At 42.3% G+C, this 113179-nt stretch overlaps 2 protein-coding genes across 2 annotated transcripts; one reads left to right on the plus strand and one right to left on the minus strand.

Moving 5' to 3' along the window:
- Positions 1-444: 444 nt before the first annotated feature.
- On the minus strand, positions 445-55687 carry elp4 (elongator acetyltransferase complex subunit 4). The gene is made up of 10 exons (XM_070832775.1): positions 55510-55687; positions 53851-53886; positions 49441-49562; positions 47899-48033; positions 46325-46461; positions 43415-43499; positions 40487-40675; positions 35722-35830; positions 33308-33414; positions 445-1218 (listed from the first exon to the last, which is right to left on the minus strand). Exons 1-10 carry the CDS (start codon positions 55685-55687, stop codon positions 1090-1092), a joined length of 1227 nt encoding a protein of 408 aa, XP_070688876.1. The 3' UTR covers positions 445-1089.
- Positions 55688-55818: 131 nt separating this feature from the next.
- Positions 55819-69245, plus strand: immp1l (inner mitochondrial membrane peptidase subunit 1). Its single transcript, XM_070834032.1, has 6 exons — positions 55819-55873; positions 62903-63013; positions 63111-63199; positions 63449-63575; positions 68416-68526; positions 69112-69245. Exons 2-6 carry the CDS (start codon positions 62909-62911, stop codon positions 69190-69192), a joined length of 513 nt encoding a protein of 170 aa, XP_070690133.1. The 5' UTR covers positions 55819-55873; positions 62903-62908; the 3' UTR covers positions 69193-69245.
- Positions 69246-113179: the final 43934 nt, after the last annotated feature.

Below are 113179 nucleotides of genomic sequence, written 5' to 3' on the forward strand. Positions count from 1 at the left end.
GAGGAAAACAAAAATGAAACATTTAATTTTTCATGTTGTTTTTTTTTCTGTGTTTCTCCATGTCACCATTTGACCTAATTTGTTCTTTTGGGCTTGTCATGGCAAAGCAGCTCATCCAGCAAACATGCCTGATGAGGTGTGAAGCCTGCACCCAAATCCAGCTCTCCTACCCTCTGCCCACATTCCTGCTTCGGCTCTCCAGCTTACTGGAGGTAGATGTCACTCACCGCCACAGTGTCGGGGTCGATGGAGGCATCTCCACTCGAACCTGAAACCAGTGAGGCAGACCGGAGATCAGTCATTCACGACACGCTTACTTTCCATCCTCTCGCCAGTCTCGCAGGTAGTCAACTTTCCCTTCGGAGCTGCTGTTGAGATACAGTAAACTAAGAACTGAACACAGAGCATATGTTGTGTACTATTTTATTTTATTTAGCTACACGAGAAAAACATTTCATTGTATCATCCAAGAAAATAATCTACTGCTGCGTATGAAGTAAAGCTGGGCAGGAGTGGTCTCTTGTTTTGTAAAGCAGGCCTGGAGAATGCGGTTAAATTATTTAATGTTTGTCGAGAGTGTCGTGAGAGTCTGTAGAGTCTAAAAGATATTTCACGATCACACTTAACTTGTAATCAAAATCCCCCAAAAGCATTAAGAAATGTACCAAATCTTAAACAACCCCTCCATCTTGGATTTTCATTGGGTTATATTCTAGTCACCCTGCCAATCATGAACCTTCATAAAACATTTCAATACCAACAAGTTCAATGAACTTCTCATGACAGCCTGGAATGTGCAAATATGAGCTGTCAAAGTTAAACACATAGAATGTACTGTGGGTTTATATATATATATAAAAAAAAAACAAAGGGCTTGAAATCCAGGCTGAAATGTGCCCATTATGAGACAAGGTACTGGGGATGTTTAGATCTTCACCCCTGGCTGGGACAGTTGGCAGGTGGTAATGGCTGGCGGGGTTATTGCGGTTGACGTTATGTGGGCGAGTGAGCAACCTGGTCAGCACAGTAAAGAGGACAACGCTGCCGCGTTCCAGGAGTTGGTCGCCCCGTGGCGACTGTGTGGGAGCTCTAGAAGTCCAGGTGTTTGTTGCCGGAAGTGCCAGAGCCACAGGCTGAAGCCGCGGTGGCCGCTCCTGCCAGCTCCCCCCTGCTCACACGACTCACTGTCTCAGACAGGTCTGGAGGCAAATGCAGTCTCTACAGAAATCAGAGAGAGAAAGAGACAGATAGTGAGAGAGATGAGAGAGAGAGAGAGAGAGAGAGAGAGGGGCAGAGTGTTAGATCAGCTCGTATGCAGAAAAATGAAAGCACTACAGTGGATCAACATACAGTAGACGGTACACTTCAGTGATGTTTATTCACAGAGAGCCATGTTGGGTTGAAATTGCATTAGATGCTTCAGCACTCCCTTCAGCGGTGGCAGTGTGGAGTGAACCTGCTAGCGTGTTGCTAAATGCTTCAGAGAGCTTTAGGTCTGTTACAGCTCACAGGGAATATGTGTGTGTGTGAGTGTGTGTGAGGTAGGGGTGTTGCGAGAAGTTGTGTACGGGACACAGCAGCATGCGCTTATGAGGTGAGGCAAGAGAAAGCCTGTGTTCAGACACAAATGTGCGTGCAAAATCTGGATGTGTTCGCACTTGTGCGGACTGTTTTACTGCGTTTGTAACACAGGTGATTATGTTCAGCTAATACCAGAGTCATTAGATTATCAAGTCTTTTAGCTGTTTCATAGTAAAGCTTATCTATGGAGCAGCCCTGTGCCAACTCAAAGCACAAAGACGCTAAGAGGTTAATGAGGCCCACTCATGTAAAGCCCCCTAACACCAACACGCTAACTACTATAAAGCTTAAGAGGGGGCTACGCTGCTCCGCTCTCTCCAGAAGCCGCAACACAGGCCGCCAATGGCACTCTATGAACAAAGTGTTCAAGAGGTGCTGAGAGCGTGAGAGGAGGTGAAGTATCTACAGAGTCAAGTGTGCGCCCGACAATGGCGTTGAGCAGAATGTCGCTCGAGTGTCTATCGAGGGACTTAAATAAAAAATACAAGCATCCCGGGTACAAGAGGAGTTAAACCCTGTAATTTGCCCCTGAAAGAATCTGCCATGACATCTGAAACCCACCGGTCAAAGCCTGCGCTCCAACCCCACCCCGGCCATCTAAACCTTCCCTGCCCACCACATCCTTACCCCCTCCAGACATGCAGCTTTAGGAGAGGCCATCCACTCCCACAGATACTTATCTTTTTCTTAATGACTAGGTGTTTGGGTACAGGGTTTAACGGCATCATTACTAAGAGATAATTCCGGACTACATAGCAGTCTTTACCCCTCTAGGGTACACTGCTTCCTCCCTTTGCTTAATAGTGTTTTTTTTAGCAGCACTCAAAACACCTGAGTCTGAACCGCAAAATGTTTTTAAACTGCTGATGTTCATGTCTGATTTGAAGCCTTGGGCTGCTGCTACTGTGGCTAACAGGTCGGAGGCGCGTCGTGCTCAAGTGGTCTCCTTTCTGTTGAACACGTTGCCTTTGTGTGTGTGTCAGAGGACCGTTTGTCAGGCAAGCAGAGGAAACAAGAGGAGTAGTCTTCAAGCAGGCCTGCAGATTATCTGGGGCAGGTGAGCACCGAGACATTGTGAAGGACCTATAATTTAATGTAAGACGGTAGAGGTAGGGTTACAAAGGACTTTTAGAGGTATGGATAGAAGATTCCCACTGGGAGAGACGGCAAGAGACACACAGTGGGAATAAAGTGACTCTTGTGACACCACAAGAGGAACGATCGAGTTGTTCAAAAAAAAAAAGAAGATACATTTGTTCAACCTCTCTCTATAAGCAACTTTTTCCTTGGCTCCCTCTTTCTCATACACACACATGCAAACATCCACGCAAACTCGTATATTGGCCTTGAGGGGGCCTCCAGAAGCTCTGTTCTGCTTCCAACCCTGCCAAACCTCACCTGTGTAACCTTTCGTGTCTCCAGCTCACTCGAGTGTGATTGAAAAAGAAAAACAATGCATTGATCAAGCCTGGACTCAGTCCTGCTTAGTGCACTGCAGCGGAAACACGGTAGAGAGAGGGGTAGGAGAAAAATCAATCACATATACATCATCCTCAGTGGGTGAGTTAAAAAAAAAAAAAGACATCACACCGCTGTCTGGCTGTCACGCACCCACGGGCCTGGCTACATCATGTCTGTTTGGCTCTGCGATCTGTGAACCCACTGAGCATGTGCAGAGCGAAGGTCAAAGCAATCCAGAAGTACAGCTCAGCTCCTCTAACCTTTGAGTTCAGGGGCAGATGAGAACAATCAATGGTAACATCAAAGTTGGAGGGAGGAGCAGACAAAACCAATCGATCGGTTTGACACAGAGGGAGAAGAGAGCCTGCTAACAGTCAACAACCATCCCGCACTTCAGTGACAGCCAATATTACAGCTGATAAGTGCGATTGCTTATCAGGGCCATGAAAACTTCTGTTCCACTCCAAATAAACTACTGTCACATCACTGTCAATGCAAGTTAATTGGATGAAGAAAATCCAAGATAGGATTTAACTTCATTTTCCGATTATGATGGGAGCGCAGTGCACTTATTTTAGCAGTGATCGGCCCGATGCGGGGCTGCCATGGACATTTGCATTGACACCAAATGAATGGAGGTCAGTGTAGGACCGAGACAGACATAACCAGGGAGGCTCTGGGTGTGCTTCCTTACGACCTGCACACTCCATGATGTAAACAAGGACATCCGGAAAACCCTCAGAGGCATAGTGGGGTGTATGTGTGTGTGAAGTCTTTCTCTGCTGCCTGGCAACCTTCATGAGGGTGGAGAAAGAGGAAAAAAAAAATAAGGGAGGGGGGGGGTGTTGGATGGGAGTGGACGGCGGGAAAATAGACCATTGGCTGTGGTGCATTGGTGGAAGGGGGGTTGTGAAAATGGATGTGTGCCACAATGTTAGTGTGAGTTTGTGTGTGCGAGTGTGTTAGATTTGTGATGTCAGTGTTCCCTCCCTGGTGGCGGGCAGGGGTAAAGGTCTGTGGTTCAGCTCCGCTCCACAGCCAGAGGGGCTGGGGCCATGCTGGCAACAGGGTGAGGGGTGACAAAGCTCCAAACGAGCGCTAAGCACTTGAGATGAGCCCTCAGGGCCGGCCCACAGACTAGCTTTGCCTAAGAGGGTTACTAATATCACCCCACAATGGACAATTCCCTTCAGCTTACTAAACACCCCAAAGACCTGGTTCTTAAGGAGCATGGCGTTTCATGTTGCTTGTAACCAGTCGTTCACAATCTCCATTTACAGCAGTGGTTGTTGGTGAATATCACATCAGTGTTTTATGGCCTTGGAAAGACACTGTTCTTAGGGATTTCATTCATGGCTGGTTGTGAGTATTACAATGTTACGTAAACCCATAATATTCCAAGATCCAAACGGACAAATTTTTCCAACTGGGGCTTAAACCGGACCCACTCACACAAAGCAGCACCATCAAAGGCATTCCACTGGTGGTAACGGCTTGCTAATGACCGGAGTATTAGGTGCTAATTTAACGAGTCATTTCTTCCATAGGGTTTTAGCCACACTTTCAAATGGCCCGTGTCACTGTACAGCTTAGAACTATGGGAAACCCAACACCTTGTTGGAACACATGACGACTGGTCTGGCTGTTCCAATCAGATTAGCTGTTGCTGGAACATGGTCATGGAAGTGACACGATATTTACCATAAACACCTACTTAACGCTTAACACTTAATTTTTGTAATTTGACCAACATATTACAAGCTCAATTAAGTCAGTAAAATGAGAAAAAGTGAACATTATATCAATAAGGTGAAGTTATTACAATCATAGACAAAATGTCCACTGAGCAATCTGGCTATGTGCTATATATATTGATGCAGAAGAACACACTAAGACATCTTTAAAACTATAGTTTGAATGGATTTCTATAGCACAAGTCCAGTATTCATGGACAGTGGTCACATTAGAGGTGATACCTTTTGCCAATTCCATTTCCCTGAGCGGCACAGCTGCAGTGCAGCCACTGTAAACTAATGTGGACGTCTGTCCATGACACCAGGTCAATGTCCTCCATTTCCAGTCCTATTTCTACAACCAGCCAAGGGTCAAAATGGTAGCAGAATGAAATTGGTAGAAATTTCCCAGACTTGCTGGTCCATCCAGTCACTAAACCAAGCTAAATCACCTCCCAGTGCCGTAATCCCTCACACCTCTAAAGTTACACTGCATTGTGTGGGAAATCATTTGCTGGACCTATAGGAACTAGTGTTAACGTCAGTACACCAAAACCCACATAATGAGGTGATGTGCTTTTCTATTAGAGAAGCAAACTATCATCACATTTACGCCGTTTCACAGAATACTTCCGCCACCTTGCCAGAAAAAAAAATGCAGAAACAACCCAACATAAATCCCATCACTGGTAATTCTAGCCCACCTGCACCTAACAAAAGCTGAGAAGAAGCTCTTCCTTCCTCTTATTCTGTGGTAACAAAGAGTGCAACACGATCCCTGACCTTGCCCTAAGAATAACCTGTTGACTAGGGAAGTTTTTATCCCTCAGAGTTTGACATTTTCAGAGACGTTTGTTGTTATTGCATTCATCTTCCTTTATTCTCACTTTAGTGATTCATTGTTTTTGGTCAAATGTCAATACATTTTTTTTTGTCAGAGCATTTTGGGCCTCCCTGCAGCCCTTACTATTAGCAGCATGTGTTGAATGTAATGTTGGTGATTAAGGAATTTAAACTTATTCAACCAATTCAGAAAAGAAAGAAACAAATGTAAACTACATCCACTAGAGCTGGAGCTCATCTCGGGTTTCTCTTTGGTAATTGGGTGATGGTCACCTGCTCACCATGTCACCTGCTGCCTGATCCAGGATAATCTGAGAAGCAGCCATACAGACATTCAGGCGGACTGACAGATAGACAGATACAGACACAGGCTCCTCATTTCTTCTGCTTCATGGATAATGCATCTGACAGAGTAGGCAGCAGGCAGGCAGAAGGATGAGTAAGCATTTTGAGTGTAATTATATTCCCAAACACTGGAAGAATGAGAAGGCTCTAATAACTGACTGAATTGCATTAAAAGTGAGCATGTCCAAGCAGGAAATTGATTAGCTGACAATATTTCAAGGTTTTTTAATACCTAATGGAATGTTTATATGTTGTCTTGAATAGCAAGCTCCTCACTTACCCTTCACGCTCCACGGATTAACGTAAAACAGCAATTGATAGTATCTGTCATGTTACTAAACATGACACGCATGGGAATCGGTTAGCTCTGCAATGCTTCTGAATAACCAAATGGACAAACAAGGGCAAAAGTGTAACTGTGCTATAACACAGCAACTTGACTTGTTATCTCCGTCGTCATCATCTTCAACTGAACCCTCCTCTGGGGGCCCCTGCTCGGCCTGTCAAGAGCTTTGACAGGGGAAGCGGCGTGGGGCCATTTTGTCTCTTTTCAGTTCGGTTTTGTTTCTCTTTGGAGGGCAGTGTTGGTATGGACCGTGGGCGTTGTAGGGTGAAGGCAGATTGACCCTAGTGGTGAAGGGTAGTTGGGAGGAGGGGGTTAGTTGGTGTTATGGACTTGGGCACAGCCAGGGAGTGCTGGTCTGCCCCTGGAGTGACATGGTGCCTGGGGAGAAAGGGAGAGGAATATAGGGCGTAGAGTACAAACATGTCTAAGTGCTGCCTTCACTACCGATAGGCCCATAGCAAAGAACGCGGCTGCATGGGTTATGACAGCATATCTGGGGGACCTCTTGTGCCCTCCGCCCTTCAAACACACATTTTATCCCTCAAACCATGACTCTGATATAAACGTCCTCAGGTTAAAACACCACTGACACTTTTGGTAAAAGCAGGTTTTCTAGTGCTATATAGATGCTCTGCTATAATAATCACACTTGGGACAATATTTCTAAACATCCATTTTGTAATCTTAAAAAAACAGCACATGGCCGTAGCTTCACCCACTACTAAATTATCTGTAGGCAAAGTATCACATTTTCTTCATTATGATCAAGCTTTCAGGCCATTTTGAAGGTTTATGTGTATAATAAAATGAACACAACACAGTCTTGTACGGTATGAAACTCACCTGACTATAAATACTTGTATTTCTTGGGCAGTAGCAGCGACTATCTAGATCCTCCACCGTAACTTCAGGATAGAAAGCGAACAAACCTATTTCTAACTGGCTCTGCCAAATGCTTCAGCCACCAAAACATAAAAGCCAGAGTATTACCAAGGATATTTTGCCATGTATTATTCATTCTTTTCTCTGTGTTTCACTCAGTCTACAAGTGCATACACCCATGTATAAAAACAGACAGATACACACTGCCACTTCCCTATGCATGTGTCACACAGAGGTATTTACGACATGAGCGTACAAAGCCGTTGAATACCTTCCCTGGACCCAGCCTTCCTGCCAACAGAAAACCCTATTTCTACCTCATCATTTGCACTGTGATGGAGTTCAGGCAATTTACAGGCATAACATTTGACGAAGCGAAAGGTCATCTGGAGGTTACTGTGTCAGCCTGGGTAAGTGGCTGACCCCTTGGGAGGGGTGGGGGCAACCACATTCACAGAGGAACAGCCTGCTGTTGTGCTAGCAAAAGACGAGGACAGAACAAGGCACGTCAGAACTGGAAATACGAGGATAGAAGGCAGAGGATGACACCATATCACGTGCCACTTAAAATAGTTCTAGTATCAATAGGATGATGTTAATGATTGCACCAAAGTTCTGGAGTTCTTGGAGGGTTACTTTAAAAATGTGTTCCAATACAATTAATAAGTACCTGTTAAAAACGCAGTCAGTAACCTAATCCGAGCATCACAATATCAAAGTAACGTAACTTGATAACGTTCCATTACTTTTAAGGTAACTCAAAACCAATTACGCAAATAAAGACGAGAAGAGAAATACCAATAAGATGACTTTTACTTAAGTGTATTCTGTAAGACAACAGAACAATGCTACCCCCATAAACCTCCACAAACACTGAACCCCGAGCTTCCTTCTGGAGGACAGCCAGGGTGAGGCTGCCGCACTGCACTTGGGTTAAGATCCCGAACTTTGGACACGGACGGACCCGCGAGAGGCCCAGGCGACAATGGACACCTAATCTGTTTGCGTCTTTTTCTGTAACTGAATACAGTTACAGTTTTTTGTATCCTATTAAATAACAATGTTTCATGTATTCTTTTACTGTCCAAGCCTGATTGTAAGGCACAAGACCAATACAGAGAGAAATAGGTCTAACATGGCAGAAAAATACATAGTTTTCTACTGACTCTGTGGCTCCAATGAGCATAGCAAAATGGCATATACAGTGTATCCTGATACTCCTCGTTAAAGGGGATTAAGCATAGAGTAGAAAAGAGGCACAGTTCTGCACAAGCATCCCTGGTAAAATCTTTTCACTGAGAACTGCCTGTACAGGATCATGTACTTAAGTTCAACAGCTTGTAATCTTCAGAAACTATCCAGACAAAAATGTGGATCACGCAGACAACGTGGATGCAGATACACACTTGGATTTATGAAGCTAATGTCGCTGAGAATTTCATCTCAGGAAAGAGAGGAGAGCAAACAGAGAGAGAGTGAGAGCTGAAGAAAAAAAGATACACTTTCCCTGTAGGTCAAGACGGGAGGGAAGGATTAATCGGGAAGAAACTTTATCTTCATGTTTAGGTGAAGTGAAGGGCACAGTAAATCAGCGGTATGAAAGCATTTGATGATTACCTGTAGTTAAGAGTATATCTAAGAAATGTGTGTGCATCTGAATGTGTACAACTTAACTTTGTACGAAACATTTGCGTAAGATAATATGCTGATGTGCTTGTAATACTTTTGATGTCTTTGTGGTTGTGTGCATGTGCGAGAGTGTGTGTATGTTTGCATGCATCCGTGTCTGTTAGTCTGCCCGGATGAATAAAGGGGGGTGGGTATAATCCATCACCAGTTGATAGTCCTCACAAAAAAGGAGCCCTTTTTGCTGAGAGGACAGCCCTTGTGTGGACAAAGACCACCATACTGGGGACTTCATAGGACCCAGCTGAAAAGGTGTTGCCCGGAGTAACCCCATTCACATTAACAGGCATGCTGGCCAAAGCCAGTCATTACTGCTGACTTGGACCAGCCGGGCCACACATAGACCAGCCTAGAGCCTCTAAGGCCATTCACTCCACATCAGCCCACAGGCAAACAGCCTGAACTCTGCCACTGGGGAGCATCTAGAATTGTTACCATTCTATTCGACTGTCTGTCTTGAGAGCTTCTATATATGCAGCCTTTGAGTAAATTTATAAAAAGCTTGAATATACAGTTTTAAAGGGCAAGATTTGAGCCTTACTCCTATTCATTAAATGTGGCAATAACGTGGCGATATAAAAACTAATTGACAATTTCTCTGGCAATACAAAACAATATTTTCACAGTTGCTTCAGTATCTTGTCAATCTTAAACTAAAAACTAAACCTTAAACTAAAAACAGCTGCCCCAAAAGAATATCTTGAGCACTAAACAATAGTAGCCAAGGAACTTGTCTTAGACCTTTAGATATTTAGTAAGATGAGACAAACAGGAACTTCTGGTGCTGCACAACAAAACAGTATTTTCATGTGGAAAGCCACCAGCCAATGTGCTGCAGGAAAAGATCATTTTTCACAACTAACGCTTTCCAAAGTCATACATAAAATAAATAAATACATTTGCAGAACAGAACAAACTGCTGGAAAACATTAAACAACCTTTCTTAAGATATATTTTATACTTAGTCTAGCAAAAGCTGGGACACGGACATTCAGGTATTCAAACCACCCATCATTGTGATACTCTCAAATGACAGTGAACTCTTTCACAGTTCGCTCTACTAATCTACTGAACTCCTAATGACACTCTGGGAAACTCAAATCTGACCCATTCTCTGTGACCGTCACTTGCGGTGCAATGGAGAAAACATGCAGAAAGGAAAAGCCGAGCCAAGACGGACAGAATACTCAACAGAAATGTTGACTTTTTGGATAAAATATGAAATGAACATCTTCATTCAAATGCCAAGTTGCGTTTCATGTCGCAACTTCAACATATTGTGCATCGCATCCTTTGACACACAGACACAATTGAGTCTCCCACCCCCTCCTCCTCTCTTCCCCTCTTTGCCCCCCATCCCCTCCCCACCTCCACCTCTTCTCTCCTCTGCAGTACGCTCCCTGTGGGCAGGTGGTTGTGTAAATTTAGCCACAGCTAGGTGAGGTGCTTCCTGGGTAGACTGTTGGCAAAGCCACCTTTAGGGTGTTCAAGATGTCAGAGAGAATGAGACATCACCTCGGCTGCCCTGTCAAAAAATTCACCACCTTCCATTTCCCCCATAACCTCTAGGTCCTGGAAGCACTGTGGGTGATGGGGAATGCTTGTTTTGTGTTTTCTAATTTTGCCTGAAACACAACAGCCATTACCTAACCTAAAGCACTTGCTGAGTGTTAATTGTGAAGCATTACTAAAGCTATTAAAACAGTGAGCCAGGGCCTGGGGAGAATGCATGCTAAAGTTAAAAATCAGAGAGACAGTGCTAAACGCATGTGATACCCTCACTGCAAATGACCCCTATAAGAGGTGGCACTGCAGAGGACGTCAGGATTTTGAATTCATTAAAAAATATGGAAATTGTTTTAACTAGAAAAATAATTTTTTACTGATATATTGTCAAATGCTTAGTAAAAGGTGATTATATACTCCATGCATTAAATACTTGTTAAAAGGTTAAAACAAGAATTGTTATAAAACATGACATTTTGTATAAAAAAAGCGAGAAAATTTAATGAATAAAATAAAATGTAAATAAATACTGAAATGTGGTCTCACATTCCCTGAAGCTGAACAAGTGTTACAAGTTTGGGACAAATCACAGCCTTTGAAAGTGTGCTTTACACCCATGTGATCATAACATTGTTAAAACAAGTCCCTCTAGTGGGACAACAAGAGAGAGCCCTCACATAGTTCATCTTTATGAAGAAAAGGAAGGAGAAGCAAAGAGGAAAGTAATGCATGAACTCAAAATGGAGGAAAACTCCTGAGTGTCAACATGGACTAGCTTCTTAAAGTAGATCTTTATCTATGTTCCTGAGGAAACTGTCGGAGGCCTGTGTCGAGGTTGTAGCTGTGCTGAATATAAAGCAGTAACAACTTTTTAATAAGGACCACATTATGAGACATGCATTCGATATGAAGACAGTGATTTCTAGGTGCCACGGCTGCTACAGCATTAAGGCACAACAATAAATCCAACTATTTCAAGTTCTCAAACTAAGACAAATAGTTGGGAAAAACAATCAAGATTACAATAAAGCTAAATAATGTGTAACTTTTGGCTATATTTGTACAAGCCAAATACCATATATAAAAATTACAGTGAACCCTAATGCTCCAAATGTGGTTGCTTTGGAGACACGGACAGCTAATTGTTTTAGAGCTGACTGGAAAAATAACGAACAAGACAAAGGTTTAGTCTGAAATGTGCGGCACCTCAAGAGTGTGTATCTCCGGGTAGCATGCAGCAGTAGCAGATTTGCTGTCAAAAAAAAAAAAAAAGATTCTCTTCATCTACTCTAATAAAACTGCAACTGACAAAATGACTAAAACTCACTCTAACATTGTGCTGCTCTGTGATCACTGAGCCTTTCATTGTGTGGTAGAGTTTTTGGAACCTTGTAAACAGTGTGAAAAGAAAAGTAAAAGCTTTTCTGTGGTCAGGGCGGTTAGGTTTATCTGTCAAAAACCTTTGATCATAAAACCACAAAAGCTTAAGGAGACTAATGAGTAAGGATATTAGTTTGACGGTGTGCAATTAGTGTGCAATTATGTTCTATGAAGTATAATTTATAATAAAAAAGTAAGACTAAGTACATAGATGGCTACAGACGGCTGGTGAGTTCAAAAGAATAACAAAATTGGAAAGCGTTCCAAATGTGACTATCAGCTTCTTCATTCTCCCCGATGTCGAGTTAGGCGTTTTGCTGGGAAATGGGCGGCCTGCCAGATTGGGGCCAAGTCAGAGTTGTCAGGGGATTACAGTTCTGCCTTGCTCACTGCAGGGGGTGCGGAGTGGGCCTCAATTACCCTGGAGCGGCGTGTTTGATTTGGCCCGGCACTTTTGGGGACAGACCAAAAGCTGAATAATGCACCATTAGCAACTCAAAATCCTGCCCTAAAATGAGTCCACTTATGCATCACATACAGTAATTGTGTGTCTATCAAAGGCTGGCAGGTCTACACCAATTACCCTGATAACAACAAAACAATCTATGCATAATATTATCATCCGAACACCTGTGGGCAGCCTCGAACATCTAAGCTTCCCGGTTTAAAACTTCTACATCTCATTTAAGGTCGGTCACAGACACACTGCGGTGAAATGAAGTGTCAACTTTAGAGTGCTAAAACACGAAAACGCAACATTGCTCGGAGCTAATATTGGGGAAAAAAGTGTGCTGGTGGAACTGTTTATGTTTGTATTTACAAATGTGGGAGATGGCAGAAGGAGAGAGGGAGAGGGAGAGGGAGGGAGAGAGAGAGAGAGAGAGAGAGAGAGAGAGAGAGAGATCCCCCTACTTTGGCTACAGTTGGAGCTGTGCAATTGAATTTCACAGGATATGAGGCAGCAAATGGCATGTAAAGGCTGAAGCGTCAGACAGTTGCTGCCACACGGGCCAGACAGATAAGGGAGGTGTAAGTGAAATCATTAGGTAACTCTGCAGGACATCAGGGGCAGTTTGAGGTTGGCAGGGGGCTATGAGAGCCAGAGGTCCTCCTTGAGCTCCATTGAACACCCACTCAGCCTGATATACATGCACTTACAAACACACAGGGAAAATCACTTATACAAACACAAGCTGCAAGACAAACAAGGGCTCAAGACAGAGACAGGCCAACAACCAAGCGCTGTTTTTTTCACTCTCCACCCACAAATACATGCACATGAACACACAAAAGCATATGTACTCATGCACGCATACGCACACACACACCACTTCAAACTGCAGACGCCTCATTGAGGTATCAGCCCCAGCGATTGTGTTTGTCCACCTGGGTATGAAAGAGCCATTCTGGCCTGTGTGGAGGAGACAGCAGTGTGGTACAGCTCAAGCCGGAGCCCAGCTAGGCTACGTCTGTCTCAGGCTCTCAGGGAGGGGAGCAGCCAAGTGTGGATGCACCTCATTACCTCACTCATCCACACACCAATTACCCCTAAATAAATACACCCAGCCCACAGGCAGCAACAATGACATCCAGCCTGAAAGGGAAGAAAGGACGCCGTTCAGAAAGCATTTGCACGCACAGAAAAGTGCTGTTGGATAATGATGAAAAAAAAGTACAGAGAAAAGAAGCAAAAAGAAGAACATGTAGGGGGCTCCAAGTCTTTTAAAGAGCTCAAAGACGGGATGGAGAAAGAGAAAGAATGAAACAAACACCGAGCAAGCAGAGTGAAGTGATTCAGAAAATGATAATTTCTTGCTAAATTTCACCCAACACATCCGCAAATGATTGTTGTGGCGGGGGAGGGGCAAAGTTTAATTGTTTTAATGCATGCAGCCATGAGATAGCTCCGCCGCGGACTAAAATGGTGATCGCTGTAGAGCCGACACATATTTGCATGTAAGGCGGACCGCTTGGGGTAACGGTAACAGCACTGTGTCCGGAGGCCAAAGAACATTGGCTAAAAACAGACCAAACTGGCAGCCACAGAGCTCGATCCCTGGAAAGATTTTTTAAATTATTGCAGGTGGGATGAAATGTGACAAGAAACACTCTGAAGAAATACAATTTCTGGCCGCCCACAATATGAGAAAACATGTTTAGCTGTTAACAGTTAAAAGTCTCTGTTTCTGAAGTGAGAAGGTGAGCGAAGGATGCAGGAAAGGTGTGTGGCAGAGAAAAGAAGACAGATGTGTTTTCAGGGAAGGGGGGTACGAATGAGGAGAGGAAGCCAAGAGTTCCTTCATGCCCCCCCACCCCCCACCCCCTTCCTCCCCGCTCTCCCACCTCCCTCCATGTGGGCTCTTTCTGCATGAATGACTCTGTCATACCTGGGGGACAAAATGGTCTCTCTCTCTCTTCCTCTGTCTGTCTCTCTCCCCCAGTTCCTTCCTACATCTTCCCTTGTAAGCCTGTGCTGTGACTATGGTGAGCCGAGCCTGGTTAGTCATGTGGTACTTACGTTACACAAGACCCTGAGAACTAAAGGAATGACTGTATAAAACATTATCATGATTAAAAGATTCAAACAAATACAAGCCCTGAATATAGAAAATTCTATATCTCAAGCAAATTGTACAGTAAATGAATCACTTTCATACTGGCACCCAAAGGAAAAACAGATGATTCACTTCCTCCTGTGACACCTCAACAGTCAGGTGATGGGTGGATATGTAAGTCACAGAGGGTGATGTTTAAGGGGGGTGCATCAGCATGTAATTCCTGATAGGCTGCTCTCAAGTCCTCGTGATGTACGAGCACATCCCAAACTTGTAAATAACCCACATGATGAGTTCACCTGACCAGAGGCAGATTCCTGGTTAACGGAAACAACGGCTGGGAAGGTGTCGGTTTTACACGCCGTTGATTTGATGTAATATACAGAAGGTGATGGATGAATAAAACTGAAAAGGAGCAGGTTTATTAGGATTCCTTCATCGCACCACATAGGTCTAGTGCCACAGGTGGGTGGAGTAGTGTCAACATGCTGTGGCAGCATAGTCAGGATTCCTGGTGCACAGCTCAACCCTCAGCTGGAATCAGACTGCATGGGAATCCCAGGCTCTGTCACATACAACACAACAGGTAGGGTCTGTGAAGACCTTCTGGCCTTTCACTAACCACTGTGTCTTTTACACAGGTTCAGCTAGTGTGACCTGTGGCTGGGACTAAAAATAAACAGGTCCCTTCACCTTTTCCTCCTTCTTTTTCTTCTCCCCTGCTCGATGTGGTATTGAGGTTCCTCGTGGGAGCTCAAGTGTTTTTAATTTCCTGCACCCTACAACACCTACACATGCTGTTGTGAAACGCTGCAGCACCCTTCACTCACACTGATATACTGTGAACACATCCCGTTGTCTTTAAGGTTCATGCGTCTTGTTTTTTTTATCAAAAGGTCTTATTATGGTCTGTAGATACACACACATTTGAATATAAGAGCACACAGAGAGCATGTGAAAAATGCCCCGGCAATGCCAGCATCTGAACATTCTTTGTAGAAAGGTTTGCGTGACCTGTGAGATTTCACACACTACCTGTACCTGGGAGGAATGTACAGGAGAAACGCAGGATCCGAGTACACACCCAGAAATACTTGATGATCTGTGTATAAAAAGCCAATCACCTGGCTTTTATTTTGTATTCAGCAAAACATGTCCAGTGGGCGGGATCTGGCACATCAGCCAGTTATGTCATTTACACAACACATGGAAATGATTTGATTCACTCATGATGAACTCACAGTGTCTGTGCTTTGTAAATATAAACTTTTAGTCACTAAAGGTTTTCAGTAGCTTTGAGACCATTGGGATATGGACAATACAAAAAAGGCTTCAGTACAGTATTGTGCATCCTCGTATGGAGAGATGGGAGACATCGCCAAAGAAAGTCTTTATTCGCTTCTACTGACTTTTTGTTTACTTCCGTACAAGCATGCCAAGCGTGACATTTTGTTCTTGTTCTTTTGCACATGCTAATCAGTTCAGGAGAATGACCTGTTGAGGCAGGTATTGGTGATGCTTGCTGTGTGAAAATATGATAAGTATCTTGTCTCAGGTCTTAAGTGTTTAAACTGTCAGGATGTGTTTAAATAAAGCATCTGTTCCTCTCCCAATAAGTAAGAGAAATGTGACGTGGAAACACAAAAGAGGTAACTTTTAAGACGTGACTTTAAAGACTGGTTCAGTTTGACCACATAAAAATTTTATCACCATCAACCCACTGAGGAGGACCCCACTCAATAAGAGAAAAACAAGTGAGTTTATATATATATAGGGCTGTGGAAGGCACACTATGACATAACTTAAACAAGACTAACTGTGATATTTGAGTGGATGGGGTCAATTTAAAAGTGAATGGGTTTCAATGTTCTCACAATTAGGAGGACGAAAACGACGCGTCCCAGTTATATGGGCCATATACATTGGCAAACGCACTTACTTCATCTGCCAAATCCCTAAATTAACACCTTTTTGGTGAGAGAGCTCAATTTGGAACACGTCACACCAACACCACAGCTGGCATTCAAGGGTAAAATTAATTACTTCAGATACATGTGCTTCCTCTCAAAGTGGCAGACTTATTTGCATTGAGGAACATTCAGCAGAAGTAATCGATGCACACACAAAATACGGCCACCCAATGACCCGGCCCCGTCTCAGAGTCCCTCCCCGTCCCCAAAGCCCTGACGGCTCATCCATGCATGGAGGAACAAACACAGGTAGCGAGAGCAAATCAGACTGCAACAAAACACAGAAACATGAATGGGAAGCATTACAATGACAGGCTGGATGCAGGACAATGGGCCCGACATTAAACAAACGGCAAATCCCAGGATGGGCTGTGGGAGTATGATACAGATTACAGGCACCTAGTCCCTGCCTGGGGAACAGGGGAGAGGGAGAAAAAAGGAGGCAATATTGCAATCTGACAGCTGACGTCTTCATATAAATGTATGAATTTACATTCCAATTAGAGGAAATTTACATCTTAATCACAGAGAGCAGTGTGTCGGTCCCTCGGTTAGTGTGTTGCTACGGTAATGAGGTGGGATGCTGCTGTGCTCTCTCATCCAGACAGTGATCTGTCAGCAGACGACACCTCCCTGTTATGAGGGAGCTGCACCCTTAAATGCAACCGCCACCACAATCCAGTAATATCCGTTGAAATCTGTCTTAAATACCAACAAGGTGTGAGCTGCCACCCGAGGATAATATGCCAAATATGGTGTTTGAAAAACATCAAACATATCTTAAATACAGTGCACTGAACCAGGAGTGTCTTTATCTGTCACTCAAGTGACAAGCTTTCAGTACTCTATGGCATTCCATTTCTAATTTCCATACTAATAATGGGTATATTATCTTTAATGGTTTGACTTTGTTTTATGGCATTTGAAATGGATGGTGAAGCCGTCTGTGGAATTACTCAAACATATCATGTCATCAGATCGCATGCTGCTCTGGTGCTAACAAAGGCGAAATGAATGGGTGAGATGGAAAGATTGTGAATGTATCATCAATATCCTTCTGGTCATCACTTACAACAGTGTAAATCATAGCATCCGAGCTCACCCTCAAGGAAAGCCCACAATGAGCCGGTCAGAGGGCGTGTGTATAGTTGAGGGGAAAGAAGAAAGGCAGACAAGTACAGATTGTTGAGGGGAAACAGTAAAAGTGTGCTGAAAGAACAACTTTTGTTCAAGTTTGTAAAGTCTACTTGAGGACACGTCTTGTGGTTTGGTTCAATTAGCAGACAAGAGCTGCTGGTTTGAGGTTTTGGAAGTGAAACCACACAGACAATCCTAAGGCCTGGGTTAGGATCCTTTTACAAGCTCACGACAGAAAAAGGATATAAGTCACAATGCCCGACTGATATCAATTTTAATGAGTCCAGAAAAGGGACCGTTTAATGAAAACTTCGGCGCTGCAACTTTGCTGAAACAACTTCCATCCAGTGAAATCATTTACTTGTAGAGCAGCGCTGATTGCTGACAATGCAATCAGCAGGAGCAGATTAGCTACCACCACATAAGAGAGCACATAAATCAGTTTAACACAGTCCTTTGCCATCTTCACGCTTGACTTTAATACGAGGATATGTGAACAAAAAATTGGAGGTAAATGAGGCATGGTTTCTTTATCACCTACCTCGTAGCCAATCAGGCCTCTCCTGTCAGAGACACTGCTCTAATGGCCGATATCTATGGAAGCAGCCTATTACTGGATACTGCCTGTAATTAAGACAAGTCAGATTACACCAGGCCAGTGCCTCCTCTCTGATATGTAGGCTGCCATTAAGGCCAGAAGCGGTGATGCACTTGTGCACTGCACGGCTCATGCGGTTAAAAAATACTCCGAAAAACGTTGCATGTTGAGAATATGTGCCGAATACGTCCCCAAATGTCACATGGGGTGATGTGTGGGGCGTGGCTGGGATTCCACTTTAGCCTGCTGGGTGTTTGGAGAGGATGCCGGGAAGCTGCATCACACGCCCTTTGGCACTTATCTCGCACATTCTAACCTTGCACATTGATTCCCACAGCAGCGTCGCCGTGTCTCTGCATTTCTGTCTGACCAGAAATGCAGGGGTGGGGGGGTGGGGGGCAAATGAGGTTTAGAAATTGAGTTTAGCTTGAATGTTCACCATGATTATGACATCTTAAAACAGGCACCAGCTTATAAGATGCCAAGCTGACTTTGTGTCTGCTAGCAAATGAGGTGAAAAGGCTGAATATGGGCTGTTAAGTTGGGATAAGGGCTGAATGTCGGGAGCGCAACACTCTTAAAAAGCTTCCTATGATTAAAAAAAGAGGAGTAGAGGGAGGGAGCTTCTGACAAAAGAAACGGAGTGAGAGGGAGATAGAAAGCGAGAGAGAGTGCAAGTGAGTTTGAGATGGGAAAGCACTTCTTTCTGTACATAGAGTGACCTTGCTAACACTGTGCCTACTCTAATATTCACCACTACACATGCTTTTGTGCGCTATTCCTTGCCCATCTAAGCACGCAAACCCTCCTCTCAATGCCCACACTACTTATTATACAATTTCACTAGCTGGTTATCAGAGACTTGCATTAACTCTCACAAAGATTCAAAGACGCACACAAACACCAAGAAATGTCTATTGAGGAATGCAAGAAATCCACTGTACTGATTTAATTACAATTTTGTACATTACATCTCCTGTATCCTTCCAAGACTGCTGACTATCAGACTGGTTTTGAGGATGGGTATCAGAAGAGGCTGTTAACTTTCATGTCTTTGAGATTTATCGGGATAGAGACATTCATCGGGATCTTTCCTCTTGTTGAGGTAAGCAGGTTAGTTCTGATGTGAGTAAATGAAGTCAGTGAAAACTTTGATATCAGCAGCAGAGATGTAGAATATTCCCATCATACCTTTGAGTGAACAATGATACATTTCCTCAAACTTTCTGAACTTAGCAATTAAGCAAGCAATTTGTCTTGATTTTTTGTCAGAAAGTAAAGTAAAGTAAAGTAAAGTAAAGTAAAGGCATGTAAGGAAAGACTATGAGGATTAAATACATACAAAATGCAACAGACACACACACATGCTCACACACACACACACACACACACACACACACACACACACAGCGGGTGATGAGGCAAGCGTACATGACGTCCCCATACAAACAGTCTGTGTAAGTGAGCGTACAACATCAGGCCATCAGATCACTTCCCTCTCCAAACATGAAGCCTTTAATAGATGTGAAACTCCAGGCTCTGGATCTTTTCACACCACTGAGTCGCAACCCACATAGAAGAACAGGAGGCAGAGGATGACAGAGCAAAAAAAAATAAAACAATGAAGTATGTTCCCCCCACTATGGAGGGGGAACATACTTCATTGTTTTATGATGAAGGGATCATACAAATTCATACAAATCTTTCTAGAATTAGACACAAAATATTCTTGTCTAAGGGAAAAAAAAAGATTCATAAGAATCCTCAACATATGGAGTAACCTTTGTGGCCTTCCGGGACTTGGGGGGGTGGTGGTGGGGTTACGCGGGGGGGTCTAACGCTCCGAGGACCGTAGGCACGCTAGGGAGAGGTGAGCTGTCACCCCCCATTACGATCACTGCCTGAGCTCAAAAAGGGGGAGGGGTAGAAGGAGAGCAGGCAAAAAAATAAATACATACTGGTTCCTCGCTAACCGCCATCTAGAGCCATCCCCGGGCCTCAGAACCCTCAGTCTACAACTGCCTCCTGGGAAACACTTGCACGCAAGTCCTCATCCCAAGCTAGCGCTGGGGCATAATGTGTGTGTGTGGGGGTGAAGGGAGGGGTTTCTGTGTGTGTAGTGTGCAGTGTGTAGGGCTGTGTAAGCAGAATGTATGGATTTTGTGCAACAAAAGGACAACTGTGCATGTTTTCTTACTTGCTTCAGAGTAAGGGGATACACTGGTATGCTGTTTGGTTAAATTACTAAAAGGAAGTGATGCAGAGAGAGAGAGAGGGTCTCAAGGTTAAAATGAGGGCAAAGAAAAGGTGAGAGGTGTTTACGGGGCTCAATGTGACGAGACTTCCTGTAAAAATGCTTTCAATAATCAATAACTGCCAGAATTTTTACGCTTCAAAAAGCATTGCAAATTCCTTTTTAAAATTATGCACATGAATAAGAAATAAGACTGGAGTGTCAGTGAGAGAGTAGCAAAGAGGCATGGCATGTTTTAGCTAATTATCTAACACATAACATAGCGCAATATTATATGCCAGTGGATAAGAAGCTTGCCTCAGATTTGACCTTTTGCTGCCTTTTGTGTGAGTTTGGGTGAGCACTGCTTAGGCGCATTCTGTTCCCCAGATCCCACTCCTAACACCCCTGTCACTCATCATCACTCATCATTGTTAGGGACAAAAGGAAAGTTTGGTTAAGCCACACACTGGAGTATTCTCCCACCCTGTGCCTCCCCCACCTTCACACATTCACGATTGTGTGTTAGGTAGCACATACACACACACACACACACACACACACACACACACACACACACACACACACACACACACATTGACAAATGCACAAAGAAAACCGTTCTATTTTTGATGCGTAAACACCAGACCACTGACTCACACATGGATGATAATTTATAGACAGGGTTGCAAACTTTTTGATAAGGCGCCATCACCTTGCCCTCTAACTTGCCCTTTGAAGTGCAGGCTTGTCCTTCCAATGGCCCTCTGACTCATCTACTGAGTGTAATTAAAGCCTATTCAAAGCTCTATATGTGTCCTAACTATCCTCCATCATCTGGTCGGGCCTTTCAATAGCCACCTGTGAACTCTGAAGGACAGGGACACTTGCCCTCATAAAATTCATGAGCGCTGCTACATTCAGCAGCCGGCCAACTTCTCTCAATGGCCAACACCACTTTAAATAACTCTGTGTTGACTGTTGGGTGAATCCTTTTTAAATACAACCATATTCACAGTAGCAGGGGTTAAGTAGCTCCCATGATTAGCTGAAACAAATGCCTTTATGTTGTGCTGGAGATAAACAGAAAGAAAGAGGATCAGGAGACCCAATTTGTTTTCGTCAAGCAAGGGCTCATTGAGGGATTGCTGACAGAGAAAGCATTTAGAAAAAGGCTAAGTGTCCAACTGATCTAGCATCTCTAAGCCTACTGTTTTTGTGATGCAAACAAATGAATGAAGTAAGCACACATATTCTGTTGTAAGGATGCTAGAAATGGTGGACTCCTAGCAATAAGACTGTCTTCTCACGTGGACATTAGTCGCACTGAGAGTGGGCAAAAGAAGCCTTTAAAAGATGTTAACATTTCATTGTCAGCCTTCAGACATGGCTGAGTGCTTCCATAAGCAGTAATGTTGTAGAACCTCCAACTCTATCCAACTCTATATGTTGACATAGACAATCACAAACTGCAAGTGTTGACGAGAAATCCTTATAATTTTTAGCTAAGTGCACTGAATACAATGGTACATTTATTGAGGATTTAAATCCAGCAGCTGCAGAATTACCATTAGCAATGATCCTTTGACCCTTTAACTAAGCTATTTTATACAACACAGAAAATATTTGTGGATAAAAAGTCATCTCAGAAAGTGGCAGACGCATCAGAACTGGGTTTTACCCTCCTTGTACAAAGTTGAGTATCTGGATATCTATACAAAAAAGTATGTTTCCACTCAACTCCACTCTTTATCAGATGATGGTAAAAAATGCCAAAGAAGAAGAAGACGCAGAAGAGAGTGACGAGACTTAACCGTTCTACAAAATAAATGTTTAGAGAACAATCTGAACATTTGTGTGTGGACAACAGTCGAATTATTTCTGCATTCAAATTTATCCACAGCGGCAAAACATACATCAACACTGCACAGACACACGGAGAAAAACATACACACACTCCTCCTCCTGACCCCCCGCAGAACACTGAGCGGTGAGAGTGTGGGAAAGTTATTTTTAGGACCCAAGCAGAGAGCCTTCCTGAGTTTGATGCTCCTGCTCCGGATCAACATTCCACCTTTGAACCACTCCGACCATGGAGCTGTTTGTGCCCATGATGGCAATTTTAAGTTTCTCTGCGGATCAGCAGCAGTGAGGGGACTGTTTCATTTTGGCTAGTTTACAACTAAACCTGGTTTGGAATTACAGCAGCCAACTGTACAATCTCTGCCTAATAATGTGTTTCAGTATATTGGTTTGAATGCCGAATATCTGGATTATTAAACTCTGTTTTGACTTTGAAATACCGTAATACAGCATTTTACTGAAAAGTGTAGGATTGCAAATGCAGCTATCCTATTCTGTGTGGTCACTCAACACATATATCTATTTTTATTGTTGCGTGATATGCTTATTAGTTTCTATTACCAATACAACAAAGGATAAAAAGAAAATAAGTCGTGGGGAAAATCAGAAGAGGTTTTGCACAGATATTACAGTGAATACTTTTACGACTCTAGCAAAGTGTTTGCAAGAGTTGAGAGAGACTTGCAAAAAAGTGCATGAACCTAAGGCTAAATTCGACACCATTTTCTAAAGCCTAGGAGATAACAATAAAATGATTCAGAAGCTAAGGATACAGTGAAGACCCAGTTTCTAAGCACCAGGGGGCCTATGGTTCCCTCGTCACTACCATTATGCTAATGGTGAGCCCTTTCCGAACACACTTATACATACCCTATAGTACCACAAGACCCCATGGATGTAGGGTGGCATGTAAGTTACAGCCTCTTTCCCTTTCTCTCTCTAATGGGAGCTGAAGACAACTAGGGCTACTTTAATCAGGTCTGAGTCCAATGTGGCCAGTCTAGTCTGATGGGGGCTGAGTGGTGCATGGACCATGTTAAGGGTTCACTGCTCACTGATGAAACAGCTTCACTTCCAGGGCGAGTTCAGGCAGACCACACTCTTACTCAGTCTGGCAGGAGGAGCACATATGCCCTGTTTTGTTTTCCTTTAACACTGCCCATTTGCAAGAAACGTTTCGGCATTGTGTTGATATAGTATAGAGGGCAGCAAATTTGGCAAAGTCCCAGATATTCCCTTACTGGGCTTTGACCCAACTACAGCAAACTCCTACTACTTTTTCTCCCAAGGCATTAGAAACACAAAACTCATTGCGGATTGTCTTAGCCTGTGACCTTAATGATTTCTGAACCTTGACTTTGTCAGGACATATTATGTGCCCAAGACACATCAGATCACATTGGCACTTTGGGGGACCAAATTTGCATTTCCAGCCGTAAAACTCTTTATGTGGATTCTTTTTGATAACTAAACCCATTTGATTAATGATTTGGCATTATTGAAGTTCGTGGGTTTGTTTCTCTCAATCAATAAATTTAATGAAGAAAGAAATAAAGAAATCAACAAACAAACCCAAAAGAAAACATGCATACTTTTGCACCCCCGAGCACCTCAAGACTCAGCAGGGCCCTTACAAGCTGGACTGTTTCAAACACATATGCACATTTGCAGAATAGGTAAAATCGCTGTTAAATAATAGATTCAAATCTGATGTATGTTGTGAATATTGTTCAGCTAAGGGGTCTGATCGCGTGCCACTGGCTGGCCTGCACCAGTCTCTCTCTCTTTCTTCCTTATACATGCACAAACCATAAGCACACCTCATTCCGAAATGCAGCAGAGGTTGGTGTGTACCAAGGGAGGAAGTATAAATTATTCAATTGGTATATTATTCCAAAGGTCCATTCTCATCTGATTGTGATTCCCAATGCGGATGTTGGAATCACAGGCAGATGGATGGAGAAACTAAGGATTTTTTGCATGCTACTAATAGGTTCAGGACATCCAGTACGTCTATTGTTTTTATTTAGTTTACTCTCAGTGTGCGAATAGTCATTGTGATCCACTAATGGAAGTAAATATTAAATGACCCAGTTCACTTCTTTCTCTATACGAGTTCTTTTCAACATTGGCTGTTCTCTGATCTTTAGTACCAAGCATTATTTGAGACATGGGGAAGCAGATATACGATCAGGCATGGAATACAAACAAACATACAAACAAATACACAAAGGAGCCCTGAGGACTGGCTCTCTGTCTAACTTATTCTGCATTCTACAATTCTTTCTTTCCCTCCCTTTTTATTTCTCTCTCAATAAGACGGTTTGGTGCCTCTGAGGAAAAGCCCTCATTTTAATTAGACCTGACCTGAGAATCACTTAACTGCTCCTCTCTGCTTACGCCTCCCCCCCTCCTCTCCAAGCTTTCGCTCTGTTCCTCACATAGGTCCATTAACACCCTTCCCTTGGCACCCACAGGCTTCAACAGGGGGCAGACACAGGCGTTGTCTTAAAGACGTTTTGAGGACATGCCAGGAAACATTAACCTACTCTACACACCTCCCTCGGACTCTTTCAGTTTGGTTTTCTCCTCTCCATAAGTCGTCTTGTACTCAGCACTGCCATCATCTTCATCCTTTTTTTTGCTAACTCTTTGCTTCCCCTCCTCTAAGCTTAAAAATCTACACAGCTGACTGGCGCCAAGTTCATGTCATGAGGGATGGAAGGTCACTGGACAACTCGACGTACTAAAATGCAGTGCGTAGTCAATTTAGCAGTCAATAATATCTTTTTTTATTTAAAATGTTGTGGTTCCTTTTTTTGACACTTATTTGTGGGTTTTCAGGCTGAAAACAGACTGTGATAATACAGCACAGTGGATGTGCCGATGGAGGTGTGTTGTTTCAGATGCAAGTGAGATGATGAAATAGAATCTAGGAAGTCCAGGTTGAGTAAAAGATTGGAAGCAATTATTTTATCATTCATTGCAGCAATTGTGATGTAAACAGTATGAATAAAATATAAATAACAGTTCCCATTACAAAGTAACCAGAAACCAGAAACATGTGTTTGCATGTATTTGCTTGGCTACTGCACTGCCTTGAAGGATGACATTGTGCTGCGTTTTGGCAAAAGGTGAGCCAGGTTAAACTTTGTTTCGATGACCCTGCATTTTTTTTTTTGCTCTCTGTGTTGGCAACTCACTGGAGATGGAGTGAGTGGAGATGAATGAGGCAGCTGCATTTTCTTCACGCTGGTTTGAGTGCAGCTTTATTCAAAGTCAGTGACATACACTGCTCAAAAAAATGAAAGGGAACACTTAAATCACACATCGAATCTCGATCAAAACTAATATTCAAGTTCAAAATCTTTACTGTACATTATGTAATTCATTGAGAACAAAATTATGTAACAACAGTCAATGGAAACTAAAATCACCAACCGACTGAGGACTGGATTCAAAATCGCACTGAAAATCAAAGTAAGAAACTGAAATCACAGGCTGATCCAACTTACATGAATTTCATCATGTCAGCTCATAATGTGACTCAGTAGTGTGTTTGGCCCCCATGTGCCTGTATGAACTCCCGACAACATCTGGGCATGCTCCTGATAAGACGGACGGTGTCCTGGGGGATCTCCTCCCAGATCTGAATCAGGGCATCAGTGAGCTCCTGGACAGTCTGTGGCGCTACTTGGTGGAGTCAGATGCACTGATACGTAGCGTCCCAGAGGTTCTAAATTCGATTCAGTTCTGGGTAACATGAGGGCCAGTCAATAGCATCAATGCCTTCGCCATCCTGGAGCTGCCTACACACTGCTGGGTTGATGCCCTTCTACGGCCCTGTCCAGCTCTCCTCATGTAACAGCTCATCTCCTTGTATCTCCTCCATGCTTTTGAGACTGTGCTGGGAGACACAGCAAACCTTCTTGCAACGGCACGTATGGATGTGCTTTGGAATGTATGGAAGCTTTGAGAGAAATCTCAGTTTCCCGGTTTGTTATTCTGACTTGGATGTTGGTGTGGACTGAAATTTACAAGTCAGAAACTGTGTATTACAATAACCTCTACATTAATCAACATGGCATTAAGCACATCAAGATATTAAAATTTCAATTTGGCTCAGGACCTTCATCACATGTCATATTCATCTATCCCATCTTTCTGTTGCTTCTTTTCCCCCCTCTTACTTTTCCCTCTCTCCGATGAGGACTTTAAATTGCCAGAAAAACATTAAGTTTTCCTTAAAACCAATACATTTGTACAGACTATGCAGCCATCCCAGAGAAAGAGCTCATTAATTCAACAGACACCTCCAAATAGCCCCTCTAAGATAAGACTAATTTGACACAAATCCCTGTCTTATACTGTATTTGACCCTGTGACCTGCCTCTAGCACCCCAGTACCCCACAGGCACATTGCCTGTCAGTTTAAAGGGTCAAACAAAGGTAACGAGGACGTAATTGCGTACCATCTGCATTCTTTGAGATTCATGCTCAAAGCATCTTGCATTGTGAAACTAGAGACAGTAGCCCGCGTTGGCTTAAAGAGTGAGTGAGAAAATGCTCACACACATTGCGTGCTTCATATGTGCGTTTCGTCATAAGTATGTGCTTGTGTTCTGCATGAATGTCAACATCTCTATGTGTGGGAATACGCAATGTTTGGGTATGTGTCTATGAGTATGTGTTAATCTTGTCTAAACACCTAACACTCCCCTACCTGCACAGACAGGGCCATGGGTTAATTCTGGCTTCAGGCGTCAAAGCTAATGACTGCTCATCAACCGCAGCTTGAACTCTCAGAAACGTCGGCCGTTACCGTGGTAACCTTATCACGGAACCAACAGAACCTTGATGATGGTGCTGAGCGTCGGGTGGGGAATTAATGTATGCAACCCTATCAAACTAAGAAAAATCAATTATTGCACTGAATACGAAAGCACGTGTTATTGACAAAACCTGTACTCAGTGTGCTGGCAAACAAATATTTTTCCGCGTTCCTGAGGTGCTAGGTTATAGAGGCGTGAGTCAAACAGCAGTTAAGAAATTAGTTACCAGCATGACTCCATGCACAGTTAGGGTGACATGTAGCTGCCTGACCTAACTGGTGAGGAGCTAGCGCTGTCAATCACCTGTCATTTACCACTCCGCATCACAAATTAATCTAGATAGATGATACAGAAAGCGAGGCTGGATTCGCTTCCTTTAAAATGGATAGGGACAGAAGGATAGAGTCAAAGGTTGAAAGAGGTGCTCTATCACCTCCACGTTGGACTTGTGGAAGAAGAAAGACTGTGAGCACCACAGAAGAAAACTCAGTATGAGAATGTTCTATTATGTTGCCCCAGGCAGGAGAGTCCTGTAGCTTGAGTAAATGAGGTGATTAGCAGGGATGGTGTGAGCTGTCACACTTCAGACACTGGGGTAAGAATCCAATCATCATCTCATGTGTCAATCAGTGGCCCACCGAGGCAGTCGGCCAACAGGTCAAACGCAGTATACAATGAGCCACGTAGTCAGAACAAAACAGTAGTCCTGCATGCAAACTTCAACACAGGTACACTGATAAAACCCAATGCCTTTGCAACATGGAACACAGAGCCAACATGCACTCATACCTCTGTGACATCTCCGTTGACAGCCAATCACAGCGCCAGAGAATTCAACACGAGAGCATAATAGCATATTACAATGCCTAATCTGTGTTTTGATTGATTTGATGCATGACTGGTGATATGATACAACGTTCTCTGGGAAATTCCCTGACACATGATGTGTCATGGCCAAGGATTGTGATTGACATTTCATATTGTGCTGTCTCTTATGTCAGCAATCGCAGGCGTTTTAGAATTTAGTCCAATGTGGATATCACACTGTTTTTTTTAACATGTACGAGGGCAATACAAGAGTATGGTTACCATTCAACAAAAAGCTCAAATAAAGCTCCTTAAACAAGGAGGGCAGACAAAGCTTGGTCTTTACAATGTGCTGGTGGGATATATGACACAGTATCCAGGCCCCACAGAGCTACAGGGATGCTCTATGCCACGGCCCACCGGGCTGCCCAATACAGGGGCCTAATTAAAAGACCACTGAGGATAACCACCTTGACTTTTACGGACCTTGTAAATCTATACTAGAGTGGCCTATTCAGGGGGTCAGAGAAAGGAGGGGGAGTGGGCCAATGCAGGCAAGAGAAAGGGTTAGAAGGGTGCTGAAGGCTGGCAGAAAATGAGAGAGGTTAGTCTATAGGATGTGGAGAAGGTTTTCTCTCCTCCCTTCACCTCCTGCCTGAGACAATAGGACTCACTAAGAGCCAAGGGCCATAGGGTGTGATAAGGTAATGATAATGTAATGAGGACCAATCATGAGCATGAGCTAAGAGGAGGGCCTCTTAATTTGTCTCTAGAGTGGTAATTCAGTGACAGATTGATTGCTCTGAGTGAGAGTGATGATGTGACACATGCAAAATGGATGCATCTCTGACAGGAAGGGAAGGAGAAAGAGGATGATAAATCATAAATCAAAATAAATGAAAGCCTCTAACCAGGCTCTAAATGGTCAAACTAAGCAAAAGAGTTTCAAAATGAAAATAAGGTTAAACAAGCTCTCATAGAACAAAGCATTTTTTGTGTATTTATGCCCTTAGACTTGCCCTTTGCTCTGGCTCAGAAGACACAGCAAAGGCTCTTTGGATATCACACTAAAGAGGCATAGCCCCACATGCTGGCATCAGAAAAAAGTGGTTTTAGGGATATGGAGTAACTTAATATAATTTTGAATTCTGGGGGAAATAAAAAGCCCTCAGCTATTTATCATTATTCTACAATTTTAGTTCAGTGGTTGGATAGAACAGTTTTAAAATGGTGTTTTTAAGTGCGCTTGGCTTTAGAGACCGTGGTGATAGCCCCACACTTGCAATGCCAAGCGCACTGTGTGAGGTAAAACAACAATACGCATACCCAAAGAATTTAGCAATGAAAGTAGTGGCACAAATTTGTTGCCCCACTATTATTTGATTGGCTATTTGCCAAGTACTGCTGTAGTAATTTGCTTGTAGTTGGCATAAGTTCGTATTTCTTTCAGAGAAGAGAGCAACGGCTCTCACAGTGAACGATGTTGATTATCTTGTATAGCACAATTTTAAAAGTCTGCCTTTTGAAAAAAAAAAAAGAAGATTAAACACCGTTGTGTAAGTGGCAAATGTTGTTGCACGCATCTGTACGCCCATGGGGTGTGTTGGTCTTAAAATGAGGTGTGGTAAAGCGCATTGTTGACGCATTGCTATAATTGTTCAGACAGTAAGATGCACCTACAAAGCGGCTTCACAATGCATGTATGCTCTTGTTACACACACAGGACTGCTGCACATGCAAACAAATGTTTGCTGATCCAACTTGTGGAATCCGCCAAATCAAACAACCATTTAACTAGCAAAAGTGGAGTTGGACATGCCCAGAATGCATTTGCGACATACACTTAAGACAATGTGCTACAGCTTATTCAAATAGGGCCCAAAATGTTAGAATGTTAATAGAATTTTTGGAAGCACATGAAGCATTATGTCAAGTTGTAAAAAAGTTTATTTTTCTGGGATTTGATCTGCCCAAAGTAGTTGTAGCCCCACCATTTTTAAAACTAAAAACACCACTGATCACACTGCCGTTCAAATTAGTTTATGGGCTACAACATAAGAAAGCTGCAGTCTATTGCTCCTTTTTCTCAACAGGTCAAAGCTGTTGCCAGCTGGGGAGTTGATGAACAGTGACCTGCCAGACAAAGTAAGCGCCAACTTCTGCTCATAGCTTGTCCTCTAGAGAGCTGTTGTGGCTTAAAATGTTTTGATAGTGCAACCCTGTTTGTTGCTGTTGCTTCACTTTTGTCTGTCATTGATGGCATGCAACAATATCATTATCTTCTACAGCACAAATGTTAAAGTCTGCCTTTTGAAAAATAAACTGAAGATTAAACGCCTTGGTACCCACCGGCCGCATTATATTGTTATAAACTGAACCTGGAAATAATCACAGATTTAAGGTGGAGTGGTTCAACAGGAGAAATGGCTAGCTTGTGAAGAGAAGGCATTTTATTTGTTTCCTATGAGTTATTTGGAGAGGATTGTACCTGGTCAACAACAGGCTTTCTCAAGCATCTTTTGCGAGGATTACCAAACATGAAACCAGCATGGGTCATCGAGACAATGCTGTGAAATTGGGCTTGCTAGCCAGGTATGTGGCACAGTCAGATTACTACCTATATACAACTGTGTGGAAAATGTAAAATGGTACTACATGGCCATAGCAGATCTGTGGACTATGTGAACCCTGGGATTTTCCCATGAATATTTGAAACCATGTGTGAGAGTGACTCTGGGTTTTGGAGGCACAGTGATGCTCTACCAGTTTTCAAAGGCACTATTCCAAAAGTTCTGTTGCACTGCATGTATGAGGTTTATAGGGAGGAAACTGCTATGCAAATGACTAAAAAATCGTTTGTTGCTGTGCAAGCAGATTAAATGACTGATGTGTCATGCAAATCCAAGCTGGTGCTTGTAGCGAGATACTGCCAAACAATACAGTGCCGGAACTTTTTGAGGAGTTTCAGGAAGTTAATGATAAAACCAGATCTGGCACTAAAGTTAGGGGATGAGTTGAATGTCTGACTCTAATGAAAGAAACCTATCCAAACACATACTCTGTGTACTGCTATGTGCACCAGCTAAGTTTCACTTTGCAGCAACTATGCTCTGTTAGGGGAACTGTTTTGAAGGTGTTTTTTTGTAGAGCTAACCACCTTTGCTGCCTTCTGCTCTAGGTTTCTAAAATGATTTGCAGCCATAGCTAAGGCTTTTTGGGAGAACTGTGGAATTCTGGAATTCTTCTTTAAGCTCATGCCAGAGGTGGATGTTTGGTGCAAAACTTTGCAAAAACAGAGCATTGGTGCAACAAGAGTTGGCGGTGCTCTTGTTCACTTCAAAGGGAAAGCGGAAAATATGAGATGGCAAATTGGAAGATGTTCATATGAACCCGGTAGAAGAGTCACCAATACAGCACCATTTATGAATGAGGCATTCAACACAAATATCTCACAGGCTGTGCAGTGATTTTCAAACAGTGACCATCTTATTAACTAGTTGGCAGCTCTTTTTTCCTCAGAGTTTGTCAAATCAGTTCAGTGAAGTAAAACTTTGAACACTGAGTTGACTAAGCTGTACAACTACTCAATGGGAAGACAGCCCTGTCTTTGCTATCATCCGTCCAAATAAAAAACTTGGCGAGGCTTTTGCTGAGACTGTCGGGCTGCTAAAAATCATCATAACCACTCCCAAGGCAACATCTGACTCAGAAAAGAGCTTCTCCACTAAAAGTTAAAACTTTCACTCGCAACACCGTGGGACAGCAACAACTCAATGGCCATGTTGTCAATTGTGAATGAGCTGATTGAGCAGCGACAGGATTTTAACACCAGATCCATAAGTTTGCCCTGTAGAAGAACTGCTATGCCTCCTAAAGTAAGCTTAGAGTTGGTGAATGAAAATGGCTATTGTTAGATTATGGTGAATCAAAGGCTTGGTGCAAAACTTTGTGCTGCCACACTGTTTAATACTGCGAATAGTGACATACAGATTTGTTTTTTTTCATTGGGATGTCTTCCTCCAGTCCCCGTCTGCTCTTCTCCCTCTTGCATTTAGGTCAAATATGCATTTGTGCCAAATGCCACTCCTCTTCTCCTCCTTTTGCTATCATTCAGAGTGCAAGCGGTGATTGTATGACTATCACATTGTCCCATTTTGCCTAGTCCTGCAGAATCTTGTAATCATGCTGTAGAGGAGTTTAAGGACCCTATCTTACATCTGGTGCAAAGTGTAGCGCAAATGTCATTGCTAGTTTCCGACCGATGTAGTTGACATTTTCACGCCCAGCACCCATGTTGTGTAAGTGGCAAATGTAGTTGCATGCATCTGTACGCCCATGGGGTGTGTTGGTCTTAAAATGAGGTGTAGTAAAGCACATTGTAGACGCATTGCTATCATTATTCAGATAGTAAGATGCACCTACATAGGCGGGTTCACAACGCATTCTTGATACACACACAGGACTGCTGCACATGCAAACAAATGTTCGCTTGTCCAACTTGCGGATTCCGCAAATTAAATAACTACTTTTTAGAGGGAACTGGAGATGACATTTAATTCATGTGATGCCCAAAACACACCAATGATTAATTAAGAAATGAAATACACTGCCTTGTGCCTCACATTGCATGCAGATTAGGGAACATTTAACCAGCAAAAATGGAATCGGACATGCCCAGAATGCATTTGCGCCATGCTCTTTAGACAACTTGTTCAAATAGGCCCCAAAACATTAAATAGAATTTTTGGAAACATATGAAGCATTATGTCAAGTTGTAAAATTAGTTGTAGTAGTTCTTGCCCCACCATTTTTAAAACACCACTGATCACACTGCCGTTGAAATTAGTTTATGGGCTACAATATAAGGAAGCTGCAGTCTATTGCTCCTTTTTCTCAACAGGTCAAAGCTGTTGCCAGCTGGGGAGTTGATGAACAGTGACCTGCCAGACAAAGTAAGCGCCAACTTCTGCTCATAGCTTGTCCTCTAGAGAGCTGTTGTGGCTTAAAATGTTTTGACCCTGTTTGTTGCTGTTGCTTCACTTTTGTCTGTCACTGATGGCATGCATCACTTTAATGACTGGTGATTAATGCATACACTTTTAGTATATCAAAATACACACACCTTTAACTGCCACCAGTATTTTTCATTGCATATTCATGAATAAAGATTTTTTTTCTCACTCTGCTTTTTGGCATTATACTGAGGTGTGGCAGCAACAGTGTATAATCAATAGCTTCACCTTCGATTTTAACACCCAATAACAGACAAAAGTAAACACAGGCTGGCAGAACCTACATGAGAGCACTGAATGGTAACAAATGTAATGGCTTTCTTAATAAATTCCTACTTTGTACCTAAAAGCAGCTCTTGTTTTAAGTTAACAGTTACATAGTGAATGATAAAAAAAAATACAGAGGAATAAAACTGGGACAACAAAACAAAACAAAAACTCCAACTGGGAGACAGCATTAAAAATACAGCAAGAGGGTAGAGTTATGTTTTGTTTATGAAGAAACCCGGAATATTCAGAGTAACCTTGACAACATACCTCAATACTGAACTGTTTTCTCTTGAGCTTAAAGGCCAGATCCTTGTGGTCAGGGAGTTTACTTGCCAGACAGTTCAGGTGAGGTACTTGGCGTACATGTAGCAGGCCTGTGAAGGACAGAGAGAGCAGATTAAAACTGAACATATTCCAGTCGTATCAACAATTTGCTTGTTTTATGTTAAACTATGCCAATAAATAACAACACAGACAGAGATGTGCTATCTTAAATATTACATATGTAAGATTCATGAATTACTACTAACTACCACTAAGAATTCAACCAACATTATTATATTCATTACACCTATTTTGACGGGAAAAAAAGGTCTCTTCTACAGGTGCATCATAGTGTCTAGTATAGATTATTCACTTGCTAAATGTGTGTCTTCATTGTTTCACACATAATAGGCAATTTCTATCTAAATGTGGCAACCGCTCCTTTTGTGACGACCGAAGGGAGCTGTTTTTCTCCTGCTAGCATCCACAAAAACTTTGTCGCAAGCTCGACACGAAGCATCTTAATCTTTCAGTATCCACCTGCTTATTACAGAATGTTGCACTAAAACGAAAGTTACATTTTTCCTAGTAAACTGTGCTTATATACTTGAATGACTGGACTAAATGACGTTAGGCAGGCATTAACAAACCGGTATTTTTCAGACATCTCCATCTGTCCAAAGCATCATAATTACTGTAGATAAACTCTACTGGCAGAAACTACAAACTTGGTAGAATTGCTGTGAAATAAAATGCGTCACTGTTAGCGTATCACACTATTGTGCAACTACCAAAGAAATTACTTGTTATCAGATATCTATAAACATGTCTATATTGGCATTCCTACTCTCTCTTTTTTTCCTGCTGGCTAGAGCATACATGGGTGTACCGTAAAAGAAATCTGCCAAATAAAGGACACATTAGAGCAATAAGGTACAGGAAGGGAAGATATAGGGCAGGGATTCCTGCAAAGGACAGGAAGAAGCTTCAGAGTATTTTTTTTACTCTTCATTTACAAAGTTATATTTTCATAAAACTGAAAAAGTACTGTAGAAGTGTGGTGGTATAAATGAGCGTGAGAGAGACAAGAAGATATCAAGGGAGTAATGGAGAAAGGGAGACAGACAGAGAAAGTGGGGGATGGTGGGTTCTCTCCTCTGTGCACTTGGGTGATTTCCCCTTGCCTGATTTGCAGTGACAGGCTTCCCAGCATGCTTTGAGCAGCCCTGAACTGCTGCCGCAAACACGCACGCACGCGCATCAGCACACACTCTCACACTTGTACCAGATGCGTTTGCACTCATGAACACACATCAAAACAATGATGCACATAAATGTATTTCATAACCTAACCAGAATTTCTCTGGCTGGTTAAACAAAGGGCAAATATATTCTTGAACAAGAAATTCAAATGATATTAATTGCAAATTTCAAAGAGCATTTTTGCAAAACAAAATTAATTCAAAAACTTGTGAACTACAACACTCATATGTTGAATGGGTTTACATGCCACCTGCCTTTACAGTGCAGAGGAATGTGATCACTATGGGATGTGTTATGTAAATAAAACATGTTACTGGTTGAAGCCAAAGTCTGCCATCGTTTTTACTCTTCATCCCTTCATCTGTCACAACCAGGGCTGTCTAACCCGAAGAGGGGAGGGAGGGGGGGGAATGAGAGGAAAAGCACAAGAGTGAGTGGGAGAGTTCGAGAGGAACGGCTAAAAATACCCCACTCGCTGAAAACTGACCTTTATGCGTGAAGAGTGTGATAGAGTGATAGAAAAGGGGGAAGCGAACAGGAGAAAGAGGGAATGGTAGAACCGTAACAGAAAAGTGATGGTGAGGACCGGCAGAGCAGAGACAAACTATGTTGCCCCCCTCCCCACCACCCATCTTCCCCTCCGTCTCTCCAATCGTCCCTTACCGGCGTCCTCTTCCCCTACTGAAAGCCTTGCCCTCCATTTATTAGCAGTGCATGCTGGCCATGGAGACATTGAGCGAGAGATAGAGCGATAGAGGCAGAGAGGAAGAGAGAGTGATGGTGAGAATATCGATTCCCCAGTGTTGGTCTGCTCTGCTCCAGAGCCTCAGGGGTATGGGACTGGGGATGGAGAGGGGGCGAGGCGAGAGGGAGAGGGAGAGAGGCTCTGCTGGAGGGGGGAGGCAGGGATGGAGGGGGTGAGGGTGCGAGGGAGAGGGGGTACAGCGTGGCAGCTGAATCCCCCCCGGCCTGTCTACTGAGGAGCACGTCTGATTGAGCAGCAGCACACTAACGCGCACTGACAGCCTGGCCTGCAAGGGGGCTGCCCTGCCTCCATCCACAGCCCAGCCCCAGCCTTAATGCACTGCCTGTGTATGTGTGTGTATTTGTTGGAAAAGAGACAGAAAGATAAGCGAGTGTGTGTGTGTTCTTACCATGGTAATCTTTGTAGAGTGGGTTGGTCTCTCTCTCAGAGCCTTTGAATGATTCCAGGGCTATGGCATTGTCACATAGCCTGGTTATGCTGCCCATTAGAGATCTGTCCTGTAGGACAGAGAGAGTGAGGGAGAGTGGGGGAGAGAGGGTGAGAGAGTGAGAGAGAGAGAGAAACATGAGCAGGTAATTAAAAGCCTCCTGACGGGCCATCAGTGTTGCAATTAAATTAGGTCATCATTTCCCGTGGCCAGGTCATTTCTGCCCATGGCTTAGGTGAGGGTGATGATGTATAGATGGGAAAGAGCACTGATGGGGTTTACGCAGGTGATGTTGGGGCAGGCGGATGGACATACACCTTACATCGGGCAAACATCCACAAAAGTGGCATGGGAAAGGTCAATGGCAACTCCCTGACATTACTTTACTTCATCAAACAACAATTTTTATTGAAGGGCTCACAGTTGGCGTACACTCTCAAACCAACACACAGCAGGGGAGGATAGAGGGGAAGAGGGAGCCAGTGGCAGAGGCTCGATGTGGAGAGCTCCCCCTACTGGTTAGGTCAGTGATGTGACAACAAAGAGCACACATCAGGGGCGGATAAAGTAGATGGAAAGAATGAAGGAGAGATATACAAAAGGGTGGAGGCAGAGGGTAAAGGGACTGGAGGGGAGGGAGAAAGAGGGACACTGGGATGGAGGGAAAGAGGGAGTCCTGAATTATTAATCCCCTTGCCTCTTGAATCATTCACATCCTTCTCTCTGTGTTGGCTGCCACCGCCTAATGCAGTTTTCATGCCTTCATGTCTTTTCCCCACTCTTTCTTCTTCCTTTTCATTTTTGTCCTACTTTTAAAGTATGCATATCCCACCAGTCAGGGCCACCAGCACTTACAGGGTATCTGAGGTCACTCTAATGCAGCAATTATAGCCAGTGTAAGAGTTTGGCTACAACAAATTATTCAAAACACTAATGGTACAGTATGGCCAATAGTGTCTGCGCAAGTGAGAGGGTCAGGTAAAAGTTTATCTGTGCTAGTCTGTCTAGGCCACAATAATTATTCTGTGCTTACTTAAATGCAAAGATGAGGCTCCTTGGCAAAGTCTCAAAAGTTTCAAAGTCAAAGGAATCCTGAGTGTCCACACAGAGCCAGCCAGTACAGCCGCAGAAGGGCAGGATGACATCAGTCAGACATGCACCTGCTCCACAGCTCCTGGGTTTTAGGGGGTGATCAGGGAAACGCTCACCTCAACGGTACATCTTTTTTTTTTTATCTTATTCATAATTGATAAGGGGCTAAAACAAGAGTGACTTCAGTTCTACAACAAACAGTCTATGCTGGCTCAATTAGCTCAGATTCCATCAGTGTAAATCCCCTGAACACGCTGAGCCTCAGCTGACTGTCACTGAGTGACAGGTCATAGGGAGAGCCCAGAGTTCATCTAACCCTGCAGTATTTCTCCTTGACTGTGTAAACCACAGTCCCTCCATGTAAACGGTTCCTGATGAGCCTGAATTTTATCACAGTTGTTTGGCCCAATGAGTTTTGTTTAGCTGTATGGCTCAGTGCTGTATTTGTGTTTGCTTGTTGGAAAATGTGTGTCACTGTATGTGCGGAATCTACCAAAAAATTCACTACACTCTAAGGGAGGGGGCAGGGATGACTTTTCCATCTGGCTAATGTCTTGGGAGAGTAGAATCCATATACGACACAAAATAAATGCACATCACTTTGAAGGCTAGAAATGGAAGCAGGGGTTTCTCTAAAAATGTGATTTCATCTGGGAACACAGGCAGAGTTTCTCTATTTAAAAAAAGCAACCTGATATGACAGGTGTCATTACCATAGTGAATATATGGGTACATGCCCTGTTTGCAAACTCAAAATTCTCACGCACAATTTTACAATTCAAAATATTAAAGACTATTTGAGATGGAAAAAATATTGTTGGAAATTTGTAAGTAACTACTCAGTAAAAGTAGCAGCTGATGAGCTGTCAAGAACAGCATGTGAAAATGTTAAAGTTAACTAAATTTTGTTCTATACTGTTGTTTCACAAAAAATAACAACTGTTTAATATAAAATACTGTGAGATCCATTAATCATTTTATTTTACCAAACATTTGCTGGTTCAAGCTTTACAAGGATTTGCCGCTTTTGTTTGCCACATGTAAATTAAATATCTTTGGGTTTCTGACTTTTGGACATCACTTTTGGCAGTAGGGAAATTTTCACAAATTAATGACATTTTATAAACTAATCAATTCATTATCAATTAAGAAAATAATAAGCAGATTAATTGATAATATAAATCATTGTTATTTGCGGCCTTGAATTTAAATGAATGAAGAAAACAAGTTGGTCAGTTGAACATTGACGGTGAATTTGTCTGTCGGGGGTTGGTGGTTATTAAAAACAACCTGTAGTGGTAGTGGTAACACTACAGTACTAAACAACTGTGCATAAACAGTCCCAACCGTGAGTCTACACATTTGCATAGGTCAGGACACCACTTAGTCTGACCAGCAGGTGAGGTGTATTTTAGGGAAGACTGTGTATTTTGTGTTTGTGTGTGTTTACTTGTGGGGATGGGGATGGTAGCAGGAGATAGTAAGATGGAGGAGGACGGAGCTAGGACAAGCCTGATTAATGTTTCAGATGGACTGTGGCACTGGGCTGCTGTGAGGAGGCTTTCAGTGAGTTGCTCAACTTCCCAGGCTGCTCAATAATGGATAGAGAGTCCAGTGTGCTCTCGGCCTGCTAGCCCACTGCTACTTGTCTAGACAGTTTTCCAAAGGACACACTCTGTTAACTAAGCTAATTATCGAATCACAGGAAGCATCAGGAAGATGCTCTGCTAACATGTCAATTCTTAAAATGCCAGACACACCATTGTCATTAACTCGAAATAAGCCGCTTGCACACCTTGGTGACCTCGACTGATCAATTAGAATCTCTTCTTATGACAACAACGTCAACTGAGATTAAACTAATCATGAGGTCATTTCATAGATGCCCATCTTAACAGCCTCTCATTACCTCCATGTTGGCTTAGTCACCCAACACCTGATTCAGTCCAAAATTTCCCCCTCTTCTCTTCTTCCCCCGCTCATTCACTTCACTCCCCAGGGCGGAGAAGGGGGAGGGGACAGATTAAGGGTTTGGAGGCCAGGCCAGAGAGGGACAGGGGGACCGCTCCCACCACAGCTGACATCTGCTAGTTAGCCACTCTACCTTTTTTGACTAGGCCAAGGCCGCTGTGCACTGAGCATATAGGCTCGGAGCCAGAGCATGTTGTGACCACACAGCTGTTCTGAAAGTTAAGTGTCGACCTATATCTTTGTATAAAAGATAACACACAACGCAGCTTCCAGGCTCTTGTGAATGAGGATTATGAGGAGACAGGGTGTCCAAAGTGTAGGCGACATAAAACATTTTAGTAGAAAAGTCTCAGATGGCTTTTCTGGTGAGTGTGCTCCTATGGTCGACTGTCTGGGGGAGGGCTGTGGTTTGCCATATGCCTCAGCAGATGACTCCACCTTCACACTGAGAGGCCAGACTGTACACAGACGCATGCACGCGGACTCATACCCCCCCAACACACACACACACACACACACACACACAGCCTGAGACACCAACAATTACAAAGAGGAATATTTGTAAGAGAATAAAATGCATAAACAGACACACACTCTCATTGTGTGCAGCTTCAAGTAATTAAAAGCCCAAACAAACAAACATAGATTTAGAGGCTTTTGAATGAAGTGTGCACTCGACTGGGTCTGTTAGGGGAGTGATGCGTGGAGGAAGAGGCCCCTCACAGGCCTGAGTCATAACAGGGTGACACTGAACCACAGGGTCAAGAGGAGCCCCCACTACAAAAGACCTCAAACTTTGTACCCCATTAATGAACAAGACAAAGCAAAAGTACATGGGCCAAACATCAACCCACGCACAAAAAAAAATCCTGATTGTCTATTAGCAATCTCAATCAATCGATCTTTATTCATATAGTGCCAGTTCATAAGAAAATGTTATCTCGAGACACTTTTCATGAGGAACAGGTCAAGTCCTCCAGGGAGGCAATTTAAAGCAAGTGGTTTAGGACACAACAGAGAGGCAATGCTGAAGAGAATATAGCAGGAACCTCTGCAGTTATGACTCGTAAGCATGGTATATCACGACATTCGTGCAGATTAGACCATTTCAGAAAATAATGTCAAACTGTTCTCAAGTTAATAAACTAGCATTAAAAAGGATATACACTACAGCTGAAATGATTAGTTGAGTAATCAAATCGACAGAAAATTCACCCAAGTTTTCAAGAGCTACTTTTTTAAAAATAGAATGATTGTTTGATCTAATTTTCATGCAGAAATGCTGATTCTGGTTCCAGCTCCTTAAGTGTGATGATATGTGACACCATGAAATGTGATATCACTGTTGATTGAATATCTTTGGGTTTTGGACTGTTTATTGAACAAATCAAAGCATTTGGAGATGCCACCTTGACTTCTGGGTTACTGAGATAAGTATTTTACAGATCAAAAAAATAAGTGACTCATTGAGAAAATAATTAGCAAATTGGTCGATAACGAAAATAGTCAATAAACCTAATTTGTAGTATAATATACACTGATGAATATATCAGTTATGTTTCAGGTCAGCAAGCAATCACTCCTCACATAAGTTGTATTCTAAGTGCACACTGATGCTCATGAACTGTTCCGAGGTGTTCTCATGTGTCAAACATCGTCTTACCTGGATGAGATGTGAAGGCACAGTAACTACTGCAACTGACAGAGACGACCTTAGCAAAGCACGCAGTCCATAGAGAAAGGTATTGAGGGCGTGGCCGTTTCTAGGGTTGTCATGGCAACACAAGTCATCACCCCACAGAGTCGAGCCAAGAGAGTGAAGTCCAATTCGCAGGATGTTGCGTGACTTTGACTATAAGGAAGAACAAGCAAGACGGTGTCAGGAATACTAAAACTGTGTAAGTCATACAAGTATGTCATTTTCTACAAAAGTGCACATACACACTAATGCAGTAACATAGTTTGGTTTTATTTCAAGTTCTCACAGTGCGTCTAAAGATGCTGCTTTTGGATTATTTTGGGAAGGTGCTGTTTTGGGTAGTATTCCCAAAATCTGTGAGTGAGCGACTGGACAGTCTGCTCACCAGCACAGACGATCGGAACACAGTGCCCAAACGTGACTGGACACAACTGCCCAATCACAGAGGCCATCTGACACACGCACAATGGACCTGTCAGACAGGCTTCCAATATGGCCGCCACCCAGAATCCCCAGCACATTCTTGGCACAACAGCGATGCTCTGCAGCCAAGGGGGCCTGGGTAAGGGTGGAGTGCCTTCCCTTGAATCCCCCCACCCCACCACAAGAGATCAACAGAAACCCACTCTCATGAAGACAGAGAAAAAGTGGCCAAACAGTAGTGGGATATATATCACTGAAACTGAGAGAATGGAGGAGCCTGTCTAAACTGTGAGAGGTTTTTAACCTTTGGTACAATTGCTTTTTATCTGGGCTTTCTTCAGAATGGTTCATGATTACTGAAGTGAGGGCAAGGCCTGATTAACAAAGCCTGGCCTAAAATCTGCTCACTTTTTCCTTTTTTCCCCCCTACTTCTCCTCTCCTTTATGCCTCCCCCTCTATTATCTCCTCCAACCCACTCCCCATCGCTTCCTCTCCCAACAGTATGACCTAAGCTTCGTTTGGATCTGGATCAGAATCACAGGCATCTAAGAAAAATAAACCCCATTGTTTCTGGGAGTGTTTCACAGTTGGCTCATAGTTTCCCTAAGGAGGACTCTCACACAGGACTCCACTTTCATCGTCCTCTACACCATTCAACATCAATGCTGCATCTCTGTACCTTTCTATACTTAAGTATTGGTGCCATGTGCCTTTGTCATTATTGGATATGCCCTTTCTTTGTTTGGCAGGCTTTGCCTACACAGGTCTTGGGGGCCACAGAATTAGAAATCTATTTCTATGTCTGCAGCCCAACAGGGGGTGGGCTGTGGTAACAAGACTGTTGCTGTGGCATCAGGAGGAGAGGCCAAAGTTAACTCCTATAGTTAAGCCTATAGAAAAATCAGGGAACAGTGCCAGTAGAGTCCAGCCAAGGACCAGAGGCCAGCCATATAGGCTACAGCCAGCCTGGGACCACAATCTAATCACCAGCCAGTCTCTGCGGAGACTCACCGTCCTGCTGCCACCCCTGTCCTACTCCTCTCAAAAGACTCAAAAAAATATGCTCAAGGGGATTAATCTTTGCCCTAATCTGTTATTTACATAACACAGTTGATATGAAATCTGCATCTTGTTATCAGCCCATGATAGCAGATTAACAAATAAACATATAAACGCACACACGCTGACTATCACCCATACTGGGCATTCTTGTGCCAGAGCCCATGTCGCTGTGTGCCGGTCTGCATTCCTGGACTGTGCCAACAGCATGTCAGGCGGCCACACTGCTTTAATGATGTCAGCAGTTAATCTGGCGTGTGAGTGACAGCGCTTGGGGAGGGAGAGTGGGGGGTACTGGAGGTAAATCCTGTGTGTGAGTGGCAGGGGGAGAGGTGGCTCCAGGTGACGAGCAGAGGGGTCACCAAATGTAGGTGAATAAGGCGTGCACGTGCATACACACACGCTAATACTGTATATACACACATATGCATGCATATACACACATATATGTATATATATATATATATATATATATATATATATATATATACATACACATGCATATGTACAGGCAAAACACAGTGTAAACAGGAATGCATTCGGCCCTGTGGGAAACAGACGGGGCCACGGATGTTTCTGGCATTCTGTAGTGGATTGATGATTATTAAAAGGATGTATGTCAAAGGTAAGACACACACAGCTGGGACACACAGGTGAGGCCAACCCAAGCAGGTGAGAGAGAGGTAAACAGACTCAAAAGAAGTGGTGGTTGGAATGTGACAGAAGAGCCAGGGGTCACAGATGGAGATCTGGTGTCTCTTTTTAAAAAAAAAAAAAAAAAAAAATCCTCTACTGCATGTCACACATAATAATTTAAATGCATCATAGTTTGACTGGACTCGTAAATATTAGTGAGGCTACAAGCAGACATTTACAGCCTGAACACATTACATCAGCAAGTCAAAGAGTTCACCTTTAATGACAGTCACTGAATGTAGAAGAACACCTGCCCTTTGAGTTGCATCATTGCTAGCGGCAGCTTACTGCATACCTTAGTGCATTTCAGCAATGTTGTTTGTCAATCAGAGATAAACCCACAAACACTAAGAGCGGACCTGATTAAAAGCTTGTGGAGTGATTATGGGAGTTGCTATGTGTGATCAATGTGGACTGATAGGTGCTTTCTGTTTAGAATATAAAGTCAAATCAATAACCAAACTTATGCCATTTTTGAACATTTTTAACGCTCCACTCTTACTCAGCTGGTTGGATGGCTTATGGTGGTGATAAAACTCATGATTGCTGTTTGGAAAAAGGATGTGTGTTGGTTTGCTTAAAAAGACTCGTCAGTAAAAAGAGATAAACATTTCATGAAGGTTGTAGTTGCAGAAAATATGCGGCAAAAAAAACCCTGTGAATTCAGACTGAGAGAAACAAAGGCAAAGTGGTGAATCACTTCTGTTGCTTACCATGGGGGCTGCTACTTCAAAGCCCTCCCTCTGTATGACCTCTTGAATTGATTTCAGCAGCGCAGCGTAGGACTCGAGCATGGTACTGAAAAGAGCACGGGACAGAGGAGAGAGTGGACATAGTGGAGGAGACAACCAGAAAGAGAACACGAAAGGGTTACTTAGGACATGTAAACTGTAATTGAAACCATTTTCATAAAACTGGGCCAAGCCTATCACCGCAGTAGCTTAATCCTCAATGACTGCAGCATGTTCCTCCTGACTGTGCTTTTCTGGAGCCACTGAAGCAGACAGATGATCCATATCAAGAGATCCAATTAATTTATTTGGTTGATTAAATTACAACATGACTGGTTCTCCGTCAGCTCCCAGAGGATCTGATTGTGCAGAGACAGACAGACATACAGACAGATGAGACGGGCATATACACAAACATACACACAACAAAGATGATATGAGAGAAGGAGGGGGAATTAATGGGCTGATATTTAAAATTAACAGGGAACAGCATTTTGATGTTTAATCAGGGGTAAGATGTGCACCACTGACAAAGGCCATACAGTTCCATTGGAGCAAGAGCAACAGTCAAGGGATGGATTACTGCTGAGCCCACCATGTGCCTATAGGATGGCCAATAGGAAAGTTAACCCCATCTTTTTACACAGGTCCCCCCCCACTTAAGAACACTCCACCATTGTAATGACCACTCTGTGGTGAGTCACAGTGGGCTGCTATGTCAGTTGTCAATTTGACCCGCAGGCTCCAAAAGCTGATACACATAGATTGGTCACACGCCAATAGCCCTGCATAAAGATCTGTAATACACACTTGTGTTGATTACACTTGCGCCAAGTATATCCATGTACTCTATTTCAGTTATTCATCCCAACAATGGTGCCTCCTGACCCTGCTGGGGCTAATGATAGAGCTGGTTTGGTGAAAGAGGGACACCTACCCTCCTTGGCCTCTCTGCCCATGCCCCTGCTCTGAGGCAGGGGGCTGGGATGGTTTGACATGCAGTTGAGCAGGAGGTTGCTTCTGGTTGGCAGCCATTGTGCGGGACGCCATTGTGTTTTAGCTACCCCTACTGAGCACCCCTTATTCAGGTACCAAAAAGGTCTAGGTGCTTAGCTACAGGAGCTAGTGCGTCAGCTAATTAGGATCATACGTAAGGAAGCTTCTTTATCTCAGTATTCCTCTTTCAGTGAGGGAAGAAAGGAGGAGAGAAGGGGGATGCTTGGTCTTAAACAACAGGATCTGTATCACCTAGAGAGCAATTTGTGCCAATTATGCCTTCAAGTGAAACGGAGCAATTTAACAGCTAGGGTATCAACATGGGGCTGTGGACACGTGCAAGGGGGAGTAGCCTGCTTAGGAGTTTGTGTGGTACATGTGCGTGTGTAATGTATTGAGTGTGTGTGTGCGCGTGTGGGTGTATGTATGTGTGTCAGTAGCACAATGGTGCGGTGCAGGTGTAGTTTCCTGCTGTCAAAATGTCTGTAAGATCTATAACCCATTCAGACGCCACAACAGTACCACCGTGTCACTCTCACTCACTAGTCTGCCGCACAACACTGCAAACATCAGTGGAGAAGATATTCGATTACTTTATTAATTCCCTCTAAATTGGCATTACCAAGTTCTGAACTGATATTTAACACAATAGCAAATGTTGTCCACTTCATGGGCCACACTTGTAAAAATGAGTCCTTTAAACTGAATATCCACAACATTTAATGTGTTTGCATGGGTGCTCTGTGAAACAGTCTCTGTTTGCTGAAATAAAGGAGGAGGGGTTCTATAAAGCCTCCTCCACATCCTCTGTGCTCCAGATTGCTGTATTTACTCAGTGTGTGTGAGTGTGCCTTCGTGTGCCCTTGTGTGTTCAGCAGCACTCTCTGAGTAAAGAGCCTGCATGACCTCTGAACCCTAAGTACACTCAACGCAGGAGAAATCAAACAGACGCTGAGCAAACAAGACCCTTATTTGAATAGACATACACAACCTTTCCAAGAGGCCGAATGTCTTTGGCCAATGGCAAGCTACCCAGAATAGAGGATGAACCTGATTTATTTCAGCTACTTAAAGGATAAAAAATCATAAACATTTAATTTAAATATAATGAAAACTGTAGATGCTTTAGCTTTGAGGTGTAACGATTAATATTTTTGGGGGGATTTTTAAGCAATTTCATGAATCTGAGTAACTATTCATTAAAACTAAAAAGGTGCACTGTTTTTCTGTAGCTGGAGGTAATAAATCCACACAGTTTATTGGAGCTGAGACAATGAATTGATTGATGAGCCGACTGACAGAAAATTAATCAGCAGCTAATCTGTTGATCATTTCACTCATTTTTCAAGCAAAAATGTAACACATTAACTTTTCTTTTCAGTTTTATATCATAGTAAAATCTTTGCTTTTTGGACTGGCCATCTGACTATGTTAACTCAGACTCTTATTTCTCCTGTGACAGGCATTTTTTAAAACTATTTTCTGACTTTGTATAGACAAAACAATTAATCGAGAAAAGAGAAAAGATCGATTGATACACCTGCAGTTTATTAAATCCTTATAAATTACTGTCTCAAGCAAAGTGCTCTATTAATACTGGGGAGAGCTCAATCTAGAGGTCATTTTTCATTTCCGATCAGGTTGACTTTTCTGTAATTTGCACGCTGGTTTCAGGGCTTACGCAATATGTGATCTTTAAATTATGTTGGACTATCTGCATTGTTGGTTTACCTGTATTCTGTGAACGATGCCATGTTTGCTTACCTGTGTTCTGTGGAGGATGTCTTATTTATGTAACTGTGTTTTGTGGATGATGTCGCGTTTGTGTGCCAGTGCTCTGCAGATGGTGTCTCATTGGTTTCCATGCGTTCTGTGAATGATGTCTTGTCGTTTTACCTGTGTTTGGGTGATGACTGGGTGGGATGTTCTGGAAGGTAGAAGCGGTGGCACTTGGCCGCCTCACGAATTTCTGGCTCCATCATCTTGGAGACGTCATAGTAGTGCCCGAACCGGGACGAGGATGCCAGGGCACTCTGAGGAGGTCAACAAGTCAAACACGTGTCACGGCATATGAACGCTTAAGACCGCTTAATTAAAGAGCTTTGAAAAGTGTTTTCAATCATCCCTGCCTGACAGTACTGCTCGCATTAAATTTCTAACAACAAATGATGTGTATTCACAACTAATTTCAGATAAGAATGAGACAATTCATAAAGAAACATAATCTTATTTGCCTTTCTAATATGTTAAATGAGTGTGCTTCACAACACTATGGTAATGCAATTGCATTGTTTATGGGTCATTCCTTAACATTCCTACAGGAGAGAAGTTAAATAACCACTACGACTACACTCTTAATCATTTCTTCACATAAATGTCCACTTCTGGCTGTGAAAGCAAACGTGTCAGGGACGCAGGGGAAGGCGGATGTTTTCCTGCCGCTGAAAGAGAGAGTTTTAGCTCTTCTCTCTCAGTGAAACCGGGGATTCCATTGTTGGAGGGGCCCTTAATCTACTCCTAATCTGGATTAGGGCCCCCGGTGTGTCCCTCTCCTGGCGGGACGAGGGGGTCAGCAGGGCAGGGGGGTCAGGGGCTCATCTTCTCTTTGTGAGCTAGGCAACCCGCTTAGCGTTCCATCCCCGCCCTGATGGCCTCACCTTTGATCCGATGTCTTCATCAGGAGAGCGACACAGTGGGCTATGCCAGGAGAGGTGTGTGTAAGGGGAAAGCAAGCGTTGACTCTGGGGGTGAATTTGGGATGCAAATCCTCTGGTGGGGCTTACTAGTGGTTTGTAAAGACGATTTTACAGGGGAAGGGGGAGAGGTGAGGAAAGGACACAGATATAAAGAAGTTTCCAGGGAGAGAGAAAGAGGGAGAGAATCCCCAGGGACACACTGTGTGCTGTTAATCCACATAGCGATATGGATTATAGAAAGAAGGGGGGAGACTGCAGAGAAGTAGAAGGGGAGGGTCACCTCTCAAAGCGGAAGAAAGAGTGTAGGGCTGCCGACCCTAGCAGGGGGAAAGGCAGGGATTTGGGGGAAGACAGAGGCGCAGGTCTGGGTCATAGGGTTGAGCGAGCAGACATGTCAATGCACAGACTGCAAAGTACTCTTGTTTCCCAGGCTAAGCAGGGGTGCAGGCGTGTGTGTATATGTGAGTTGGGGACCAGTGAAAAGCCCACCTATTGCCAGCTAAGTGTGAGTAATCTGGTCCAGCTCTGAAAGGAGAGGCTGAGGCCTCAATCACCCCACAAAGGAGTTTAGAAGCTCATGGATTTAGTGGTGGAGACAATTGCCAAACCACTAAGAACAGAGAACCAGGGCTGTTCTTTCTCATACCATCATTAACAGAGACGCATGTTGGACTTTCAATAAAAGTAGCATAATTACAAAGTCACCTTTATTCTGCTGTATAATGTAGTCCAAACATGCTGCAACCATCTGTAGTCATGTGATCACCTGATTACCTGTACTTTTGGAAGATTCTGATAGCGCCAGGCAATTTTCATGGCATCCAAACTGTCCTGAGGTTCACCAGACAGCCTGGGCTGTTCCACTGGTTTGGGGATAACGACATCGTCTAAGATGGGAGCCGGGAGTTCCTGCACAAAATGATGAAGTGAATATAATTTGTTCAAAATATCTTGATTGCGAGTGATCAAACAGACATCATTACTGTTATTATCTTTGCTGTGTAATATCATGCGCCTTGTCATAGTGTTACGGTCTGCACAGTCTTATACATCAGTGCATAATGTACATGCACTTTGAGATTCAGCTTTCAACGGTAACCTGATTTATTAAATGTTATGTAAATGAAAAGCAAACCTGGTTTCTTTAACTATGCTGAAACAGTTGAGACAAACCAAGACAAAACAGGAAGATTTTTCCAGGGGAATCCTTCTCAGTTATCCATGTGTAAATGTAACTGGGCTTCTTTACAAGAGCACATGTGCAAGAAAAGTTTCGCTGTGGCAGCGGTGTGGAGGAGTGATTGATGCTTGTAGTGACGTTTCCTTGGATCAAACACAAATCCAAATTAGATCTAAAGTCTCACTAAAACTGGAACTAAAAAGTCAAAGTTAGTTAAACTTCTACAGTTGAAGAGTAGACTTTTAATGTAAAATTCAGACCTCTACCACACAATGAGAAAAAACAGTGAGCTCTCTCATACAGGAGCCTGTTCTTTCACTATGTGACCAGTAAAAAAAAAAAAAAAAAATCAACAAAATGATTAGTTAAAGTGCACATGGGTTATTCCAGTACAAGTGAACATGTTCTCTTATTTCCTAATTTATTCCAGTAAGCTTGTTGCTTGTGTGCATGTTAACATAACATAAAAGTAGCAGAGCCTTAGCATCTGAAAATTAGCATACTGTGAGTATAGCTGTGAAAACACTAAGTGATGTGATATATCCCCACTGGGAGTCCCTCTCTCTTAATAAGTCTTTGATATGTAAAGAGAGGGTGAGGCTGTGACCCCTCCCACTATCAATCAGTGGGAGAGAGGCCCTCCTCCTGTATGATGGGTAGCAGTCAGCTTCTGGGGCCACGGTCCTCTTCACAGAGTGATGCATCGGGAAACATTTCAACAATGCCACAACCATGCCACCCTCGACCTCTCAGACACCCCCGCTGACCCTGACACATCTTGGGGAAAGCTGTGTGCCTCTAATACCTGCTAAATAATGGCCTGACCAGCCTGAACCAGGCTGAATACTGTACAGCAGGAGCTGATAAATAGATTGTGAGAAAAAATACTCCTACAAGTACACAGAATATTTCAAACATGTTGTGATGACTAAAAGGTAAAAGTTTTTCAAAAATGTTTTTTTCTTTGACAGTACACAAGTTGTACAGGGATGATGTTTAAGTAGACATATTGAGGCCATCCTAGCTTCTTTGTGGATGGTTTGTCAGGACTTGTAGCTTCTAAAGAAATACTTTTTGCAGAACAACAAATGTACCTTCCTGAGAGCTTACAGAGTAGACGACACCTTCTCTCATACCTGTAAGATGTCATCTGGGTTATCTTGAGCCGCCGCCACAAAAAGTTCATGTCGACACACCACTCCTTCTGCCAGGAAGTACTTTAAGATCATACGAGAGTAGCTATCGTATCGGTCCTCCTCTAAAAAAAACAAAACAAAATACAACAACAATCAAAATTTAAGCAAGAGTGGAAAACTGGAATTCACATAAACTCAGAAAAAACTGCCATTCAATGCCATAGCGCTAACATTGTACGTAAGGCCTAAGGAAAGGATCTAGTGATGAAATAGGTAAACATCTTCCCTACAAAGAACACATCAACCTCAAGTCTATCATCTGATCTTGTCTCGGTCTGGATACTCATTCGGACACCACAGGTCCAGCAGTTCATGACCACATCACAGTTGCTGACTGTAATTGATGTAAGGACCACGTTCGGGCTCCCTTTTGTAGGGAACAGATGAAATGGCGATCGACACTGCACAGAGACATAGATATTACTGTATGATCTGACTATCAAAGTGGAGATGACGTTTTCAGCTCTCTTGTTAAGGTCTTAACAGTACTCCTGTCTACTTTCACTTATCATATCCCCAACCAGCAGCAGAGGTGAGAGGGAGACACCTGTCTTAAACATTCACCTGACCCCTCCCCCTGAACGCAAAGGTACCCCAGCTGTCGGGACAACTGACAGGGGAAGGCAGAAGTAGGATAAGATAGTGCCTGTCCTCAAAATGCTTCCTGACATCTGGTTCCCTTGAATCTCTCAGCTTTTTATGTGAATTATGATGGCAATGGCACCCTGTCGTTATTATGTTTCTAAAGTCCTGCACATCAAGTGTATTCATTTGTCAGAAAAGAAAGTTAAAAGCCGTATACAAGTCACATGAGAGACTTTTAAAGACGAGCGGCGGGGGTCATTCTCAGCTTGAAGTGATAACATTGCAGTCTCATTTAGAGTGTGACTCTAAACATCAAACATACTTTCCCAAAGGTGGCCTTTCTCAGTGCACACAAAGCAGCCACCCGGCCATTCCACACCCCAAACCCACAAAGAAGCCTGCATCATCACCATGAAACCCCCCCGAGCAGGGCACATAACTCTACCCAGCATGTTACTGCTGCTTCCTGTCACGATCATCATTTTGTAAAGATTTCATAGGCCTCTCCACACAATGACAAACAGTGGGCACAAGGACAAAGGCAGCAGTGACAGTTAAAGGTAATGGGCATACAGCTGACAGCTTGGGAATGACATCCTGACGTGTCATCCTCAAACATCCGGAGAATTCCCCCCTCCCACGTTCCCGGTCTATGTCCTCACCTACAGACTTAGGATGGCCCAGGAAATTCCATGGCTCTTCAATTTGTTGTCGGTGGGGCTCCCTGTTCTCTTATTGATGGGTTTCTAGGTCAGCAGGCCTTTGTGGCTTTCACCAGGCCCCACAAAGACTCCCAGATGGGCCCTCTCAAGATGGGGCCTATTGTGGCTGTGTTTCTATGGGAGCCTTACAAATGGAACCTCCAGGAGTCATTAGGCTGTTGAGGCAGGGGGTTAGGGAGGGGGTGGGAGGTGGCTGGGTATACGAGCAACAGGGGGTGGGGGACAGTCATATCTTTGAGGTAGATCTGTCACTCTGGACAGTCATGGGATCATTTTTTTTTTCCTTTTTTTGGCTTATTCTGACTAAGGTTTGGTAAAGGGGGGAAACGCCCCTGCTTGATTTGCCTTCAAACAAGGGGCCGGGAGTGCAAGAGTCCTGAATCATATCAGCTAAAGCTGCAGGGGGAGGAGACAAAAAATATCTAGGTCAGAGTTTTTTCCCCCTTGTATGAATCTTTGGTCTATGGAGTATTATTATTTCTACTGAGCAGCTCATATTCATTTAGGTCATATAGCAACTAAACAAAATATAGACGTTTAGTGAAATAGGCCCTTAAATAACCGAGTCACTATTTTAAATGCTACTGCAACGGTTGGTTGTATTAGGTTAAATGCCAATAACCAGCTTTTGTCAAGCCCCCTTTACTGTATATATTTAACATATCTCTATTGTTAAATTTCAACTTAATCATCAATTCCGTTTTTTAGTGGCACATACTGTTGTGATTTGTGAGACTGCTCACCTAGACACATTAGAAACTGCAGTTTTTAAACAGATGCACATGTAATTTGTGCACAGATAATTTGGTGTTTTGCTTTTACAAACATTTTATTGCATTTTTTTATCATGTGTCCATTGCCAACACTTTTAATATGCTAAGTTGTAAGGTGTCTTTATATTGTGATCACGCTTTATATTTGTATGCTGCCTTTCTGCAAAACTAATTTCTTCTTCTGGGACAATAAGGATCTGATCTGTACTAAATGTCATGCGACCTATTATAACCTACCTGCATAGAGGAGTTTGTAATTTCAGGGTTGTGTTTTCATTGCATGCTACTATACGCCTGTGAATTTAGTGAGTAAGTAAGTAATAATTGAGTAATAACTGCTTTCAAAATGAGTTATAATCTACGGACATAAATATCAAAACTAAGTGCAGTAAAAGTGCACCTCAAAGCTTTGACATATTTAAGCTTGTAAAACAATTAGGTCAAATTAATTATTATTAGACCATTAAAGGAAAAGGACAATCACTTAATCTGATGGAATGAAACCATACATGGTCAGCATAATAAGAGCTGGGAAGCTTTGTTCCTTCTTTTACAAAAACACAAGAGATGAGAGATCTTCAGACAGCAGCCATACTGGGCTGATCCCCCTCTGGTTGACAAATCAGGATGGACAGCTCAAGACACTTCAAAGGCAGACAACGACCAGTCTGATAATTTTATGTCTGTGTCTCACAAACAGGCCATCACGGCTAAAGGGGCAGACTGTAGGAGACGACTGCCTGAAACAAACACAAACAAACACACACTCCGAACTCGCCCCCCCCACCATCCCACCCACCCACACAACAAAACAGACAGCACAGTGTGCGCACAGACATACACGCACCGCTCTACCAGAGACAAACACAAGAGAGCTCACACACGCATTTCACCTTTACTGTGTCTCTCATTACCAGATGAAACCAACCGTACGTTGATTCACAAAATGGAAGGGAAGAACGCATTAGTGTATAATCACTGACTCCTGCATCGATTGGGGGGGTGAATTAAAGGGCAAAGCAATATCATCAGTTGGTATAGGCCTTTGCTACACACAAATTACAGCTTCAAGGGGAAACAAGACTACCTTAACCTTACTGTCTACCAGTGCATATAGCCTAGCCTATGATGAATGATAATAACAATAATAATACAGTGGAAGACATTTATGTCGTACTTGCTTTGAATGTACTCCTGAAAACTTCTATAACACATCTGCGGAAAAGCATATTAATTAAGGATCACAGTGGAAGTGCGAACACCTGGGATTCTAACTAGAGACCTTCAGGTCACTCATCTATTTGCCATTCTGCTAGACACTGACACACAAACCACAAAGAGCCTGAGAACAGACAGACGGTGTCATTAGCTGTGGCATGCTAAAAATGCTACTAAATTCAGTTTTGGGAATACATTACGTTTTGGCCTACACATAAATATATGAATAGTATGCTGACTGCATTACTGAATTGCAAAGAGCTGCCAAAAAGCTATTAGATAATGCTACAGGAAATAACAGAAAAAGCACATGCACATATGCAACTTCCTGGCATTTGGACGGTTTCTATTTTTTTTAATTTGAATTTCTTATTCTAGTGTTATAAACTTCTTTTTTTTTTAAATTTTCTGTTTTTGTTATTTTCTGCCTATTTATCTGTTCTTATCTCTCTTATTGTTCTGCTGCAACAGAATTAACAATAAATGCTTATCTTATCTCAATTAATATTACATATAACATTTATTTCTGAAGACCAATGCGCTGACGTCAACCGAGGCATCTTCTGTTGTAACAGTAGTTCGTTACTTAAAACATTCAGTCCATGGCTACAGGTATTAAAACACTGTGCATCCTGATGTGTATTATTTGCTCAAAGTTAATCCCATTTCTAAATAGCTATAACTTAAAACGTTGGTGTCTTACAACAATTCAAGAACGTATCAACATAATGACTCACCAGCTGATATAGTTATAGTGCCTACTAGCAGATGCTATTATGTATCAATTGAAATGTGTATTTAGACTTCCTGGGAACTAGCCCATCTTCAAAGTGCAAGTTCAACCAATAAACTCATCTCAGATGGTTAAACACATCCTGCTTTTTGGGCTGTTCTGTCTGGTCACAATACCGTAAGTGATAGCCGATTGTTTTGAACTTACAGTCCTACCAAAACAGCACGTCTCAACAGGAAATACATCACATGCAGGAAGTAATCATTCCATTTAATGGGACCTTAAAAACAGTGTTCAATTTGACAAGTGGGAGGCTCACCTATGAGAAGTACTGTTCCAACTGCTAACCCACCACCTGTTCATGAAAAAAAGGACAATAATATTAGTTTAAAAAAAGAATAATATCAATCACATATTACACACACTGTCTTAATTAATGTGATCCACTGGGAGCCTACTGCTCCATTCACTTTCCCTTCAAATCCCACAGCTGTGTACTCATTTTATAGGAAAATCTGTCTTTTTCCCAGCAGGCACTTAGACTTACCACAGTAGTAAAATCACAGGTTTTACTAATAACAGTAATGACAGCCCCGTTCTATACATGTGTCCTAGTCATAACAGTGTGACAATGTGCTTATTAGTAAGACCCTGAAATTGAAGCAGCTAAATGGAAATCAGCCATCATTCACTTATTTACACACCTGCTTTTGCTACTGTGTCTAAATGTCTTCTGTGATATCTGATTTCACATTATTACTTTTTTTTTTTTTTTACAGGCCACTGTTGAACTAAAAGCATTTCAGGCCAGCCCTTGGTGATTTTTGATTGCTTTATTGAATTGAAAAAGTAAATTTTTATGTGACATTCAGCCCACAATGTTATTGGGTCGTGCCTTGCTCCTGTGTGCCGATGCAGGGACTCTATGGTCGGTAATCTGAGACTAAAAAGGTCTTAATATGTTTAGATATCACATCTCAGCTGTTGCCATGCCCTCAAATTCTGGTTAGTTACAACACAGTACATAAAAAAACGTAGTAGCAATTATCAACACATGGACAATATATTTTACATGCATCTCTTTATGTCTCTACTTAAGTTTGAAAGCTATAGTATGCTGATATTATTTATTGCCTTAACATATAGCCAAACATAAACAAAGACAAGAATAGCGGTAATATTATTTTACCTGATGTCAAAGACATTCACTGCATTCTGTTTCTTCATATTATAATGGTTTAGAAACAACCACATGAGGATATACACCACACTAAATGTACAGCGCTGTATTTACAAACTCCTCAAAGTCAGACTTTATCAGTGCAGTGCAATATCACTTTTTCTGTCATTATTCTATGACTACATATTTCATAACAAGTTCCCATTTATGCTATGAATATTCAATCTCATGTACTAACAACCTGAAGAAGGTGTTATTTGATATGAGTTGGATTAATTTGGCATCCCTCAAATTGAAACATGACATGCCAGTTCTATTTAGACATTTTGGTTTTTGGTGTGACAGCTGTTAAGTGAAAATGTATTAAGATTTAACAGGGATATCAACGTTTTGCTGGACTATGTTGGTCCTTGGTGGCTTAAATCAGACACTTGACAGTGCTAACATTCATTTCCGGCATTAGCTTAAGGAGAAACAGCTTTAAAGACACAACTTAAAACAAATACGTGTCAGTGGGTCACGGGCAATTTAATGCAGGATTATGTTAAGAGATAAAGTTCAGACTAAATGAGCCAGAGATCTGTGTAGTATCCTTTATGCTACCGTATTCTGACACTTTTAGCTTGTGTCTGACAGTAACACAACTGCTCAGTGACAAAGCTCATATGTGACCCATTTGATAAATACATTACATGAATATCTTCTCACTAACTTCAGTGTGTTTAGCTAACGTTGCATTGAGAAACACTGTTAGCATGTGCAGCTAGCGGTAACGTTACATCTTAACAGCGCACTGACCGAGCAGATAGTCGAGCGACGTGACACCGGTGGAAACTAAAAGTTGTCCATTTTGAACCGAGGGTCTGGTACCAGGTATGGAGATTAACTTGCTCCTTGTTTTCTTCTGAAAACTCGTAGTATTGAACGGTTGACGTTCAGCTAAAGGTTTACCCACACTACTCATGGGAGCTGCCATACTGTTTGTAACGTGGTGACGCCTGTGAATGTTTTGGAGCGTGTCGTCCAATCAAAGAAGACTTTGCTCGCGGTCGACCAATGAGAGCGGCGATTGTTACAGGGCCGATTGAGGACGCTATCAAAGGGGAAGTTCAATTTGTTATGGTGAGTGCATGGCCGGAGCGTTCAATCATTCAGTCAATAGGTGAGTAAACCTCTGTTCAGTAACAGAAGTTACTTGTTAAAGCTACACCCTGTTTACATAAACTGACTTTATGTGTTGTCCGCAGTGGCCAGAAGCTATTCTTACGCTTTTAAAGGTCACATAACCACTGGCTTCGTGTCGCTATGACCTTGTTGGGCCATTGCTTAACATTACAAATCAGGGTCAGTCATCAGGAATCACTCGAACTTTACACTAAATTGCTTAAATTCCTAATGTATCGCCTGAATTTTCGAAAACTGATTCGTGACAAGGAGCATAATCATTCATATCTGTATATATGACAGTCTCTAGTGCTAGAAAGTGGACTATTTCATTACTCACAGTACCTGCATATATTAAATATGTTTCATTCAACACAACACAAAACGGTAACTCACTGTCATATAACACATTACTTTTTCAACTGCCGAAGATGATGAAAAGTATTGGAGCCAGTGTATTAATGACAAACGCAGCATAAAGGAGCATAATGTGATGTTAGCTGCTGTGTGTCAGTATATAAAGTGCTGTGCTGTGAGACAGAGTATCACAATAGCTGCATTCATCTATTCTATTCTATTCCACTTGGTTCTATCCAGTTCCCCGTCAGGGCTTGGCCTAAATTCGTCTGTCAGTCTACTCACTTACATCCTTAGGTCATGGTAGGTCTTATGTAGTATAATGTAATAGACCGATCATCAACCGCATTTGTACAAGTGCATCATAATACAGGGCAGCTTCATATGCATGTAAACGTGTGCATCACCTCCTGAATCACATTCAGCTTGGAGGCCTCAGCAGGTGTAAAGGTGGGGGGAGGAAGGCTCAAAGAACTTCAAACACACAGTAGGAAGTCAGTGTAAGTACTGTGTTCCTGCTGTAGACGTGATGAGCACCGGCTTTTTCTGAATGGCTCAGTTTTAGAGTTGTGAGTGTTGCATCAGAGGGTAATGGGTACTATGCAAAAAGTTGATAATAACGCCAACACGGCTCATTTCTGCTCTTCACCAATTCAGATTAGTAATAATCTGCTGCCATCTTCATTTTTAAACTGATATTCATATTACTGGTAACACTTTTTTTTTTTTTCCTGAAACACAGTAGTAATAGTTATTTCTTATTTAGTGGTAAGGTAAAATAGGGAAAAATGTATATTACATATCTGTTCCATTTTGAGGAATTTTCTATTGTAACATACAAAATACATACATATACAAAAATACTCAACATTTTGCAACTGTAAAAAAAAAAGTGCAGTAATAATCTTTTATATAATGCCTGACATGATTTTGACTCAGAGTGGTCCACAATACACTCTTGTAAGTTATTTGAGCACATTGTGCCTGCTTCTCTGTATGCTGAAGTCTAAAACTTCAACAAAAACTAAAGTACTTTGAACTCCTACATGTAAGGGAGATTCAGCACTAAAATGTAGAATGTAATGCAGCTCTCTGCTCAGAAGCTCATAGTTTCACAGTTGGAAAAGCACAGGTGTAAATAGATACAATTTTGATGGATAAATTCAGTTAAGCTGCTTTGGTTACAGGGTCCTGGTATTGGGCATGCTGGCTTTCTGTCGCACATCCAGCAACATCTGTGGCTTTCCTAGTATGACAAGTCAAAATGTCTGTCGTGAGAAAGGCCAATTGATGATGGAAACCTCTTTCACTTATCTGAAGAACTCTTAATGTTCTCTCAGATCTGCTGGCGGGATAAAGGCCATTTTTTTTCCTTCTGTATAATGTCCACTATTAATACTGGATGACTGATGAGGGATCAGTGTAATCCTTAAGACAGCTGTAAAAAAGCTTTGTGTAGCAGAGAGAGGCCAGAGGCAACACAAGATCACACGATACTGTAAGGCTACAGAGGAAGCAATAGCCCAACTGCTCACTTTACAAATGATACAGCAGAGGCAGTCCTGCTGTTTTGACAGCACCGTTGAGATTTATATGTGCTGACAGGAGACCAAGGGAATATATCATGACTGACAACACTGGGCATTGTAGAAAGCCTATATGAGACAAATAAGATGCGCTGACTGACCTGCATCTCTGACAGAGTAGAGCCTGCTTCAGCAGTGCAACGTGCAGGAAGTGGGAGAACTCTGTGTGTGTGTGTGTGTGTGTGTGTGTGTGTGTGTGTGTGTGTGTGTGTGTGTGTGTGTGTGTGTGTGTGTGTGTGTGTGTGTGTGTGTGTGTGTGTGTGTGTGTGTGTGTGTGTGTGTGTGTGTGTGTGTGTGTGTGTGTGTGTGTGTGTGTGTGTGTGTGTGTGTACAGTGCCAGTCCCAGTCCCCATAATTTCCAATTCTGTTAAATCTAAGTTTAACCTCTGGGCTCTGTAACACAATTCAGTTTGTGTTAAGTATTGTAAACACTGAAGCCTAATTGTACTAAAATAACATAATTTTCCCAATATGTCATCTGTGCATGTGTGTATTTTTCGGCTGTGTTTTTGTCAGTTTTATCAGCCTAGTGTATCTGATTGAGCTATATAATGGCAGCAGTCAAAACATGTCAGACATTTCCTGTTTGACTGTTTTGGTTTCTTCAGTCTAATTCTATCATCAGTGTGGAGCTGCGAGAAGCAGTAGACTTCTTGTGTCCGGGGGATGCAAGATTATCATCAACATGCACCATATTTGTTTTGTTAGCCTTCAAAGTAAAGTAATATTCTAAGGGCACGAGTACAATAAGTGTAGGATGGATTTTGCACACAGCTAATTTTGTCTAATGATTTGATTTTTCTTCCTTTTATTCAACATCCCATATTTTGAATAGCAATATTATTTCCTGAGATTTTTTTGTGTGCAGATGTTACGTGAAATACAGCCGGCCATATATAGTTTGACCTATAGGATCTAAAAAAACAGACAATGAATGTACACATAAAACATGCTCATTTAAAATGAAAGGAAATCACATTCTTAAAAGTCACAGGTTTGCTTGTAGGTTGAGGTGTCTGTCATTAGCTAGTGTTAAAATATATCCGGCTTTGTCGTGAGCCGGTCAGTGCAAAACACAAACTCCTTTGAGAATCTGATACAACGCCCGATAAGATCTCTCAATTCTCTCGGCACCAGGCCACCACCACGCATTCACTTGTGGTCAATACAATAAGGCTTAGTGGCTGATTTTTCCATTCTATGTAATTGGCTGGGGACTCTGTCAACCCACACTTCCTTTCAATTCATAGCAGTTGTATTCATATCACTTGGCTATTATTTGCTCTGGCTGACCCATTGATTGTAGGTTTAAACCCTCAGCTCCTCAAATAGTAACCTCGCTCAGCTGCTTCACGGCTGTGTTGCCGTTAGCAACAATGAAAAGAGCAATATGGAGATCAGTCACTTCAATTAGGGCTCTGATAGAAGGCAGACCTAGAAGAGATGGGGACTAGACATAGTACTCTTTGACTGGGACTTCTACATCTGTCACTCTCCGTCCAGCCAGGTGCCTGCGTCTAAATCAGCAGGATTATCTCTGATTGGACTGATAGTTGAAACAGACCCCCCTGGTTGACGAACCTCCTCCTTTATATAGCTCACATTAAGATCAAATCAAGCTCTGCGCAACAGGACTAATGCCCCACCCTCCTCTGCCTTCTGCTGCCCAGAGGAAGACATCAGAGGTGGGATTCGTCCCCCTCTCCGGTGCTGCCCACTCCTCCAGACTCCCTTCCATCTGGGATCCTCAGGGAGAAGAAGAATATCTGACAAGGGCCTTGTAAGCCTCTTAGCCCCCCTGTTGCCCAGCTCTCCTCAGCCCATGTTTTCCTAATTTAGTTGTGTAAGGAGTCTACTGCAAGGCTCTTATGCACTGTTTGGATTTAGATTCTCTTTGTGGTTCTAATAGACTGGCCATGTATATCAATTAACTCTATTCAGCCAATGGCAGGTTCAAATCTCTTGAGACGTAGCAGTAATTCCCTATTCCTGAATATTTCCTTATGGCTTCAATAATGTGTGTTTGATTATGTATTAGTTTTGATATGCTGATATCATCTTCATTTTTAATAAAACATTTCCGTACTTGGTGTTCCTGCATTAGCTGAGTTTCCACTAAAGTATTTAAATGATAAGTGCAGCAGAAGTGGCAGGGTAACTTCAACAGCAACATTTTTGCTGCTGTTTTGAAACGGAACATTTTTTCAACACAGACACACACACACATATATGTACATATAGTAAATACCTTAAATATATAGTATATTTAAGAAATCACATGTGTTAATGCATTATAATATTGCCACGGTCATTTCATTGTCTTTCACATGATATGAAAAAACAGTAACAACTTGTTCAATGCTTATCAACTTTTCAGAGACTCTTTCCATTTTGCTGTGGATGTGTCTTTGGATCTGTTTGTCATAATAACGTTCAGGAAGCCTCTTTATTCATGTCAGTGCAGATGAAATACACCTCGTTCACAGTTTTATTTTTGCATTGTCTCAAATTGTACGTCCAAAATGCTCCTAACAACTGGCTGGACACAGTGATGGGCACTACTGCGGCACTCATATTTGGTATTGAGAAAAGTATTTTGGTGTTTTTGTCACCTCCTTGGGGTCCCTCTGCTCTGAGTGAATGGGCCTCCCGCAGTAAGAGGAACACAGAGTTAAACACACAATAAGGTGTTTCCATCGGCAGCTATTCATTTGGGATCCCCCTTGTTTCCCCACTGTAGCGCTGTGCTGTGACCACGGGAGGCCGGTGGCCACAGATGGTTCTGCCGAGATGGCTGCGCTGACTTTCTTTGTTTTCTCATGAACATGTTTGGCGTGTAATCCTGGATTAACAGAGAGACTTTATGTTAATTTACAGCTGTAATACAGCATTCAATTAATGTTGGCAGTCCCCAACACACACAAGCAGTGGGTAAAGGGACAAGAGATAGTGTGGGTTGACTCTTTGCTCAGGGGAATTAGAGGTAATAGAGATTCAATCAGAGGTCTCTGCGGATGTCCACCTTAATCTGACTCCCAAAAGAGTCACTGCAGCTCATATACACACTTTCCATGAAACACATAGGTAATGCTATTGTCTGTGCACATTCACACCACATGCACACACACACAAGCACACACTATCAATGACAGAGGGTGCCTCAGAAAACCAGGCGGCTGCATATGGACTCTCTTGATATCAGTCACTGGCTGTGTGATCTTGTTATGCAAAGTCCCTTAATCCCTACCTATGATGAATGCACACTGGAATGGAGGGGGTAGCTGAAACAGAGATATGAGGGCAGCTGTAAGGGAGGCTGTCCACTGTGCTTTGCGAATGAGTGTTAGCAAAAGATTCCTGATCCCCAGCCTAGCAGAAGGAAGAGCACATGTGAGATCATGTCTGAGAGTGCATTACAGTACCACAATGACAGAGATGCCGGCGGAGGAAGCTGAGAGCAAGACAAATAGAGCTGAGCATGTCGCCTTAGTTCAGACCTGAGATTCACATTAACCTTTAGACCACTTGCTTCCCAACAGAGGCATTATAGGGCCAGAGGTGTTATTGTACCAGCTGTGGGGGGACTGGGTCTATAGTTCCTGTGGAAGAGAACAAGAGACCAGAGCAGGCTCTGACTGGAAAGGGGCACCTCATTTGGGCCCTGTTCCGAGCGTATATATATGTCCCCCTTCACCTGCTTGAGCGCTGTCGTTCACACTAGTGGCAAAAAGCAGAGGGTTGCCAGGGGTGATCAGGGAACAGAGGGAAGAGCGGAGCAGCAGCACACGAGGAGGTAAAAGGATGGAGTCGGTCTTTTTTGGATCAGAGACAATGATGAATAGGCCAAAGAGACAAACCATGCTAGTGATGAAAGAATAGATAGAGGGTTTAATAGGTGGAATATAGTTGGCATGAATGAGAGAGCATTGTGTGTGTGTTTGTGTGTGAGAGAGAGAAGAGTGGAGGGGGGTAATGGGATTAGGGGTAACACCTTTGGCAGGGCTGGGAGAGCCACCTGACACCCGGTCTGTTGGGGACCTGGGGAGAAAGGGGGATGGAGGTGGTGGGGCAAGGGAGAAATGGGGGGTCTAATCCGTGTCCATCTTTGGGAAGTCATTCCCAGAGCTCTGAGGATTTGGGGCTTTGGTTTCCGCTCTGCTTGCTTTGGTTAATAATACCCTGGGAGGGAGAGAAGACGTGGAGAGAGAAAGAGAGAAAGAGACAGAAGGAATAGGGGAGATGGAGAAAAAGATTTCTTTACCCTGTGGTGGACTGGCAGGACGGCGGCCTGAGCTAAAAATGTTTGAAGTGCAGACTAACCTCTAAGCCAAGCTGTATCTATTATTCTCTAAACATATAGCTTCAGTCTGTTTGTGTGTATGCACGCGTGTGTGTGTGTGTGCGTGTGCGTGCGTGCGTGCGTGCAGGTGAGCCTACGTACACACACTGCATGACATTGTGTAAAGATTGACTTACTTTCTTCTGTCCATCCAACAGGTTGCAGCTTGAGTAAAAGTCAATAACCTGAGTGTGGTTGGGTTGTTTGCTTAGAAGACACATGGATAGTCCTTATGTGTGTTTGTGTGACACAGTGTTTGCAGGGCCGATGGATGGATGGGTGGGTGGCTGGGTGCCGGGGGTGTCTTTGTGTTTCTATGGTGCTGACAGAAGTTGATAACTGCTCTAATGATTGTGGTGGTAGTGGAGGCAGCACAGTGTCTGGAGACTGGCCGCAGACACTGCAGAGCTGCTCAGCTGGATGTGTCACAGCTTCAGTGTTTGTCCATCACCTGAGTGCAAGGTGTTGATTGGTCTATCCTACACAGGATCAAAGTTCAGGGCAGTTTTCTGCTGTGAACTGGCCACTCAGCCTCTGAGAATGAAACACCAGGGAATGTGCCATCTTAGTAGTAGGCCAACTGTAACAACCTTGTCCACACCTTTAAAAATTAAACCCCAAACAGTTTTTCTTTTTATAAATCCCGTGAAGCAGAATCATTTCCTCACCGCTGTGTGTATAGAGCATGTGATAATTTTGTACACTGACGTTGTGCCATAATCTATGCTTGTGTTTTGTGCTGCAGGTGGAGATGTTCCGTCGTGTGCTGGTGAAGACCCTGGGGTTCGTGGGTTACACAGTCCAGTATGGCTGCATTGCACATTGTGCCTTCGAATACATTGGAGAAGTTGTGGTGGTGTGTATTATTATGATTACAGAATTAATGAACCCTTCCATTGATTAATCTATACACAAATAATACATAATTGTGTCTCTTTGTTGTTTTGCTTCAGTGTTCTGGTCCCTCCATGGAGCCCACAATTGTCAACCATGACGTTGTCTTCTCTGAACGGATGAGTCGCCATCTTTGTAAAATAGAAAAGTGAGTTATAGTCAGCGGATGCATTTGCAGTAGACAGCAAGAGGAAACAGTAACCAGTGTTGGAATATGTATGACACACAATTTGTTTTGATTCACTGCAAAGCCTTGTGGCATTTTTCCCTTTCTTCTCTAAAAAGTGAAGGAAAAGATGGCCGCGACTTCCTACAAATATATTACATAGATAAATATAAAATATTTTGCATTTTCTGTGAATGAATGCACTGCATTGTGCTTGTGTTTTATTTTCAGGGGCGATATAATAATCGCAAAGAGTCCATATGACCCTAATATGAACATTTGTAAAAGAGTCATCGGATTGGAGGGTGACAAGGTCTGCACAAGCGCCCCGTCAGATCTGTTCAAGACCCACAAATACGTGAGTATGTTTACATCATATCAGCACATGTTTGTTCAAAATGTCTGTGATTACCTGCTTTACCAAGTAAGGTTCCTGGTGGCACTTTTACTGTTTCTCTTCCAACAGCTCTTCGGAAGAAAAACAGTTAAAAAGATACAGTAAAATAGACAATGAATAAAGAATGCATTTGCAGCAAAACACTTGATAGTTTGCTTCACCCTAAAATGACAAATAGCTTCTCTATGCATAATGCAAAACTATCTCTCAGTTTGTCTTTGGTTGTCTTTGTGTGTGGGCCGCAGTCTATATACTATCATAGTTGTTTACATCTTAGACTGCACACGTCCATTTTGTGTCATTGGTCAAAATATCAGCTTTTGACAACACCTATATTTCCTCAGAACAGTGATAAAACCAGAGAGTGAGCAGGGGGTTCTGCTGCTGAAACCACTGTCATTGCTTTTCTATTACTACTCTCCCCAACGCCCACAGCTCAGGCCTGCAATCTCTCTGAAGCCTGTTAGAGTTAGTGCCAGCCGAATGGACAGACTGATGGGTGGGCGTAGGTGTGTGTGTGTGTGTGTGTGTGTGTGTGTGTTCTTGTGTGTTTTTTGTGTGTGTGTATGTGTGCGTGCGCATGCATACGTCCGAGAACCAAAGGTTGCGTTTATGTTGCATGTTTTTGAATTCATTGTGTATTTCATAGACTGTGGGCAGACTGTTGAATGGGTTCAGCCCTACATAGCATGAAGGCCTAACCCTAAAGTGTCATTCAACAAATCAAAAAGGGAATAAAGAGCTTTCCTCCTCTACTAGCTTCACCTCCACATACAGAGGACTGAACCTGTAATAGGTGCGCTGTGATACACGATCCCAGGATGTGGTGAGAGGTGATTCACTTTGAGTCATTTTAAACTTGCCACTAACCAGACAGCTGCTCTGTTTTGGTTTGTCCATGAAGTTCATTCATTTTGGATGCTCCTTCACTTTAATCCTCTTAAATCTAAGCAGCTACCTAAACGAATGAATAGATGATGTTTCTTCAACCATAGATTATACCTGGACAAACATATCACACGTTCAAGTTGCATGTACTGCAGCAACTGGAGTCAAATGAACTTTTAGGTTTAAAAAAAAAAAAAAAAAAAATCACCATGTTAACTGCTGTTCATATTCATCATCATCATGTGTCGGCACACTGTTTAATGCAAGGGCCTGTGTTCATGCATGCGGTGAATCAAACAGTTCAGTATGGTTTTTAGGGCTGCAATTAACAATTCGTGTCAATATCAACTAATCAGATTTTTATTTTTATTCTAGTTTTTGTGAGTAATTGATTGTTTCATCTATTAAATGTCAAACACATATTCAATAAACATGCACATGCACAACTAACAGTCCAAACCTTAAAGATGTGCAGTTTACAGTAATATAAAACAAAGAAAACAGCAAATACTTACACTTGAAAAGCTGGAAACGGAGCATGTTGGGCAGTTTTACGTAATTACATAATTGTCAAAAATGCTGCAGATAAATTTTTAGTTGATTAATTTGATGAACTGAATTGTCTTTTTTTTTTCTTGTACCGTTTTGGTTTGGTGCCACATGCTTCTGAAATATATGTAAAACTGCTTCATTTGAGGAAAGTACCTGATTGTATATGGTATTGTATTTAATTTGCCAATCAACGTCGGCTCTAGTAGTGTTATCTGATCAAATTCTTTCTTTCACTCTGGCTAAAGTGATATTTGAGCATGAGGACAGGAAAGTCTTTGTTCACTAGTACACAAAAAGTACCTGGATTTCCTTTGGTTCCTGGTGGATGACAGGAGTTCGGCTCATTATGCAGCAGGAATAGAGAGGCGAAGAGAGGAAAAATACTGAGAGCACTGATGATTTTCGCGGTAGAACAATTCCCCCCTTTCGAGACTGTATTTATAGGCATAAACAAGTGGGCCAGTGTCTTGTGTTTAGTTGCCCACATCTTGAAAAATACAGACACATTTTTTTGCATTTCTAGTTGTAATACTTGGCTACTCTAAAAACTGCTACAGTTGTCAGCTTCACAAACAAAGCATGTGAGACGCTTGAAATAACCTTCACGCTAGTCTTTATTACAAAGCTGATTGTCACAAAGCATTCTTTTTTTATTTATTTGTTTATTTTTTTATATCATGCTGCCTAATATATGCTGTCCCATGTTAATGTTTTAACTCCCCGGAGCAAAATCACTGGCTGTATGTGACAGCAGTTTAGGTAACTGAGAAAATACCCACTGTTCACATAAATATTTGGGTGCCCTCTGGGAGATTTCTTTCCCCTAGAGGATGTATGTGTGGTACGATTAGGATGGTGTGAGGCATTATGGGAGGAACTGTAAAGACAGAATTTGGAAGGTGCTGTTAGACCCTGTCATCACCTCCTTTTTTGTTCTGACAGACAGGCAGGTCCAACAGCAGACTAATTGCCCTGTCACCTTTTAGGAATCATTTCTGTGTCTGAGCCATTGTGTCAAAACAATGACACTTGATCCCTAATATTATAGCAAGGAGAGGGTGACAGAGAGATGAAACGTCCCCATACATTCTGCTCTTTGCAGTAAACGTAGATGGAGGGATACGGTGAAAGATGAACTCTATAAGCCTGTATGGATTTAAGCTGAACATGATTCACCACCTCAGTCATGTTAACATAATGAGCACTGTAATGGTGTGGCTGTTAAACAACACACCTCCGCGGCGTGGAGAGCTCCGGTTTCAGTGCTTCTCGACACGTCTCTGACAGCTACACAATGCCTCACGTCGACCCAGCCTTACAACCGCAGGACGGGCGCAATCTCCGCCATCCGTCACACCAGAGAGAGAGCTGCTCAAAGTGACTCCACATCTAAATGCTACAACTCTGTGTTGGGCCCGCCAGGATCTTTGAAAATGTGCGTGGCTGGAAACAACATCTGTTGATGACAGTTTCTTCTGGTCAACTGTCAAAAAATCGCACGTTGATACTGTTTGTGTGCTAAAATGACAAATGACATCTCCACGCCAGCCTGTCTACAGAGAAACGTCCTAAACACAAAGATTTATGGCCATGCAAAAAATCCATTGATGCTCATGGTTTTGTGGCCATTTACAGGTGCTTGAAACTGCAGGGTGGTGCATTATCTGGTTACACCGCTGCTTTGCATCAACCTAGTTTTAATTGAGAGTTTTGCCTTTGACTTACTATGTTTTTTCTTTCCTTGTTCACACACCTGCGACTTGCAAGGCGATATGCATAAGCTTTTATCCTCGTGCTGGCCGCAGTACGGCAGGTCAAGTTTCAGACCTCTTCACTTTCTCACTTTTCTGTAATACTGCCTGGTTGATCCTAAGAGTGCTTTTACCTTTACTCAGGTTTGGGTTTCTCTATCAGCTCCTTTGTTTTATGGGACTCCAAATCAAAGTGCTTACTTTGCTGCTGTTGATCCGATTGATTGGCCTGCATTGGGATTTCACTCAGGCGATGTCAAGAGCTGCTGTGAAAGGCTTCGTCCTTTTCCAGAAATTCCGTTTGCGTGTTCAGTGGTTTCACAGAAATCTGGACAGATGATTGAAATTCCGTAATCAAACCTCTGCGTCTTCAGGATGAGCACGACAGAGATGATGCTTTTTTTTCCTCTTTTTTTAATACAAGATGACGAGAAACGGGGGGTTCTGGTTTGGCAGATGACAAACGGTGGTGTTTCTTTTTCCTGTGCTTGGGAGCCAGCATATGTTACCATGTTAATGAGGTGTAATGGTGGGAATCCAGCATGCTGACATATGGTTCTCAGATGACTCCTTTAATGATATTCATTTGTGTCATCGTTATTCACTGAGTTGTTTACCTCATGTTAGGTCAACATGTCACTGGCTCGTGATTATGTCACATCATCTGTCTCAATTATCGAATATGAAACAAAACGCAGCATCTCACAGTAGGACTGAGGACTCTAATCAGAGAGCCGGGTGATAGGAATAAGGAATATGAGCAGAGGCAAAGACGTGACGTCACCTCGGCGTGGAAAATATTCAGTTTCTTTATTCATGTTATTCTCTTTCTCCAGAGGACTTTTGCCGTTAAAAAGTTAGGCAACACAAAAATAGACTCGTGGATTGTGATGCCCATTATGACAATATAATGTGTTGTTGATCCTGTCTGCACATATAGGGGGGACAGCGCACTTAATTAGGGCCTTGACAAGCCTACTCTCCTAAAGTGATGAGATTAATCATAATTGGTGTCACTGTGAATTAGAGGCCGCTTGGATGACCGCCCCACTGGCAGGTCGGACCGCGGTGGAGACCCTTGGACACTGCTGCTAGCCGCAGCTTAGCCCTCTTTCTCTCTCTCTCTCTCCCTCTCTCTCTCTCTCTCTCTCTTTCTCTCGCTCTCCCTCTTTCTTTCTCTCTCTGCCCAGCTATCTCAGGCCCCTCTCTTGCTTTGCCCTCCCTGGGTAAGAGGGGCGCAGATCTCAGCCAACAGCCTAATGACCCCGTTTGAAGTTCTTCTAAATCCCTCCCCCCCCTGCCCCCGACCCTGCCCGTTACCCATGACCCCTCTCCTAAGACGGTTCGGGGTTAAAGAGGGACAGGCAGGTTGACGTTAAGATAGGCTGAGGAAGGAGGGAGGGATGGCTTTGGAGACTCATTGGGGGTAGGGGGTGGGGTTAAGGTAGATTCTCACTACGTTATAGGTCAACTCACTTTTGCATGTCAAGATTAAGTAGTGTTGCAATTTCAGAGCTTTGTTCTCTATTTGATTCCTTTCTTGTAGGGTAAAACAGTCTACATCTTAATCATTTTTTGCCCTCTTTCCATGTTTGTGGTGATGTTTCTAGGTTCCAAAAGGCCACGTATGGCTAGAAGGGGATAACCTTAGGAATTCCACTGACTCAAGGAGCTATGGCCCAGTTCCCTATGCCCTCATCCGAGGGCGTGTTTGCTTAAAGGTAATAGGGGAGGTGTGCTCGATGTTGGCATGTATTTTCTTTAAAAAAAAGAAATGTGTTACTTTGCAAAATCTCCCATGTATGGGTTCTAACAGTGGTAGATGCTGAGCTTCCAGCCAAGCCATCTATGATGTTTTTTTTGTTTTTTCTTGCCTTCATTTGCTTTCTTATTAGTCCAATATGACCATTTTAAACACAGCTCAACAAAGAGATGTGAGTCAGTTGGAAGTTCAAAGCAAGTGTGTCTGATTGACCAAAGCCTGGACAACATATTGTCTAGCTTTCCATTCTGCTGTGTTGTCATGTCACTGGATGTCATAGCAACCACGACCCTGGAAACAGGTCAGCCAACCTTCTGTCCATCTGATTGGTCAGCGGCACTCCACTGGAGGCCCTATTACGACAGCTGATGAAATAACAAGATCTTCTATGAAGTCAAACACATCGTTAAAAGCCGTATTAGCAAATGTGTCCAAGAAGTGAGATCTGGTGTTGTATAATGGTTGGAAGTCTTTATTTGTTCTATTATGTGATTCTTATCTCTCTTTTAACCCATTGTTTCTCCGTAACCTTTGTCCTATACAGCTCTGGCCGCTGCATAGTTTTGGGACCCTCAGTGAAAGCCCAACCAGACGGATCATTAAAACTCAGAGTGACTCAGACTGACTCATTCACTTTGTTTATACCGTCCTTTGTTTTCAGTCATTTTTGAATAAAGCTGATATTTATTTAAAATTTTATTTTAAGAAGTGGTTTAATTATCTTGTTTAATCTGGTTCATTATTTTGAGGTTTGTAAAAAAAGTTTGCAGGTTGCAATCATAAATGTGTCGTGTCTAGATTAATTTAGCAGTTTTATAACTGACAAGGCCCTGTCACGTGGGGCTTACAGCGAGTTGGCTGTAGCTATGCATCACTGTAGGAGCAGCATTGCGTGAGTAGCAAATAAAGGCGCGTCTCTGTGGAACTGCTAATGGCTGAGAGTGAGCAGAAGCAAAGACGAGATGCACGAGGATTATGCTGGGAAATGTGCTCATTTAGTCATAGGACACACAATTAATTAAGTTTTAAATCAACAAATGAAAGACCAAATCACACCTAACGGTGACACATAGCAACAGTGGTCTTCTTATTTGTGGTTAAATTGATTTAATTGGTTCTGAAATGCACCAAACCACATATTTTCAGGATGTTTTGTACGTGTGCTTTAAATGGGGGTATCCATCTAAACCTCAACAAAGACATGTCTCATACCCTTAAAAAAGATGTTATTAATTTCATGTTTACCCTTTCTTAGTATTATGGTAAAACAAAAGCTCTCTTATTGTTTAATATTTCATTAGGCTGCCAAGGCAATTGAAAAAATGTTAACATTTCCCATTTAACCATACAATATTAATAAGCACTTAGTAAGGGCCTGAATACATTGTGTGCGTGCATGTGTGCGTGTGGATCTCATACTCAGTATGTTACATGCACTTAGGACACTGTTATTGTCAGCTTTCTGGAGTAGCCAAACTTCATGTAAACATGGTTTCTGTAATCAGGGCAAAGGATTAAGAGAAAATTACTGACACTTTAGAGTGCTGCTTACTTCTTGGTCATCTGAACATTTAATCAGGTTTCTAACAGGATTTTTTCGCATGACTAAGACCAAATAGGGGAAATATTAGCTGTACATCCTTGTTTTGTATCCAAAAACTACATCCAAAATCTGAATAAAACTGAAGCTAAAATAAATTAGTAGAGTACTGCAGTTTTCTCCTGAACAGCAGGTGAAATTAAAACACACAGCACACAAACACTGTTCTCTGTCACTACAGAGCTTAGAGCAGGATATAGTGACTTAGTGAAAGCAGCAACTTTACAGAAATCTGACTAGAGGGGGAAAACAAAGCTGGTCGTGATATCATATTTTTCAACAGCCTGCTGACACTCACAAAAAGCCCTGCGCTGCTGCACATTTCAAAGGCCTGCTCAGGCCTTCCTGGACACTGGGACATAACAGCACATTCACATACTGAGCCATGGAAGCTCAGCTGGTCATTCTCCGAGGCAGAGAGGGACTCTTCTCCTTAGAGCTCCCCAGGGGAAGAGAGTTCCAGGCAGCCGTGGGTGCCTGTCCAGCTGCTTCCCCTGTCTGGAGGGGGCCAGAGGGTCAGAGACAAGGCTCCCTGTGACACTGAATTATCTGCCTGAGTGTGATTGTGCCTGCTGGGAGGGACGCTCAAGATTCTGTGTTAGTGTGTGTGTGTGTGTGTGTGTGAGTGCGTGCATATGAAAAATATTTATGCAGGGTTTTGCTTCAAGCACATCTTTGTTTCTCAAGGTTTAATATTCATCTGCTGCGTGTCAACATGGTGCCAGTGTTCAGCTGAAACGCTGACACAAGTAATCTTAGCATGTCCCTTTGAAGATACTGCCCCATAGAGGGAGCTCTGACTGTTTACTAATGTAACTCAAGCTGTAATTGATGAAAAAGTTTTTATGATTTCTGAAATGTTAACAACTCAAAAAGCTCAATATTGCTGATTCAATCCACTTCAGGTGGACTACAAGGGATTTATTTTAAATTTTTCTTATTTTTTAAACCCTTTTTAATGAGAGAGAGAGAGCAGTGTACACTTATACTAAGTATCTAATATTTTGCCTGACCAGATTCTCCTCATATAGTACAGCGTACAGATACATCCTGTATGTTCCTTTTGCCGTCAGACTTTGAGTTGTGTCAGGAGACCAGAGTTTCAAAGAGATGACCGGGCAGAGGTGTATATCATTATCATGCTGAGTGGGCACAAAGCTGGGAGTGAGGCAGGAAGAGATAGAGATCGGAAGAAACGGACAACAGACAGCTGTGCTGAGCTATGCAGCACCACAGAGTCATTCTGTGGGCTGTCAGCAGGGCTGAGGTGTGTCTGCTGCCTCTGTTACAGAGGAGAGGGACAGAGCCGAGGTGTATTGTCATAACGTTGCCACAGTATGTAGCTGTATATCTGAAATATGCTCAAAATCTGATGTCTTATGGGCATGAAGATCAGATTCGTTTAAGTTAATTAATGGGACAGAGGAAACGCTTTTCGTTTTGTCAGTTTGCTCTGTGATTTTGAATAAAATATTTTAGCATTTTCAATATGTAATGTAAGTAGATAAATTATTCACAATCCTTACTGACCTTAAAAGACTACTCCACAGATGTACCCTCCAACCCAGTCTCACAGAAGTCTCCTGAAACATTGTTAGAAAAAAAATCTATGCATTCTTCTTCCTTGTCAGACCATCGGACACACGTTTCCTACAATGAAACTCAGGGGTGTTATGCGAGTAGCAGCTAATGTAGCTTTGTGTCCCAGCTTCAGCCGGAGATGAGACCTCACTTCATTCTAACTCCTCACTTTTGTTTTCACTTTTTCAAACTTGTAGCCTTTAGCCACAACCTAAGTTGGCTTAAGTGACATCACTTGAGATAATTTATCAAAGTTCATGCAGCTCCTGTTGGAGCTACAAAAGGCTTTATTCTACTTTTTTTTTATGTAGGCCAATGCAGTAGTGCACACCAAGACTTGTTGACAGACTTAGGTTAATGGTTTATACAATGAAAATCCAATACAAGTACATATTACAAGTGATTGTAAGTTTCCAGATTTATTATTTTCCCTCCATTGATTTGCTTTTCTTTCATTTGAACAATCATTATCAATGATTTGAGGAGTTTTGGGCCACAGTTGTCTCAGGTTTGGCACTCAATCACTATTCATGCCATTTTTGTATTTGGCCATAACTCCTGATGTAGTTAAACAGCATTTCTATTACTTACCTGGTGTCCAAATCCTTGATTAGTCAGTCATCACAAATCCATCCCTCTGCCACAGTGTGTGTGAGTCTTTTAAAGTAAGGCTTTCTCTAAACTATTGTAATCATCCCATTGGATAAAGTGATAAAATTAGTACAACAAATTACCCTGATAAAGTGCTCATTATGAAGTTAATGAACAGCGGCTGTAGGTTTATTGTCTTGGGCTTGTTTTCATGTGTTTACTGAGAGCTAGAGCAATGAGTCAAAAAAGCAAACTTACTGGATTTTTGTGAAACAATTATCAAATCGTTTCTGGGCAATTGGGTTATTCAGAGAAAGATCTGAGTAATTTTAATACCAGGTTTGGCCCTTAATCTCATACTGTGTCACAGGATTTCCTTTATAATAAACATTATGATCAGTGATTGCTTTGAGAGAATGATGATGATATTGTTATTTTGATAACTATTATTTACCTCAGCACAGGGCCCTCCTACTTGCCCTTGCCACTGTATTTCCATAAGTTGTTGCACAAAAAAAAATAAAGGAGTTAAGCAAGAGGAAGATGAGAAATAACTGGAGGCGGTAGAAGGGACAAGAGAGAACTGGAGTGGAGAATAGTTGAATATGGGGCAGAGACGGACAGACAGGCGGTATCTGTTTGCTTCATTCCTTAGTTCATTTCAGGTTAATTGAATCCTTTAACAGTGCAGAGACACGTGAAAGAGGAGAGCGGGAGCTATGGGTAAAGAGAGTAAGAGAACCGCCCGTCACTGGTAATGGCCTGGTTTATTTGTTTTCATATCCATGGTGGAGAACATGACCCAAAAGTAACACTGCAGCATTACTCTGACAGCCAAATGTTTCTCTTAGCGCCGCCTGCAAACAAAATCCCCATCCTGAATACACAACACCAGCAGGAGGTCACTAATGAAAACTTATGCAGCCTTTATCAAACCAAACTTTTGCTTGTCGGATACTTTAACTAAGTTGAAGCTGTATCAAACACGCTGCTGCATGAATTCAATCAATGTTTCAGTTCTCCTCCTTCTCTCTTTGCATATTTCTGTTCTGTCGATGCATCCTGTTTTCTTCCTTTGCTTCCTCTTTACACTCCCTCCTCTCCCATCCACTTGTGTTGCTGTTAGCTGATAAGGGAATTGCCCCTTTCATTGATGGATCCTTTCATTCTCTCTCTTTTAATCAAGCCTGTTAGTACTTCTTAATTAAGACATCACAGTTGTGTTTGATCACTCTTGTTCTTCTGTGAGTGTGTGTGTGTGTGTGTGTGTGAGCGAGAAAGAGAGAGAGAGAGAGAGAGATGGGGAGAAAGAGAGCATGAAACAGAGTGGGGATTCTCTACCAGTCCCTATTCTGTGTGTGAAGATGACTGAACAGCTTCAATTGGGGCAGATACACCTCCTCCAACTCTGTTCTGCCAGCCCTTGAGCCTTGCGGTGTGTACATCTCCCAAGCCAACAGGCGTCAACCTCCAGAGATCCATACCAGACAGATGGTATTGGAGGCCGGGTAGGACGGCTATCGAGCTCCCTACTGTCAGTTTGCTGTGATGATCACACACACCAGGCTGTCAATACTCACAGTCCACTAATCAAAGAGGTAAAAAAAAAAAACTCACACAAAACCAACACAAAGACTATTTAGAAGGCAAAACTTAACTTTTGCTGTGTTTCATTAAAGAAGTGAGACTATGAACTTCTAAACACCACCACACTCACACTTGTATACTTGTATGTTTTTGCTCGTATTAATACATTGTGTGAACAAAGTCAGTAGGACAGTAAAGCTGAGGAACATTAGCCCGCCTTTGGCCTTGGTATTTTCCTCCCCTAAAGGCAGTCAACACTATTAGTGCTTCTTCCCTCTAATGGTGCGGGTGGGTGGGATTATGTGTGTGCACAGGGTGGGGGGCCTCTGCTGTACATACAGTATAGTCACAGAGGGTCCTAATGGAAAGCTCTGGGACCTCTATCCTCGGGCAAGGAGTGATGCATAGAGGGGGGAGTGGGGAGGGGGGGATGACAGAAGCCTTAGTCTGACAGGCCTGACCTATATCCCCCTTTGCTTAATAGAGAGAGGGAGAGAGTAATTGGCAGATACACATTTGCAGTTAGGAGCGCTCTCTTTCTGGATAGTGTTTTCTGTGGTCAATGTAAGGCAGCAGGCAAGTGGACTTTCCCCTCATCTCTTCAGTTTCTTTGGGAAATTTCACTCAAGTTAATAAGACGAGCCTTGATTTGGCGAAAAACACACACAAAAATCGTCCATGTCATTAGCATGATCATCAGTCTAATGGCGGCATTACTGAAACTAAACTGCGTCTGTCTTTCCCTCTGATGGCCAGTCAATTAGTCAGTCAGTTGGTGTGTGTGCTTGCCCGTGAGTCAGAGAGATTAAGGTACACTGTGTATGTGTGTGTGTGTGTGTGTGTGTGTGTGTGTGTGTGCATGTGGTCCCCCTGGCATGTCCTGGATCCTGTAGCGGGATACGCAGCCCTTTCTGCCTGGTTTACTGATGGGGGCTGTTCGGCTTCCAGACAATTTAGCAAAGGAAACTCTGCACAACAAACATAAACAGGCACAGACTGATCCAGGCAATAATAGAGAGCAAGCACAAAGAAACACACAAATACGGACAACGACACATACGTGTAGATATGCAAACAAAAAGACGGTCATTACAGTACATGAAGGCCACGGATGAGCATGTGCCACATGGATGAACCAAAGAGCTACTCCCTGACTTTCTGTGCTATCAGCGCCACGTTGAATAAGGGATCGATTGGAATCAGGATGACCGAAGGTGTGACGCAAACTTACTGTCCTGCTGACACTTTGCTATCCCATCTCTTATTCCTGCACAATCACTCTCTCTGCGCCCCCCTGTTTTCTAACTACAAGCTGAAGATTCTCCTCTCTAGATGTGAGCTTGCCGCTTCCCTTTCTCTCAACAACCAGTCCATTTACCCCTAAGGTAGAGGAGGGCACAGGACAAAGAAAGGGAGAGGAGAAAGAAAAGGAAAAAGAGACGTCAGGGTGGAAAACAACTTAGATCCTTAGAGCGGGACATGGGCCCGAGTGGTGATGGTGAGCTGGCGTGGGGAAGCAGAGCATTGCGTGCGTGTGTGTTTGTGTTCCTCTTCGGTCACTGTAGTTCAAAAGCTGAACCGCGTCCAAGCCTTGGTAATGATGCAGCCGGCCACAACAGACTACAATAACCAACAGTCTATGGCTGGCCAATTACTGTCCGCCACAATTATATTTCCAATTCAGAGGTAACAGGGGAAAGTGGCCCAACTCAACTAATCATTTCGAGCAATTACTTTTAAAACTAATTAGAATGTCAGGTTTGGCTGTGCGTGCCTGAGCTCGGGGGAGGTTTTTGTTTGTATTTTTGTTGCTGTTTTCACTTTGTCAAATGGGTGGACTTGAAAGGAGCGAGCAGGAGGAGGGGGCAATATCAGCAACAGTGCAAGCCAAACATCAACCGCAGCCATGGATTGTGAGGGACTTGGTCATTATGGGAGTTTGGTGAGTTTGGGGGAAAGCATTGTGTAAGAGAGAACGCTGTGTTCATTCTGTTGATGCCAGGTACTTCGTTAGACTGGTAAATTTCTTGGTGATGTCAGGTGAAGTGCTGTGAGAGAGCAAACGGTCCGCAGATCAGTGAGGGCTTTGAACCGGAGAGAGAGAAGGACAGAAAGGGATGGGAAGGGAACACTTTGTCATAGAACATCATCAATCTGGGTTAGTTTCAGTTGTAAAAAAAAAAAGAAAAAGAAAAGAAGACTTGAACTGAATTGAAGACAAGCTGAATGAAAAGGAGAGTTTTTCTGTAAAGGTCGTGCATCCGTAGGTTTGAGAAGACTGTACTTTACATAGAGATGGTGCTTTTGGGGTAATTCTATATTATTGTTTGCTATCTTTAAGTTGATTTGTATTATCAAAATGAATGATTTCTGGCAAATTCTAATTGCAACCTAATTAACAAGCAAGCCGCTGAGTTACTACTGAGTTTGGATAGAAGTCAACAACAAAAAATGGCTACTGCGCAACATGTGCTAACTGAGCGAACTGAATGAATGAGGCATGTCATGCCACAGAGAGGAAGAACAGATTTAACAAACATGCTGTACAACTGACGGGAACAGTTTAAAGGACCATTTCCGATAGCTGCTGCTTAAAAAATACGATAGCATACCTGTGTGTGGGTGCATGTTGAATGTGTTTGCGCCAATGTTTCCAATCGGAAAATCTGCAAGATGGGCCGTGTTATATATTTTATGAGTCTTGGGGGGTTCTTTTTATAACATACCACTCTTAGACACGCAAATACCTGCTATACATACAGCTGGTTAAGACATACACACGCACACACAGCGACTTGTAAATGTAAAAAGCTTGCTTTAAAAAGAAGTGGATGGTCCACCTCTACAAGACTGATTCATCTGATAATGCACAGCAGGGTTATGGCAACTCACGCAAGTCTAGTAGACAAGTGTAGTTATCTAATGTAGATAATCCCAACATTAAACATTGTTTTGTTTTATGTGATTAATATGATCAAATAGTGTACACCGGATTCTAATGAATGCCAAAAAATAATTATGATTTACATAATAGATACAATGTTAATATGATCAGTGCTCTCAGGCATGTCACCATTCACACTGCTGAACGTTCGTTCATCCTTTAATTTCCCAATCCATTCTCAGGATGCAACATATGCAGTCTCCCTTGTGATCATTTTGTCCGTCACATAAAAGTACAATAATTCTTCTTCTTCTGTCTTCCCTTGCATTCATATTTTCCTGTCCAACATGACATACTGCAGGTCTTACATGTTTTTAAAAATCCTAGAAATTTGCATTATGCAGTGTTCGCTGTAGGCCAGTCTCCAAATACACACACACACACACGCACACATGTGCTGCACACTACCAAACACACAGAAATGCCTCTGGTAGTTGTCATAACAGACCACCCCTGATAGAGTGATGTCTCATTAATAGACGGCTCGCAGCAAAAGAATGGCGTTACCTCTCCCACTTTTACTGGGCCATGGTGACAGTTCTGCTTTTATCAACAAGCAAGTGTTTTCCTCCCTGGTCCGCCGCTCACACACATTCCCACTGGAAGTGGAGCAAGTCAGCAAGTTTCTGTTACGATACAACCAAATCTACTTTTTAGTGCAAATGATGCCATTGAAAGTGATCATCGGTAAAGGTATTTGAATCTATTGCTCTCTTCTGTAAAAGAAAAGAAAAAAAGTTTTCCCTGTTTCCTTAAATTAAAGAAGGGAAGCATGGAGCAGAATAAAGCTGTTTAGCCAGAATGTATCTCTGTAGGACACTGTGTATCGGTGCTGTAGCGTTAATGAAAATGGTTTTATTGAGATTTTCATGTAGACTCTTGGGAGACTAATCTTGAGCTAAAAGAGAAAGCAACAAGCAATGTTAGAGAAAGCATACAGTAATGGAATGATGAGAATGATTTTATTACTATATGATCAAGGAACTTTGTTATATTCAAATTCTACTTAATGACAATGCAGAGGTACTCTTTACTTACTTTCACTCTTACTTCTTAGAAGAGGAAATTCTTTTTGCAGGAAAAGCCAATAGAATATAAACATAACACAGTAAAACACATGAAAACATTCAGGAATAAGGTGCATTTATTGCATATGGAATAAATGAAAGCTTGAACTTGAAACCCGCTTTAGAGTGGAGAAATGAAGTTGTCTTTCTTAGATGTTTGTTTCATGGCCACTTTTATTGTTGCAAAAAAATCAGTGCTGGTTTCTGTTATGAACGCGGAAGTCTTCAGGTCTGCTCATGCATCAGTTTATTGTTTAAAACATCAGTCACAGAGTTTTTTGTTAATTCCTTGTTCTTTCTTCCGCGCAGCTTATTTTGTATTTGTTTTTTAGAATTGATGGATGGATGATTTAGAATCAAAGTTACAAATTAAACAAATTGAGAGGGGAATGCACTTTATTCTCATAACAATTTGTTTCATGCCATTGCACAGTCATGTAATTATCATTGTGGTAATTACTAATTAGGTAAAAGGGATCCACAATTGTTGATTGTTATTTGTTATCTAATGCACTAAGGGACCGGAGGAAGAATAGTTGGACAGAATGTTCTGATGTTTGTTTTCTACTTTTATGTGGCTGTTGTTCTCGCTGATCCTCAATTAGCTGACCCATTAAAACATCTTATTAATGACATTTACACATCTGTAACTGATGTTTGCCTTCCTCAGTGCCCTGACCATTCCTTGTCGGAGCATCATGCCCATTATGTTCACTGCGAGCATCTCCAGGCTGGAGATTTGAACCAGAGTTTTCTGGAGTGCGCTCACTGTGAGGGAAGAGGAGTCGAGATGGAAGAAAGAGAGACACAGAGAGGAGGGGCGCTAGCAACCAAAAGTGGAAAAAGAGGAGAGGTACTTTGACTGACAGTTGTCTGGCCTGGTGCCTGCTGAGGTTGTTCCCCCCGTCGACTGCTATTATCAGCAGAAGGACTTCCCCATCGCCTTGGCAGGAACCGTGTCACCCCCTCTCCCCTGGAGGATGCTATCCCATTTGGGAGGAGATGAATAGGGGTCCCCTCACTCCGTATGAGGTCCCTGTGGACAGAATCTTTACAGAGGGAGCACAGTGGAGTAAACAGGCTTTATGTCAACACCAGCATCTCTGACATCTCCGTAGAAAACGCACAGCCTCATAGCAACTACTGGCCGTCCAATAGTTGGGTTTCAAACTGCTCCATCATGGGAATCTATGATGTGGCTGCGGAAGAAGGGCCCCTCTAAATGATTGTTCTCCACTTTTTTATCTTTGTTCTGAATTACACATGACAAATGTGAGATATTATGAGAGACTTTCTGAGACATTACACAGCAATGTTGTGTAATGTGAAAACAATACCCAGACTTGATAGACTATTTGGAATACATTAAAAATATATTAAATTAGCTTTTTCCTCCTGTTTGTTTAGAACAATATTATTGTCAGCTGCGGTTCAGAAACAGAAATTACAACAGTTGTCTGTCACTGTAAGGTTTAGCTAAGCTTAAAAGGCATGACATCTTAAAATTAATCTTGGTATTAATGCAAGGTGAGGGGGTGTGAGACTACACAGTAGCAGAGCAGCTCTCGTGTTCATTTGTGTACTGAATGACTCATTAGGGTATAAATTTAATATCTTTAAAGAATGCTCGGCATTAGTCATTCAGTTATGGTAATTAAAAACTATTTGAGTGATTCTGACACGCAGCCGATGGAACGGCTTGTCACGACATTTGTCCCCACTTCAGCATTTAAAGCTGCGTGTCTGAGAGTATTTGAGGTGCACCGTTAATTTCTAAAGGAATGCAGACAGCTCACAGACAACACACAGACAGCTGCACTGTTGGGTGATTGGCATGTTCAATGTACTGTGTGTAATACAAGTAAATCCTTCACTTAGGCAGGTGTGTGTGTGATAGAGAGAAAGAGCAAACACAAGAGAAAAACGCAGAGAGAAAGAAAGTTTGTGTGCAGGTGTCACGGACGGGTTTATTAAATTTTGCTCTTTTGACAACATCCCTGCAGCGGTGGGTGTGCAGAGCCTCTTGACTCACTCTTCAATTTACATGCTTTTTTTGGTTTTTTTTGATCAGCGGTGAACAGTCTGCCGGGAGGAAAAGTCTCAGGTAGGACACATGTGAGCGCAGACGGCTACAGTTTGAAGTCCATCTCTAATATTATCACACATATGATTTTCCTCCATTGAAGAGCCATCTGGGTAAATGGTTGCGCTTTTATCTGCAGCATTGTGGCCTAATGTGCTTAGTGAGTGTGATAAATACAGGGGACAGTATCCCTGGTGAGAAACTATAGAGATGTATTGCACACTTTATGTATACCAGGACACCTGAACCCACTCACCTACACCGTCACCCCAGCTTTCAGCCTGCAGCATTCTCTAGCTGAGCAGCAACCCTTCTTCCAACACCCCCCTTCCACACACACACACGCACAAGCACACTTCACTTCTTCACTCTCAATTTAACCCTGGTGTGTGATGGGGCCCATGGTTAGGCTCCTTGCGGGTGTTAATGGCCAATGGAGCAGATATCGTAATGAGTGATCAATCTAGTTGCTTGCCGTCACAGCAACACATTAGCCATTCATACAGATTCAGTCCACTTGCCCGAGCAGAAGATCTGGATGCATATTTAATCTTTATCTTTTACAGATCTCGTTTAAGCGAACCTGTTCGTAAAGCAAAGTCTTTGAAAAGGTGGCAAAGTCCATGTGAAGCCAGCGCCTGCCTGACAAAATCAAATAAGTTCACCCTGGATCTCTAAGAAGAGACGCTGCTCTTACTAACGAAGAAGCAGGAAATTCTGTCTCTGTGAATGATAATGAGGTGATTATTAAGATCTGTTGAAACTATTTTACAATTAAGTATGCAAAAGATGCATCGCATCAATTAAATGAGACCAAAAAAATGTGGCAGGAGATGAAAGAGAGCTGATGCATATAATGTCAGGAGAGAAGCGCATGAGGAGAATCACAGCAACCCTGGGAGATCAGGAGAGAGGAGGAGAGTCGCTGAGAGTGTCTGCTTTTAAGTACCTCAATCATGCACCTGTCACTCCGTTTCCTCACGTAGACATCAGTGTTTACTAAAATGAGGGCTGACAGAAGACATCAGTGCTGGTTTGTGTGCAAACAGCTTGTGCGGACATCCTCATGGAGCCAGCCACACTGATGCATTTTTTAGGTTTTACAATCATGCAAGATCCCATTTAAGCCTCCTTGATGTGGGAGAAACTTTCACTTGTCAGGAACTAATTTTGTGTCACTTTGCTGAAACAGCATAGGAACAAGACACAGTGCATGTAGTGCTAACAGCTCCCCTGCCATGCCTTAGCGGCAGTCTAATGGCAATTATTATCTCAGGCCAGTGAAATACAGTATGAAACACATGAAGTATCTCGGTATGTTAAAATAACCCTGAATACATTTGCAATGGAACCCCCATTTCCGCAAGCTCAACAATTGAAGCATCATGCATCCCAAGTCACCCGAACAAAGTCTGAAAGCAGGTTTCAGGCAAGGCTGGTTCCAATTCAACTGTGATAAATGGGCAGATAAGACAATCAGTGCACACCGTGACATAGTGCAGTGTTAGCTGTCAGACCAGCACTCTGCTGGGGAGTCCAGGTGCATCCACGTTCTTGCAGCCAAGGAAGGAGGGAAAAGCAAGGGCACAAGGAGGTGTCTTGCAGCTCGTGTGTATAAATACCCAAACTACAGTATTAAAGGTGACTATTAGTATGAGCCAAGTTCCTTTGTATCTACTCCACTGTCTGCCACGTGCATATTATTGAGGCCTGTAAACACGGAGACATTTTTGGAGAATTAAAAGCAGAGAGTGTATGAAGGACCTGTATCAACTGATGCAGGACGAGCTGGTCATATCACAGTGCCCCCTACCCTGGATGGAAAACGGCCCTGCAGTTGAGAAACCTGTACCTGTGTGAAGTGGTGAGTTGGCCAGATACCTGAATACATTTGCCAATGACTGACAAACGTAAATTGTGTGCTTGGCTGGCTGGAGTGTATGAATGGGGCAGGCTGTCTCAAGTGCTTCTGGTGTATTGTTGTGGGAAATGTGTACATGTGTACATGATTCACTGTTTCCAAAGGGTGCCAAGTCACAGCAGGGGAATGCCCACGTTGCACTTCTCTCATCTCCAGGATACAATAATGAGTCTAATTGTGTGTTTGCGCTTGTACACATCATGCGGCTGTTATTGCCTCTCTTTCTAGCATAGCATCAAGCGGGTGTTGCTCTACACGCAAAACTACCTCCAACCTCAAACCAAAACACCTTGCTCTGAATAGCATAAGAGAGATGCACCAGAGCCAGACAGAAATACTCCAATGTAGATGACTTTTACTGCCTTGAGCACTGTGATGACTTCACCATTGTGTCATGTACAGTAGCTACTGTGTCCTCTTGTTTTTCTTTTACTCCATAAGGTCTAAGTTTGGAGTTTCATTCAAACAGCATCAATTGGCAATTAATTTGTATAACATTGGTGAGAAGATCTTTGTTTGGTCCGATAGATGTAAAGTTGTGAATTCTGTGTAAATGTAGTATCCTCTGAACAAATGATTACAACAACTTTTATGCAGGATCAAACACACAGAATGGCCCCCTGGCAATGTTTGGGACATGACATTTTTTTGTGTAGAACTGAATATTTTGTGCTGCATTCAGAGAATACAAGGTAGACAATCAGCTTTTAGCAGCAGTCGTAGTATTCTGCTGTGGATGAGGACTGTTGAGATTTTTTTTTTTTTTTGTGGAGTTGTGCAAGCTGAGGCACAGATAGACGACTTTAAGAGGTTGATATGGCAATACTGCCACCTAGAGGCGTGGGGAGGAATGAGGCAGGAGCACAAGACTGACTTAAAAACCTCATTCGGCCCTGCTGCAGTTGATGACAGAGGTCTGTGCTCGACGATATACACGAGTAGATTCCACGTCACAACCTTTACACTATATCCTCAGTATGAGTTTGAGGCTCTACTTGTGCACTTGTGAATGTATTCACCGCGGTTGTGGTTATCAAAAGGATAAGAGCAGGCTTCTCTTGCTGCATTATGGTTACATCAGGTGGGTCATCCACTGAATGTCATCTCCATTGAATCCCATCTGGCCCGCAGAAGTAACCTGGCACATGCTGACCTGCTCTCATTTGCTGTCAGAGAGACAGAGATGCGGGGCATGACTATAAAGAAAAGGAGAAGCAGAGGCTCACCTGTGAACCAGAAATGCCCCGTTCAGGTGGGACCTGTTTTGACCTGTTGCCATCGGGACTCTAATGTAAGAGGTGAGGGGGGGAGTGGCCATCTGGTGTGTGTTTGTCAGTGTATGTGTGTGCTTTTGTTTATGTTGCCATCTAAAGGCATTAATAGGCCAATGGATTTTTCAAGCAGCTGTTACCAGAAAAAACAACAAAAAAAAAGCATGAAAACATGATAAACAATGTGAAACTTTGTTGTGTACAATGTGGAAATGTACCATTGCTCTCATAATCAAAACATGTGACACACAACTTCATCTGAAACACGATTTTTATTCATGTATGTATGTTTTATGTAACTCCTTCAATATGGGGCGAGACCATATGTAAAACTCATTTAAAAATACATAGAAGCTAGAGCTTGTGATTTGAACCTGAACTTTTAAACTCAGCATACCATACATCATCCTCTTACTGTTTATATAGCAATGCAATGCAATTCTGAAAAAACTGAAGCCGTCTGAATCTTTTCTGTGCGGTGGGAGCTTAAGGCTGTAAAGTGTAACACAGACTTGAGCTTGCCTCTTTTACTGTGGTTTTATGCAATCCTGCACACACTGTGTCACAGCTGTGTCACAGCCAATGTGGTGCAGATATTTATTCTGTATGTCATTTGCATCTAGTGTGTATCCTGACTACGTGTGTGTGTGTGTGTGTGTGTGTGTAAGTGCAGAACTTTTTTTTTTTTTTTTTTGCCACAGCTAGTCCTAGTTTTTATTACCAGTATCAACTTGCTATTGCACGATAAGGAATTTTGAAAATCCTCTGACAATGACAATAATGTGATCCTCTATTTTTTACAGTCAAAGGTCAGCTGCTTCTACGATTGTAACAATAACAGTCAAAACAAAATCATACACACTAATCGGAACAATAACATGCACCGACTCAGACAGAGAATGACCTTTGTTGTTTATATAGAAGAGCTGGTTGTCTGACAATCCACACTCATGCACGCAAACATACGCACAAGCATGCACAAACATATAGGAACACACACTTACCTCTTGAGAGTATCTGAAAAATCTAATTGGGATTTAAATTGGTTAGAGGCCTGGGGGCCTTGTTTGGCTGCATGGTTTGTCTGTCTCTTGTTTCTTTCTCTCTAAGGTCATTTAGAAAGTGCTTGTTTAGGGATGAGTGATTAGCAGAGATGTCCAGGGGCTTCGTACTCATCTGAGGATTCCTGGAAAGGCAGGGTAGACCTGCTACAGTGGCATGGCTGAACAGCGGAGGCTCCGGGGCTTTGCCATCCATCGCAGAGGGGAGTCTGGTGTGGCTGTGAGCTCAGTGAATCAGTGTCATGGAGGCTTTTGTGTTTAAATTCTAAATGTTTTAATATTGTAACGTTACATGATAAAGTCGGGCTTCGGAATTTGTCAAGTTAAGGTATTTCAGCAGTGTTTTACTCTCTGACCCAGCCGCTCTAACACCAAGAGACAACATGTTACCACGTTTAAACGGCGGCATTGAACACGCACGTGCACACACATGCACACTTATGCACACGCAGGCTAACACATGCACACAAACAGACAAGCATTCGATGTAACAAAGTCCTCTGTTGACCCTGACATCCAATTTAACAAACACCAGTTTAAAGTCCTGTTGACAAGAAGCAGGAAGCGAGAAGAGAAAGAGGATATGACATGAGGAGAAATCGGCTCCTTCTGTTCCTTGTCACTCCATATTATTGAAGACTTACCCAACATGCACCTGGGGGAATCAGTGTCTGTCCACCCGAGTCTCTCTGTCTCATGTTGCTCTGCCTCTCTCAAACACACACACACACACACACACACACACACATGAACACACACACATTCTCTCTCTTTCTCTTTCTTCTCTCCTTCTTTTCCTCCTAGTCTTAATCAAATGTATGCCTACTGTACGCTCTCTTTTGCATTGTTTCCTTGTTTTTTTGTCAAAGTGTTTGGGTTTGGGTCCAGCGTGGGCATGTATGTCAGCCTGTGTATGTTTATACATATGTGTACATGTGTGAGCAGATGTTTGCTCGGGGCAGTCTCGCATGTCCATCCCTGATAGCTCAATAGAAATGTGGGACAAACTTGAAATCACAAAGGAACTTTGTGTTGAGATGTATTCAGCACACATACGGAATAACTAATGTGACTGCGATCAGTTCATCTCCATCAAATCATACTGCCCTCATTTTTGGCCTGACTATTCATTACATGACAATTTATTATAATTTGCATTATTTCTATGTGTTCAAAGAGGAGGAAAAATAGATCTGTTAATAGTGCAAATCCCTTGATAATGTCCCTGCAGAATAGGCTTCTCCTCTCCATCTGATATTAATAGGTCTTAGAAACACAGCTATAGTTATTACAGTTATTTATATATTTTACTTCACAAAAGCCAGCATACCTCAGTGAGCACCAAATATATTTTGTCAAACTCTTTAATGGTAATTTAATGAACCGTGACCCTTGGATGACAATTAATGCCAGATGTATTTCCACAATGGTCATTTATTACTGGCTAATTTTACCTTGCCTGCTTTTTCTCCTGTGCAGATATTCATGCAAGTCTGTCTAAATGAGCTCTTCATCATTAGTTAGCCTCACCAGGACAAAGACGTCCCTGTCCACTTCCTGAAACAGTATTTGAAAATAAAGCAGTTCTTAATGAATATGTTTATGAAAAGCAGAGGCAGATGTATTAACTGCCATTTTTTATCACGAGCGCTTTTGATAAAGATGATAAAGCCAGATGGATGCATTATTATCGGGGTACCAATAATTTATAACCAGACTTTGAGATGTGTGTCGCAAAGATTACGAACGTGATTAATGAACAAATGCGGTTCTATTGATTATTTCATTGAATTAATTGATTCAGAGCCAATCGATCCGAGAGTGTGTGATGTAGACATCCTGCTTTTAATTTTTAAGCCTTAACACAAGTCTGGAACAGTTGTTTTTTTTTTTTTGGATCAAGTGGACAGTCATCACAAGATCTCAGAAATATCTAGTTTCCTCTCGTTCCTTTTTCTCCCCCCACCCCTTCTCACTATGTTTCCAGTCTATCATACATCCCCCCCTTACTGGGATCAGTGGGGCCATCACGCGCGCACCTTTGATGTCTCCCAGAGTTAAGCTGGTTTTGAAGTCAGATTAGTGAATTGTAAACACCCTTTTAGACCTTCAGACTCTCTCTGCAGAATGAGGGAGAGTGAGAGAGGGAGAGAAAGTAAAAGAGTTGTGGGATTAACCCATACACTACAGCTCAAAGGTTAGCTGATCTAAAACCACACTCCGTAGTGCCATGCGCAAAAAAAAATCATAAACTGAGGTGTTCAACTCGTTTATCATTTGCTCTCTCCCCCCCCGTCTCACCCTTTTTCATTTCATGTTATTTTGGGGATGCTATGGAAATGGCTGGATTGAACCAGACAGTAGATATGTGTGGGAGCAAGAGTGCCCTCTCAACCCACACACACACACACACACACACACACATACACACGTGTACGGAGAGAGGGCAGTGTTTTTCAGACGAGAAGCCCGTCTGTCTCTTTCACATTCCATTAGTTCCTGGAGCTACATCAGAGGGCAGAGAGAGCACACAGACATTCCTGCAAGACGCAGATGTCAGGATCAAAAGTCAGACTGACTCCTGTACGCAGCAGGGGAGAAAGACAGAGAGGAAGAAAAGAGAGGGAGAGAGCAAAGGAAGAGAAAGAATCTATGCTGGCTATGGCGAGAAAGCGCGGCTGCATCTTTTTGAACATCCTGTGTGTTGAAACCCATGAAGGCATTATACTCTCTTTCAACAAATTCTCCAATTTTCTGCAAACAAAGGCCTTATCCACCGCCTTGTGTTACCATCTACACCTGTAATGCTTTGTGTATTTACTGTTCTCAGGGCTATTGTTGCTATTGTTACTTACTGCTCTCTCGCTGCCAGGCTGATGGGAAACCATGCACCATGCTGCCTACATCTTGTGCCTTGTTTCAGTTATTAAAAGGCACGGGACCAGATGGTGTGTGTGTGTGTGTGCTGTGTGTGTGTGTGTGTGTGTGTGTGTGTGTGTGTTTGTGTGTGGTGTGTGTGTGTGTCTCCAGGTCTACACTTTGGCTCCAGGCTCTTCCAGAACTGGCACAAGCCCAACTGGGTCATCCATGCAAAGACTCTCTCTCCTCCTCACCAAGAGCGCATCTGTGTAGGCCTTTACATGGGTAATGTCTGTGTGTGTGTGTGTGTGTGTGTGTGTGTGTGTGTGTGTGGTGAGGATACAGTATGTGTTATAGAAAGGCTGGGGGTGCTGGGCAAAGTACGACTGCTCCTCACAAAACATAAATTCTGTTCTGCATATGTCCATCTCTCCTCTTGGGTCTCTCAGTCTCTCTCTCTTTTCTCTCTGTTTATTTTCCAACTCATTTGTTTGTTTTTTTTTAATCTCTTCCTTCCTCTCATCTCTAGCCAGCAGAGCAGCCAGGTGAACACTCAGTCAAGTGATCGAGTGATGCTATTTTTGCTATTTCCACAAGAGAACTATAGGAAGAGACAGAGGAGAGAATAAAAGAGCACCGTGAGATTAGAAAGGGGGGGGGGAAGCAAGAGGGGAGCGGCGAGCAAGGTGGGTAACAGCGAGCTGCAGACATATGTGCAGGGACACACAAGGTGATGGTAGAGGATGGGAGGGTAAACACTTTCAGCACTGGGCTGAGAGAAAGATAGGAAGACAGAAGGAGTTAAGAGGAGCCATGGGCCGAGTAGAGCTGTCAAGACGGGCCGGGAATTGTGGGACTGCAGACTGTCAGGAAACATCGTGTCCCTCCAAGAACAACCAGAACTCGTCTCAGCTCACAGCGTGCTTGGGATTTCACAGATATGTCTTTAAGTAGCAGACCACTGTTTTAATATCTCCTCAAATTTATACTCAAATGTTTCCACGTCACTGTTACATTAAGCGGCCTTGAGATGAGACATCAGAGACTATGATTCAGCTTCACTGCATATCTTTTAGCTATCCTATTGTGCGTGTTTGTGTTACGAAACAAAGATTGAAATTTGACATGCAGGAGGCTGCCTCTGTTTGCTTCAAGCACTGCTTTCACTCTTTGTAACCTGAAAAAAAAATGAATGTACTTCTACTTTATACTTCTACTCCGGACGAATGTTTAACATTTCACTCTACTGCATTTATTTCAAAGCTATAGTTACTTTGCAGATTCACATTGTGAATATAAAATCATAGATAGATTACACTATCTGATATAGTATATACAATATTTAAATGAGCTCCACCCTTTTGTACATTGTAGTTTTGCTACTTTTGTTAAATAAAGGCTCTGGCAGAAACACCTCTCTGTGTAATTCAATGCAGTTCAACAGCACCACCTCCTCAACAACCCTACAGTTGAAACAACACCTCTCCAACACAAACTGAACATTACAACCATCATGAAAGGAGGATTTATTGTGGAGCTTAGACTACATTAGTTTAACATATGTGTATCCAAATGAACTGGCAACTGAGTTTACGCTACATAGACGGGATCCTCGGTGCTTGTGTCTGTCTATTCTCCCACCTGTCTCACTGCTAATCTCGCCCTCCACCACCTGCCTCTCAGCACGCAGAGACAGAGGGCGCTGATTACATTAGTCCTCAGAGGGTTGACCAGATCGATACAGAGTCACCGTTCAATCCAATGCAATCACAGCCACTTGCTAATGAGAGGGAGAAAAAGGCAGACAGAGAAAAGAGCGACAACAAAACTGGGAAGGATCTGTTCATCATCACTTTTGAGGAGCACAGATACTCAGAGATACATTTTACCTCAATACTTTGCTCAGCACTGCATCACGAGTTTGGCGTTTACTGTAGCCTGACTGTGCCAACGCCTACCTTTCCTTTTTATCTGATTCCTTTCATATGAAGTGTCTGTCTCCTGTTCTCATGACTATCACATTGTCTATCACAGGCTCTCTTTTTTCGGCTACCTCTTTTTCTCCCTCGCACATCGCTGTTTAATGATGGTAATTTTCTACCCAGGTCCGAGTGTGAGCTGATGTGGTGAAGCTCTTGGCCCCCTGCTGTTCCTGATGAGGCATGATGGGAAATTACCCAGAGCTCTCTGTTGTCAGATTGTAACTCACTGTTTGGTTGTAATAAGCAGGCAAACCCATGCATGGGTGTTCACACACACACACACACACACACACAGACAGACAGACACACACACACACACACACACACACACACACACACACACACACACGTATGCAGACACCTCTGATTGTGTGCATTAATTACACTGTGTGAGATCACCACGGTGACCACAGCTGTGTGGGCCACGCCTTGCTTTCCGGGTCACTTGGGTCATCAACTCCCCACAACAGCTACAGCACCGTCGCTGTCAGACACAACAGCACATAATGAGAGTTCTTCTCGCTGAGCTCGCTGTTCAGATACCACTGAAACACTCCTCCATCCATCATCGCTTCCTTTCTTTCACTTACTCTCCTTCTCGTCCTGTCGTTCACCTCAACATTTCCAGGTTGCCGATGGCGATGATGATGGTGCGTTTGTGTGTGTGTGTGTGTGTGTGTGTGTTGTGGTCGTGGCCGCCTGCGGTTTATTGACTGACATGGCTGAGGTACAGGGCTCACTGGGGCACCACCGCTGGGTGAGTGGATGTTGGTGGAGAGGGTGGAGGGGGGGGGGCTGCCCCTGTCACTGTGGTGTGTCACCTCTGCTGTCACCAACAAATGGAGCTGTAGTGGAACCCTGTAAAGAGAGTCCTGCTGAGGTACTGTTTGAATCAGCTTGGGGCCAGTGGGGGACTGCAGGTTCTGTTTGATCAACATCAGCAGATGTTGGGAGGATGTCCACTGTCAGCTTAACTACAAATGACCATCCACAGTCAACACAGGCTGCGAGTATTTATCATAAGTGACATAAGTGAGGTTTAAGAAAGTAGCATGCATTATTCCAAGGAGACGGCTTCAAATTGAAGTAAAAATGAACTGGTCCTGCATCCTTCACTTTAGAAAGGAAAATTAGGAGAATTTCAAAAGATCAGAATCCATAAGGTCGCTGGTAGATATGAGGGATTGGATACTAATTAGTTTCCTGTAACATTCATAATGCCAACCGTTTAGTATACCTGTATTAAATTTAGTTTGTATGTGAGAATTCAAGCATAACAAAAGAGAGCAATTCCCAAAGTACTATTTAAACCGAACAAACATTTTAAACTGAACATTTAAAGAAGAAAGAAATATATTCTCCTTTGATTCAATATTTTGTTTTAAATGAGGTTTTTCTACAAAAACAAAAGTTACGTGGGTAAAAATCCTTAAGGGCACATCTACTCCTTCTCCTGCATCCAAAAATACTATGTCTATGAATTTGCAAATATTTTTATACTGCTGCAAGTCCATTCTTAGTAAACCTATATGAGCGCTGGGGATTGGAAGTTTTCACATCACACTTGTATAAGTTGTATTTTGGACCATGTTTGGCTTCCAAACTACGTGTGATATCACAAAATCGTGCTCATACGTACACGTCTTGGCCTCAGATTTAAGGTGAGTACAAGGAAACTTCAGCAGATGGCTTTGAAAGTATCAAGTTGTAGAGGGGGACTTAAAGTTAATTTTGCTCTCACCATTGGATAAGTTATATGTAATTTATATGCCTTTTTCTTTGTTTAAGTACTTTTCTTGCACTTCCAACACATTGGTTTCCATTGTTTTATAATTACTGTATTGCAGATATTATTTGTACTATATATGAGCCAATACAAATCCTAATCTAAGTCTAAAATATGTTACATACTAAGAATATCTTCACTCACGATGACATCAAGTGCTTCACACATGTACTTTAAAACCTATTACTAACACCTTTGAGGTTGATAAGGGCTTTCCAAACATATTTTCGTGGTAAAACTATAAGATAAAGATAAGATAAATAAGATAAAAAGATGATAAAATAAAAAATAAAGAATAAAACGAGCATTCATGATGGTATCGAGTGCTTTAGACATTCAATGGGCTTAAAGCGTATTAGTGACAGTTCAAGAGGGGACAATTTAAGAAGTCCAAATTATGATTGAATCTCTAAGTCTAAAATAGATTCTAAATATATGTCCACTCGTGATACTGCAGACATGCACTGACTGTATATTAGGCACACTTCAAGGAGTCTGCTGATGAGGTTGATGAGGACATTTTAATTCAGTGATTTCCCTAATTATGGTGAAACTAAGAATGATAAATTATGTGATACAGACACAGAGGAGCAGATCTTAGGATGTTTAATAAATAAAACTGATTGTTTTGTGGGGTGCGCAAGAGCAGCTGGATTATTTATAAGAAGATTATTTAGAATGCTTAGAAAATGTCTCTAATATTGTGTATTTTACAGTCAGTGTATTATGATGAAAAGATGATGTAATGAGCTCCATCAGATCACCTATTCCTCTGTGATGCTTCACTCTGATGAACAGTGAGAGTGCAGACCACATCTTTGATATATCTGTGATATCTGTATTATATTAAGGGCATAGTAATTACATTCCTCCCTGCAGCACTGGCTGCTATGCCCAGCACCTCCCTGCACCACTGTGGAGATACCCTTCTAAGAGAGGCTTTAGCTAATGGATAACGGTCAGCATTACCACTATCATAGTGCCGCTGGCTGAATGTGGGCAAAATGGCAAGGCCCAACTAAACTGGTGTGACTGAGAACGGTCTCAGATAGGGCAAAATCAGTCCTGCTCTTACACAAATACACACACACACACCAACACGTGCACCCAGGGGCCAGAGGCTGACAGTAAATAAAACCAGAGTTCCTTCTTAATTAGCTCTCTGCCTGAGGGTGAAAACACAGAAAGAAAGTGTGTCAGTCTCTCCCTGTGTTGGACACTAAGCTGCCACCCCGTCCCTCTGACCATGGCGGCCAAGGAACATGGCATTTCAGCACGCTGATTTATGAGTAGATGCAGCCTTATTATTTACTTATGTTTGAGGTGATTATTTTAAAGTCAGCTTTCCTTTCCTCATTTTTATCTTTTCATTGTTATTTTTTAATTGTCACTCAATGCAAATGCTGCGCAATAAACAATGACAGCCCTATGCAGAGGCAGCAAAAGTACATAGTTAGACATGCACTCTGATGGTCTCTAATTAGATGGAGAAATAAAATGAATTTAAATTTAGGCCAGAATGTCATGAGATATCTGAATGCACTGAGGTGAATATTATAAATGCTGATTAAATTTAACAACTACAAGGTAATGTCTGTCTCTACCTTTGTGCATCAGTGATGTCTGAACCGCTTCCTCTGATCTAAGTTCATTATGATATCAAAATGTGCGCTCTCCACTCCGCAGTCGTCCACGAATTACTGACCCTCATCCACATTTTTAATATGAGCTGTAAGCATAAAAATAATTGTCTTTAATAAGATGTGTTTTTATTAATTTTGTTGAATTCCATGTGATTTTATTGGACATTTAGTACCGCTATGCATTGTATGGAATACAGACAATAATGCAATGTTGGAAAAATGTCTTATATATTTAAGATAATCAATGTAATGTAAAAGCCCAGCACAGCTGGTTTGTGAGAAGAAGCCTCTTAGCTGGTGATAAGGAGCTTTGATAGCAGTGCACTACTGACCCCTGCTGGTGTTAATGTTGCCCAGAAAAACAGGAGTCTTGCGGTCCCTGAAGTCAACAAAAATCATTTTCCTTGAGTTCAAAGCATCTGTGTTCTGGTTTTCAGTAGTTATCTACACATTTTTTCTAACCTGAATAAATGCTGTTGTATTCATGTATCATATATTGCACGAGATACAGTCTTTTCCTGTAAACATAAATCCAGACTGTTCCATTAAAGCCTGACATCTGATGCCTTTTTCAGGCCTGACCATGTATGAACCAATCATATTCATTTATATCATTATTACTTTATTTTTCATATAAACTTTTGTAGCTATTATAGCCATTATTGGGTGGTTGACAGTTTAGTAAAGAAACAAGAAACATGCGATGAGAGAGAATGGAGTAAAAGATGGACAAAGACAGAGTTGTTATACCTCTCCACTCGGCATCAAGGAAGCCCCAAGTTACATTTATTTAATCTTTTAACCTCCACAGCACAACAGCACTGCGGTACTTTGCACACACACTGTCTCAGTGTATGTGCATATACTGTACATTTTCCTGGCTAAACAGGCGTGTGTGTCACACCTGACTTAACTGTGGCAAGAATCTGTAAAAGCAACGGATTTACACCTTGTTGCCCATCAGATGTCACTAAGCCATGGGTCAGAGGGAGGAGGAGAGCGCTTGTAAGTAAGACCTCTGGGGGAGAGCAGGTTCAGGAGGTTAAATCCATCTCCTAGTGGACAAAGGCTCAAGCAGAAAGGACACAGAGGGGACTTGTTACAATTCAATTTGTCATTGAACAGCAGGAGTAGATCATCTCAAAACATGATGAGCTTGAGAAGTCTAAAAAACATGTTTTGCTTGAGCAGAAGTGCGTTGTTTCTGTTGACGCTTGATGATGTTTGAGAGTGCATCTCCTCCTCTGACCACAGTGTACAGCTGAGTGTTGTCTGAGACAGATTCTTGCTAGGAAACGCCAGCAACCGCATGAGATCAGACAGGCACAGGACACACGTCATTAACAGCGTATGGCAGTGGCCCCGGAGCCATGGCGGGCTATGAGTGGACTATCAGTCGCCACTGTAAGGAAAGGCCCAATTAAGAACATTAATTATGCTTCCTTGGCACTAACTCTATCACTCTCTTTTTAGCCTGGAGAGCATTTAAGTCTGAGGCCGTGGCTGCACGCTCCCTCTCGTGCTATAATCCAATCTAGTTAAGGAAGTTTGTCATGTTTGGCAGAACTGGACTTTCTGGGGTGAGCTGGGATATCCAGATGGACAGGGTAGCAGAGTCGAGCTCATCCACAGGGTAAGGATGTGAAGTCGCACAGAAAATGCGGTGTGATCTCAAAGACTGATTCTACAAGGTTCTCCTAATGCACTGTGAAAAACCTGTGAGGGAGGCAGATGCAACATGTTTCACATCAGTGCGCCTCACAGCTTTTTACTGACACAGAAAATGCTAAACTGATACAAGCTTAATGTCAATTAGACTTTCTAAATACGGTGAAAGCGATGAAACTGTGGGGAACATGTGCACTATTTGTCTGTGTATATACTGACGTTAATTATAGGGAGTGAAATGTGCTTTTACTGTTAACAGCCCCATACTGCCTGAGGCATGCTGCCTTAATATATAAAGAGTCTTATTTGTGAGGGTCCTTTCTCTCTTCAGACTTAGTTCCTCTGCCCCTCCATTCACTAATTAGTCACATTTAGGTTTACTAAATGTCATAGATTAGTTTGAGTGTCTGTCTCATTAGAAAAAGGCTTCATTCTTGTTAATACGCAGAAACGATGGTAATTGTTATGAGGGTGCTTCTCTACAAGTAACTAATTTGCACTGGAATACAGGCATTTCACAGCTTCATGAAAATAAATCTCTGTAGGAGAACAAATTACATTCTAATTAAAGACATCACCTCCAAACACAATAGCTAATGACACAAAATGGGTTTAGTTTTTGATTAGATTAAAACAGTTAATGTGGGACAAAAATAGATCTGAAGTGAAGAAGAGCCCCCCCCCCCCCCAAAAAAACTACGTTTTTACTACACTGCGTTAGCTGATTTCACTCATCACTTCCTCTTCTTTGCTTTAAGTTGTGCTAATAAGCAAATCAACTGGTGTAGTGGTTAAAATGAAAACTGCAAGTACTCTCTGCCCTCCATAGTTGTTTCATTCCTGTAATAGAGCTGATAGGAGAGCAAAATGCCTCACACCCTCTTGAGTGTTGGAGCTGCTGGGCCTGGGAACCTTTCATGAACTGACCTGGTACAGTTGCAGCATACCTACAACTGTGGCAGCTCAGATGATTTCAAGTTTCAATTAACATGCAGGCTTAGTTTAATAATTGTAAAATGAGCTGGGCCTGAGTTTAAATTCACTCAGTTCTTTGCATCGCACCACCTGATGCTAATTTGTTGTATGGCAGACAGCTTACCGTGCCAAGATAGAGCAGATTTTGCCAAACCAAGAGGCAGAGAATGAGATTTAGTGTTGAAAATAGCTTCAACAGGAGGGCTTCCTTGAATTTATTTATCCTACTTGCAATAAGTGTTAAATCTATCACTGGAATCCACAAAGAGTTGCAATATTTGGTTCAGAATATTGTTTTGTGCAAAAACTGTCTGAAAATAAATGATCATATTGGTATAGATGGTAAAACTATGCTGGGTATGTGCCAACAGCTGCCAATGATGCAAAGGAAAGGATGGGAAGACAACTTTAAGAGATATACAAAATCTTCAGTGTGTTTCAAGAGATCAATGAAATATCAAAGAACAAATTGAAAAAGCAAAAATGGTAGAAAGCTTAGTGCAGCAAAAGTTAAAGCAGAAGTACTGAAACATTGTTGTTAGAGACATCTGTAGCTACACACTCCGATACTGTGCATCCCAGGGTTTCACTGACTGAAAGTTAAAAAGTTTGTCTTGATCATATCTTAATGTCCATTACCGTCCCAACCTGCAGTTCCCACCCAGAGTACAACTTAGACATGATCCTGCCCTAACGTATCACCAGACCTCAGTTTTCATGGCCAACAGAACATTAGCATGCTTATTGCTCTCACCGATTATCCCCACTATGTACGCTACATTAGCGAACTGTACGATTGGCCAACCCCCTGCCTGCACAATCAACAGAGAGCGTGAATGAATGATCAGCCATTAGCAGGTCGGGTGTGAACTGTGAAAATGGGCTCTCACACCAATGACTGCAGGAGGCCTTGATTTGCTATAGCCTAGCTTAGCATCCTGTTAGCCAGGCCCTGCACTTGTTACACTGTGGCAGTGCATCAGCTAGCGTTAGCCTGCTCTGCCCAATGTAATGCAGTGGAATACAGACTAGTGTAGCGTGCTGAAGCCCAGTCTAGTGGAGTGCTGTGTGCAAGATCATAGTAAGACTCCTTGCTAACATATGCTTGTGTTTAATGCAGCGACCTGCTTCTGCATGGTGAGTTTACACATACCCTGCAGTGAAGGTAGTGTGTGTGTGTGTGTGTGTGTGTGTGTGTGTGTAATATCAGTAATCAGTGTACCTCAAACAGGCAGAGTATAACTAGGCCTGGTGTGGTGAGAATGCTGTAGACCAGCTCTCTGCCAGCCCATGTTGACTGTTTCAGCTTCTGTGTGTGTGCATGTGTGTGTGTGGTCATGGATACTAACACTGGAGACACCACCTTGAGATGCCACCTAGACAGCAAAGACCCAAAAGGTTAAGGTAACAGGGAGATGTGTCAGTGTGTGTGTTGTTTGTTCTTCACAGTGTGTGTTTTTTTTTTCCAAAGCTAGAAAACTTCCTGTTGTTGATGTGTATTTTGTTCTTTAATGCACCTATGACCTCTGTGTGTTTCAACTAAGTCTAAGTGTGTGTGTGTGTGTGTGTGTGTGTGTGTGTGTGTGTATGTGTGTGTATCAGGCAGTGTTAGTCAGGTCTCTGTGGATGGGATGCTATTAGAGTTGCCAGCATGAGGGCAGCAGCATGTCAAGGGCCATTGGAGAATTTCAGATGCACAGAAAAAAAATCAGAATCAGACAGAATGTGGCCGAGGGATCCTCAGTTGCGATTTGTCAAAGTAAATGTAAGAATGACTCAAAGTAATGCAGAGAAATACACTCATGAGGAAGTTAAAAAGTTATCTCTTGCAGCTGGACTTCAGAAAGTTCATTATTCTGTTCGTTGCAGTCTCATGAACTTTGATGCCCTAAAGTTCAATAAAAACATTCACACTGAGTTTCAAACTACTTAATTATTCTCCTTTGAGTAGATGTTGGCTGAGAGATATGTGCATGCCTTAATAATTCAGGTTAGAGATAAAGGAAACAGTATTTCAACAAGCTTGAGGCAAAGATGGCACATTAGTCACAACAGAGAAACCAAGATACTTCTGATCGTGGACAATTTTCTTCTTTATTGAGTTTGACAGTGTTGAGGCGCAGGAATGAGACAGGCGAGAGAGCGTGATACCGTGCTTCAACCTCATGCTTATTTGGTTTTTCCACTTTCACACCCCAGTCTAATTTCACAGTACAGAATCCTGGCTGCATGATGGCTCGTTGTAGTCCCTCGAATCAGTGGACCAGAGTGGACCCGGGGCCGCTGACTGAGCCCACAGCTCACCAATATCAGCTCAACACGCCTGCATGTGCATGGCTAATTTGGTTGTTATTGTCGCTTATGTGTGTCCCAGTGGAGCCAAGTCGTGTCGGTTCGTGGGCCAGGTTTTAGTTCCACTCACTAGTCTAAATGCACACATGAAGGAAGATGTGAGGTCCCTCTGGGCCGCTCCCTTCTTCATGTGTGAAAACCTGAAACTCTTATCCGACACTGACTACATCAGTTTGGTGTTTTTTTATTTGATTTGATTTGATAGAGAAGGTGACGACCGGGTGAGAAATTTTTTGGGGTCGGATTGTTTGCATGCACTTCTGGTTTTATTTTGTGAGTCAAGATAATGCTTGTTGATTCATACATAGTATGATGTAGAAAACACACACACACACACACACAATTTCAATCCCTTTTTTAACATATTAGAATGAATCAACTAATTCCATTGTAAAGTAAGTAAACAAAGCTCGTCGATGAGTTTTTATGTTTGTAAATCTCGTTAATGTTTTGTATGTTGTACAGTACAATAAGAATAATGTGAGTGGCGGATGTAAGACAGCGAACACACATGAAACCGAACATTTCACAGTCGAGTGGCTCTATCTGTTCCAGTACTCCTACTTAAACGATGACCTCTCTGTTCCCTGCCACTGAACAGCCTAAGGACCATCAAATCCTTATCCCACTCTGTCATATTCACATCACAGTGCTTATCCGGGTCCCCTTGTCCATAAACAGAAGCAAACATTTCATTATCGCCATGAACCACTGGCAGATCATTAATTCATCCCTCACACGCTCCACAGTTTTTTGATTGAAAGCACCTTAAGTTCTTCCATATAATAACCTCACACTTTTTGCATCCTCGCGTTCTAATTGGCTCATTGTTGGGATGTGGTCAGTGGCTGTGTGATACCGCCATTGTGTGCAGTGTCGCCCAATAATGAGTAAGCTTTAAAACAAATAATGGTTGAGCTTTACTATTAAACTCTCACACTAGGGATTTGTAGATTAGTGTCGCTTTTTGATCTCATATCCTTGACCCGTTGATGTGGCATCATAGACGCCGCTGCCCTGATCTTTGCGCGGGCTCGGAGTCATGATAATGAGCAACAGGATGGGTGCAACAAGAGAATGAGACAAATACTGGGTGCATGTGCTGTAAAGTGTAAACAGTCGTAACTGGATTCACCTGATTTGTGCCGGTTTATGCATCAATGTGCTGAGCTGCGTTAGATATTCAGCACCCAGGCTCATTATAAGACCTAATTCAATTGACCTGGAGATGTAAACACATGTGTATGTGGATATAAGAGGACCAATTAGGAGTGCTGCGACGCTGAACAGCACCAATTTTTGTTGCACCGTGAGGATAATCGAGGCAGAACATACAAAATAATAGTGGGAAACTAAGGCAATAGCATATTTGGTAGTTCCTTGCTGGAGAGGGAGACAAAAAGAGAGAGAAAGAGGGGGGGGTCAGTGTACTGGCCCAGCTAGTGTCCCATGCTTACTTGGGTGTAATGACCCATCAATGGTGACATCTTGTTTCATCAACTTCTGCTTCCCTTCACTTGTCTGTCTGGGCCTGGTCTCTCCCTTTCTCCTGCCCTTCTCCCCCCCTGCCCCCTGAAATCCATCTTCTTCTCTCATGTTTTCCATTTCCGTGTACCTCTCCTGGATGTAAAGGATAACCCTGAACCATGGAGTGTACTAGAGGACATCCATTTTTGTGATACTGGGTGTAATGGTTAAAATCAATACCACAATATATTGCATATCGGTATATTATGTCCCAAATATCACAAATGTATGTGCAGAATCATATCTAAAATAATCAAACTGGATCTTTCATTTAAAGCTGGAACAGTTAGTTGTTCAATTGATGACACAGTTTTTTGAGAATTTTGAGTTTGGTAATCCAATAATAATTTTCTCAATAAGAAGTGAATCACTTGTGCAGCTTTCCATGTGTTGGGTTTGGGATTAGAACTGTCCGACAAAACAAGCAGCTTAAAGACGTCACTTTGGACTCTGGGACTCTGTGATAAACCAATGAATCCATTAAGGAAAATAATGTAATTGATAATGAATAATTGCAGCCCCTATCGAATTATTATATTGTTTCATTTTTTTCATATTCAGCATTCAAATGCTCTCAGTTCCTCTGTGTGCCAAGAAAGTTTATTTGTAAAGGTTGATGTGATTATGAGAAAAAAAGAGAAAGAAAACACATTAAATATTAAATATGTTTTAAGGCATAAGACATACAGTAATATGACAAAAGAGAGTAAACAGAGGTGGAAGAGGTGTAAACAGAAAATGCCATCATATTAAATAATAAACTGCATTGTAATTTTCTCATCAGAAGTGTGTGTGTGTGTGTGTGTGTGTGTGTGTGTGTGTGTGTGTGTGTGTGTGTGTGTGTGTGTGTGTGTGTGTGTGTGTTCGTGTGTGTGTGTGTGTGTGTGGGGAGGCAGGGGGCCCAGCTGACGAGGCCTCTCACTGGGACACTGGCAGGCCTAACTCGCCGCAGGCCCAGCTCTCAGCTCTACCTCTGACAGGCTTCATACTTATTGCTCAATGACATTCGATGTTTTCCTTCAGTTTGCTGTAAGATTGATTTCCCAGATATGTTTGAAATATCTCCAGAGCCCTAGAGCAGGGTGACTGGCACAGTGACACCAGGAGAGAGAGGCAGAGAGGCAGAGAGAAAGAGGTGGTGCAGAGGGGGAGATGGTGTGCACAGGGCAAAGGAAAAGAGGTAAATATGAAAAGCAAATGCAGATAAGCTGTTTGTTACCTGCAGAGAACTCAAAATGCCTGTGCCGTCTACAACAGTAGACTATTGCATTTAGGGATTCAGCTATGACTTTATCACCGATTATTTTGATTTATTAATCAGTTATTGATTAATTCATAAAATGTCACAATGTGATTTGAAAGCCCAAGCTAAAGGTGCACTATGGAGTTTTCATGTAAACAAACAAAAGTTGTGTTTGCACTTATTTTTCCTTGAAAAAAAAAAGATTCCCTGAGCAGACTTGGTGGAAATAATGCACTGAGCGAATCTAAAAAGTTGCCATGCAAAATGCATAGTTCACTCTCTCTTGGTCTCCCTCCCCTGTTTTTAATGTAATTTGTTAATAAAATAGTGGCAGTCAGTATCCTGGTGTGTGCTTTTGTTTTATGGTTTGTGTGCTTGAGGTCATGCAAACACTCTGACGAAATTTCCTTCCTCATAAAACATTTGCATGAGAAAAATTAAAATCGTGATTTGTTTGCCTCCATTTTCACCAGCTATTTTATTAGCTACTTCTTTGCTGTCTTTTTTGATGCATTGCTACATTTCTTTGAGCATTACCTCCGCCAGCTGACAGGCAGCAAAACGTGTGATACTAACAGCGGGACTGTGTATTATGTTGCAAGCATCATCCCTCCACAGTGTACATTAAAGTTTGGTCCAACACAGTGCAAAAACTGAAATGTTTTTTATTTATATTCATATAAAATGCAGTAACACCGCAAATTTTCATATTTGAAAGGCTAAAACAGTAATAAAGGTCTTAAAAGGTCAATTGATTGGAAGAAAAATGCTGTTTTCTGTTGCTCAATAAATCAATTAACTGATTAATTGTTTCAACAGTAATCGGTTTCTGGCTTATGTTGAACTTTCAGTGGGTTCTGCTTCAGCCTGCTCTTTAGTCTGAGGACAATGTGCATACAGTAAGTTCAAAATAAATTGGGACATATTGATGTATGACCCAGAGAGACACGACAGTCCGTTCGGTGTGACTCCCGTTGAGGCATCAAGTTCATCTCTCTCTCCTGATGTGTTTACCATAATTGGACAGGGCCTCATGATGATTCCCCCCCCCCCTTTGTGAAAAGGCATCCTCGGTGCATGTTGCATTATGTCACGTCTCGTCACTGAGCATTTGAGCACATTTGCTGCTTTGTTTTCTTGGGTGCAGGGGGGGGGGGCACAGATCTACTGTTTTAAACTCTTTAATGCAATTTAACAATGCCACGTATTCTTTTCACGTTTCATTGGAGTCCTTTACGTGTGAAATTGCAGAGGCTTGCCTAGCCTGAGCGACACGGCACAGCAGAGGCAGGGTCACACCGAAGCGCCAGATGTGGGAGGGAGACCGAAATTAATTGCTACACATTGTTCAGTGGGTGTGTGCGCACCTTCAGTGAATTAACCACTCTCAGGGTGTGACTGTTTGAATAATGGGAATTAGGTATGAGGCCTTTCACTCACAGCTGAAGCCAACTGCAGGCATTGCATCCAATTAGCTTATCTGGCCCCCAAATTCACATGCTTAACTTGTGTTTGTTAGTGCATAAAGACTTTCGACAACAACACATCGTATACAGTTGTTATTCTCTGGGTTTTCTGTGCAGTTGTCACGCACACGTGACACCTCCTCTAAACTCTTATTTTCAAATCTAATTTCAAATCTCTCCAGACAAGAGGCCATTTAATTTAAATATACTTAATTTAATATTAAAGATATTATAAGAATCATTAAGGGCCAGCCACTTAATTCAAGTGACATATTCAGATAGACAGTTTTAATAGTGATGACCTGAAAGCTATGCATTAGGTGAAAATGGCAAACCAATTAGAGAGACCGTCACTGTGAGCCCATTAATGTGAATCTTAATGTTGTCTTTATTGCTGTCAGATTAGACTTCACAGTGTGGTTGAGAGCAGAGGTAATGCACATTAATGACAGTTGGATGGCAGACATCAGGAACATATGGTGCTCTCCTATGGCCATTACCAAGTTCATACCATCCCTTCACCCATATGGAGGATGACAAATCCATTATAAGACACAATTCCTCCCATGATGTATGAATAATACAGCTTTTTACTGTTTGTCTTGGTTTATTAGTCTTATCTTTTAGTCTTAGTTTTATTGTAGCTGTATTGTATGAGGTGATTGTGTGACGACTGGGTTCATCGCATTCCACACCACTACCTAAAGACCTACAGTGTCAGGAGTGGCAGCACATCATCATATTCCTCTGAGGTCTACAATTACAGCTCACACTGACCCTAACCCACACTGCCAGCATCATCTGTGTTAGAGGAACTAGCAGTGGCATGCCCACCCTAATCGTGACCCTGGCGTAGTCTCCGGTGGGGAGAGCTTCTTGTAGCCCAGCCCAGCACAATAGAGTACCTCTTCCCTCCACCTGCCCCCTCCTGTCTCTCTATTTTCCTGGGCAATAGGAGGGTGGAGGGGTGGGGGCAGTGGTTTGATGGAGAGGTGGTGGTGGGGGGGCACTCTGCTTCCCCTGGGGCTGCCTGCTGGAGCGAGGTGACCCAGCTTGTCGCTCGGTGACCTGTGAGAGGGACATTATGAAGTGTGAGTGGCTGTCACCCTAACCGCTTGTGACAGCACGGCTCCCGGCACAGCTGTGCCAGCCTGCCCCAGCCAGAGACCCAGGGCCCATGGAGAAGGGGGCGGTAGAGGGGCCGCTTTGGAGAAGGCGTAGGCAAGGGTGGGGTGTTCGGAGAGTGTCTGTGGTGGGGCAGGAGGGTAGGAGTAGAAGGAGGAAGGAGTTCAGGGTGTTAGGGGCCTTTGCTCTTACTGGTGTAATGACTTCTCCGTTGATTCTGGTGCTTAAGGGACGGCCCTGCGGCTTCACAATGTCAAAGCCAGCACAGTTGGGCTTTGCGCTACAGGACGACATGGGGATGTGACGGTGGAGGTGTGAGCAACCAGCTGTTATCCTTTAAGCCAGCAGGGTTACACACATGTACTTTATTTGGCATCTATATGTTGTGCCAAAATTAACTGTTTCCTCCTCATCAAGCATAGATCACTATCCTATATTCAGAACTGTTTTGGTCCCAGTGACCTTCCTCAGAAGTGCATAGAAAGCACGTGATGCCAGAGTACATGACTGTTCTTTCACTTTCTAGTACACTCTTAATGTTTGTTACTCTGAAACTCAGCTAGATTTTGGTCTATTTAGTCCTCTGCAAATCCCTCCATGATTAAGAGGTCAAAGACCTTTGACATGTCTGTGCTGTTGTTTGTCACCTTGCTAAACCCATTAGTTTTTTAGACTGAACAGAGGGACAAAAGTCCCAGTGTCTAAATCCAGATCAGGGTCATTAAGCTACACACTCCCCTGCTCAGTTTCTTTTTTCGTCCTTTAATAGTTCAATGCAAACTTCTCTTCTTCTATTTTGAAAAGTCAGTTCATTACTTGACCCTTGAAACATCCCTTTTGGATGTGGAATGAAGCATCTGTGGCATTTAGCAGTGGGACTTCCCAAAAGAAAAATATCCGAGTACAATCATTTAAAAGGTGGAACATCAGTTTCACTGTAGGATCAGTTCAAGTTTGTGTGTGAAATAGGTAAGAAAGGACAAATCTGAAAACTCTGGTTCAGTGACCAGCTCATGAAAAGCCTTTTCTTAATCTGAGTCAAATAAAGCTTAAAGTTGTTAATCTAAATGCAATTAATGCGAGAAATTAAGTGATCAGCTTGAGCTATTGTCTTGTGATAGATAGATAGATAGATGATATCTTATACCATCAATTAGGCCTATGTAGTCTGTTGCAGGCCACAGTGTGGCCTATGTTGTCATGGCTCAAAAAACTGACATCCATAGAAAAGTTTGGACTTATTATGGAACTACTGCAACTGCAGATTTATTCTATACTCAGAATGTTACGATCCACTGAAGTTAGAAACGATACAACATGAATACATCTCTGTTTGTGTTATCTTCGGTCTCAGGCTGTGTTAAAGTCTTTCCCACTATCAGACAGTGTTTCTCGGAGAGTCATTATTGAAATATCTTCCACTAATTAACTTTAAAAAAAAGTGCATAGCACGAAGTAATGGGAGCTAATTGGTAGAAATGTTTAGCCTTAATTCCCAGAGATTAAACAAGTGAACCTGGATTTCTACAGATAAAAACTGTCAATATATGCAAGGTGCTTTCTCAGGTGATTATCTCACAAAAGTAAAGCTGGTTTTCTTTCAAATGTAACCTAATCTTTTGCAGTTTAGTAGATGCTCTATCCCAAATATAGACTAAGAAATTAAAATATAGATGCTACACCAGTGTGCCTAATGATAATAATTAGGTGTAAAAATACAGAATATTTAATAGGGTTGTCTTACAATCGCAGCCTTCCATTTCTGCAAGATTTCTTCTTTGTTTCGCTATCTGTCTTTCCTTTGCATTCAGTCCTTCCAAAACTTTCCTCTCCCAGCATGTTTGTATCCCTGCTCTCTATCTAAACCTTGCCACTTTACTCCACACCTCTCTCTCTCTCTCTCTCTCTCTCTCTCTCTCTGTATCCCTCTGTCACGGCTGACCTGCGTCCTCTCTCTGCAGGGCCTCTCCTGGTAGCGCCCAGCTGGCGCACTGCGAATCGGCTGGGCAGAGGCAGGAGGCAGTGCCAGCTCTACTGGTGCAGAAAGGGGCACACCAGGCAGACAGGCCCAGTGTCAGCAGCAGCAGCAGCAGCAGCATACTATCCCCCCGGCTGCCACATTCACAACACACACATATGCCCACATATATATTGCTGCAACCCAAATGCATGCACACCAGCATCAGCCGACCAATGCCAAATAGGTTTGGTCCGACTGGGACCTAGTTAACTGGGACAAAACATTTGTTTACACACTAGACGAGTGCAAACAGGCACACACGCACATTGAATCACGCACACATTCACATGGCAGAGGATGCAGGGACAGTGCCATCTCCACATGGAGAGGAGCATAGCTATTATTTGGTGCCATATGCAAACTGATTAATTTGACAATTCTGATGTCAGCCTGAGGCCTGTCCTTCCCTGAAGGAGTCTGAGCCGCACGAAGCATGTAGTAGAGCACATATTGAATGGCACGCATTTCATTGGTTTGTATTTGTCCTCAGGGAGGACACTTGAAGCTCCTTGTAATTAAGAAGATGGAGACTGGGCCTCCTGCCTGTAGTTACCCCTTCATGTCTTCAGCCCTGAGTGTTTCTGTCCATTTTCTGCCTACCGATTCAACTTGACCTTCCTTTAGCGGCAACTTTATTAACCCAAGCAAAGCCCTGCTGCCCTGAGATCAGACCCACAGTAATTAAGATCAGCAGGGAGAGGAGAGAGCATGTTGCACTTTGACTTACATAATTTTAAAACCGGGGATCTCAGGTGGTCTGAATTGAAATGTCAAGATATATACAAATAATGCAACAACACTGTGATATGTGTGTGACATGAATTTCAACAGCATCCACAGCAGGACTTATTCTAACGTGGGCATTCATATGGGAATTATTTGTCTCTGCATAGAAAATGGAACTTGCTGATTTGCATACCGTTTGATTATTGGGGTCTGGAGTATTCAGCCAAACTTCCTTATTTGTGTTTGTGCCTCTGAATGTGTGTGTGTGTATTCTGACCTCTTTCACACAGAGAGACCCCCAATTGTGCTCCAGTAGCCAGCCGAGCTCAGTGAAGCAGAGCCTATATGCTCACTGGCATTTCACACACCCAAACGCGTGCATGTAAACACACATGAATAACATTTTTCCAGCTGGGGTCCCATGTGACACACACAGCACACACACACACACACACACACACACACACACACACACACAGATGCATACAGACATCAGCTTGGATATGGAAATAATGGTTGGGGTCTCATCCCCTAATGTCCGCCTTGCATAGCACCTCTCTGCAGCAGGAAACCCCTCAGCCATATCTCCCCTGTTATCAGTCCAACTCTTGCTCGACTCTGCAGGTCAGCCCACCCTTTGCCATCCCCATGATTTGAGGCACACTTCCGCCTTAAAAGTTGTCCACCACTACCTTTGATAATCAAGATAGAAACTAATTGAGCTCACCCATGCAGAAGATGCTCTCGCCTTTCCACGCGCACACACTTTTTGAGGAGATGGGGGCCTATACTGTTTCAGCTCATCCAACTGTGAGATTCTCCTTTCCCCTTTCCAGTCCTGCCATCATCTCACTAATGGTGTTTCTATCTCTTCTCCATAGGAGGTAAATGAAGCTTTTAAGCAGGGTGGAGGGAAGGGGGGCCACTGAAAAGATTAATTGACTTTCTGCAGAGCTTCACTTATCCTCCACTGGCACCTTTGACTTGTGAGTGTATTTGTGTTTGGATTACATGATTATATCACCATTATTGCAGCAATTTGTCGTTTGTTCAAAATTGTGTCAGGAAATATCAAACTGTGTCCCATCAACCATTTCATCCACTGTGGCTGCTTGGTACCTTCATGTAATTAGAGCAAATCTTGGTGGCATTGTTGATAAAATATTTTGTGACAACAAATTAATAAATAATAAATTATGAATGTATTAAAGATAATTCAGAACCAATATGCAATATCTAATCAGAGATACTGCAGACGTTATGTATATATATATAACCAGGGATTCGTCTTCTCTCTCTTGTTTTTTCTCTCCTGATTTAGTCTGTCCCCTGTTTGTTCCTAGTTATTTGTAAAAAAATAACGTAATCCTGAACTTGTCGTTCATTGGGTCCAAAACAGGGAGCACAAATGTGTGTATTTCACTCTGAGAATATTCGGAGAAAGGTACAACTAAATAAAACTCAAGTAAGTACATTCAATATGCAAGTCTGTGATGTTGTTTTCACTTGAAATTTCTAAATTTGCTGTGAGTCTCTGAAATCTGTACATGTTTTTAAATCGGTGAACATGTTTCTTAATTTGCTCGTATTGATTTTCTTATATTTGCAAAAATTTGTTTCCAAATGCAATGGGGATTCATCACTTGCCTTTTGACCATTACAAGTGTACAGAATAGTTTTTTCCGATTTACAGTATCATTTCTTTGCACCAAAAGCTGGTACATGCCGAGCTGAGTTTGGGGGAAGATAGGATAATGAGTTCTTTTGCATTTTATCAATCTACTGGTTTATTTCAGAATTATCATGATAACAAAATGTGAATAGGCAAAAACTACAGGGTACAATTGTGTTTTTACATTGGAACATACAGAAGTCCAGGGAGCAGACTATTGTCAGGAGCACACTGTGGGCCTGTGGTGGGCAGAACACTGACAGACTAAGCACAATTCCTTATTGCAAACAGCACGTTGGATATGAGTTGCTGATGATGGTAATGTGTGACATTGAGGATCTCAGCCCTGTTTGCAGGAAGGTGTAGGTAAGAGTCTCGGGCAAGAGAAGGAGCTCTGGGTGTTTTCTGTAGATGGTTGAAATGTTCCTCACGGACTGTTACTGAGGCGAGTGTGTGCACTGTTTAGCAGAACATGACTTCCAAGGGCTGTTGTTTAGACTCTGAGTAAGTATAGTCTTGGACTAAACTGACTTTGGTGTGTAGAATCTCAGTGTAATCAAAGAAAATGCTTCACTTGGTTTGTCTGCATGTGTCTGTGCACAGAATGATAATAGGTAGCAGACACTCAGGGAACCTCCTGCATGTCTTAAATTCTGATCTCACAACATCCGTAGAAGTTTGGATGGATGGCTAATCAGCGCATGTACACTCATATATTGTAGATGCTGAAGTAAGTTTGACTTTGATTCCAAAGTCTGGTACAGAGAGAGCGAAGAGCCAAATGTGTGAATGTACAGAGTGCTCTCCCCACCCCCGTCTCCTCGCTGTAAATTCCACCACCCACAGCTGCACACACTTCTCCTGTCACGGTGATAATCTCTTTGTCAGGAGCCGTCTGTTAGAGATTTGTCCGTCTGATTCGGTGAACGTCCGAGTGGCAGGTCTAGCTGTAGTGCCACAGGGTGTCCGTCGGTCTGCGTGCGTGTGTGTGTGCGTGCGTGTGTGTGTGTGTGTGCGCGCACACGTGCGTGTGTGTGCACACCCAGTGCCATAGGTGGTGGGATCTCCGTCCCTGTCAGAGTGTGTATGCTGCTTGTCTTCAGAACTCAATTTGGTGACAGAAGAGGAGTGTTGAGCAAAAGAGGAACAGATACACAAGAGAGTGTTTGCATTTTACATTTAAAAGCCAATTCAGTACCATCTGCTCCTCATGGTTTATTTGCATCCATTTTAATGTTACCTTATTTTTTTTAGCCAATACAAGTGGAGCTACACCAGTGATCTGAAATATTACAGAGGTTTTATTCCCTTCAGAGAAAAATGTTAAATAGGAAATGGCTGTCCACTAGATGGCTCTGCTTTCTGCATAAGAACACTTTGCATCTAATCACTTTACTCATGAATTAGCTGTGTTTTGGAAATATAAAATGATGAATGAATGAAGAAAATTAAGAAAACTGACTAAGTACTGATGATAGTCTAGTAATATTGTTTTCAGCAGTAATGAAGTGATTATTTGCACTGCTCATTAATTTTGCAGTGCTCTGTTGATCCCAAAATAAGCATTATCTGTTCAGTCTTTAATCCTGCAAATCCTGCATAGCACCCCTTTCTCTCACTAAATAGTACTTAACACCTTGTCCTGAATTTTCTGAAACATTCCACGTATCCTTTTTCGCAGAGAGGGCAGTATTCGGTATTTTAAAACTGAATTGTGCCCCCGATGACGAGCTGAAACCTCTTAGTGACTATACGGAGCAGACACGTTACACTTAGGATCAGCTGATCACTGAGATAACTGTCCATGTACAGTAGCCTACAGATTGCTGCCAAATATTTCTTCACTTGATCTGATGGTGTTGGTGGTGTTTTCATCCGTCACTGTCAAGAGCACCCGTCCATATCCTGTGAATCTAAACATCTTTTCACTTTCTCCCCTTTGCAGGAAGGTCTGAGGTCAAGTCCTGCTACAAAACAGTAGTGCCATACTGGACTATTATATAATAACTTGCTCAAGGACACATTGAGCAGTCTGGTATCACAAGGACCTGAACGTTAGCTGTCTGGTTAAAGGAAGGCAAGGTGCAAACCAGGTTTCCTACACATTCATTTTCTTGTGTATGTTTCTTGTGTATGAACACCAAAACCTGACAATAGAACTATTTGACTGTATGTCAAAGTGAGATTAAATGACTTGTTGAAGCATCACAAACGTGGAGATATTAACTTTCAATCAAATATCAATGACCTTATACTGAGTTGTAATAATAAGAACAGAAAACTCCAGTTCGAAGTTCCCCCTTTATGAAAGATAATATAAATTCTGACAGAGCTGTAATTGTTGGGTTGAGTTATTGTTTCCCAAAGCTCCTTTTCTTTCTTTTGCCTTTCATCTCTCCCCTCCCGACACCTTCTCCTTCCTCTATCTGTTGTTTGGTCTCCTCTTGTCACTCCACTGCAATCATCTTCGCAGGGGGGCTTGTCATCTGTATCTACTCATATCCTACAATCCCTTTTGCTCTGAGCACTACTGCACTTAAATGTCAGGGCTGATGAGCCCGCCACACCCACCTGACACATCAGCTCAGCGCCAGCTAAAAGCTTTTATGGAACAGAGTGTGAGCCTGGTGGTTGATAGAAATTAAAGCGTTCTTTTCTCTTCTTTCTTTTTTCTTTTTATAGGGATTATGGCTCTATAGGGACAACTTTTGGTGAGAAATGGGAAAAAGGAGTAAGAGCATAGGCTGTGATTGGTTGCCATCTAGTGGCTTTGACAAGCACTTGCTGTAATATTATAATGGAATAGAGAGAAAGACACAGTGACTTAAATGTGGCTGCCTGAAACTACATTACATTTCACACTAACCAAAGACAAAGCAAATAGCATTTCCTCCACCTCTCATAGACGTTTGTCACCGTCTCGTATTAGATTGAACGCATATAGTTTGACTGAATGGAAAACTGTTTATTATTAAGAATTATAATTCTTTAATGATATTGAAATAATTGAATACCTGAAAGAAACTCATGGTTATTATTTTGTGGTGAGTCCAGTCAGAGCAACTCAGGGATGCTTAAAATATTTTGTGGTATTTCAAAGTATTTTAGTGTTGTAGGCAAAACCTTTACCTTCCTGGGCTGCTAACATTCATCACTATCTTACAAGGGCACTGGTGCAGTCTTGCATGCAAAAATAAAGCCTGTGAAAAGATAAAGCCCGTACGAGTGAGTTAAAAAAACTCACTTTTTATAACATGTTACTCAACTCCTATTGGTTTTATTTGTCTTGCAAATGTGTTTCCTTCTCGTGCCGCTGTTTCTGTTTTTGTATTGTATTTTAATTGCTCTTACTGCTGCTTGTTTATACATTATATTAAATTTATTACGATCCGAGAAGCACTGTGTAACTGTCGTTTCGAAAAGTGCTTTGTGTATTTATGTATATCTATTCTATATAAATGCATTTTAGCATGTCTTTGTCTACTTTTCTGTGCCTGTCCTGAAGTACACCTACAATCTGTAACTTGTTCTCTTCCCTCACGTCTCCCCTCATAATTTATTTTTGAACTATGTTAAAACAGCCTTGATTACCTTGCTGAGCTTGTAAACTCGGCACTGTACTAATACGGCTTTTCACAAATCATATTTTGACATGTCACATCAGGAAAAGCACAGGCGTAAGTAACAACATTAATAAAGGCTGAATTCCATTTAGCTGCTTCAGTTTCCTGGTATTGTGACTGCTGGCTCACTTGAATAGAACAGAGCCATTGTTAATGTTATTAGGAACACCTGGGCTTTTCCTGCTACGACAACACAACATGTCTGCTGTGAAAAAAAAGAATCAAAGAATGTTTGTCTATTTCCTGTGACTGGCTAAATACATCAAAATATATTCACACAAGCTGGTGCATTAACACGATTAAAAAAAAAAACTCTTTCTCTCATTTTCAGTGCTGTTTCCATTGTTTTCCTTTATTTGTAAAACTTTGGCATTCTAGCCAATATTTTCAGTGATTGGCCAGGTATAGACAGTATGTACATTCTGAGCAATGGATGCACAACACAATATAATATGTACAATCTCAATATATCTGCTAACACAATATTTACAGTCCTACTGCTTGCTGATAGTTGTACAACACTATATATATATACATACATATATATATATACACAGTCTAACATCTTTATTGATGGTATTGCATGATATGTACAATCTAAATTAGTAAACAATATTTACAGCTTTATCTTGATCCTCTGGTTGTACAACACAATATCTACAACCTCATCTGCACAATTATAGTTGCATCAGTCCCAGCTCCACATCTCACAGTTGTGCAAAGCATCACAGCACATACCGTCTATCAGCAATTATTTACAGAGTTTCTGTATTTTGGCTACGGTGCTTATTGGTTACTCTTCACAATATGTTCTGTTTTACCTTTGACCAGCAAGTATGTGTATTATTCGTGGAGCATCAGAATCTACATTCCTAGAGGTAAACTGTACAACACTACGTGTGCTACTCATATCTGCAAAACACCCTGCTCAGTCTTACCTCGTATTTGTGATTGTACAACTTATTAGATACAATCAGGGCAGCAGCAATAGACAGTATATACAGTCCTCTGACACAGTGGTTCCCAAACATTTTGGCTTTCAGACACTAAAAGCAAACAGACACCTGCTGGTAGCTACTTGACACACTTGAGAGCACACACACACACACACACACACACACACACACACACACATAGATGACCTATAACACTGAATGCAGTTAATAATATAAATATTCTTAATGCTCACCTGGTTTTCCTGCCTCTGTGACTAATCTTAAGCCAAATAACATTTTAAATATGTCGTGAAAAAACCACAACAGACAGCAGCCAATATAAATACCTTCAAAGCGCACTGTTCCATCTGATCTAGGAAGTGCAGTGGTGACACATTTAACAGCTAATTTTTCAGAGTCAAAGGCTGCGTTTATGGAAGACAGAAATACATACAATAAAATGGTTAAGCATATTATGAACAATAAGACTTCAATGGCAATGTTAACTTACAATACAATACTAATAATTCCCTTTGGTAGGATATTTACATTTTTAACATGCATAATTCAGAAGATTGATTGTGAATTGATTGAAAAATATAACGAGAGACAGTGCCTCACATCTAATGTTGGATTTATGTGAAAGTAATGACTGCGGAAGACGGCATTAATGTTTGAATGATCTCCTGGTGATATGCATGTATGTGCTAAATATGAAGACTTAAGTAAACTGACTACTTGGCATGTTGTTTGTGGCACTGAACGTGTTTTCTAATTTTGGTGACCAGACTTATTTGTCTGACTTTGTCTGTGCAGCTGCTGGAGATCCTATAGATGTAGATCAAGGCAGGTTAACAATTGCACTACAACTCTTAATTGTGTTCTAACATGTACGACCAAAAACAAATAAATGTCCATGTGTTCACTTTGAATATCAGATCAATCCAACTCACTAAGATTTTACAGACCATGACCAAACAATGAGAAATGTTGAGAGCCAGCCTTATAATTAAAACGCAATTGAAATTTAGATAAAATGTTTTTTCAACCAATTCAAATCAAGGGCAACTTTCAAATGAAGCTTGTAATACCCACAGGACAACTGAGGGACTTCCAAAGGATTGTACATAGCTTGTACATGATTGATGTAAACCCTCTTTGTTCTGGATTCATAATTTGAGGGTAATAATGGTTTTTTCAGTTTTAATCACATTTTATGTGCAGGTGCACATGATGAATGTAGTAGGCTGCTTTGTTGTTATAGTCAATTATATTCTTATACTTATTCCCTTTGGGACAGGGTG

This window comes from Pempheris klunzingeri, chromosome 1 (assembly GCF_042242105.1).
Source record: "Pempheris klunzingeri isolate RE-2024b chromosome 1, fPemKlu1.hap1, whole genome shotgun sequence".
Taxonomy (NCBI): domain Eukaryota; kingdom Metazoa; phylum Chordata; class Actinopteri; order Acropomatiformes; family Pempheridae; genus Pempheris; species Pempheris klunzingeri.

What these genes read in the sequence shown, in the direction of transcription:
- immp1l (XM_070834032.1), top strand. Translation starts at nt 62,909, where the DNA reads ATGTTCCGTCGTGTGCTGGTGAAGACCCTGGGGTTCGTGGGTTACACA. An exon ending in ACATTGGAGAAGTTGTGGTG is followed by an intron (nt 63,014 to 63,110) that starts GTGTGTATTATT and finishes GTTTTGCTTCAG; the next exon opens with TGTTCTGGTCCCTCCATGGA. An exon ending in TGTTCAAGACCCACAAATAC is followed by an intron (nt 63,576 to 68,415) that starts GTGAGTATGTTT and finishes TGATGTTTCTAG; the next exon opens with GTTCCAAAAGGCCACGTATG.
- elp4 (XM_070832775.1), bottom strand. Translation starts at nt 55,687, where the DNA reads ATGGCAGCTCCCATGAGTAGTGTGGGTAAACCTTTAGCTGAACGTCAA. An exon ending in TGGAACAGTACTTCTCATAG is followed by an intron (nt 49,563 to 53,850) that starts GTGAGCCTCCCA and finishes TGTTTTTTTTAG; the next exon opens with AGGAGGACCGATACGATAGC. An exon ending in AGAATCTTCCAAAAGTACAG is followed by an intron (nt 46,462 to 47,898) that starts GTAATCAGGTGA and finishes TGACCTCCTCAG; the next exon opens with AGTGCCCTGGCATCCTCGTC.